General features: G+C 41.5%; 1 protein-coding gene across 4 annotated transcripts; it reads left to right on the top strand.

Annotated features, from left to right (window-relative positions):
- Nucleotides 1-24,149: 24,149 nt before the first annotated feature.
- On the top strand, nucleotides 24,150-124,586 carry cadm1b (cell adhesion molecule 1b). Of its 4 annotated transcripts, XM_040182735.2 has the most exons (11): nucleotides 24,153-24,353; nucleotides 93,273-93,293; nucleotides 97,552-97,698; nucleotides 100,996-101,148; nucleotides 102,285-102,422; nucleotides 106,376-106,534; nucleotides 107,544-107,640; nucleotides 107,884-108,056; nucleotides 113,474-113,524; nucleotides 122,238-122,366; nucleotides 122,541-124,586. In XM_040182735.2, exons 1-11 carry the CDS (start codon nucleotides 24,278-24,280, stop codon nucleotides 122,657-122,659), a joined length of 1,263 nt encoding a protein of 420 aa, XP_040038669.2. In that variant the 5' UTR covers nucleotides 24,153-24,277; the 3' UTR covers nucleotides 122,660-124,586. The 4 variants fall into 4 exon arrangements, with proteins under 4 accessions (XP_077954615.1, XP_077954614.1, XP_040038676.2 ...); XM_078098488.1 differs by lacking the exon at nucleotides 93,273-93,293 and having other exon boundaries at nucleotides 24,151-24,353; XM_040182742.2 differs by lacking the exon at nucleotides 113,474-113,524 and having other exon boundaries at nucleotides 24,152-24,353.
- The last annotated feature ends 1,309 nt before the right edge of the window (nucleotides 124,587-125,895 follow it).

Genomic DNA, 125,895 nt, shown 5'->3' with positions numbered 1-125,895 from the left:
CAACGTCATTGTGCCCAAGGGGAAATTATTAGAATAAAACTGAATAAGATTCACTTTGGGTTGCAAATATTCCATTAAACTATTAGTTGACCAACACAAAAAATAATTGCCAATTATTTTGATACTTGATTAAGCGTGACAGTTATAACATTTTGAAGTGATTTAGTAAACAACAATTCTATTACTTCATTAACCTTATCAACCTTTCAATATGATGGTTCAAAGGCAGTTCCAAAGCTTTTATCATGCCGCCAGAAATGTAGTTGTGATAGAGAAAACAATGTACAGTTTTAATTCAACGATGTAATCTTTTTTCCATGAAGACAGTGAAAGCTGAGTATGACAATATTAGAATCAGCCTTCAAAACCCATTTAAATTTCATTGTGAATGGAAATTCATCCTTATCATCAATTGTAGTTACAACCCTGAAGAACTCCAACAATAAATCCTTTTCATATAGAAATCCTCATTTGTCAGTGGTACCAGTCAGATTATTTTCTTTGTATAATTGTATCCATTGCCTTACCTTACAAATTCAGATTACAGTTAACAAATCAACAGTAGTGTAATCTATAATTCACCATATACATACTGTTTCTATTGTTCTCCTTGTTGCATTACAGGAATGCTTTGCTTTCATCAGTACTCACTGTCCAACACTATCATTTGAATTTCAACCGTTTAAAAGCTGCAACCAAAAATCACCAAAGTCTAAACATATACTTTTGTGAAACACTGCTGTGAGTCAAACACCCTACTGACCCCCCTCAACCCTTCAATGAGAGAGCCTTATGCAACACACTATAGGCTTTAAAGTGAACGAGAACAAGGGTAAAAAAAATGGAAGTAGTTTGCTCACACAGCAGGGGTGAACCGTGGCATTCAGAGGGCGTTTTGCACTCGATTTGCAGTGTTGCCCAGCAGGGAGATGCAATGGGCCAAATTGAATAAACCCGAATCAATCAGCGGGCCGGTTGTAAATGACTTGTGGTCAAATCTTGCCAATTTGCTGTGATCCATCCTTCTTCATGCAATTCCCTCCTCACATACCACCTCAGGGAGTGGAGACCCAAAGATGTTAGTACTTCCTTCTATTCCTCTTTTAGAAAGCAGCCTTCTTAGAAGAAGGTATCGGGGGGAGAGGCTTGATGGGGGGGGGGCTGTTTGTGCTTTGGCATGAAAGCAGCCGATGACTCATGCATATGAATGCCCACTGTAGGGTTTTAGTCGTTGAAGTTAAAAAGCTGATTTAGGTGGTTTACTTTTCTCTCGAGTTATCTTGTTTGTGGGCTGTAACCTCACGCAGACCAAAATGTGATTTTAAGAAATGAAGATATTTTTTAGTGTTTTTTTTTTTAAGAATGTAAACCAGGATAAATGAAATATCTTCTGCTCAAATAATTAGATTTGTTTAAGGAAATGTGATCCCACAAGTCCCATGGGCTGAGACTTGTGGGATTAATTAGTGAATTAATAGAAGCCCTGGCAGGAGATATCATTTTTAATCAGCGTTTAAAAACTGCCAAATTGTTGCATTTTCAACTTTGTGCTACCATATTACTTTTAACACTCTTTTTAAATTTCAATATTGTTCATATTAACCGTGTTTGTGTGTTTGTGCTTGCGAATCCCTTTGCTTTGAAAGATATATTTAGCTGTATCCCTCATGTTCAATCACACACTATAGTAGTATACCTTGACGTAGCGATGGATTGAACATGCCAATGAATCTCAATTCTATCTGTTTCATTTACCTCAGTTTGGTAAAAAGAACCCGTTTTATTAACATTCAGAGGTTCAACCCTCTGAAACCACAAACATAAGCTTCATTACACACCTCTGGCTCTTATTCTTGGTTCTCCATCTATGTTGTACAGTATCTCCCAATCTTTTTCCTGCCTCCTCATCCTTTAACCGATTACAGCCATGACCACACATGCACGCTCTCTTGAGCTCACACCTACATGCACGTACAAACCTCTAGCATATTTACATTTGGGTTTTTCAGGGGCAACTACTACAACTCTTATAGTTTGTATTCCCTCTATGAATAATTAAGTCATTTGATGTGTCTGTACTTGTCATACTGTCAGCATGTTTCACGGAGAGGATGCATGTGAACATCCTCCACTGTGGAGGTTTAAAAATAGCTGATCTTGCCTCCTCCACTACTGTAACAAAAGGCAGCATACAGTAGTGGTGTGTACATTGGTTTCTGGGTCATGGGAGAGAGAAGAAGAGGTCAGTTGTGCAGGAGGGTTATGCGTTATTGTTTTCAGTGGATACCACTGTGATTAATAGGGACGAAAGGGGAGCTATAATAAATGGCTCTATGGTTTGAGAAAAACACTCTTTCCCCTGACTTACCGTTTAGATTTCAGAATCAATTACCATTCAAATCAGGTGAAAAGAAAACCATGCGGTGTCGGTATTATGCATCAGCAGGCTGGTGGAAAAGCAGCATCATGCTCTATAATGGCAGTTGACTTAAATCAAGTTCTATTGTATCTTCCATCTTGTCTTTGACCTTTCACTTTATACACTGTTTCTTTTCATTTTTTTGATTAAGACAGAATATCATTGCAATAAAAAAAAGTAAAAATCTAGAGTCGCAAGCGTGACGGCTATTGGCTACTCTAATTCAATGTTCTTGGGTCTAGATGAATGAGTCGGTGACAAGCTTTGAGAAAGCTCGGAGCAAGGCTCCCCTCATTCAATTATCACCTTTAGTGCAGAAAGACTGAGTTCCCTACAATCTCAGGACTAAGGGCTGCTTATCAGTTAGCTTGAGAGCGAGATGGTGTTGTCAAACAGTGGATTCAGTGTCCAGATAGTCTCTTCTGCAAGGCACACAGGGCTCCTTTGTAAACTGCAGATATTAATCTGCATAGGCAGAGACCTGGAGGAGTCTTAGACTAAGCTCACACACAACTGCATATACATCTGCATACACCATGACACACATACTCATGTGCTTATTTATTATGTAACAGCAGAGCGAGAGGATGTAGAGTCCGATCCCATCCATCTTTCCCCCGTCATAAAGATTGCATTCTCTCGAGATGACCTACACAAAACGCTGAGACGTCACCACTGTAGACGTAAGGTGTCATTGCCAGATGTCACCGTAATGCCCCGACCAACATTCATCATCACAAAGCACAAAGAAGGCTCAGTTTGATCGCCAGGCCAGCGACGACGCTTCACCTCTGCCTCATCTGCATGAACAAGAACACAAGAAACATGCACTGTGGCCACATCATGACGCAGTCACACAAAGAATTTCACTGAATCTTTTGAACGTGTGAATGTCCAAATGAAAGCGTTACAGCCATTCGGACAGAGATGAAACAGTGGACACATTGTTTCTTTGAATGCTGAAACACCAATCACAGTTTTAGGACTGAACTTTAGATGTTAGATAGAGTAATGCAGCCAAATACAAGAAGACTTATAGCTACAGAGTCACCGAAATTAGGCTTGAATCAACATCTTTGGTTCAACATAGTTACACAATTTGTTTAATAAATCGATATATTCTAACGTGTTACACGGTAATATAATGAGTGGTTCTGTCATTGTGTCATTTGTAAAATTGGCTTTTTAAGAATTGAAAACATGCAGCCTTCAAAGTTCTGATTTAGTATTAACTGAATCAAAGAGATGCAGTATCAGTGACATCAGTGGGTAAAAAAGGAGTCTTGCAAAATCAACCAAACTGTAAAGATTGATTTGTTATCTGCTGCCACCTAGAGATGGAAGAGCATTAAAGCATGGACATGGAAATTTAAGAGGAACCACCAACCCACTCATAAGCATCACTAAGCATGTAATGTGGTCGTTCTGACGGGTGGGGGCAGCACATCTCTGTTTTAAATAGAACACTCTCCACAGATTGGCTTCTGGTTGTCTAATTCATACATGGGCAGTGTACAAATGCAATCAGCCGTTAATGAGATCTAATGTTGATAATTGTTCTAGTATAAATGTGGTGTAATTTGGAAAATAGATTTCCATTAATGTACCCGGGGTGCCTGGCCCCCAAAACTGTTTGACTCTAACCTGGCACTCCAGCTACATTACATTACATTACATGTCATTTAGCTGACGATTTTATCCAAAGCGACTTACAATAAGTGTGTTCAACCATAGGGGTACAAACTCAGAAGAACAAGAAACAAGAAAGTGCAATTTCCTCAGCTAGATGGGAGGTCGAGCACACGGGCCAATGCACTAACAGTGATATTTGTTGATTTTGTCTGATTGGTGTTAGTTTGCTTTTGGGCAAATGTGTTCTCATTATTTTTATTTCTCACCTATTTAGTTTATTTGGTCCTATAATTTTTCACACACCATTTGCATATTGTCTTTTACTGTGCAGATGGTTTTTACTAAATCTAAATCTGGCCCCAGTAATACAAGAGGCTGTTTACATACAAATAGCAGTGATACTTCGGACTTCGGATCAAATAAAAGTATTTGTTTAAGGCCAAAATGTGTAAATGTCTTGCAGCTGTTTGTCAAAGCTGAATACATATCCCAGTGTTAATCATTTAACTCTACCATGTTCCAATCCAAATTACTCTTTTTATTGTAATATGGCAATGCAGAACTGTATTAGTACATGAAAACACTTTACAACCTTTGAAGCAATCCAATATGCGGTAAAAACAGCATCTGCACAAAATAACAAAAAATGCCTAATTGACATGCCACAAAAGGAGACATGTTGTAAAGGCGTTCCTGAAATACACCTAAATAATAATCTCATAATGCCATGAATAGAAATAGAAGACAGATGTTACATCTGAACAGGTGGCTAGTGTTAAAGATCCATCAAAACCACAAGCAAGCAGCCTCCTCGCCAAATGCACTATTTGTTATTTATAAAGGGGATTAATAAAAAGAGTAAGCGACTGCTCTAAAGATTTTCACTGCAGCCTACTCAAACACCCTGTAAAGCGAGCTTGGCATGCACCGGCTTCTGTAATGTGTAGTGACAGTTCACATCAGATCCTCGGCCTTTCAAGAAGCCTGTCTCTTTGGATGTCACTCAAGATCTATGACAAGCCGAACATACTCAAATCCATTTTAAAACCCCAGGCTATGCAGAATACGCCTCTCAGTCTCCCGAACTGCCTTCAAGATGTGCTCCGTAATACTGAACCCCCTCCTAGCACACAAAAAAAGCATGCGTATGTGTTTGTCCCAGGGAGTGTTGGTGTTGTAGACGCCTGGTGGGAGCCCAACGAATGAGCGCTGCGCTCTGTGTGTTTGTTCATTCAGTCTTACTTTAACAGGGTGCGCAGTGTGCAGTGTTTATGTGAATAACATTGTGGCCTCTCGGGCCTCTCGAGTCCGGCACGGCTGTTATTCTGCAAGCCAACCTGGAAGTTAACTCTGTCACGGTCCATTGGCCGCAGACCCCACTATAACTTCAGTGAGGGTTTGATTTTTGGCTTTAGATCGATGCTGAAAGTAAGGTTTATGTGTGTGTTGATCACTGGGACCAGCTGATATACAAGATGATGTTTCACCTAACACGATTTTGAAAGTATACAAATGTGGAGGTGTGCATCAGAACCTGAACTTTTGATTTCGAAACTTATAATTACATAACAATTTAATTCTTTAACAATGATTTCTTATTTTCAAAAGCGGCTGTTTGATACAAACTTGCATTAATATTCCAAACTCCCACTGCTTAACTTTTTTATAGAATTTTGACGTGCAGTTGCTTTATGTAGCATAAATGAGAAGCTAGATTCAGTGCACAGTTAGCTTGGTTTAGCACAAATACAAGAAGCTATCTTGGCTCTCTCCAAAAGTAACATAATCCCATAATCTATGGTCCCACTCTGAAAACACAAGCCAAACAAAGGCTGCTATGAAGTGCAAATGTTATGTGCTTATTTGTTTATAATTAAAAATATAATTAAATCATAGTTGGACCATGAACAAAGAATGTATTTAAAAGGGTTTGTTTTTCTTTATATTTTAAGAGCAAAATGATTGCATGAGCTAATACAATATTGCATTACTCTGACTTCAAGTTCTAAGAGCTAAGGGCAGAGTGCTCCCTTTGGCATTAGTGTTATTTTGAAGTACAATATGGACTTCAAACAGAGTAAGATACTTACTTTGAACAGTTTTTTCACTGCTATTGATTGTGTGAGAAAGACAAGAACAAAGGCATTTTGCCTGTTGCTCATTTCCTCTGACCCCACTTGCAATCGACAGCCTTTCAATCATGTCCGTTGTCTTTGCTTTTCATCCAAAAGCAAACTGAGAACCTGAGCAACCTTGCTCCCACGTATGAATGCGAGGTCAGAAATGTTAGATATTTGTGCTAGATATTCAAACTATTACATAGTTATATTTAAACTATACTCTCGAAACGCTACGTAACTGAATATCTTCTACTTATTTTACGGAAGGAGAAGAACCAGCAAAAAAAAGAGGGTAACCTGGTGTTTATGGACTATAAGGTGTGAGGTCTTGACTTCACAGCTTGACTTAGATGCTGATATATAGAAATCCCCATAAATGTTTAACCTATCTTATACACATTTGGAATCAAAGCATATGCTATCCTTAAAGTGACTCCATCAATTTTTCAAGCCAATCCATCACACCCATCATGTGGTGAAAGGGAAGTGCACCTACAAAAATATCTTTACAGTCTTTTGCAGATCCTCTCATATGCTGTCTCCAGCACCTGTTACTGAGACAATTTATTACAATTTATTTCTGAACTTAATAAATCTCATGCCATGTATTTCAGGACTGTATTTGAGAGTGTGGGGTGTGTTTCCTCCACTGTTTCAATCATTAAATCATTACAAAAACAGAACATATGACAGCAGGGAATTTCTATCTGACAAGCATCAGACACGTAGCTAAAAGAGCTTCTAATGTTTCATCACATGCTTTGGTGTGACATGCGCGTGTGATTAAAAGCAAAGAAATAATTGTAGATGTTCTGTGAAATCCTCACACATGTTATCAATATTGTGCAAAGAGGGGAATATCCACACAGGTAGAAGAAGATCGACGGCATCAATCTCATATGGGAGGAAATGTCTTCATAAATCCTTGACAGCCTGACCTCAGTTAAGTGATAAAATGAGAATCTTATATTATATCAGCTTGTACCGAGTGGAAAAGGGAAAGAGTGAACCCTGCAAAAACTCAACCCAAAGCGTGTCTTCTATTTTGAGACACAAAAAATCCTCCCACAGTGTTTTAATATTGTGAAGCGAGATGTGTAAGCCGTGCTTTAGACCAGTGGTTCTGGTGGGTCCCCACGGCCCCTGTTTCCAGTGGGTCGCGGGTCCGGGTTATTATGCTAATATGCTTAATTATTTTTAAAGGAGTTTTGAATGGATGTTTTGTGTTAAAAATGAGTACTCAGGGAGGACGCCTTTCCCAGTTCTGGTGCAGCAACGCAATGAGCGAGTGTCCTTCCCTCGCCACGAGAACATTCAGCACCACCTATCTCTCCTTCTTAGCTCTGGTTCAGCTGAAGACTAAACATGTCAAAGCATCACCTCATGTAGCGTTGTCAAGTAGAGCTCCAGACAAAACATATTCATGTCACATACACTTTAGTATTTTTTAAACTACGTCTCAGTTTTCGGTTCGATGTGTATTGGATTTTAATTAAAAGTAATCAAATATAAATTTCCCTCTCTAGCCTAGGACTTAAAACCAAAGAGCCAGTGTTGGACAGTGTGTGTCCTCAAAGTTTCTTTGTGATCCAACATATTTGTGAGGTTTTTCCTAAACCCAAGTGTTTTTTTCTGCTGGCTGGTTTAACGTGTTTCTTGTCTGTTGTGCTCTGTGGACTCCGTCTATTGTTGTCTGTATGAGTCTGTACAATATCTTGGGTGGCAAATGAGTTTCCCCACGACGGATTAAAACATTTTCTAATCTAATCTAAACTAATCTAATCTAATCTAATGTTGTCCCAAAAAAACTTGTTGCAGGCACAAAAGATACTCCAATTGAAAGAAATAAGATTGTGAGTTGTGTGATAAGAAAAAATGGAAAATTCCTGTTGTAGAATATTTAAAACATTTGTGTCCATTTCACAACTTTAGTTATGTCTCTCCCACATGTCTGGATGCAAAATATAAAAACAGCAGCTGGACAACTAAGCTTAGCACAAAGACTATATCCTGGTACTACAAGGGAAGACAAATCCTTCACTGAGCAAAATGTCTGAGTTTCACGGTTTTGTTCATTTTCCAAGGAGAAGAATCAACCATGCAAATGCTGTGTGGTAATCAGGTAATTATTTTGACCAAAAATCTTTAACGACCCCTGCTATCATAAGTCAATAAAGAGCTCTCTTACTGAGTTTGTTTGATAATGATTTGGCTAAAACATCAGTTAAATGATTGCCCCTAGCTGAGCCCAGACAGTGTTCACATGCATGTCCCCTCCGCCTAATTCAATCGCTAGCGAAAAAGACAGAAAAAGACAGAAAAAGTATCACACTTTCTGGCAAATACTTACATTTCAGTCATTTCAGAATGACACGAGGTAAGTCAAGTTGAAAAAAAGCCCAACTGACATGCCTAAATTTAGACGCTGCATAGTTTTACACTGCCCATCACTCACATAAGTTTCTCCTTTTTCCAGAATGAAAAGGGCAACCTGATTGTACAGGCAACCTTTGCAAGGTGACATGAGCTGTCATGTTAAGGGAAACATCCAGTAGAACCAGAGCAGAGTCCACTTACAAAATGTCCACTTTTGGACAATGTGTACCTAAAGTTGCTCCATGGTTTCACTGACCTCTGTCATAAATAATAAGAAGAAGATAACTCTGGAGTTTTTTCTCCAGAACCAGTTCTTGGAACCCGTCTGGGTCTGGGCAAGCCACGTAGCATTCAGCTGGCTGCCAGTTTCGGGGAGAACGCTTGCCCTCGATCGCCAGCTGGCTTCCTGGCAGACGCAGTCGGCTCTCCTAGAGCGGCGAGAACGTTCTTGCCGCCCTCTGGTCACCACTTTGCCTCCAGAGGTGGAGGCCATCTCCTCGTCCTCGTTACCGGATAAAGCTGTGAGCGGGTGCTTGAACTGGCGGCCCAACTCCAGGCTCGCAGACTCCAGACTCCAGACTCGCTCCCCCGACTCCTCCAGTCCCGGCTCGTCCGACTCCTCCAGTACTGCCCCCCCGACTCGCTCCCCCGACACCCACGACTCCTCCAGTCCCGGCCCCTCGACTCGCTCCCCCGACTCCTCCAGTCCCGACCCCCGACACTCCCCCCTGACTCCTCCAGCCCTGGCTCCCCGACTCGCTCCCCCGACTCCTCCAGTCCCGACCCCCGACACTCCCCCCTGACTCCTCCAGCCCTGGCTCCCCGACTCGCTCCCCCGACTCCTCCAATCCCGACCCCCGACTTGCTCCCCCGACTCCTCCAGTCCCGACCCCCGACTCGCTCCCCCGACTCCTCCAGTTCCGGCCCCCCAACTCGCTCCCCCAACTCCTCCAGTCCCGGCTTCCCGACTCGCTCCCCCGACTCCTCCAGTCCCGACCCCCGACTTGCTCCCCCGACTCCTCCAGTTCCGGTCCCGCAACTCGCTCCCCCGACTCCTCCAGTCCCGGCCCCCCAACTCGCTCCCCCAACTCCTCCAGTCCCGGCTTCCCGACTCGCTCCCCCGACTCCTCCAGTCCCGACCCCCGACTTGCTCCCCCGACTCCTCCAGTTCCGGTCCCGCAACTCGCTCCCCCGACTCCTCCAGTCCCGGCCCCCCAACTCGCTCCCCCAACTCCTCCAGTCCCGGCTTCCCGACTCGCTCCCCCGACTCCTCCAGTCCCGACCCCCGACTTGCTCCCCCGACTCCTCCAGTTCCGGTCCCGCAACTCGCTCCCCCGACTCCTCCAGTCCCGGCTTCCCGACTCGCTCCCCCGACTCCTCCAGTCCCGACCCCCGACTTGCTCCCCCGACTCCTCCAGTCCCGGCTTCCCGACTCCTCCAGCCCCGGCTCCCCCAACTCCTCCAGTCCCGGCCCCTCGACTCGCTCCCCCGACTCCTCCAGTCCCGGCTTCCCCGATTCCTCCAACTCCGGCTCTCCGACTCGCGCCCCTGTCGCCTCCAGTCCCGGCTCCCCGACTAAGGCCCCCTCCTCCCGTACCATGGTCCTCTCCCAACCCCCCTTTGGTGGTCTGAGGGAGGCCTGGAATCTCTGGCACGGGTTGGGCCGGCGCCCCTGTGCCCGTCTCCCCGTGACCAGCAGTCGGCGCCGTCGTGCCCATCTCCTCGTGACCAGCAGCCGGCGCCGTCATGCCCGTCTCCTCGTGACCAGCAGCCGGCGTCTCAGAGCCCGGCTTCCTGTCACCTGTCGCCGGCGCCTCAGAGCCAGGCTCCTGTCCACCCACCGGGCCACCCGCCGGAGGCTCCCCGGCCGCCTGATCTTCCTCTGGGCTGCCCGACCCCCTGCATCTGGCGGTGGCGACAGGTCACGGGGAGCCGGGCTCGAGGGCGCTGGATGCAGGGGGTCGGGCAGCCCGGAGGAAGATCAGGACGGAGGAAGAACCCGGCTAACCCGTGGAGGCTCCCCGCCCGCATGATCTTCCATCTTGGATCCATCCCTTGAGGGGGGGTGGGGGGGGGTACTGTCACGGTGTGGGTTTGTTTCCTGTTTTATTTTGTAGTTTCCTTCCCCTTGTGTGCCTGGGTAACTTTACTTCCTACCTTGTCCTGTGATTGTCTGATTGTTTCCACCTGTGTCCAATCACCTGCACCTTCCCTGTGTATTCAAGCCCTGTGTGTCTTTTGTCCTTTGTCTGCGTCATTGTTGACTGTTGAATGTCTTGTGAGTTCCTGGTCCCCGTCTGCATTTTTGCCTCTTGGCATTTTTTTTGAGCATTTAGTGAGCTGCCGACGATCCGAACTTTGACTGGACCCTAAAACACCGCTATTTATTTTACCCTCTACATCTTTACATTTTGACAAATTGGAAATATTAAACGTACGCAGAGTTCATTAAAAGTTCTCATTTGCAGTGTATCTGAGTTCCCAGACAACTGTCAGTGGATTACCCTGATACTGAAACAAAGTGACGCTCCTCTGGCAAGTTCGGTAGTTGTAATGAGCTCGTCGTTACTCCGTGATTTGGGTGTTACTTTACAATGCACATTGTCGGGAGGAAGGATCACACTGAATATCTTGCATTACTCCCGCAGAAGACGGTAAGCAAACAGGAGGCCAAACAGCAACAAGTATCGTGTTTGTAGAACAAACACAAACATCCAGACGTCCCTTTTACCTGAATCTTGAGGTTAAAGGAACCATCTCAACTCTCCTGCCACCCCCCCACCCCTTCCCCAGAAGAAACTTTGAAAGTTTAATCAACCACTGTTATGCCAATATGTGCAAGATAGGGTGAGTACACTGCAAACACAATGAATTGAGCACCAGCGGATACATCATGACATTCAATTCCTTCCCCTCTAAATTGGTGTTATTTTAATGAATCCACGTATGTCTGAAATGTCTTTCCCAACCATGCACACTTTGTGGCGTAATAATCAGCTTCTTATATACATAACAAAGCTCTGTTCTTTGCACAACATTCAAGTTCCTTTACCTCTAGCTAAGGGCAGTGAATCTTTATAATAAAACATCCTACAGGATCCTACTTTTTTTTCAAATGTTTTGCATTTGCCACAGGACTCGAGGTGCTATGAGTCATTTTTATTAGGCTAGTTGATGCTTAGAATAAAAGACCACAGTAAGTAGAGCGTAACAATACACCAACCCCTAATTGTTTTTGTTATGCTTGTACATGAGTACTTATCAATGCCCAGAGCCAGACAATATAACTGGCAACGCTATGCAAGCACAGACTTCTTGTTCATAAATTTCATGATTTAATACAGACTGTGTTGTAATCTGGAAAAGCATCCTGGCATGAAGGATGAGGATTATATATTTTTTCATCTCAGAAACTAATTGAAAAGGCCCATGATGGTGCAGTTATCACTCGTCTCTCCAGCTGAGTTATGGCCAGACTGAGATATGAGTGACAGAAAAAAAGGGAGACTTAATGAACAGCATGTGACTGTTAAATAGGCAGGTGCTGGGTTGTAGACCCGAACATGTTTTAATAAAGATACCTTTCATGAGTCTGTATTCATCCATTGAGATTAAGTGATAATACCTTTGTAATTGATGAATGAGCGAGGTATTCTTGCTTTATTACATGAAATATAGCTCCAGATCAGTTACATGTGCAGCATTGTTTAAATTATTTTATTAATATTAAATTATATATTATATATTGGAACAATAAATAAAGCAATAAAGAATATACCTTTGGAAGTATAATAATTTGGTTGGAGTGGCACTAATTTAGTATTATGGATAATGAGTATTATGACATCAGTATTATTTATTTACATTATTGATTGCTTGACAGTTGTAGAAGAACACAACCTATTACTGGATCTCATCTGCAATCACTGCACATTATGGTTTGATATTTATGGAGACACACTTATTTGTTTCTTGCCGAGACTTGGATGACAGAATTGATACCACTCTCCTGTCGGTAATTATTACCTAGTATTCGATAAACGTAATTTAGGATAAAAAGAGAACTTTGTTCTTTCATTTCACTTTTTTTTGTTTGTGTACTGAAAAGATTGTTTATCTGTGCGAGTTGGAGGTGCTGGTGGGCACACTGTTTCCACTTGCCGTAGTTTTATATTCATCATGCAGATATTGGGGACATTGGGACGGCAGCAATTTTCTGATCCAACTCATGCCAGGAGAGACAAAAGAAAATCGTACTTTTTTTTAATTACATTAAAATGAAGTGATATTTACTTGTGAACCCTCATCAAGGGTTTGCGCCATATAATAAACATGGGTAATGTTAAAAAAAGTGGACAAATACGTGGATATTCTTTTCTTGTTACACGCTATATTTGTCTTGGCACCCAATCCCTAGTTTAGATACACGGCACATTTTTCTCTCTCTGAGTTTAATTAAAAATAAAGTAATTTGACCTTAACTTGACAGCATAGTTTAATTGTAGTCTAGTGTTTTGGTGAAGATGACAAGATCAATCTGCTAAGGCAGTGGTTCCCAAAGAGGGGGCGTGGCGGGCTTCATCACCAAAACCAAGGAGAAAAACAAAACAAAACAAAAGCGAAACCGGCATGAAGACTTGACATGCGTTGTGTGCGTTGTGTGCCCTCCAACCAGGGCCCCGCAGAGCGGAGAGTGAGGGAGAGAAAGAGAGAAGGAGAGAGAGAGAGAAAGAGAGAGATATAGAGGAAAAAGACATCCCAATTTCAATTTTATTATTTCACTTGAAAAAAATATTTTTTAAGAATATATATATATACAGTATATATCTTACAATGTCCCTATCTACTGAGAGAGGGGCCGTTACAGAAAAGGTTTGGAACTACTGTGCTAGGGCATGAACCTCTAACTTACTGCTCAGATCATCGATCACACGTAGATAGCTACAATGACTTATACAAAGCACTATTTAAAGGCAAGTTCTCAGGCAGACCTCACATAATTGGCCAACAATCAGCCAAATCAGTTCAGAAGATGTTTCAGCAGAGAATCAAGTGTTGGTTTCAACATTTTTTCTCAGAGATGTCTCACACAGAGGAAATATAGACCAGAATGCATTATACCACAGACTTTCTCTTGTTGTATCATTAAACCAAATTTAGAAATGTGGTACATCATCTGCTTCTTCTCATGTTAAAGCAACACAGGTTGGCTCTTTTTGGAAAGATATATCACCAGTTATACCAGTTATATATTCAAATTCAGTGCCCGTCTTTGTACTTATTTTTCAATTTAAGATCGTGGCAACTTACCTAGGGCTTTGGCATAACAGTGTGGAGGACCTCATCGGTATGGATCTACTGAAGCATTTGATCGAGCTCGGCCATGTGAAAAGTATTACTGAACGGAACAAATGTACAAAGCTCCATCAAGTAGGCCTTAAGGATACCTACTTTTCACAGGAAAAGTCAACGCATGTCTGCCAGCAGCGTGCGCTACTCTATCTCGCCTTTAAAGCCAGCAACTGGACCTCCAGCTGGGAGACATCAAACCAAAGGTCAGGTTGTGGATGGGTACGAGAGTATCTGGAGGCCAGTGAGGATGAGAGAGCAGAGCAGAGGCCAGTGGCTCACCATGCCAATGCGGATGACCTCCCTTTATTATGGCTTTTTATACCATTCTTATTTATAATAAAGTGTTTCTCACCAAAACGTAGAGTAGATCAACCATCAAGTGTTTAGGAGGTTTACTGCTTTGAGACTTGTGCAGAATAATTTGTGGCGCCTTGAATAAGACTTGAATAGGACATTTTATACAAATGGTGGTGCAGTAATTGTGTCCCTAAAAGTCCCAAGATGCATGTTTGTTGATGTAATATTGATGTCCAACAGATGAACAGGGACTTGTTGTCTGTAGTTAAACCCAGAAGAGGTTTAGTGAGCTGCTGCCTTTAAAGCTCTAAAAGATGCTATTCTTTGTGTCTTCATTACAGCATGTAATGATTTCTGCTGCTGAGCTCTAGAAAGCATTTTTAAAGTGCATGATTAGTGTGCGTTCAGTCAAACAATGAGCATGCTTTGTAACCTTGAGCACTATAAATCATGTTATTTAGACAAGTCTCACAAGTATTTATTTGGCTGACATGAAAAACGTCATGAGCTCTCGGCCAAAACACCAGGACAGTGCATGTTGCTAATGAAGTATTTTGAAAATTAGGGTCACATATTAACACAAGGCATCATTCTCCCTTGCTTGTTATTTGAATAATTCAGTGTGCAAATTAGTTAATGAAACCAATTGCTTTGCCTCATCATACTGTACCTAATGTGGGGCCTCTTTTAAAATTCACAAATGATTTCCTGTCCAATTAAGTTTTCATTTTGATAGTAATTATGGTAGCGTTGCACTTTTTGGTATTAGTTACTCGTTGTGGTTCGTGATCCAGTTCTTCACAGAGGCTCGTTAATAGTCATCATGCACAGGGTAAATTTGCGTACACGTCGGGGGATGAAAAATATTCTGTAACGAGTAAGATTTTGGAATTTAAAATGCTTTGTCTTCAGCAACAATACACGCACAATACACGCAGTGTTTTATTATCATGACAATGAACATTTACATGCACAAATTAGGACACTGTAAAGCACACATAGAAGCTTACAGGCCTCTAGCTATCTAATCAAACCATCAAATTAAAACTCTGAAATAAACTCAGAAAAGTCCAGCTTCTGTAAGGCCTGATCAGAAAATATAAATAAATAAATATGAAAATAACATAAGGCAAACAAACCGTATGATTTGCTACCTTTCATTCCCGTTGCTCACCACTATGTTATTGTTTGATGATCTTAATTGCAGAGATATCACCTTGAGTTCAATATGTCTCAACTTTTGTAACAAAATGATGAAATAATATAATATAAAATAAAATAAATAATACTGTGATGATAATAAAAATCCAATAAAGTTCTGTCTTTGGAGGCAACGGAGATTGTGAGAGTGCGTTGATTAGAAAACAACCATTCATGGTGCAACACTCCTGAGTTGTGTAAAGATACTCTGCGCCTTGAAGTGCTATGAAAATTAGTATGATGGTTTTCAAGGCCGGGGACTTTTGTTGTCTTTGTCTTCTCATTTCCCTTTGCATCTTCGTATCACTCATCCGATTTCACAAAGTAAAGAGAAGTCTTTTCAAACAAACACAAATGTTACACATGCAAAAACATTCAAATTGCTTTTCTGTTTTTTTCACATGCCGATTTACCGACAGAAATAATAATGTCACTGGCCTGTTTCTAGGGCGAGGTTAAGTGTGTGAAAAAGCATGTGTGCTACATGTGTTGTACATTACATTAAATGTATCAACACAGTATTTAGATACATGAAAAAAATCACTGTGCGTCTGTTTAGAAGAAAGTCAAAAAATTTGTTTTATGAAAACAATCTTATTTTTTACACAGTTTTTGACAAAGAAATTCAGCACAATGGAAGATGTTCCTGAAATTCTTGCCTGCTAAGCACAACAGAGACAGCACAATACATCATAGTGTTCTATTGTCAAAACAAGGACATACACCATCTAGGACACTTAGCAGTTTACAGACCAGTAACTAATTAAACCACCACATTAAAACTTAAAAATGATCTCGTAGATATCAACTCATACTTCAATATGAAGGCCTCCTTGTAGAAAAATACAAATATCAAAATCAAACAAAACAGTGAAAACCACACTTGACTGACATCTATAGTGCTTCAATAACCGCAGATGAAATCTACACAAAATCTACCTCAATGGAGGCAATACAAGGATTTCTGTTGTTTCTTTGTGTGTTTATGGGGAACTAAAACTGTGGCATGTTTCCTCATTTGTTTAGGAATATTTTTAAAATCTAGTAAACAGCTTCTCTAAAATAGGCGGAAAGATATTATTGGTACCAGGTTTATCAAACATAGATATAGATAGAAATCATGAGGCTATTGGATGTTCCTAAGCCATAGTGCTATCTATTTGACTTCAGTAACAGAAAATTGAAATTATTATGATGTGTGAAAGCATACTCTTAGAAACTAATTTGTGTATCTAATAGAATTACAGAGGATTGCTGCATGCACTGTCAAGGTTAAAGCATTTCTATTGGATTTTCTGTGGCTTCATTCTTGCTCGGTTGGTCTTTGGTGCGTATTTTCCAGGGTAATCATTGGAAATGAACAGCACAGACCTTGGATAAATATGGGGTAGGTTGGTTTTGGAATGGTGAAAAACAACATTTATAAATGAATGATTTTTGCTTTTTTTTGTTCATATTAAGTGTCTCAACCTGTATTGACACCCACAGAAGCACGATCAAGAATTGTACATCTGAAAACTGCGGCAGGTACAGTATGATAGAGAAACATGCTTGGCATAAGGGATTGTTCAGACAAATCAATAGCCAAATGTGTCTTAATCTACAAGATTATGAGAGCACCCTGCAATCTTTTTCAACACTGCACCCCAATTTGATGTTGGTTTTGCAGTAGGCTTTGAAACTGAAGAGTAGTTTGGAAATATTGTATATTTCCTATATTTGCATAATAGGATTGACATTGTTTTATGATATATTATAATCTCATGAATGGTCTAAAACACAAATTATCATAGATATGGATTTCCAGATTATTTGAGAGATAACACAGAGACTTGGACTCTTGGACTCTTGGACTGTCACTGAGCATGTGTTTGTCAAGGATCGGAGGGTCAATAAAGGGTAAACTGGGATCTAGGTCCTGCATTCTTTCTGTAGGGATGTCACTATATAATATCGTTGAATTGAAAGGAGAGGACTATTCAGACTGATTAACATACTTGCAAATGCCAATGAATGTATATGAGGATGAGAAAGAAAACCAAGGGTTGGCGGCCTAAAAAAAAGATGCATTTACATCAAGTCTTAACCAACCCAAAGCTACCGACGCCCCAGTTTAAATCTGTCAGACGTAAGCATGTTTAACCAATGGGATTTAACTACGCCTCGTGTTGAAATGTATAAAACTTGTGTCTGCCCTTGTTTCGAGGTCCTCGGGCTGGAGGAAACGGGACTGTGAAAGCTATTTTTTATTAAAAACACTATATTATAACTCAACGAATGCTGAAGTTCTTCGTCCCAGCCTAAAGATTTTTGAACATAACAAAACGTTGTTTGATATAGCTTTTGTTATTAAAAAGGGTTATATATGGGTAATGGTGTTACTACATCACAGGCACAGGCTTTTGGCCTAGTAATGTCAATAAAGGAGGATGCAGCAGCAGCGCGGACCGGTGAAAACTCAAATCTGTCAAATCAGACAGTTTTCAGTTGCCATCAAAGAATAGACACAAGAAGACGAGAATATTTAGTTTGTTTTAGATCTGATCTGTTGGCTACTTGTAGCTTAAAGACCATGTTTGGATATTTTCATGTGTGTGTGTGTGCATTATTTGTTATCTTGTGTTCTTTTCTTTCTTGGTGAAACCCTATGGTGCTTGTTTCAATATGTGTTACATAAATAAGCTTTATTACTATCACTCACAGAAAATATGGTTTTAGATTAAACCTTCATTGCACAACATGATACTAATGGCCAACATTCTTGCGTAAAGTAATACAATTACCCAGAAATATACGATTTCCCACCAAACGTGGTGTCTGCTCTAAATTCAAAGAACCAATTACCTCTTTGATCCGGCGACCACCTGACGTTTCCCATCATGGCCGAGGTCATACGGACCGTGGAGACCAACTGAGGCCCCTAGCTCCAAAAACTGCGGCCACCTCCAGCCCCTGAGATAATGACAGGAAGCTACAATTGATTTCCCAGCAGAAATGGTCACGGGCAGTTTTATGCGACTACAAATCTGGATTATGCAATGTAGTCTACTGCGCAGAATTATTCTAAGCCAGGTGTTACAGCTGTGCTAATAATCCCACTAGAGTGTAGCTAGCAGCACATCTAGCGCTTTTCTTTTTCATATTACCATTGTATATAAGATGTGTCTGTTTCTATGCACTCCTACAGGTAAATAAATCCTCTTTGTTCCCACAGTCAGAACCGAACACGGAGAAGCAGCGTCCAGTTCTTCAGCTTCACGTATCTGGAACAAATTCCCAGAGAGCTGCAGGTCTGCCGAGATTCCGGCAGCTTCAAATTAAGACTGAAGACGTTTCTCTTTGCTGCTGCTTTTAATTTAACCAGATTAAGTCAATTCAGCAGGTTCTTTTTTTATAAATCTCAGTTTTCATTATGACTCCGATTTGATGACTCTGATTTACACTCACCATGTGTCCCCCTTGTTTCAGGTGTGTTCACTTCCCTCATGTCTTCCCAGCCTTAGCAGCTGCCCTTCCCGATTGTGTCCACCTGTGTTTCATTAACATCCCTTCCCCTTGTGTACTTAAGGGGTGTGCACTGTGTTGTTTGCGCGCCAGTTTGTCTTGTACTATTTGTCAAGTGTGGCAGGACCTTTGTGCCAAACTAGTTAGTGGTTTCCTGGTCAAGCCTTCGACCCCGATTACCCTTTCTGGATGCCGTCTCTTGTCTCTTGCCTTCTACTAGTTTGTATTGCAAACCCTGCCTGTCCTTGACCATGTTTTTGTAAATAATGCTTCCTGTGACATAATCCCCAAGTTGTGAACCTTAAAAACAGTATAGTGAATCTATTGTAAGCTTCTTTATTATTTAGTGTCGGTTTTTGATTTTTTAATCAACAATTTTCTTAAAGATTTTTAAATTTTCTTTCTTTTTGTTTTGGTGGTTTTGATGGTACAATGTGCAAGACTGAATTGATTTTTTGTTGAAATGCGATACAATGCAAAGTGCTACACAAATAAACCTGCCTGTGTGTATAAACAAGCAAAACTAACATAAAAGAACATGCACGGCAGTAAAGAATTGATTTTACATCACTGAACACCCAATGTTGATATTGCAGTTTTAATTGGGACAACATTGTCTGACATCAGCAGGAGGGAAGGACCTGCAGTATCTAATTGAGGGATACATGATTGAAACAAAAACCCCAATGACCAACGAATCAATTACTGACAACAGCCTTTATCATCTGTCAAAAACACCTGGACCACTATGCACCAAACCACCTTTACCAAATATCATTACCTGGTCAAAACATGACTTAATGCAGCAGTCGTGGAATTACTGCTTTTTACTGCAGATAAAAACAACATAACATCCTCATTTGAACACCTGAAACCAAACCCTGCCTTCCCCTCTGAACTATATGAACTCTTTACCTGCTCCATCTCACTTCCCACAGACTGTGAAATAGTCCTACTCCGAGTTTAGAAGTTTAAACTTCCCTCAACACATCAACTCCCACACCCATTGACTTGTCACTCCCCAAATTCTCCTCCTTCCCGTCTACTGGCTCGGTCAATCCCTCCGTCAAACTCATCTAAGTCGGATTTATATCCCAAAAACATGGCCTCGACCCTGACACACCACACAACGTTGGACCCACCTTCAATCTCCATCTCCACTCAAAACGTAGACGTGGACTGAAAACCAACTGGATAAACCATTTCTACCATGTCAAGAAACTCAACTCTGGCCGCCGTTGTCTTCATAGCCAAGGTTTCTTTCTCGGCACCTTTCTCTTCATCCTCTACATGCTCCCCCTTGGTGACAACACACGCCGCCATCCCATTTCCCCCGCTATGCTTACAACACCCGGGTGTACATCGCCATCACCCCAATCTCGCTCTCCACCATCAGCAACTGCCTCATAAAGACCTGGATGCAACTGACCGTCTCAGAATTCCACACATCAGTAACCTTGTTATCATTATTTGTCGTACATAATTACATAAAGCACTTTCTTTAAAAACCATTGCTCGTACGCCCCATCTTTACTTCACTGAAATATTCATCTGCGCCTTCACATCCATCCACACATCCACCAAAATCATCAAGAAACCACAACATATCCTCCTGTTTTCAATGTTCTCGTGACTGCTATATGACCTTTTGTCTACGATACCTTCTATTGTTTCTGATTTTACTATGTGAAGTGCCTTAGTAGTAGTCGCACGCTCTGTGTTCGCTGGTGGGCGAAACTGCCGTGCACGGTAAGAGGACAATTGTAAACGTGAAGAAAAACGCCTGGTGACGCGTGGGGAATCTGTCAGAGGGACAAGCGCACATAATTAGAAGAAAAGCCGGTCAATTTTCAAAATAAAACATTTTTCAGGAGAAAAAAAGAAATATATTCTTTCCGTGGTGCGGCCCGGTACCAAACGGCCCACGGACCGGTAGCGGTCCGCGTCCCGGTGGTTGGGGACCACTGCCTTAGAGTACCCGTTAAGAGTCAAGATGCCGCATATGTTGAATTATATTGAACACTTGGAAGTGGGTCAATATCATCTTTTCAAACTCCAAAGTGGGTTGAAGTGGCCAAAGAAATGCAAAAACCGACGGCCTTTCAGAGTTTAGATGAATACACATTGGAGGACCGAAGCAATATTTCTCTTCAGAGGCGAGAAAGGCCCATTCGGGCCCATCCAGCTACCTTGACATCCACGATACCTTGCCAAACATATTACCATTAACTGTTTGTGAGGTACCATGTGACTCATCATGATTTATTACAATCACCTGCCTCTGTGGGTTTGGTAGAATGCAAAAATCTCCTGTGCATGGCTGATAAAATGTGAAGCATGTGTTGAACAATTAAGTATTTACGCCTTGTCTGTTGGGGAAAAGACAGAGAATGATTAATGTCGTCACTCTATCCTAATTATTGAGGTTTGAAAAAATTCTGTTCCTTTAAATTAGCATATGTTCGAAATACAGTATTAATGCAGGTCTGTCGGTTACCTTCAACAACCACGTGATCTGAATTTACCACAAAACGACGATTCACATGGAAACGTACAAACTCAATGCGACTTGTGAAATAAGCAAAATTTGATTGAGAAAGTTTTTCAAAGCATTACAATTCAAATCTGTGACATTTACTAGCAGCACATAAAGGATTCTCTTTCTGGAGAACATATATACATGTGATTTACAAGTGGGTCCTACATGAATGTAGGTGTATCAAAAAAAGAGGCCAGAAACCAATTGAGTGCACGTGTTTCACCCCCGGAAGGCATAAAGAATTGATGACCGTTGGTGATATATTTGGAATATCATTTCCTGTAATAATTTGCTATCGGAGGGGAAAGAGATGGAAATTTGCACTGGTACTATTCTACTTAATAAATGCTGTTGTGCTAAATGAAGTTGACTTTTGCATACATTATTGGAGTCCATTATTCTGACCTCAGTTTTATCCTGTACCTACATGTAAAATATAATGTGTACATACATATAATGTAGGTGCATTAATTCAAATTTGACATACTTCACTTATGTGGTCCAAGCATGAGAAAATCTACATTGTGTTTCAACAAGCCTGGTTCTTGCTCATCCATTGGGGGTCACTTACCAAGGTCTAATTCAATTATTCTTCCATTCACAACAGGAGGAAAACATTTTCATGGTGAATGGTTTGCCTAAATAGATTACCATCTCAAATAATTCAATTTCTGTTAATTTGATTGATTTCATACCAAGGGGGAAAGAAATCTTAATTTAAAACCATTGCATTTCTAATCAAACATTAGCAGAGAAAGAGGCCTGGGTGAAAATCTTTTATTACCACTTTCTTCACTAATTTAAATAGAAAATGCTGCCTTATTAAATGGCACCACCAGTTTTCAGTGTGCAACTAGCTCAAATGAAGAATTGTCGGAATGAACTACTTAACCGTTTGCAAGCTGCATGACCGGTTCTGGTATGATACACTGAGCAGAAACAAACACTGAAATATACAGAGAATCTGTGCTTGGCCATTACTACAGAGGATTCAGATGAAGCAGTTCGGTCATCTGATCCGTTCCCATCAATTATTCATCCTACTCTGGGAGGTGGAGACGCTGGGCTTCTCTTCTCAGAGAGACCCAGGAACCCCATCTATTCTCATGAGTAAAAGCAATGCAATGCAAAAAATGGGGTGAATCACTGCAGAGTGAAAACAAAAGTTGGGAGTGGTGAAATATCCTAAGTGCTCCAGAACTGGGATGAACCATCACGCGGAGAGTAAATCTAATTGTTACAAATCCCACAAAAATACAAAATGTGGAAATATAACTTATTGAGCACATTTCCACCAGGTGCAGACCGATGCCGACCAATGTCTATGCTGTCGGAAAGTAAAGCAGCCCGACTGGAGCTGTGAGCGGAAAACACCTTGTGGAGACATTGTGTGAGTGGCAGGCAGAACTGGCAAGCTGCCACAGATAATAACATCTGAAATAAATTTGATGTGGGGAATTCAATCTGTAGTGATAGGGACGGCTGCAGCATTAGAGTGAAGCTCTAAATGCTATCTACTCATCCATGGAATGAGGACTGACACGCAGTCTCGGAGAATAGATTGTGCAATTAGCAGCCTTTGTGCTGTTTTGACACAATGAAAGAGGGAAATGAGATTCAACGTTGTCATGCGTGGTTCTCTGTAGCCCTGTGATTCCCATAAGATATTTCAAAAGTAGTGTTTCAGGTGAGACAAAGTTTATGACGGTTGAATCATTTCGAAATATAATAAAGCGCGCACACAGAGAGAGAGTGGAAGAGGGAGTTGAATCGGTCACGGTTATTTATAATCTACAATATTTTATTTCCACTCAAACAGTCTGATTTTAAAGTACAGAATTCTAATGTGTTTTTTGTTTCCCAATGTTTACGGGGCATGCCACCTCTTCAGCACTAAGTGTCTCCTACAACAAATAATGCAGCATTCAAAGCAGGGCGAGTGCTCTTTGAGTAGGCATAAACATTACCTTGAAAGCCGGGGTTTGACTAAACTTTATTTGTCATTCTCCTGAGTAACGCTCATCCTTCTAACATATTCATAACATAAAAAGAACTACAGACTGACAATTAACAAACAACTAATCAAAGAAAAACTTATTTCTTCTAAAAAAAGTCTTAATGTTATTTAATTATTATTATTATTTATATTATTAGGATTTTACTAAATGTAACATGTAAAGTAACACTGCATGTGTCTACTTCTAATTGATTGCCAGAGTCTGCAGGGACGCCAGTGTGTGCAGTATTATGTTTGAACAGGCTTTAATAAGGTAGAGCATCAACATTTGTGTCCTTTTAGTAAACCAATGTAGTTTTTTTTACTTACTATCGACCTGACCTACTGTATAATAAACATAAAATAAATGGTGTTTTATCTCATTTGTGCTGCAGCTATAAAAACCAGAGCGCAGCCAGATGAGTATATGTTGGTCTCAGCCACATGAACTAAGAGACTATAACCATAAAAGTAAATGACTGTAATGTTCCTATAAAGTGTCCGTGGTTCTCGGTGGTGAGTTTATGGTTACCTCACCACGCTCCATTGTATTTTACACTTCCCATGGTATCACTGTAATATCCCTCCAACATTCCTGTGTGACTTTGCTGTTAGAGGTAATCTATATGAACGGGTGTCGCCTGTTTTGACGTTATTTAAGATGCCACCGTGATATTCCTGCATCATTTTATCGGCACGGATGTCATTGCAACACAACGCAGCCCAGCGTGACAGCAGGCTCCCTGCTTTGAGCCCTCCCTCCGCCTCTCATGTGTCTACATTTCCATCCCATGGCCGTCTCTAGGTGATTTAGCGCCGCCAGTCTCAAGCAGGTGTCCAACATGGCGATCACGGGGAGCGGATCTCTCGCTATTTCTCTCGTACTTTTCGTGATTTCAGTGGCGTTTCTTCCGAAAGGTAAGTTTCTTTTTTGTGATTTGTTTGGTGTATTGCGCGTTTGTGTGTCTGCGTGTGCGTGTGTCTGAGATGCAGAATTCCCAACCTTTCACCTCAGCCTAAAGCCAGAGGAGCGTACCGGGGAGAAGTTGTGGATCGTTTGCGCGCTAGATGCGCACAAGCTTCCCCCCTCGAACCTCCGCATCACTTTGCGTCGCCGCGATACCGATGATCGGCTCCGAAACATCCCCGCAGCTTCTTCGTCAATGTTGGGCTACTTATCACGTGATTTGAGCGCCGATTTAATGGGTGTCGTCCCGTGTTGTATAGCTGCAGAGGAGTGCTACAAAAAGTAGTGTTGGCGTCGCGCAATTGCGCTGGCACACAGAGAAAGTATCCGCAGCGACGACCGAGTGAAATGGTCGTTTCGTGTTCGGGGCAAGTTGAACGCGTTTCATAGTGAAACGTGCCTCATCTTTTTTTTTAATGATGAAAATTAAGACCACGGCTCGGTCGCACTCGTGCCGTTTTATTCGTCAACCCCTCCGGGTCCCAGCTCCTGCGCGGTCTACAGTCTCCCGAGGCTGCGCTTCAGGTGCGCTCTGGAGCAAAAGCACGCATTGCAGCTCTGATCTCGCAGTGTCCTCTGGCCGCAGCCTCTCGGATCCCCGGCGTGTCTTCCAGTCCGCAGTCTTCACTTCTCTCCTCCGCATGTCATTGAGGCTGGAGATGCACATCTGCCCCGTCGCTGCTGGGGCTGCCCCCCCCCCCCCCTCATTTTACAGGGTTAAACTGCATGAACCAGAGCTTCCTAACTGTGAAAAGCATTGAAGCCCGACGGTCCGATCGTTTCCACCCTTATTCCACCACAGCGGTCGCATTAGAGTAGCATGCGTCACTGTTGTTGTTGTTTTGTTCCTGGAAAACATATGACATTACTGGCGCATGTAACGCGGTCATGATTGTCGGCTTGCGGCCGCTTCACCCGCCTCCCAGCAGTGGGATGGACGTGCTGTTGTCTTGTCAATCCCTGGCAAGCAACAGTTGCGATGGCAGGTTCACACTTGAAGTCTACTTCTCATTTGTTTCATGTCTGTCTCGGATAGTGCCATTGGTTGATCAATGTCCTCTGCATCGCCCATCAACTAGTCTGCACAACAAAGCCTCTTTGTGTGTATGTGTTTGTGTGCGCGGTTAGGCTATAGGATTTAAAAAAAAAAAGGTAATCGTTACCAAAAGCTCACTGAAATGCTTTCGTCTCACAGTTAGTGAATATATTATGGTATTTTGTTGTCTTGCGTCTCCTTGTCACGTTAAGTAAAATACGCTGCAGGCAAATCAAATAATGCGCCGTGAATGCGCAGTCACCCCGAGCTCAATGCACCGAGGCTTGTACAGCAGCAACAGCAGCAAAGTGGTGCTCTCATAGTTCAGGTAAAGTCCCCATGCAAGCCAGACAACATATGATCCGAAGACAGACATTTCATTTGTTCCTATTGTCTTTGTACCGGCTGCTGGGAGTGGGGAAAGGGCCCGAGCTCTGCTTTTTCAAGCGCTGACGTCTGCTTTTTGACAGCCTTCCAATTTGTCTTTGTTAATAATCTAAAATCAATGGATTTGAACTTTGTCTTCGTATCTGTTGGGAAAACAGCCTCACTAACTGGATGCTGCTTGTCACAACTGGTGTTCCGTTTGTTGCAACGATAGCAAGTAGACTGTGTTAAAGGAAGATAGCTGACCCTGACCTGCTTGAGAGAAAGTTGTTTCCACAGAATTGCACAAAGAGCCGTAGATCTAAAGAGCTGCCTGGGCTGGGCGTCCTGTTTATGAAATACGGACACTTTTACATTTGAACAAATAATCTGTTTAGCAGTATTTTCTCTCCCTGCGTCTCCTGGGGCTCGGAACGCTGTAGCATATCAAATGGACTCATTTCAAAAGGTTGCATAATCCCACTTATTGCCAGCTTCAAGTCATTCGTCAGAGCTGAGTGATGGTGAGGTGGATCAATGCGAGCTGTCATGAAGCCTCCAGGCGCCGCTCAGTGAAGGGATCTCAGAGAAACAGAAGGAAACATACAGTTGTTACCGTGCTCTTGGTTAGCCAGTTGGCACGTGACAGGGTGAGTAATTGAAGATGTCCGTCTCCTGCTGCTTATGGTGGCGTTTGACGTCGAGAAGGAAGCCGCAGAAATCAGCCGGCAGTGTGCTGCTCTGGTCTCAGGTTGTGTTCTGGTGTTATCGGATTTCCCTAGTTATCATACCAGCGTATCATATAAAAGATCAAGTGTTACACGGCCTGCCGATGGCCCAACCGCTAGACCATTTCCAACTATATTCATACCTCTGTTGAGTTCTGAATATAAAATAATCGAGTGCAAGTGGAAGTGTTTACATCCAGGTGAAAATATTTTACAAAACCCCCCTGCAAAAAATACTTCATAAATATATAAGCACCATTTTGTGTTCAAGTGTGTTAAAATGTTATTCGTCAATGTAATTGCATTCATAAAATTACGAGATGAAGTAGATACACACCAGATATTTCCCTTCCAAATGTGAGGGAGTAACCGTATAGTAATGTAAAAGAAACACATGTACTGTATATTCGAGTGCGAGTACATCAGTATTGTCGTTAAATCAGCACTTGGTTAAATGTACTTACAGTGTATTCTATCACTGACTGTGACCGTAACTAACGATTATTCTGTTGTGGATTTATCTGGAGATTTGTTGTTCATTGATTGGTCATCTGATCTATAGAATGTCATCAAATAAAAATAAGAAAGACTTCCCAAAGCCAGGGTGACCCCATCAAATCGCATGTCTTGACTTTACTCACATTAGAAAAATTTGACCCTCAAAAACTAAGAGGCTTAAATGATTTGGCTTCTTCTCAGAACTACAGTCTGAACCTCAGTACTATCACTGTTGCAAACGGATGTGTCCTTCTCTCCACCATCTGCATGAAATAGCACTTACAGTAAAGCACAATGTTTGAGAATACATTTTATAGCTCACTTAATGGCCTATTGATATGTGCCCTCCTGTAAAGTATTTCATCGCCGCTGTGTCTGAGATCACCACAGTACACCATTTGTAAAAATAATAAACTCGTCTATTTAAAGAAATTGAATTTATTGCTCATTAAATTTGCATTAAACTGCTTAATAAGCTTCACTCTAATTGCTAGATAATGCATGGTAGTACTTTATCCGGTGGCAGCTAATCTTACAGTTGGAAAAGGAGGGAATTGAGAGCCGACGCGTGTAAAGGATTTAAGCCACTGGTATCACATGAAACAGAGAAAGTCATGTTCGCTAAAGTACATCACACCTTCGGGATGCCTTCAAGCTCCATCTGCTTTAAATATGGCTGCTGTGTGTGTGTGATGTTCTTGTCTGCAAATGGTGGGTTTTCAAACCACTGCCTGAGCACGGAGAGAGTGGGCTAGTGAGTCCACGATCGAACTTCACGCTCTCTTTTGAAAACGCTTCTTAGAAATGGTGTTGGGCACAGAGGGTCCTTGCTGCTCCGAGGGAATTGACAAATATAGCTTTGTTTAATTTGTTCTTCTAAGTCACAGTCAGTTTTAAAAGAAACAAGTTAGTTGTAAAGGGTCATGTGAGACAATAAAAGAAGCATCTAAAAGATTCCAATCCCCAATATCAAAAAACATCCCCTTTGGTGGCGACTGTGTGGGTTTTCGTTCACTCGCTTAATAGTGGAACCTTCAAGTGAAAAACCGTATGAGGTTGTTCTGTCAAGGTTGCGGTGGAGTGGCCCGCCGGAGACATGCTATCACTTTGAGTCACATGGGAAGTAGAAACTTGGGACATTTCTATCCAAGGGATCTGTACTTTGGTGTCAAACTGAATGACAAACTGAGGACGATGAAAAATGTGTCCGTCTGTCTGTGTTGAAATGTAGTAAACAGTCAATTAGGAGAAACAGACAGATGACAGGTCCTTTCATGATTGTGGGGACAGAAGCTTCCATTCATGACTGTGCGGTGGTAATGAGGAGCAGAGCTGTCTCCGCTTATGAATATGACATTGTTTTCTCTGTTCCCTGCATCTGAGAGACCTCACTCTATTGGCTGCGATGCTCAGGCAGTGACAATCAGGTCCACAATGGGGAAAAAAAGAGAAATGCAATGTTTTTGTTTTGAAAGGGGCACAGAGTGCACATTAGTATGGGTGATGGAGCAATTACAAGCCAGCATTAAGGCTGCCGAGCAGTTAACTCACAGCATCTTTGGGCAGATATCCTCAAAAAGCCTGCAATGTAATTTAAATCAAATATCAAATAAATAAAAGTCCAGTTTAGGCAGGAACCCATTATCAATTCAACAATACATTGTTTTCCGATCATTTATCAAAATGAAAGCGTTAATATATATATGCGATTATTGTGGCCGAGATTAATGCGGTAAGATATTTTAACGCAGTCAACGCTGCTTTGTTTACTTCCGGTGGGCGTTGACCCCCGACACGGAACCGCCGCGTGCTGCAGTCAGTTAGATCGGGGCGGTCGTTGAAGATGGAGAGAGTAAAACTAACAGAGGCGTGACATACAGCGGAGAACTGTGCAATTCCTCAATGTGTTGCTGATGCAATGCTTTACCCTGAGATTGGAGTACCAATGTAAAAAATCCAATGCTTCTATACAATGAGGCACTGGAACAGGTATCCTACCAAACAGCATCCCCCAGAATCAGCCCCTACCTTGTTTGTTTAACTGCCGTGTTTAAATTCATTTATGCAGACTGAATGGAATATTATTCCCTTACGCAGCAGGAAGCAGCTAGACTTGGGGACAACATTAGAATAGCTCTGTCCTTCAACTTTCAGTGTTTCTTTTGAGCAGGGCCTCTGTTGCACCCTAATGTTCCTCTAATTCTATTTGAACGGATACAATCAGGGAAACCAGCTGGAAAGAACAAACAAGTCTTCAAGAAACAACATTGAATACACTTAAGGAAAAATTGTAGAGGAAAATTCCTTTAAAGAACAGCTGTGAAATATATTCAACCTCACATAAAACCTTTTTTTTTAATTGAATGCTACTTTTTCAAGTTGAATACTTAATGTCAAAAATCCAAAGATACAAAACAGTCTTTGATATGAAACAATCCAAAGTGATTTACATGATGTGAAACACAAATCTTCTGTAACTACAGCATGTTTATTGTTTGAATAACCGATTCATTGATGCCTTTGTGCTAACCTAAAATGAACTTATATGGAGTTCATTCACGGCGTTAGAAACTATTATAGTCAGTGCAGGACTTTTTATTTCTTCTCAAGGTGCATCATGAGAACATTTTGATGCTGATGATTGCTCAGAAGGGAGCTGCTGTCTGACAGGTTGGTCCTGCATGCCTTTGGGGGCACCGTGCTCTTGAGTTATCAGCGTGACGATGGACCCATCTTAATTACTCTCAGATACAGCTCCATAATTTATCAGTGTCAGGCTGATGGGGGCTGTGCAAAGCAAGCACTAAGACTCATTCACCCAAACTAGAAGCTTATCGATTATTTCTCATATTGAGTCATTGCACTGAGAAGAGACATGGGAGGCAATAGAGCTAATGGAACAGGGAAACTCAAAGTCACATTGTTTACATCTGAGATGACAGGTAAATGCATTTGAAAGGAAATATGGGCTTGATCCACTGGCTCCTGAAAAGCAGCCTGTCTGCAGCTAACAAGGAAAAGAAAGCTCCCAAACGATCAAGTGGCCTGCGGTTCAGATGTTGAGCTCGCTGCACAGCAGCTCCTCTATCTCTGGATCTAATCCGTTCTTATGCTTAACAGAACTCAACATTTTGATTTAACTCGTCACATTTATGGATAAAAGGCCCCTCCACAGGCAACAGACACACACCTTCTCTATCTCAATATCAAAACTGTCACGCTTTGGCTTTTATACGCTTGCATATTGGAGATAGCACTGGTATTGTTGTTTTCCATTTCGGTAGTACTACTACTACTACTACTACTACTACTACTACTATTACTACTGTGCTGTAAGGTTTATTATATTTGAAGTGGGTAGCCTAAATCAAAACGCAACCTACATAACAGATTAAAGCTAACAGGCAATTACAGAATGATTCAATACTTTTTCTATTATACCTATACTTTCGAAAATCCAGCCTCTTTTTCTTTTTCAGCCTCTTCTTTTTTTTCTTCAAAACATTAGTATTTACTGGGTTGTTTGGCGCCCTTTTTACAGGGTTGTATTATCCTTTAAAATGGTTGGAAAATAGAGTCCCTTGACCCTCAAAATCAAATGACTTTTTTAAATTGGAATATTGACTGTTGTAATTGCAATTTTTCTGGTGGGAATAAGACCCAACAACAGATTAAATTGATTTGAATAAGCCAATGACTTTGTATATCTTGATGTAAAACATGCCTTTTTGAAACATGGTTTGTCGTAATGACGCCTTTCTAATCCTTGATACTGTAGGAGCTCCAACTGTGCATTCACAGGGTGAGAAAGGATTTGAACAGGTCGCCAAACAAGAACACCGAAGCAGTCGTAGCTCTGCAGTTGTCTCTCCATACGAGGACTGTAGTGCGCTGCAAAGAGGCGGGGGACATATACTGTACAAAAGGAGGACACACACCAGTGACCAGCAGCAAAATGTAGTGCGCGAGGCCGTCCCCTTGTACCTCTGATGCAGCAAGTGTTTACAGGAGACAGGAGAGCGGCGTTGCAATTTATAGAACATTTACTCAAGTACAACTGTGACGCAGACGTACTTCGAGTACTCCCGTTCTCAGCTACTTCATACTTCTTCTATTGTAGAAGACATCTACATTTAATTGACAGATTCCTACTTAGTTTTTAGAGAAAGAAAACTCTTTTTCCCCAATGGGGTCTAACAGGGGTGTTAAAGTTAGTTGAGTCTCTGTGAATGACCTCTGGGCTTTAATGGAGTCAACAGTGCAATTTATTTTATTATTTAGGGCTATTTGCTGATTTTTATTTTGTCTTGGTTCTACGTCTTTGCAGCACTTTATACGTTTCTTGTTAAAATTCTTGTCCAACTTGTATTGTATAACAAAGTGGTACTGCTGAAAGTGGCCTCTTCGGATGTGGTAGACCTTCATTAATGATATTCATTTGTCAAGATAAGCCGATTCCACTTGTCAGATTTTCACTCAGAGTTAATTCTTTCATCTGTCCCTTATTCTTTGTTCCACCAGCCTCAGAAAAAAATAGTAGAGTTCTCATATTTGCATGTATGAATATACTCAAAAGTGTACTATTTCCAATGCTGCTTTGTGAATCTGTCTTTTTTAATAGCAATGTTTGCTAGTAGGTTTACTATAGAGTTATAGTTAGAAGAACCCGCTCTATTGATACTTATGTAAATCCCCCAAAAATGACCATTATCTTAATCTCTTAAATAGTTCCTTTACACACACACACACACACACACACACACACACACACACACACACACACACACACACACACACACACACACACACACACACACACACACACACACACACACACACACACACACACACACACACACACACACACGTATATGCATTCTTTTTCTGCTAATTTACATGTTTGTTAAAGACAAAGAAGCTATGGCAGCATTTCACGAAAAATCGAATAAATAAGAGTAATCACTGCCAGAACAACAAAGTGGCACTTCCTGACACTGGCGTACACTCGTTTCAGGTGTAGCGGCGAAGGACCTTTGTCTTGGTGGATGTTGTCGTAGTTTACACGTCAAAAATGAATTCTTCAGTGGGCACCAAGATAAAGGAACACGCTAAGTTAATTCCTCACGGAGAGGTTGTTTTAGTGCTCAACGCTCTTTTCTGCAATCAGGTCACATTTAGCTTTGACAGCCCATGATGCTCTCATCAATTTATTTTGTCATTGTCATTTTTAAAACTATGTCCATTGTTTTGCTGCTATTCTCCGAGGCAAAACACATGCCAGCACTCATTAGCACAGAGCTACAGTTTTACTACTTTTAATGTTCTTCGATGTTGCAGCACAATAATGATGCAGTTTTAGGTGGGGGTGGAGGGGGGGGGGGGTTTAAGAACTGGTTAAATGCATGGACACAGCAGCGCAGAATTGGACCTTCATACAATAGACTGAAATTTCCTCTGTCCATCTCGGATTGTTTTGTTGTCTTTAGATAAAAAGAGCATATTCTCTTCTCTTGTCAGTCCATTTAATGGAAGTAGTTGCATGAATCTTTTGCCGCTGTTTATTTTTGTGAAGGCGTAGAGCTATATTTTCATGCAAGCGCATTCCACAAAGCACGACTTTGCCCCCTCATTTCCTTGAGGCGCAACCGATCATGAACAATATAATTATATTGAATTGTAAACAGGGTAATTACTGGAGTTTTTGCAGCCATGGAGTCGTTTCCAGTTTGGCTGCAATGACAGACTGAAACAAATGTAAAAGAATGGTCGTCAATAATACTGGGGGTAAAACAAGGAACGATAAATTGCAAAAAATTGACATTATTTAATGTGACTATTTGGTTAGCGGAGGGTGACATCCTGCCATCCTCAAAACAAATGTTGCTTCATGTTTGTAATGCAACTCCTCCACTTCCTGGGAGAGTTTCCTCTTGGGAGAGGCTGAACTCCTCATGCATTACCAAACCGTACGTCACGTTGGATAGAGCTTTGCTTTTAGAGAGATGATGTGATTGGTCCCTGATTGTTTCCTCTGTAGCTTCAAAAGGCTCACTGATCATCTATGATAATAGCTCCTGTCCCTTATCTGAACCAGTTTCCTGGACCACAGGCCTAAAGTCATCAGTTTTAGATTCAAACATTATGAAAATTATTGATCAGTGCATAGAAATATCACCTTTCTCTGACTAAACCCTACCCAGATACACCAATTGCTTCTGTTAAATAACCAGGACTGTTCTGACTATCAAGACACTTAATAGGATCATTTGGCTTCTGGGCATTTAAGGTGTTTGGTGCAGCAACACCAACACAGTGTATCCCATTCATTAGGCTGATTAGATCTATATGTATTCAAACTTCGATTTTATGTATTATCTATTATTCTCCTTCCGTACAAAAGTTTGGCACACTTCTCCTCCCGCACCGCTGCTCACAACTATCTCAAAACTTCATCGAGTGTCGGGATCCATCGGGAATCATGTGGAATGACTGACCATTTTCCCAAAAGACAGAGCCAAAAAAGCTCCATTGGAATGAATGGAGTTTAAAAAAATAGAGAGGCAAAAAAACCTTAATTTTGCATCCCCACAGCCTCGCTATACTTCAACAAAGAGAAATGATTTAAAGCTTCAAACGTAGGAAAAAGTCTTTTTTTTTTATTATGCCAAAAGTCATACACATACTTCCAATGGCTTTCTTGTAATCATAGTTCAAAGTTTTTGAAAAGTGGAGAGCCCGTTTCTGCGTTTACATGTGTGTGTATGTGGGGAGAAGTGGGCGGGGCTGGATTCTTAGAGGGTGAAGCAACATCAGAATCTGGTTCAAAAAGTATTTCTATCCTGCCCTCAGGGCCACAATATTCACTTTTCAGGCTTCATTTGTGGACAAAATGATGGTGTGCTTGTGCTGGTCGGACTCATGTGTCTATGGAATCCCATCTTGCGAATGACCAAATTGCTGACATTGGCTTAAACAGCCAGAGACAATCTCTTTAGCTGGCTGGCTAACCTTTGTGGCTAGCCTTCACTGGCCTGTGTGGCTGCACAGACATCTCCGGGCAGGCGAGGACCACACTCTCACAATTTCGGCGGAATTTTCTAATTCACCCAATACAATTTAATATACCATGAATATGCATATCGGAATTTTAAAGGATTTCTATATATATATGATGTCAGCTTGATTTGTAAACATATTTTATTGAGACCTTCAATAAAACAAAAGAAACAATGCTGTAAAATAGTTTACTTTGGTCTTTTTTTAATTAATACATTACAAATGGGTTTAATCTCTGAAAAATGCTTGCCAGAGAAATATATATACAAATATGTTCCTCGGCCCTTTGGTGAATTGGTCCCAATTCACCAAATAAAAGGTTTTTTTGCTGTCAGCATAAATCATAGTCTGTATAGGAAGACAGAGCTGCTCTAGTCCAAAAACAGATATCAATAAATGTAAACAGCACAGGCCTAGGGATGTCATTAAAAAGAATAGCATGTCTAGACCTCATAAAACCCAAACATATTGTTATTTCGAAGCAGCAGGAGCTATTGCCTGTGAGCACTAAGATGACATCCATCAATTTAGGGTTTTATTGGAAAATGTGGATAGGCTGGTTGGGAGATGTAAATGATTTACTTAGCATAGAGTTTTGCTTGAATAGGCAGGCAGATCGTGTAGTTAGTGAATGCAGGGGAGTACGCGTGTGACAATGGCGGTATTAAAAGCAAAAGCGGATTTCCAGAGTCTGAGAACCGCAATCTGCGCATAAATAAATAGGACCTGCGCTACATGGATTATTCTGCCCCTCAAATATCAGTAGACGTAAGGGCTGTCGAACGGCATACATTTGTAACAGGATTGTTGTACATGATTTAATTTGTGTCACTGGCACCCAAATGTCACATCTTTTAAGGTCTGCGCTGACTGTTTCTCACAGTGTGAAGAAATTGCTGTTTTATTCCCTCTGCCTTTCCATACTTTATGCAAAGATTCAAAGATTTTTATTGTCATTTACACACGCCCTGTGTATTGAAATTCTTGTGCTTGCCTTTCCGGAAAGCCGACCAATTTTAAAATAAAAATAAAAATACAATATTTTCATAAACATTACATTTATAATGAAATAAAAAATAAAAATGAGGTAAGGATAAGGCAGAAATGAGGTGAGGAGGAAAAGTGCAAAACTGAGCAGGTTGTAAAAGAAAAAAACTTAAATTAAATTAAATGAGTGCAATATAAATTAACAGTACAGTGACAGTAAGTGAAATTCTAAGAAGCTAAAGTGCAGACCAGTTGTGGAATAGGTTATAGAGCCCTCTCAGCAGTTGATGGCTCTAATGGCAGTGGGGAAAAAAGAGTTTTTCAGTCTGGTGATCCTGCATTTGACACTTCTGTACCTCCTGCCTGAGGGTAGAAGCGTGAACAGTCCATGTTGGGGGTGGGTGGGATCTTTGAGAATGGAGGCAGCTCTCCTGTGAACCCTGCGGTGGTAGATGCTCTGCAGAGAGGGCAGTGGGGTCTTGGTGATCACTCTCTGCAGGCGTTTGCGGTCCATTGTGGATGTGCTGCCGTACCACACGGTGATGCAGCTGGTCAACATGCTCTCGATAATGCAGCTGTAGAAGTTGCTGAGGATCTTACGAGACATCCCAAACTTCCTCAGCCTCCTCAGGAAGTACAGCCGCTGTTGAGCCTTCTTGACCAGCTGTGTTGTGTTGAGTGTCCATGTGAGGTCCTCACTGAAGTGGACCTCGAGGTATTTGAAGCTTCTCACCCTCTTAACTTCAAGCTCCTGGATGAAAAGTGGTTGATGAGGTCTCCTCTCCTTCCTCATGTCCACTATCAGCTCCTTGGTCCTGTCAGTGTTGAGGGTGAGGTTGTTATCCTCGCACCATGACACCAAACTGGCCACCGCCCTCCTGTATGTCTCTTCGTTTCCCCCAGTGTCCTATCACTGCGGTGTCATCGCACCTCACCTCCTCACATTTAAAGCTCTGCATTTCTAATGGTGTATATATATATATATATATATATATATATATATATATATATATATATATAGTAAATGAAGTAAAGGCATCATTATCACCGCATGCCAGCACAATATGCAATATGTAGTGTGACAGCCACCTGGATAGAGAAATTAGTATGGGAAAACAATTTTCACTTGCTGCATGGAAGTTTGAAAAATTCCACAACACAATTTTGTAAATGCGACGACTTCAAAGTACGGAGCATTTGCATCCAGTTGTGTATCACGTTGACATGTCGGCCTCATCTTCCAGTAAATCTCAAATCTACATTTATTCAAATGTGTTCAGTGCGCTGAAGGTTGACACTGCATAATCCATCAAAATGTTCCATTTGAAGAGAGAGGCTGGAAATATTTGAATCATCAGAAAGACGCCTTGCTTGTCGTGAAGCGGTAGAGAAAGTTTTAGCACAAGGAATAAAAACAAAAAAAATCGAAAAAGTCTATTGATATATACAGTGTATATACATATGCATGGCATAGAAGTCTTTCTCTCATTCTGACCTCATTTTGTCTGTTTGTTTCTCGCAAAAGAACACAGTGTCTATTTTTCACACACTAGTTGTTTGATAAGAGTACTTAGTTGGAAAGATTTTATTTTTTAAATGACTGGAATATGTTTATTAAAGAAGTGAAGATTGTGAACGTTTTGTTTAACCAAAGAAATCAAAGAAAAGTCCTACTAATTTAGTATCAACAACATTACTTCATGCCATATCTGTCTTGTGTTCTATTGCTGCAAACAGTACGTAGGTGCTCTTTTTGAGTAGTGTCCATTCACCAGGTCCTTTCACGTGAAAGGCAGATATGGCTTGCAACAGAGATGTTATATCCATTGACAGTTATCTAATCGTCTTACCTTTAACATTCACAAACACCTATATTTAATCTCCAGTTCATGTTATTTCATTTGGAAGTAAAAACTGTAATCTTTACTCTTTGTTGAAATTGATTTCTTCAATCATCCTTGGTGGTTCGGTTGTTCGAGATTTCTTGCTGTGAACTTTCAAATCAAGAATCAATAGGTATAAAATACCGGCAAAACAGAAATGTATCAATCATATCTTGTACGCAGCAGACCATTAAGTAAATCACTTAATAATTTCTTTTGACTAACGTAGATGTAGAACTATGGACAAAAAGTTGCTTTCATATTTCTTTATTTCATGGATGTGGATTCGACGTTTACATTTTCTAGTCATACCGCAAATTCTGAAAACAGTCCAAAGATCTTGAAAATAACTTTAAGTCAAGGTTGTAGCTCAGTTCAACGTATCAGGGGATGCTTTCATTTACACAGATCACAGCTTTCCACTACTTGTGTGTAGTTTTTTCTCCCCTTTGTCCAATCTCAAGGTTGGAATGTGTTGGAAGGGACTCATGTGTAGAAAATGAATTAAGCAGCATTTTTCCGTGCCTTAGTCTAAGTCGCAATTCTGATATGTGCTTTATATAAGATAATATATTTATAAAAAAATACTAATAATCAGAAGTGAAGCAATTACCATCTTTTTAGTATTGACTTCCTCCTTTTTTTGACCATGTAAGACCTTATGTTTTTATTATCAGCAGACATCCTCACATTCACGTCCAGCACCTCTAAAGCTCGCTAACTGACATGTTATACTGTAAAGCACTTTTATTAAAATATCACCAGAGCCACGCTCGCTGTTTCACACTTCTTATGGCCTCCAGCCGCGGCAAAACCACTAATTGTTTTACACCACGCCGACGTACATATATAGATATTGTGTTAATAAATGTTCTCTTTTAACCAGCTAGCCGTCTTTAAGCAATGCAAAGACAGCTGTTTGATTATTTCATGGATTGATATGAAGCTGACATTGATCCTATTTTGCCAGAAAATGTTTCTGAAATACTGAACTCTTCAGCAGGAAAAAAGAGAAACCTCAGTTAGAGCATCATATGTGATTTATATGTTTTTGGAGAATAGACGGTAATGACAAGTAAATAAATGAGGTGCATAAAGGTAGCCACACACTTCTGTGGAAACTTCTGTTCTGTAAATGCGGTTTGTTAAACAAACGTAGAAAAATAGCTTCATTTTGACACATGTATTTTGGATGAATTGCACACAGTAAACATCTTTTCTCCAGGAACAAAGGGATACTTGTTGTCTCTTTAACTTGTTGATTAGCTGCACAGGTAGATAAAAAGACCGCAAAGGGAACTTTCATGGGTACTTGGATGACACATTGAGCTCATGGCTGACGCGGCGTTGACTGACAGCTGGCAGGGCCCTCGGGGAACCAACTGTCAGCTGGAATATATTGTAAGTGTATGTGACATTATTAGGAAAATGCTGTCACCTTGTGCACGTGCAATATCTAAAAGTTTGAAACAATATATTCACAGCAAACAAACTATTAGTGTGATGGACGACAGGCTTGGTCCAATGATTATGCATGATTATGTCTGATAATTCGCTCGACACACAAGCAGACAAACCAACCGCGTGTTTGTTTTCGTCTCTGGCCGTCGCTCTTTGTGTTGAGTAGGTCACCTCTGAATATTCATCACCTCTTATGTCATCAACACTGAGGCAATTTGCGGGAAAACATTGGGCTCTTCACACCGCGGGCCCCGTATTGCCAAGCTGGACCAGCTCGGCCATCAGGGATCCACAATGACATAATTATGGAGTATTAAACCGTCATGATGACATATCAGTCCGAGAAGATATGCAAAAGGCCCACTTGGTTTACCCTTAGTCTTCTCAGAACGGCCTGAAAAAAATGAGATTTGTTTTCCTGCTGGTCCACAATTACGATTGGTATTTATGAGCCCATCGAGCCTTCAAGAGAAGCTGCATCTGAAGGTGACTCTGGGATGCATCACATCAGACCGCGGACACAGCGAAACAAGCCTTTCAGACAAGCTGTCTGCTCTCACCGAGCCTTTTAAATCATCATCACTCCAGCCAGCTGTATGATAGTTCGCGGGACATATCATCTGTTAGAGTTGCAGCATGCGCGTCACCAGCAGACAGCGACGATGAGTCTGGCAGAGAGCCGTCGCTCGTTTCCACGGACGCAGTCGTTGTGACGCTTTTTGTCCCCGTTATTAAGCTATCGCTTCCGTGCTGCTGTGTCAAGCGTCAACTATGCTGCCTGTTATGTTTAGGGGAGGTTTCTTTGGGCTCTTTTCTTAATGTTATGTTGTTCAGTTGAACTTTTTCAAGTTCAATCAGATCCAAGCAGCTTGTTAGACTGAAGAAGTGGTGCATCTCTGCTCTCCGTTCAAACGTCCCTCGTCCAAAAATCATCTGTCTACATGTATACAGGCTGAATAAATTAGCTACTGGTTATACTTAAATAAAAGGAAAAAATAATCCAACCTGGACTTTAATTGTGTCATTATTCCCATCATTGTTGAGATAATGATGAGATTCCTTTATATTCGTTTTTCTTAAGGGTTACTTTCTCTCTTCGTCAGTCAACGGAAGAGAGAGGACAGGAAATGAAATGATAGATTAGACGGATGGGAAATCAAAGATTTAAGTGCTTAATTATTCAACAAATTTCTGAAATTATTGGAACCTGAAATTCCTGTGATATTCTACATTTTTTCTATCTTGTCAACAAATCCCATGAGAAGAATTAAAAGCAACAAAGAACGTATTTTGCTAACCAAAGACAAGTCATCTAAAGGGTTGACTCAGACATAATTCGATAATACAAGGCCGTCTTCTGTGATTTTCAAATTAAGCTGTTTATATGAAAATGTTTTCTCCAAATACTAAGAATCAAATCAATTATCCAAACATCTATTCCACCTAAGGTGTTTCTGACAAATGAAATCATATTCTGCCAATTAAAATGTATAAACATCTAACACAGGAAACAAAACTGATTATCTCAGTAGTAAAAAAAAAATCCTTGATATTAACAGTAAAACTGTGAAATGACAGATTTAGCTGTTGTTAACAAAAACAGCCTGTTCCTCATCCTCGTTGTGTGAATGCTAGTTATGAAAGTTATGACATCTAACATCTCCATGATGAGCTGCTACCAGGACGCCGGGGTTGCTAGTTCATTTAAAAGTAGCTGGTGTGTTCACGCAGGCGAGTCCTTGTTTGTTTTTTCCCCCTTGTGTTTTCTTCCTCGCTCCTCTTTTTGTCACACAGCCACTTATAACGGTTGGAGAGCAGGTGTGCGACTGGCCACAGCTGGGCTTATTCCTGCCCCAGATTGTCCTTGGACCCTCGTGTTTTTTCTTGAAGCCCCGGCTGCAGAAGCTCTCTCACATCACCGGCTGATTTTTGTGCACGCTGCCCATAAGCATTAAGTAATCCGCCGTAGTCTGATTCAGATGTGATTAAAGGCGAAGCGTCAAAGCATTTGATGTTATTACTCACTCGTTAGCCACCAGTTTGACAAGTATGTCCTCCTGGCATTGGAAGCGCGTCCCTGTTAATCTTAAACACGTTTGACAAAAGGCGAAGACGATGAAATACAGATCTTGACTCAGAATCAGTAAGATTATATTATGGATGAATTAACAGAGCAAGCTGTCAGAAAATAGCGTTGTCTCCACTTGATGTATGACTGCCGAGAATATATTTTGGGTCATCGTGTGCCGCCATCGTATTTCCTCACAGACCATGTTGCTGACATTATCATCAGTCTGACCTGCTCGGGGAATTTTTGTTCCCCCATTCAAACATCCAGATGTCAACACATACGGCTTGTTATAACCCCCCAAAAAAACCCAAACAAATGATCTCTCCCAAACATGCTTTTCCGTGCCCCTGGTATGAAGATGACAGCCAACTCCCACCTGCAAACCAGTCAGTGACTGTCCTCCTCCTGTCTTGCTGGCCGATCTCCTCGGGCCGCGAGGACAAGATAGGACGGCAGAGGATAAATTACAGCCACCGAGGCGCCGCTATCTCTCATGCTTTCATTTGCACCAGCAATTAATCAGCCATCACTGGAGAGCTCCTGCATGTCAGGCGGAGGATTTTATTAGGGATGTCCTTTATGGACCTTAATGAGACTTATGTCTTCCTTGAGTATTTAATCTGCTGCACATAGCCTGGCTGCTTGTAACCTTGAGGTGAGGAGCTTTTTTTTTCTCCCAACACTAAAGCTTGGCAGAGCTTTGTTACTCAACTCTCAATGATCTTGACTTGATGTGCTGGTTCATCCACTGCCTCCCTCGCTGTTATAAACACACCTGTCTTGCAGTTATCTAATTTTAGATACAATTAGGCCTGATTTGTTTTGTTTGTTTGACATCCCTCCTCACTCGGGCTCTCGTATGCCGCTAAGTGAGTTATTGGAAAATGTGGCAAATCCCCTTTAGCTCTACGTACTGCTGAAATGGACAGTTACGCATCTCAATGACTGCTCGATCATGATTAAAGTCAAATGGGAAGGGCATGACCCGACATATCAGGCTTTAGCAACATCCCGATCCACAAATCGCACAGTCCTGATGAAACCAAGCTATTTTACTTTAAGGACAAAAAGAAAATGATTGCTTTATGGATATTTGGTTTTGAAGAGGAATAAACTAGTTTTCAGGCTCTCAGTTGTCTGAAATAGAGGAGCATTAATTCACAAATACTCTAAAGTCGGAATAACAAATTATTCAGTTTCACACTAAGGAAAAACATATTTTCAACCCTTGTGACATGTTTTCCTCTTTCTTCAGATCCAAACCAACATGGTAGACAGAAATGACGTATCCTACCGCTCAATTTGTTTAATAAGAACCACACACAATACTTTTTTCAACAATCTCTTTCCAATGTCCTGTATAACCTGTTATTCTTTTCCTTGGGTTCTTAAAAAACTACAACAACATATGTCCGGCTACAGGGAATTCAAAAACTCAGTGACAAAATGATTTATTGTGTGCAACAGATGGAAATTTTTCCCCAGATGGTAGGAAGAGTTTGAGGATTCTGGAAAACCCACAGAACAAAAGCAAATGTTTTTTTAAATGGCCATCTGTTTATTTGCTTTTTTCCAAGCTCTCCAGGTATTCATTCTCATAATATGTCACATTAATACAATGGTAAGGCCCAAACTGGGGCTAGCAGCAATGTTGCCAAAAAACACATTTAAAGCCACTGGTATTTCTCTGTGCAACAAATATATTTAAGATGAATAACTTACTGCTTACCTGCAGAAATACCACAATATTTTGCTATGTGTAAAGTGCAGAAGAGTAAACAATGTTCCTTGCCTTTCCAGTCATTGATTCGGATGTTTGTCTATAAATGTATATGCATGTTGTCATGAGTGTGTCTGCTTCTTTGTACCAGCTCGGGAAACAAATATCCCTCCGAGACAAACACATCAAATCTAAAGCTGGCTGCACTGCTTGGTGTGTGTGCCCAAACAGCATCAGCTACAATCACAGTGAAAATACCCAGAGTGGGCGTTTCCCAGTAAACCCATGACCACAGACCCAGCTAGTAGGAGGATATGGAGGCCATCTGGTAGCATTTTTACAGTATGGTGTGGCAGTTTGCCCATGTGTGCTACAGGAAGGGTCGTATGACGGTCATGAAAGGAAAATGTCTCTGGAGGACACAGACATGAATATTCTCGGTAGATTTTCTGGGTCAGACGTAAGCTCGACCAAAGTAGACGACCTGATCACATCTGTCGCCACTTTGCGCAGCATTCAGGATCTGACTGTATGACCTTTTAAAACTTAAATGATTTCTTAGCAGTTCTTGAAGCTGAATTTGCAATATGGGAGGAAACCTTTTGGGGAGATCGAAATTGACGTTTTTTTTTCAACCCAAAACACCGTCTGTTTCTAAACACAATCCCGAGTTGAGTAAAACTAGGGAGTGACTATAATTACTACTTAAATTAAAGATAAACCATCATTAGTAATGGTCCGAAACATGGGTTATATACAAAAGTACAGATTTGATTGAGAAGATTTTCCCAACTTTACTTAAGCATTTACAGTTTATCCAAGCGCCCTGACATTTCATAGAGAAGATCTTTTTATTCAGAATCATTTTGAAATAGAACATCTGTACTTTCAAACTAGCCACTCCCACAAAAGCACATCAGAGCGGAGCAACCAAACCACAAAGTGCATTTTTTAGAAATAAAGACCAAAAAGAAACAATACAACTGAAGGTACAAAAGAAATACTCCCTTATGGAAATCAATACCCCGTCCTTTCACTTACGTATTCATAAATGAAATATACGTGGCCTTCTTGAAGAAATACCTGTAATACATATTGTGTACATTCTTTTTTATGCAGCAGCTTTTCTTTCCCTCTGCCGTTTAAATGAGACTCTCTGAGCTTCTTCCAGTTCCTCAGAATAATTTTTCATCCAATAATTATTGCCAGCTGGGTACGACTCCCTCGGTGATTATGGAAAAAGCAGTTAACACTATTTTTCTTTTGATTCACCATCTGACAGCTGTAGTTACTTCTAATTTTGCAGATTAAGATTTTATCCTCTAAAATATAATAATTTGTTATGTAATAAACTGCAGTCACTATATAAAATCTCCACCTCAGGCAAGGGCTCAAATAATGTTCTCCTTAAAGAGTACTTTTATTTTTGGTGCTTTAAATAGATTGTAGTTTTGTTCTTAACTTTACTTAATTAATTGTCATTCCGCCCCAGAGTTAAAACACTTTTGACAAACAGGTTTAATTACTTTTCTGTGTGATTGTAGTTCCCTTAGATACTGTACATGCTGCAGATTAAGGGAGAAGTTCTAGTCCTATAGGCCATTCACAGATATATGTATATGCAAACCACACACACACACAAATACACACACGCACACAAACACCAGAGTCCCTTTCTCGCTGACCGCACATCGATCGCCAGCTGTGCTTTGACAGCCAGGTGGTTCAGACGTTGGAGTGCAGCAGCTTCGGTTAATTAAGGTTACCCTTTTGGATCTTGTCAATGGTTCATTTGCAGGCGAAAAATAGTCAAAAACGTTTTCTTCCCTCAGCAGCCTCTGCATTGTTTCTTTTGTGTTGCCTAACGGCACGGTGCCGGTGGAACAGGACTGAGCTGTGCAATCTGCCCAGTCTTCTGATACGTACTGCACATGTATAAAGTTTACTCTGAGAACTGCTCTACCCGAAAATCAATATTGAACTGAAACAAGCGATTCGCAGTCAATACTGTTTGGCAGAGGCTGATCCAGCTTTTAGTGTGTGGTTTGAGTGAGGAAATCCCCGGCCAAAGCTTTACAATTGGAGACTTCTATTGCTGCAATAGTTAGTCAACTGAGAATACATTTAATTGCTTTTGTTAACTCCTGTTGATATTTGTTGTGCTTGTTTTTTGAATGTTAGGGTCACCCTGTGGATCCTCAATATCTAACATAACTAACCATTGACAATATAATGCAATATTAGGTGATTTGTCAATACGTTGATTTCTTATCTCGCCTACGAGGGAGTAATTCATGAAATAAGAAAATATATAGCTTATCAGACAGAAAACAACTGACATGGACAATTCCCTCCATATGTCTGAAAACCAAAGAATATAATATATTCACATTATTAGTTCTTTCATATTAAATCCGCAGTGACTTCGTGAACCCATAGAATAATTTAAATTCCTACACAAGCCTTGTATCCTGTGATTTTTTTTATTCTAAACCAGTTAAAATATACCCCTGGTGATACTTCCCAGATGCCCTCATACACACAGAATATATTTCACCATTAATTAACTGGCAAAGGGCCACATTAATGGCGCTTGGCTTGAGAGGAATACAAATTATATACAGTAAATAAATCTAACGGACAAAAAAAGGGAACTAAACAAAGCGGTTAAAAAATCTAATTATGGTTTTAGCCTGTGCAACATCTGGCTGAAAACGAGTTGCAACCCCTATTGTTTTTGTTTGCATTTTTTAGCCAATTAATTAGTAGTTTGGGGTGTGACAGCGGTGAGAAGCACAAGAGCAGGAACACAACAATCTAATGACTTCCTCCCTGGGATTTGATAAACCAGAAAGTGCTAATTTCACCTTTGATTGCATCCATTATTTATTGCCTAAAGAAAGTATATCTAACTTCTCATCGTGTGCCGGCTGTGCCGCGGTTTCGCTCTGCTTGCATTATCGTGAACAGTGCCCTTGGCACCGGAGAACAGACCACAGTGTTTAGACTTTGATTTTTATTAAACGTAGACAATAAATTGATCATGTTTCTTCTAAACAGAAATGACTGAAGATCTAAGGTGCTAAATGGTTTAGTGATAAGTGAGTAGCATTGGTATTGTAGTCACAAGCTGCGCCTATATAGGTAGCCTCGGTTATTGCCCGAAGTGGGTTGTAGTTTTTGTTTTTTTTGTTAAAAGTATTTAAAGTAAACAAGAACGCTATAGAGACAAATATTATTACGCACATCCTTTTATTGGAGGTTGATAGGAAATCTCACATTTCGAAATAAAAGAGGAACATAACATACGTATACTTATGTTTTTGCCATTGCAACTTTAAATCTCTTCAGGGACGGAAGCACCTTTTTTCAACATGTGCAAATCGGAGTTGGGTGTTTTTAATTTCCAGACTTTAAGGAAGAGTCACGAAGCAGCTCATTAATGTTAGTCACCACTGGACTCTCTCTCAAGGTAAAGTGTGAACATTCGTTGCCATTATTCACATAAACCTGAACCTGCGGCTCCTCACAAGATTCCGGGTGCACCCGGAGGCGGCGGACCGAGTGACTTTTCAGCAGAGCCAACCACCAGCTGCTGGAACACAAATAGTAATGTATCATTATGGCTGCACTGGGGGAAAACACCCTGTGTTTTAGGTCTTTACGGAGGTCATGTGGCACTCAGTGGGTGTGTTCGTGCGGCTCTCGCTTTGAAAAACAGGCTAAATTAGACCTTCGCGATGCAGCCACGTCAACACTCCCAATCTCACGATGGCAGTTGTGGAGTTTTCAGTTTTTACTTTAAGGGAACAGTGTTTTCACTGCCATTGATTGCACTGACACGGAAAGCTGATGGAATTGACCCTGAAAAAAAATTAGATTTGTCTACTTCTTATTTAATTCACATAAATATCATGCGGGAGATTTGTTTTTTTCCTTTTTAGTTTATATAAGGTAATGGTGGCAGTGGAAAAAAAAGATCAATGAATCTTTCTATGTTGCTGCACACACTCGGCTGCAGGTTTGTCTGGATGAGCTCCGTGCTAGATGACTCGCTGCTGTGCCCCCACATGATGCAATGCACAGCAAGTCCATATTTCTTTGAACTCTCATGGCTTTCATGGTAGTCTACCATAATGTTTATTTATTTCTGTTATTGTTTTGATGCCTTTCTTTTGTTCTGAAGTTTAGCAGTTGCCACAAATATAGTATATAGATAAAAGTTGAGAAAGGCTCACTGCCAGCGTATTGCTTTTATTACTAGGATTTGTATAATTTGTATATTTAGATAAGATTGGAAACTAAGTACCTCAGTATAAGTGAATAATTTGAATGCACACAGTATATTCTCATGTTATCTTACTCTGCTTTAATCTTAAAATCTTGGCAGAGTGACTGATGATTCAACTTGAAGTGCAGAGAGGAAGACATCTTAAAAAATAGGGAATAGTAAGAAATTCATATGTTGTTTGTTTCTTTGGAGAAAATCTAATTTCAGAATCAGCAGTTTCACAAAATATGAATGATCATCAGTGTGCCTTGGTTCCTTTTTCTTGGCCCGTGTGTCTCTGACATAGAAAGATTTGGCTGCCATGTTCCATGACAGAGTTCCCTTGATGAATTCCTGGAATGAGTTCCATTAAGTGGCCTTTTTTCCCCAAAGTGAGGGCAACTGTTAAATATACATGGCTGAAAAATAAATGAAGCCTCTTCGAAGGAAATCTTGACGTGTGTGAGGGACTTAAGTATGATTTAAAAGTGTTTTTTATTTGGTATTCAGTTTTGATGAGGCAGTCAGCGAGGCTGTCTCTCAGGTGACCCTTTCACCAAATGGAGACTGCTTCGGGTGCCGTGCGGTCAGCGAGTATTATACCTTCTGACTTTGGCTGTGTTTAAGTATGGATTTATGTGTTGAGGTGAAATGGTTTGAGCTAGCTTTTCTCTTGCTGACCCAGTATCAACATATCAATCGGGTGCATTCCATCTGTTTGCAGCTTCATGTATAAACCAACACCAATGTGTCATTCAGCCGCTTCAAAGAGGTTTCTTAATTTAATAACACAACTGCTGGATTTATTTTTCTTAATCTTTAACAGATGTTAAAGATGTGGATAAGCTGATGATTTGAAGAAAAAAAAACAAAACCTAATAAAAGATGGAACCACAAAAACACCTCAACTCAAATCCATGAATTCCTTTGCAAGCACCAAAAAACTTCGTCACGATCCGTCACAAATCATGAGACAGTTGGAAGGTAATTGCACCTCATCCAAAATCAATATTTTGTGGAAAAACACCTAATTTAATGTGTATGTACAGCTATTCACAGTCCTCCACAGACTTCCCCTCTGGTGCCAACTAGAACTACCGCCTGATCATTTTGTTTTCCTCCTTGCATCTATTAAATGTTTAGTGGATTTCGACTGTCGACAGTCAAGGGATGACAGTTAGTAGATTAACGCTGGTGATGAAAAAAAGTAACACAAGCTTTTACACATTTTCATTCACACCTAAAGTTTCAGTTCTCAGCTGTCAGAGAAAAAGACACATTTCAAACACCAATAGTTTTTTGGCATATTCACTTTTAAAGATTACTAAAGATCAACTCACACTCATTTCACACCTATTTTGCTGTTTTCTTCATATGATATCTGAAAGTAGCAGATGCAGTTTATAAGTCACCAGATTGATTTGTGGTTGCCTGCACATTATAATCATTTGCTGTCATAACAACAACATTGGTTGTCACAGTCATGACGTACTATAGATGTGTGTGCAACAACTCTTATGGTACAACAAAATGAATGCCTCAGTCAAAACACTTTAAGTGACCTATTTCATCCAAAATGTTATGATAAAACATCTAGTCATTTAAATAAATGTATATTAAATGTATATATAGCCATATATATGTATAGCCAAAAACCTATGGTTAATTGTTTTTCTGTTGTTTCTGTATTGTTGTTGATCTTTTATTATGTCTATGAATAGTCAGAAATAGTTAAAACCCCAAATTAACTCAGTTTTCCTCCAGTTTCTTAAAGAAAAGAGCATGAAGAAATAATAAACCCATGTTAACGTGTATAAATAACAGTGTTCTACTGAAAGCAGTGATGACGTGTTACATGAAGGAAGGACTGGGAGTGGCTCTCCTTTACACTGACGCAGCTATTCGTTTACCTAAATAATACCTTGTAAAAACACGGGGCAAAGTATCAGGTGCATTTTTTGTAGTTCATCTATGATGTCATCTATGATGTCCAATGCCAGCCCCACTTCAGTAAAGTCGGCGGTTGAATCGTATTCACGTAGCCTTGTGAAAGTTAACTACTCTTCACATCTTTCCTTGACCCATGATGTTTTCACAGAGGTCAGGGAACTTCTTTGCACTGTGAGTACAAAGCTGTGCTTCACTTTCAAGCCAGTGACAAATGTGGGATTATATTTCTTTTATTTAATTGATTTTTTCATGTTTCTGTGGCATTTATTCAGAAAATATTGCATCGAGCGAAACATCAGAAAAACACGTATATATTTCTATATATATGGATCTGCAGGGTGCTGTTATGAGTCATTCTGGCAGTGAGTGTTTGAAGTTGTTGGCCTTACTTGCTCTACATAAAAAATGAAAGATAAAATATGTTATCAAGTGTTTAGGACATATCACACCGTTTTTTTTTGTTGCAAAGGTGTTATTATTAATTTACACATAAAAACTGAAAACCACAATATTCCCATCTGAGGTTTCCTTTATGTTATGGGAGCTTAAAACGCAGAGATGATAAAGAGTGATATGGAAATATTGCCTACCTTCAATCCAACTGGTCTCATTTCATCTCACTGATTGTTGAACACGCGTTTTACTTTATTTCCAGTGGCACAGGACACTACTTGATGTTGACATGAACAAACTCTTCTATGGTATTAAGCTCACTCGCTTTCTGAATCACCTCATCTGATATTCTTTCTATACCTTTTCCATGAAGTATGAATAAAACAATCATTGTTTGCTCAATGAAATGTCTACCGCACCTCCATTGGCTGATGTTTATCTTGTTTGAATTATATCAGCTAGAAAATATACTCCGTAACTTGAATGTCAATGGTCTCACCAAATATGCTTGGGAGAGAAACATAATATTGTGGGCTCTTATTGCATTTTTATCTTTAGAAACCCTTCGCAGTTCCCATTCAGAGGCTCGGGATTGTATGAAACGTGCAATTAGACATACTTGCACCGGTGAATATGACCTTTGTATTGTGAGAATATACTTTAACAGTGTGTGCATGTAGGCTCATTGTCTCCTGATAAACAAAAGAGTGTGTGTGTGTGTGTGTGTGTGTGTGTGTGTGTGCACATGTGAATGTGTGAGCTTGTGAAAAAGTGTTTATGTCTTTTTTGTATCACATGTGAGGTGATTGTTGCTTAGCCTTGCTCCTCTCCAGCATCGGCCTATAGCTCTTTGATCTCTTAGAGGCTTTAATAAAGATGGCAAAGAAGTGTGGGTCAGTCACCTTTTCCCTCAAAGCTCACAAAAGCTTTTTTCCCTCCATTATGCCCCTCAAGGGCTCTATATTGTAAGCGCATATTACGCCGTGTGTGTCTGTGTTTGTGGTGTGGGAAGAGCTTCGGTTGAGGTGGGCGGCCGGGTCAGTGGAAGTGTGAATTGAATGTCAGGTTTTAGACTCCATCCTCTCCTGCTGTAGCGCTCGGCCGTGATGCAGGATTGACGTGCTGAACTCCTTTCAAATGCTTTTATAGAGTTTTTCCAGTTTTACAATGTGTGTGTGTGTGTGTGTCTGTGTGAGAGAGGGAAAGGCTGCACATTCTCAAACTGTAAGTGCTCCCCTTTTTATTCCTCTTCCTCGTCGCTCATTAATGAAGAGATTTGCAAGTTTCTACAGCTAGTCTAGCGTTCCCATCAGCACTGTTTTTTCCTGAAGGGTAATTAAGCTGTATTAACATTCAATTGTGATAACTTTATGTCTATCTAGTTCCTGCATCAGTGTGCCACACACACACACACACACACACACACACAGCGCTCTACCTTAGGAGTTCAAATGAACGTTCTATCTCTGCTCCTGCTGGCTTGAATTTCTGAGGCGAGTTAGACAGATGGTTATAGCCGGGATCTCAAAGTGGTGGGAGCAAAACTAACGTTGCCTGCCGTCGCCAACTCTTAATTCTTTCATCCCAGTGAGTTGCACTTAACGAAAGCCGCCCCTTGTTGCCTAAATGAAAGTGCACAACAAAGTGAGCCCGCTGACTGTCACTACTCAGCACACATCAGCCCGCTCGGGCGCCACGCCGTACCGAGCAGCAGGAAAGCGAAGCAGCTTTCTGCACTCGACTGCTTCTTCCTTCAGGCTGGTGGAGCCCAGAGTCCTGAGAGGTAAATGGATGAATGGAGGCTTTATGGAGATGAGGAAGTGTAATGGTACTCTCTCCTTAATCCCGGCGGCTGGAACAGTAGCGCTCTGTGTCTTTTATCAGAGACATGAAAGGAGGACAATAAGCCTCTCTGCTATCAACAATATGGTGTCATTTGAAGCAGATTATCCCTCTGTCCAAGTAGAGGAAAATAAAAGACTAGGAGACAAAGGAGTGAGTTTGGAGCCAAGGTTTCTCCTCCCATGTGGAAATCCTCCGTTCTGCTTCGTCTCATTTCAAAAAAATCTAATCTGCCAAAGTGCCCCCTCATTGTCATGTGTGAAAACATTTCACACTTATTCTCCATACGTGAATGCCAGATTTGAAGTTTTCTAGGGCCACGGGAGAATTTGAGGCTTTTCATTTGTACTCAATCCGTTTCAGAGTCAGTCTTAAATGGCCTTTTCATATCCAATTAATGTTATCTCTGTGCCCGCTGATCCCACTGTCCTTTTGCTTGTACATTGTGTCGTTGCTTAGCTGCTGACAGGAGGGACGGAGTAATGCAGTTTAGATAATAACTCAACTGCAGACCAAACTAAATCTAAATTGCACCGGCAGCTGTCTGCTGACACTAAAAACGTGAACTAATGAGCTGAATTCATCCTACAGTTTTTTCTCAAACTTGATCTTATTTAAGACGCTTGACGTGTATATGAGACGGCACTTTCGTTTCTTCAGAACAGAAGCACACCTTGGCGAAGCGGTGAATCAGTGCTGTTCTAGTGGTTGAACACACAAAGGGCAGGAAAAAACTCTGTGTTGACATAATATATTACACAAACGTTAGATATAAGCTAACTGAACTGAATAATGTCAATGCATATGTTATGTTTATTCATATTTTAAAAATCCTCTGAGCTATTTACAAAGTAATGTCCAATCATTATAGCCCAAAGCTCATTTTTAAATAATAATAATAATAATAATAAATAAAATTGACTTGATTAGTTTTGCGAGAATATTTTGTTGCACTTTGTGTATTTAAAAAGTGATCGACCACACAGGACATTTACCCTCCAGTAATATTACTGCCTTAAATGCTTTTATTATGTCCTGTTTTCTACCTATTTGTCTCCTAATGATCGTAACCAGTTATTTCTTGGTAAACTCTTTGTTGCACAAAAGAAGATACAAACACAAGTGGATCAACCTGTTATCTTGCAGGAGGAGGTAGCCAAGTAATACGTTACCTGTCATGCTTGCGGATCTTGACTCGTTTGTAAAACGCCAGCAGATGAGCTCAAGACTCAACAGCAGCGATGTTCCTTTTGCTCTTCATTATCCAGGCCAAATAACACTAACCGCAGGTATGAAAGGCCCTTTGGTCTTGTGATTACAGAACATATTTCTTTCAGGTGAATTACTCTACTGTGTAGATTTAGCTACCAACAACTGGGAAGCCGGCAGGACTTATGAAAAGCATTTTCATCTTGTTCAGGTTGAATGCCTTTTGAATAACAGGCCTTTTTTAAGGGGAAGAACATTGCTCATATAAAGTTAAATCACTGTAATATTAATCTGTGTTGCATGAAAGGACATTTTTTTACCGACAGCTCAATATTATGATTCAATAGCAGATAACACTTCCCCCAAACACCGTCAGTACATCAGTATCTCAAATCGACCAAGTGCATCAAATGAAAGTAAACTCCAAAAGCCGCGCCTGAACCTTCAAGTTTATGGTTGAACTTTAATCTTGTAACATATGAATGTCAGGACAGCCTGCCCGTCACAATGTTTACACTGGGTTCTGTTTTCCTTTGGATCAAATATAAAGTTAACCCATCCATCATCTCCCTCTTCTTCCTCCTCGGAATCAAGAGAGGCTGTTACCGCCTCTTCCATCACTGTGTTGAAACAAGCCTCAGGCTTTCAAGGCTTCTTCACTCGATCGTGAAAGAAAACTGTTGAGAGGAACATTTCCTGCTGTAAACTTTGTAACTTGAAATGCAGGTTCCTGCAAACTACCTGTTAGAATAAGTATGAAGAGAAGTTGTCTGCTGTTCTTATGCTTGATTGCAGTCACACGCGGAATACGGCTTCAGTCAACTGACCAGTTTATCAATGTCTGACATTATTGATTTTTTTTAATGTATCAAAACAGACATAGATGTTATACAGATGATCTGTTTTTAAGTATAATTTGTGTCATGCAAAATGGTCATTAATGAAATATTAATGTGTAAAATTTCCTTAAGCATAAGCAACCATTGGGAGGCAATCACATGACCCGGATAATATCATGGCAAATTGAAAATAATTGAAAACAAGAATTATCATGAGACAGGATTGCACGGAAAAGAGTTTTCTAATTACATCATGAATGCATAAACACCCACAGGTTTTAACATACTAGGTTTTAAGGAAAATAGGAAAATTATTTCTAGAAAACATGTGAATAACCACCTAGAAGGTTTCTGGATCCAATCAGGGGAAGCTTACTGGTTTCAACAAATATATATAATTCACGCTATATACAGTACGTATCATTTGTTTGCACAAACATCATTTAGCCACCTAAACAATGAAAACTCTTTTAAAATGCTGTTTAATACTTTCTGCACAAATCAAAGTTGTTAAGTAGATGACAATGCACTGATGCCCCCTGTGTCTTACAGCTGTGGTCTTTAAATGTTACCAGGTATGGGGATGATAAAGCAATCCTTAGTGTGTTATTTCAGCTGTTATTGAGGGTACAGGTTATCAAGGACGCCAAACAGAGCATCAAGGTTAAAGGAAACTAATGATTTTACTTTGGACTGGATTGGATGAAATACTGTGATGTTTGAAGAGCGACAACAATTATAATCAAACTCACAAGTTGTGTTCCACAGAGGTGAGGCGAAGAGAGTTTAAGTGCGTAAATGGAGAGAGAAAGAGGGAACAGACGATGACAGCACAGAAACGTTGTTGGGATCAGGCCAGATGCTCCGGGTCACCATAGAAACTCCCCGCACTTCACACTCTTCTCTATTTTCCCGTTGTTTCTTTCTTTCTTTTTTTTGTCAGCAGTTCCGGAATAACTTAATTAGAGCCAAGGCAGGCCAGCATGCTGTGTGAGATGACAGGACGCCTGAGATGATTTGTGATGGATTACTGCATTTCAGCATCCCTTTATTTACCCAGTAGAAACGCACTGAAGCTTGCTATAATGCCAAATGAATGTGTGATGAACAGTGTTTTTGTGTTTGCTCAGAACGATTTAACAAACAAGTCCTTGCAAATGTGGATACTTTTTTTTTCTCTTTACTTTATATATAATCCATGTTTTTGTTTTGAACTGGTGTCCCGCTGTCTGTGCAGATAAAAGTGGTGACAGCAGCAGTGGGTACCTGTGAAAAAAAACTGCTTTGGAGCTCTAAAGATAAACACAACTCTTAATTGGACATCATGGCGGGGGTTAAAGCACATCAGCCTTACTTGAACTGATTAACGAGCAAAGTTTGTTTTGCGGTTTATTTTTTCCTTATGTAACGTCGTACCAATGGAGCCACGCGGCACAAGGTCACAGAAATTTTTGCACACCCAAATTAGTGTGAGGGATAAATAAATGTATTCAAAGTTGGGCAAGATTTAACACGTTTTAGATCAGATACAGAATAGTGGTACACATATTAAACACTTCAAGGTTAGGTCCTCCAGGCAGAAAATATGATTTTTTTCAAACCACCTACACATCTCTCTGAAATCCAAAATATAGACCTGGTTTCAAACGGTCTTTATAAAAAATATAATAAAAAAAAAGAAGTTAAACTTTTGACTGATGTGAAATGCTGACTGAGCTGTCACACAGTGTCAATCAACACACTATATCAAGAGCTCCGTCGCAGTTGAGATGTTTTTATTTTGCTATTTTGGGGCTAAACTATTGAACGTGTCTTAGATTTTTTTGTGATTGAAGCTTCAAAATGAAGTTTAAAGTGGATGCACTTTAGCTGCCTCTCATTCTGCGGTCGTCGCCCCAATGTCAGACTAACACTCCCCCTGTTGAGTTACTTTTATATGAAGGTTGCCGAGCTCTGTGGCACTTCAAAGGGAAACTCTCTGCAGCCTCGGCGTTCAATAATCTGCGAGAGCTACTGGGATGGTTAACTGGGGTGGACGTTTGTTGCTAAACATTGTTTCTTTTCCTTTAGCAGTGAGTACAGAGCTGCCACAACCTCCGCATTGCACTCAAGACAGTCTAACTGGGCTTGGCTGTGTGGTTTTCTCCTCCTACTAATGGACTGTCCTCAGCCACGGGTGCTATCCATCACATGCCCTACCTGAAGTCTGGAGCCTCTATAAAGATTAGGACTGTTAAGAGAAGATGGATGGCCCGTGTCTCCACCAAGCCTCATCCCCAAATGCCTAAATTAAATCTAGAAATTCACATGGGGAGTTTGGATTGGCTTAGTAACAGCAGAAGCAAAGTACGGCCTCGCCCCGGCTGCCATTACGGTGGCATGTCTTGAAATATTTAGGAATATTACCTTAAAGAGACGTTTATAGGTTGAAGAGGTGTGAAAGGTGGTTAAATTCCCAGTGGGATCTTTGTGGCGTAAGGAAGTGACTAGTTAACGGGTTTTCCTCGATCCCTTCCACCTCTTTTTTTTCTTTTCTTGGCCTCTGGGAATTAGTCAAAGAGCGAAACAATCGTTAAAGGAGTCAATATTAGATTGACCTTTGTTTCTCAGCTTACAACTCTTTTGGTCTTTTAAAAGGTTTGTTGGTCCTTTGGCCTTTTAAAGCCAGTGGTTATAGATTTGTTTCCTCTCACTAAGACGGTTGACTGAGGTGGCGTAATTTTAATTTGCCTCCAGAAAGCCCCTTTGACAAAAAAAGGGCACCACCACAAGGGAACCTGCTGTGAACGAAGGGATGAATTAATAAAATAGTTGCTTGATCCATGAGGGATGAGGAAATGACTTCAGCTTTTTGTGAATTCCTTTTTTGTCCTCATAATTATTTTCATAGAAGAGTCAAGCACAGGCCAGTTGAGGCTGGTGAAAGTCAACGTGTTGATGATTAGCAGTCAACTGTTGTGTTTTCCCCCCCTAATTTCTGCTCGGTCAGAGTGTTGCTGGATTGTGCTAATCATGAACCTGCTTCCCAGTCAAGTGGAGTTGTTTCTTTTCCATCCAGTAACAATGTTTTCCCTGCATTTAGTCTGCTGCTATTTATCCAATGGTTAACAGTGAACACTGCAGCTGTTGTAGTGAATTAATATGATCACGTCTTCTGTAAAAGAAAAGGCTAGTATATGGCCATTAAAACATTTCAGAATGCTTTTTTGATTATCATTTTAACAGCCGGCACAACCGTCTTCTGTAAATTGCAGTATTTCAGCTCTCATCCCGTACTCGGCCCGGGGAGAGTCGCTGCCAGTCATTTTTAGTTTGAAGTGTAATGAATTGCCACCAATCTTCCCTCCACAGTTTCTACTCTAACATTCAAATCTAGCATCAAGAACCTCGCGCCGCTGCCGCAGTCGGTGGTGAGTGTCTGGCCTCCCCCATGTCAATCTACCATGAAAGGTTTTTGTAATTTTTCACTCTTTTTCGCTGGAAGTGTAAAGCCCCCATGTGTATCATGTCTGAGTGCTGCAAGGGTGGCAAAGAGTAGCTTTTCTCATTTCCTCTGACTGTTTTGGAACTGAATCACATTAGCACAGTGACAGGGAGTGCGCCCGGGCCATAAAACACCCCGCTTTGCTTCTGTCCAAATGAGAGATGTGTCTGCTCAACACTGCAGGTGCTCGCAGGAGCTGAATGATGCAACGAGAATATTGAAAATCACTCTCTCTCTCTCCGGTGTTTTCTTTTCAGGCCACCCTCACCGCCGCATCTCACTGTGGGATGGCACGCATTTACCAGCTTTATCGGATTAAAATCCATCATTACCGCACCGCACGTCCGCTCTTTTTATGGTGCTTGGACTACGAGGCTGTTTGGGATAGCAGACCTGGGCAGTGCCAGTTGCGGGTAACAGGCCAAGATGTGTCAGGGGAGCAGACCGTTATTATCTGCGATGAAAATCCATGCTATCCTGACGGCTACAATTAGTGTCAGCTGGGGTATTGAGTCTTTAAAAAGGGACTTCTGGCCTTTTGGCTCCCAGCCTGTCTGGCTATAGATGTCTCTAATGAGTCATTAGCCGCATGGCCTCTCCTCTCATGAGTCCACCCCATAATGGCACACCTTTCATCTATTTTACAGAGAGGCTGTCGTCAGTCATTAGTACGGCTCTGAAGTCCTATTACCTTTACGTCAATGATGAATGAATAAAACGCGGCTGCCAAGAACAATATCTCTTTGTATCCGCTGGTCGGCCATGACTCTTTTTTTAATTCAATTTCTCCTCCGCCATTAAGTGTAATTGATAACTGATGCGGTCTGATTTCATTGTCGGAAGATGTTTCACTTAAACCTAAAACCATAGGGTGGCTCGTCATCGCTGAGCGTTCTGGTGTCTCAGGCAGTAACAGTTGTTGCTGTTGCTGCAGATGATGACGTGACGCTGATGTGATCCACAGGGAGCCGCAGCTATTGGAATGAAATAATGAAACCCCCAAAGCTGCTTCGCGTTGTTTAAAATGCGGCACGGTGGCCTAGACACAGCGCTATCTTGCCTATGTCACTCACCATTGCCTCTCTGTGAAATTATGCAGCTTCGGATTGTTATTTTCTTTTCATGTCTTTGTTTTTGACGCGGGAGCAAATTGTAAGTGTGTGCTGTGGATTGACAACAGTGGGCTGAAAGCTGAAAGTCTTCAGTTCAGACCTGAGGGCAGTATTGATTGGGTTCAGAGACACGTGGTTTGCATAACTACGCCTGCGGAAAATGTAGAATCTGCTTGTGTAGTTTTGCTGGCACGCTTACATATTGTATTGATTAAACACTACATGTATAAATATATAAACATAGCAGAGCTTGAGGTAAGACCTGAAGGAATAGCTTTAGCCTTTTATTAGTTGGTTTTAGTTGATATAGCTGGCTTTTGAATTATATAATCTTTCAGTGTTTTGCATTAATCATCTGCAGATGAAATTATCTAATCTTTGGGTGTCAGTGCAATTAGCACTCGACTGCATTCATTTACTAGGAATTTGTTATTTTGCTGAACGTTTTTTTTCCATTTGTTGCCAATTCAACAAATGCAACAAAACAATTATTAGGACCATTACTATCAAACAGCTCTACGATTATCCTTAAAGTATTAACTAGGTAAATGATATCCTAAATACTTACGCAATGTTATCCAACATTTGTAGTTTCAAAGCAAGAAAAGACCAAACGACCAGATTTCTGGTAGACAAATTTGTACTGTTTACAGTTTAACTTAATAAGTGATCATGATTCAACCCAATAAACCACCATGAGGACGTTCTCCGTAGTAAACTGCATTTTTCTATCTGCACATGTGTAACTTTGTGTAAAGTTGTGACCTTGTTTGTTCGTTCCGTTCTGGCTTCAGTGGCTTCGTGAAGCTGGAAACAATCTTTCAGTCTGTCCCTTTTTTTCTTTCATCAAGGCCACAAAAAAAACAGCAACAGTCAACAGTTACAATCAGTTGAACAGTTTTTGGACAGACTGGAATGAACACTGAAGTATACAAAATTACATAGTGCTAAATGTGCAGTAACGCTACCAGATAAAGATGTCACATTATTTCTCGGTAAATAGTTGTCGGCTCCCACTGAGGACAACCACTCGGGTGGACACCCATGAACTCCTCCCAACCACTGACCCACCGATGCCTTTTGACTGATTATCATTAGCGGTGCAGATAGTGTGCGATGGCCTCTACCAGGCTTTGTGTTTGCTGGTCTGTCTGTGTTCGTCAATCTTCCTCCTTTCACAGCTCAGCCAATTTAACGAAATAAAAGAAAATCAACATCTCCGAAGCACCTGGGGTCCACTGTGCAATAGGAAGAAGGGTAGAAAGCCTTTATAATTAAGTAACCAGCAAGTAGCTAAATACGTTTAAACAGGTGCTGTTCTCAGGCTAAATATTTACCTGAGGTTTTTCATTTTATGGCACTTTATAGTTCCTCTCCACCACATTTCATATGGAAAAATATTTTGCCAATAATATTTTCTTTAGAAATTCAGCAAAGTGTCAGGTAAAAAGACAGGTAAAAATTCCTAAGGTACCCAGCAGTATTTCAATTTTTGCCTTCTGCAATAACAAAGTGAAGAATAAATTTGTATAATACCAGCCATTACTCTGATGTTTCTGCAGTACTGATTAGCAATTTTACTTTTAGTATTGTATTGCTGCCTTACCATTTTAATTGCAGGACTTTTTAATCGTGCATTTGAGTACCTCCATACTGTGGTTTGACTATTTCAGTAAAACATAGTACTTGTTTGAATAGAATACGTTAACCTTTTAAGCACACTATGTTTTACTGTATAAGTGAAATAACTAATGATTGACAAATAAATACAATCTAATAGTATATAGCATTGTTTAGTTGTTACCCCTTGATATAGCAATGTTCATAAGATTGTTGATATACTGTATAGTAATAAACACTGAAACATGCCCTCATAAAGGCTTACAACTAGATTACAGTGTTGTGCCATTAATGTATTGTCTAAAAACTGTTTAGAAATCCTAACTACGGGACTTTAATATGGAATATTATTAGTTTGATTAATGATTTATTTATTTGAAATAAGCAGCCTGCACTGGCTTGCAAGTGGTGCATTCTGGGACCTGGAGTTTTTTGGTGGAAGTCAAGTTAGCTGATGTAAAAGCTTGAAATGTTCATTTTTACCTCACAGAATGTTCTTTTTTTCTCTACTTCAAGACTCACTGACGTGAGTGGGATCTTTTCTTTCAGTAGTCATTTTCAGCAGCATCCTTCTTCTTTATTGTTCATAATCCTTATTTGTTTGTCTGCTTGGCCTGGCGGCGGGGTTGTGAGGTTCCTTACACTTAAAAAGATTCAAATAAGCAAAGAAACGGATAAGAGGGTTGGGAATCAAGCTGAGTGATGTAACATCCAGCATCCGGAAAACATCCTTGTCTTTTGATCTAGCCAAGTGAAAAATACTTCACACAGGGCTGTGGACTAAATGCAGGGATCAGAGCCTCCCAGTCCCCGCACTCTGCTTTCTATTCATGTTCACCCTCCTTTGGCTTGATGCAATAGCTTCTGCTCTTTGTATAATCAGAGAGCAGCCATTTGCAATTTTGTTTGTTAACATTGTGTTTCATTTATTGCGTTTTAATTGTTCCCAAGACACACACACACAAAAACTCAAACACATACGCATCAATCCGCTTTACTGTCTCTATTTACCAAGCATTTGAAAATGCATCAGAATATATCCCTCCCTCCAGAGAGGGTTAAAACTGTGGCACGACACTGCGCGGAGGAGGGATTGGCTAATCTGTGAAAGCGAGTCCTCTGCTCACTAGAATATTATGCTCGCTGATTTAATGTCCTCTCTGTCGTTTTCTCCTAGGTAAGCACTTTCCCGCCGCTGTGTTGGGGATGGGGGTCAGGCCGCTCGTCGTGGTGGCTGACTATGAGGGCCGGGATGACTGATTGAGGTGATGTACTGCAGTGTGTCCATTCTCAACAGAGTAGCTGGTAGTGTTGATTCATCAACACAGCGACAAGCGAGTAGTTAGTGCCCTGGAAATGTAAATCTCTGCAAAGAACTACACTCCTCGCGAAAAAAAAGAATATGTTAATTCATATCTTAATATATATAGTATATATTAATAGATACATGACAGTTGCAGTCAGGACAAACTTATACAGTCTTAAAAACGAATTCCAAATTACGCATTAAAAATGATGTCAGCTCCAGAAAGCCAAGATAACAGTTCTCTGGTGGACATTTACAGTAGCAGCTAGAAAGCCATATGTTTCACTTAGGAGTTGGTGGAGACCAAAAAGTAAATATTGGATTCATCAAGTAGACACAAATAAAAGTCTCCAAACATCCTATTGTTGCTCTGCATTACCTGCATATGCAACTGTTTGCCTGCACATCACAAGTGTGATGTTCACATATCCCACTGACTCAAACTAGTGATGAAAAAAAAAAGGTTCTGTGTCCTCGCTTTCAGTTTTATCGCAAAACAAGTGGTTTAGATAAGCAGGATAACGTGTTGGCTTGTTTATGCAACCTTTGTGATCTTCTGAATGATCATGTTTCTTGCCCGATGGCCTTAGTTGTAGTAATGTTCCAAATCTCCTTTACTGGGTTTAACGTAATCTGAAATGGCAAAAAAGACACTTTGCTTAAGACAAGTGCTTAAATCAAAGTTATATAAAATGCTTTGTATTGTACAGTGGATATTTCAGTAACCTTGCAGCACATACGCACACTGTGATGGAACTATTTCCACATCGGTCCGGGACTCTGTGGTCTGCTGAGCCTCCATTATGCATGAGACCTGCCCGCCCCTCACCAGATGTCACCGAGCTGACCACTGAATCCCATCTGGACCCCTTGGGGATGTTGCTGTGGTCCTTCAGGGAGGCTGTAAGAGGAGCCCGCTGACGCAGAAACTCCCACCCGGATCCCACTTTATTGCAGCCCCGCCTCTCCCGTTGGTTATTACCACCCCCTTGCTTTGAGGCTGGACTTGTCTCCTTCCTATGCTCAAAGCTTGGACTGGGGCTCTGATCTAGTAGCCCCGGAGCCTTTTTCTCTCTCTCTCTCTTCAGGCACCACTTGTTCTTGCTTGAGTTAATATGAGCCTTTAACACACCCTGGGTGCGTTCAATGCTTCATTGTCTATTAATATAGAAACAAGGGGTCTGACATTAATCTTTCCAAATGCAATGATTATAAACTCAGAGCTTTCCATCAAATTGTTTAAAGACATCAAAACATTTTTAGGACATCAAGTATTTTAAAATGTGGCGGATTGAAACACCACAATTCAATAAACAGGTTATAAAGTAATATCATTTCACGTGAATTTAAGACTAACGTGCTAACTAATGTTTTTTTCAGAATGTTAGCGTCCTTCCCAAGTGAATTTTTGGGAATGATCCCGTCAAATAGAGTCCAGAAGACAAAAAAAAACAACTGAGATCACACTAAATTAACACATGTTTGTATGTCAAATCTTTAAACTTGTTTCAAACTCCAACATGAGATATCGTAAATATGTGGATAAAAGCAAACATTTTCAGGCATGGATAGCATGCTCACTAATACTAATATACCCTGCTGTTAAATAGATATGGTACACAACAAACGCAGAAGCATTGCCAACATTTGTACTTTTTTGGAGGTCTTTTAACATTTTACTGAGTTTCTTTACTATAAAATTGCTATGCAATAATCCCACTGCTTCTACCCAGAGTTTTTTATAAGATTTGTGGGCAGAGATGTTTGTCTTGACGAAAGGTTTAACTATCAGGTTGCCGGATACGTTGCAGGATGTTGCTTCATGGTCGGTTACCTCTTAAACAGATAATAATCCATCTGCCTGTCTGTATTGATGATGTCATGGATCCGATAATCACCGTCTGTGTTTGCACAGTACAGTAATGTCTATTCAGCATGTCTAAAAGTGGCCCTTTGGAGCAGATGGTGCTGGAGGCAGGAGACCAACCCCTCTATCACCTCAATCTGGATAACAGGGCCCGGCGCTCTGAGCCACCATGGGTTGCAAAAGAGTTTGCTCAGGGCATAACAAAAGTTGGCAACCTTTCTGAGATGAGCAATTGTGAAACCTTGATTCATTTGAGGCAAATTAAAACGGAAAATGAACACTTTACATCACTGTCAGCTGTGGTTTCAGGGTGATTCTTTTTGAGTGGAAGTAAAGTGCTTCCCCCATGAATCTTTTTCCAGGGTGCCATATGCCGTACGACACACCCATCTAATATCCTCAGGAAGTCCATAGATTAGTGTTAATAAGCACATACCATACTGCGAATACACATTACACACATCCTGTCATCATTGAAACGTCTTAGGAATAATCCTTATCAGACAGCCTTTGTGTTCTAACATCTGATTAAGGATAATTGAAGGGACTCCTTTATTCCCGCTGCACAGCAGCTGTGAAGCTAATTAGAAAACCGGTTGCTCCCAAAAAATATCCCGCTTACAATTTTAACACTTAGCAGGATACAAGTCTATTGTTGACTGCATTCATGCGTATGTGTATCCTAGACGTTAATAACCGATAAGGAATTTGAATAGGACATATTCGTTTTTTGCATACTCTTATTTAGTTCAAAGAAGGTAAAGACAGTCAAGTATTATGAAAAAAACTATAATGTACGATAACGTTTAATGATTCAAAGTTGTTCATCAGGTTATGTAAAGTATCTCAATGTTGCGGTATATTTCTGATTCACTAAAACATTTGATGACATACCATATATTTGATTAAACTGTGTTTTTTACCTCATTGCATTTCCGAGGCGTTACTCTATAAAATACCTGAAGGCAGTGATGTCCAGCCAGAAACCTGCGAATTTAGAGAATTAGACTTTGCATGCAGAATGTCTGATGAGCTCATGTAGTGTGAGTTTCATCCAGCGAGGAATATATGGAGTAGTGACGATATCTATAAGTGGACTGAGCTGTTCTCACCTCTGTGTTGGATACACAGTAAGGAAAGTGCTCAACTCGGTGTGGATACAGGATGTCAGTAGGTAGGTGAGAGGAGGGTTTCAGCCACGGGAATGTTATTCAAAGAGAAAAAAGTATTCACCCTCAGTCAGTGTATTTTTTTGTCAACTCTCTATCTCTTGTATCACATCTCATCCCTACATTGGGTTTTTATTGTTACCAGCTAAACGTTTTGTTGCTCAAACACACTAACTTCCATTTACAAGTATTCTCACAGTGAGAGCTGTAGGTTTGAATATGTCTCATGTCTGCCAGCTATTGAATTTGAATCTCGTTGATAATTTGGTTTCTATTAATAAAGGTCGCATTAGCATTCGTGTTGATAAGCAGTTGGCATTCAGGGCCTATAGCACCCGTGTCTGAGCCGTTTGTTGCCGGGTAGATCAAAGTTGGGTTGGTTGCTGAGGTTCCATGAGAGGAAAATGCACACTACATCGTGGATTATAGTAAAATGTGTCTTTGTTGGTTAATGGTTTGATAATATATAGATTCATTAAATCGTTGATAAGAGGCCTCTGTGATTCATTGAACATTCACCTCACATCCAACATGTAATATGTCTGTGATCAGCAAATTAATGGAAATTCAGTTCCATAATGGAGGTCCTTTAAAGTTTAGTCTGGAAATCTGTCATTTCTTTTTAATAATCAGAGCCGTCATGCACGTAGTAACACAGTAAGTCATTATGTAACAGCCTCTGGCTACTTTTAAATTAAAATTTTGTGATACAATTTTTTTTTGAATATATCTTATGAACTTAAAAACATTTTGTTAGCCTTTCCTGGTTTAGGCCATTTGTTTTGGCCGCCTGTATATTAGAGGAATGCATCAAACCTTTTCATGGTATCTGAAGGGTAAATGCACGGGGATGAGAAATCCATCAATCCATTTTCTGTTTATCCCGCCCAGGGTTGCAGGGGGTTGAGTGTATCACAGCATACCAGACAGGTCCCCAGTCCTTCCCACAGCTAATACATAAAAAAGACAATTAAGTGTTTTCAATTCAGAAAAAATAAATAAATATATATATATATATAAAAAAAAAATATATATATATATATTATATAAAGATATAGATGTATATATATATATATATATATATATATTTTTTTTTATATATATATATATATATATATCCGCTAAGATTTAATGATCTAAAATGTAATATATTCCCAATGGAGTCCTGGCAAAGATGGTTTCACATAAAAGCCCAAATAAGCAACTTAATTACAAGATCACTTGAAAGAGACAAACAACAAAGTAAGCAACAACAGGAAGTTGCATGAACCGATTAAGTAACAGTGAGAGGACATGCAAAATCTGTCTCCACACGGCCCCTAACCACACAAAACCATCCATGCTTTTAGAATAATGTAGTTTAAAATGTCTGGAGCTCACATCAAGATGTCAGTGAAAAGACTTTCAATAACGACAGGAATAACCTACATCATTTGTCTGCGTGACCAAAGGTCGCACCAATTAATGATTTTAGGAGTGAGTAGAGAACATAGATAAGGAAGAAGATGGTGCGATAAGGTCTTATGAATAAACATGTGCCAGTGTTCCACTCTGTGGTTATAGAAGTTAAACAAGTTTCTCATGTTAACTGCGGGATGTGTGTGGAAACCGGCATCCCAGACAGCATGTTACACTGAATCCAACATGTTCATTATGGGGATGTTTCATACATGAATGTACATTTTTTGTAAATGTTGTAATCAGTGTACCATGATTAATACTGTATTTGGCAACCACTCTGCACGGGAGTTGGAGAAAAATATGGCTGCATATTATTTTAAAATACTATACGTACTCTATGAACTATAGATGAAAAAGTAAAATCTTCAGTCGTTGGAAAAGTATTCAAGAGGTGTTTGTCAAACAAAATAAAAACAAAGACACCCGATTTTGGGTCTCCTCTTGCATGCATTTGATTTGCCAGAGGAAACCTTTATGTGAAGCAGTGTTAAGTGCCGCCAACGAATAAATAATAGAGAATCCATTATCTAACATAAAAATGTTGTTCTTCACTTGGTGTTTTTTATTATTTTTGTTGGTTAGCACTTTATTGGATCAGCTGTGTTTTGCAAACCCTTTTGCCTTAACGTTGCCTTCATATTTTTCATTGCATGTGTGTGTTTGCATTACTGAATTACGTGCCTGCAGTTAATGCTTGTCTGTTTCCTGTGTGTGTAAGCTTTCCTTACTATTTAGCTTTGAGCATCTGTGTTTTCTTTTATAAGCCCATTTTGTTTGGTTGTCGGCACTAACGCTACTGTCAGCAACAGTCGATGGTGCTCCGCTCTGCTGCAAGATTCTCTGATCTATCAGAGCTGTGACGTAATGCTCGCCTCAATCAGCGGCCTCGGGAACAGTAAATCAGAGTGTTCGCTGCTCTGCGTGGTGCTAATGTTTCCTTCCCCCGCTCCCCATGCCACCACTGAGCTCATCTGCATGCCAAACAGCAGTAAGAGGTAAGGTTAGACTTCCGGCCTGAAACATAACTGAACACAGTTTAACGCAGACTTGAGGCAGCGTGGATTGTGAAAAGCGTTTTAAGTAAGGGAAGTTTAATGGATACATCAGAAGGGAAGTGTGACGGAGACACTCATCAATTAACGGTTGAGGAAGCAAAACCTGGAGACGGGTAACGGACATATGTGTGCACAGATTGCACGCTGACCCCGTCGTCTTTTTGCTTGATTTCGTTTTAGACGATAAATGAGACCAGAGAACGAAACTACCCTTTTAGATCTAGTGGAAACAAACCACTCAGCTACAACCAGATATTTCCCTATTGGGAAGAAGCAGACAGGTAACAAACCCATTCAGAGTTGGGTGAATATGGGCCCTGAGAGACAGGCAGAGATCAACAGATGGAGCCTGGCAGGGCATTAACAGGCTGCACTATTTCCCTCATGATGGGAAGCCAAGAGTCAAGAGTGGAAAAAAGACAATAGATGATATTTGAAGAGTGTCCCTGAGGAACACGGAATGCCCAGGATGGGAGGTTTGTCTCCAGGGTTAGGAATCACAAATTTGTTTTTTTCATCGGAAGGCACGGCCTTCTGAGTGTGACAGCGATCACAGTGACGAGAAAGTGGAGGCCAACGTCAGGCTGCCAACACAGAGGTCTAGTATTTTGGGACCCCGGGAACATGAGAGAACCACATGCAGAAGAAGAATATCCACCTGGCTTGAATCCATTCGAGCCTGCTGGATGCTGCTCGGCTTTAAGATCCATCCACGGTGGTCAGGCTCAGCTCCTCGTGGCTGGTGGACAGTGGTGGTAGAACTTGGGAATGGACTGCAGTTTTTCAAACGGCGGTTTAGACCTCAGCCTTAGCAGTAATAGAAAGTGATGGGCTGGAGTGGATTTGTATAGGCAGCGGCACTGAGGGAGATCAATGCTTGAGCAAAAGTAACTCTGCCCTAGAAGTCCAGGTGAATGATGTGGGGCCGGAAGTGAATTTCTTGGAAGAAGCTGCAAATAAAAAAATATTGAACCTGAAAAAGAAAAAACACTGCCCGTGCGGCCGTGACCTGGAGAGGATCAATCTTGAGTGTAGTGTCAGGTATGCTTTGAAAAAAGTGCTCTTCACATCGTCTGAAACCCCTTATGTCTAGAAATAGGGATGTGCATTGCACATAGCTTAGGCTGTCATGCAGTGGTATCACATACGCGCATACGTATGTACTAAATAATATACATTTAAACTCCCTAATTGCTACTTGTGTCGCTATCGAGTGCAGCCATTTTGGAACAAGTGTGTACATGTGGTTTGTTTTAGCACAACACATTTGAAAATAATAAACTTTGATAAATACAACAACGTGTGCCCCGGAACGGCTGCAGATGCATTGAATGAGAAGTGGCTGCGGAGACGCAAAGTCTGAGCCAAAGTGCTGCAGCTGGAGCAGGTGGGAGCTGGATGTATGGGGCCATTTGACTTGGTCCATTTAATGATAGAGCACAGGGAGAAGCCGGGGAGCTGTGGGAGATAGGACGCGGCGTTGAAAGAGTGCAGCAGCCACAGTCTTGACACTTTGTCTCCTCTGACCTTATTTTTCACATTGGCTTTTTTCTTGTCAGCTATGACACGTGTTACAACATGTGAATCATGTGAAACTTCCCGCTGATAGCGGCGCGTCAACTGTGCTCGGTGGTGAAACGACAAACGCACTGTACGGTGGAATGAAACCAGCGCAACAGTTTTTACAACACAGCACTGCAGTGTTTTTAATGTCTTTTAAATATTTAAACAGTTAATTCAAGCACTCCCTCAAGGCATTATATTTCCAGGAAACACAAGAGAGGAAAATATCCAATTCCAAGGAACCTCATATTGTCCTATAGCATCCCACACACCACATTCTGCACAAGTGAGCTGGTGTGTAGCACAGAGGCTCTGGAGCAAAAGTTAATACTTAAAAAAAGCATGATTTCCAGTTAAGAATCTTTATCAACATTTCCTCAAGGTGGCAAGGTCAGATGCATCTTCACAATCCAAAAGATAAATGGATCAGGCTTCCACACCACATGTAGTTCAGGGCCCAGTCTGCCAGTTGCCACATAAACATAGGCTTTCGGCCTTAAATACGGGTTGCTCGGTCTAGTGGGGCTTGTCAAAACACAAAATATCCCCAGGGTAAAGGAGCGGTTTGACGTGATCGATGGACACTGAAGGGGACATTACTGTGGAATCACTCGAGTGACCTGCAGTTTTCTCCGTCCCTGCTATAAATGCAACGTGTTTACTTTGAGATTTGAGAATAAGCGATCGTGGGATCAGATTAAATTGCAGCCTGCGGTAGTTCTAGTTTCGAGGGAACCAGCGGTTCCATATAGGTGTTTAGAGTGAGGGAGACTGTTTATCAGTTGCCTCGTGACTTTGCACAAATTTGCACATCAGAGTGTGATTTTATATGGGATACCATACATACGGTGTGGCTGCATTTTCCTGCTGTGGATCTAAAAGGATATCGGCAAGTGAATACCCCTCATGTGTCCGTATCCATTTGACTTGTTGTTATTGCAACAGGTGTTACCCTCAGATAAAATGTGGAGTGAGAAATATGATTTTCGGTTGAAGGATAGACATTTCTTATCTCAGATAACCACTTTACTTCTGTTATAACATTTCTCTTCCTCTGACTTCAGTTCAGCTGCGAAAATGTGTATGTTTGTATACGTGTTTGCGTGTGCTTGTTTGTTCGACATGCATATACTCAGGAATTTCCAGTTTGGATCAAATATCAAATTTAATACCCGTTTAAGACATGCTGAAATTTGAATTCCCCTTCACTTTTTGTGTAAGTGAAAATAATCCATCATGATGCTGCAGATATTTTACATAAATAAACATAACACATTTCATTTCATTTCATAAACATAACACATTTCATTTTTCGGACATTTCTGACAGCAATTTGCAGGCAGTTGACGGTTGATCCACTATTGAAGTGCACAACTCACTCGAGCCCTCGTAGTCCGTGCACCCTGTGAACGTTGAAGCTGAGGGTTTTTTATCTCTTTCTATGGCAACACACATTGTGTTGGTCCAGTAATTTGTTTTCTGGTTTGTTTTCAAAGATTAGTGAGTTCCTCTCTATTCCGATTGTACTGTTGCCTTCGTGTTTTTATACTGTTTTAATTCCCAGTCGGTTGAGCCATTGAACAGTGTTTTGTTCTGCATGTACAAAGCATCATTGTTTCAACAAACCCGTCACACAAAATCTATTTATAGGTTGTTAAATTTTCTCAGCCATCTGATTGTACCCGGTCAATCTCTTTTGTCTGGTGATCAAAATATTTAGAATGGTGTTTTGCTAAGATTTGGAGTTTGGATGATATTTTGCGTGTAGTTTTGAATACTTTGATTTTAACACCAGTAGTTTTTGATAAAGACCACTTATTTAAACGAGTTAACCTTCCGATCTCTTAGTGCTTTAAGCCGCTGAGGCCTACAAGAGATTTGCTCTAGAAATCTGAAAAACCAAGTGAGGAGCAAAACAGAACATGAAGACAAAGTAACCTCTCAGCAAGATATTTGGAGAGGCCTGATCCCACAGGCTGGTCTGTTGGTGCTACTTATAGAAATATTGGCACTGGTTCCTCTCTGTTTATAAAGCTGGCGAGCCCAGAGCATGGGGTGGAGACTGTGGAGATCTCTGATATTTGGCAAAGTCAACTGAAGTAACAGGAGGATACTTCATCATAGTCACAGCCACTGTCAGGTACCCGAGACCTCGCCAGCTTTTTCAATTTCTCCTGGCTTCACATCAATTTGCCAAGGAGAGAAATCGCAGTTGAATTACAATCTGTGTGTAATTCTATTTGTATAACAAAGTGGAGGGAATGACCTAAATGGAGCTAAAGGACACAGAGACCAAACCAAAAATACAGTCCGAGGTCGCCAGGTGGCATACGAATCACAAGCCTTTACAGCTGACAAACTGAGGGCCTGTTTAGCCGGGAACAGTTCATTTTTTAAGCGTGAAAGCATTTTCATTCAAAAATTGAGTGTAACGAACATTGAACTGATGGCTGTGGTCGCGTGGTTTGAACAGAAATGGCGTTTGTTGCTGTCAGTGAGGTTGTGAAGTGTGTAACCCTTCGTTGTTGCTCCTCCATTAAGCCGGTAGCGAAGGCAAGGAAAACGTGTCTGCATGGCAGGACTGCACACCAGACAACAACGGTGTTTGGCTGAGACAGTTTATATGCAACTTAACCTGCACCAATGAGTCATGTCTGGATGGAAACGTTCGTTTATTCTTAACCCCCAAAATGGTAGAGGTGAGGAATTGACCTCGAATGGTTTAAAGTTCAGACCGGCAGCAAGTCTGGCAAGAGTTTTATGCACTTATTTTTTGCAAATCTAGAGTAACCATCAAGACCTGACCATTTTGACAACTGCAATGGCAACAATATGTATAATAACAGAGATTCCTCACGTGGTTTGCATGTGTTCCTTAAATTGGTTGTCACCTCAGATGCATTGCACTAATTCGGCTACGGGACGCTTTCCGATGACAGCAGCGTGTCACGATAAGTGCGGTTCGCTTGGAGCACGTCAAACAGCAGCCCTGGGCTAATGGACTTCCTGCGTGTCCCTGTGGGTTGTTTCACTATCGACAGGAGAGTGGCTCAAGTCCTGCCACTCACAAACCTTCGGAGCTGATAACATGGAAAAAGAAAAGCAGACGTTCAGACGCCACAGTTCACCTGTCACTCCGGCTCCTGTTCCAAACGGCTGCTGTTGACTTAACTGATTGGAGACTGGCCCACTTAAACAAAACAGAGTGCGGCCGTCCCGCCGAGAGTGCCACAGACACAAAACACGTTGGTATAACCGGCCTCTTGTTTACTCGAACATGGCAGACGTGACCTTTCCTGAGCATTTTGAATAACCAGTGGGACCTGACAGAGATAAAGTTGGGCTTACAAGAGGAAGGTCCTGCTAGCACTGACATTACCGGCCATCTGCTTTAACGGGCCAACTGGGAGAGCAGCACAGAAGCAGGTGCTTATAACTGTGACAGCAGCTTCACAATTTATTTTTAGTCATTGGGGGAATTGTCTTAAGAAAAATAGAATTATTCTAGTTAATAATATTTCCGAACCAAGCATTTTTTGTTTCTATAGAACAGATCGAAAACATCTTTTTTTTAATGAATCTATTCATTTTTTGATCTATAAAACTGCTCGTCAGTCTGTGGCTCCAAAAGAAATTATGGGGAATTACTAAAACTATAGTGGGAACACTGGTTTGGTTCATCCGAACACTTACCTGTAACTTGCTTGCTCAGTACGGCCTGCGGCTAATTTTATGCAAACTCTGAACGTTATATTGTTATATTTTACAAAACACATTCCCTTTTAATTAACACTTTCACTCACAATAACTTTCATTTAACACAGCAGTCAAGGTGAGGAATGACAACTTGCAGAAAGCTACCGTTGCCTGGCAACTAGTGGCCCCTCCATGGGAATTACGTACTGTCATCAATGCTAATGCTTCAACTAAAGTTAGCGATTTTGGTGGATAACTCGCAACCCAATTCTTTTTACGGGTTCCAGTTTCAAGATGTGTTTTTATTAATGCGCTGGATTTCTTGGAAATGTAATTGCACACATTCCAGCGGCGTGCGTAGCTTTTCTTTATCAATGGGCATGGCCAGCTCATTGTTTTGTGACTGTGTCTATTATGGCTGCGTGTAATCAGACTGCTGTCCTTCTCTGGATTAATACTGGCTCAGATTTCTCGCGGTGCTACTGTAGCAGCGTGGCTGTGTTCCAACATGTCGTTTGGTTAGAGAGCGTGAACCAGCGGCTGAAAGAATGACTGCGTATCCCATTACCTCCTGTGCTGGGTTTGCATTTTGTCCTCTCTCTCTCGGAGCTAGACTGAAGGCTTTCTAGAGGAAAAAAAATAAATTAAAAAATGAGTATCTTTAGAGCAAGGGAAAAAAGTGTGAGATTTCTCTCCCCCGGCATCCCGCTGTTAAACGCCTCGCCTTATCCTTAAATGAGAATGAAGCCTTGTGAAATACTGGTTATTGCTTAGCTGGCAGCAGGAATATTGTAACAACATGTTAAGATTCAAAGTGAAGAGTACGGACTAGCAGGATAGCAAACTGACCTCAGCCCAGCTAAGTGGTGGTTTCAGCTCCGCTCCATCTGCCCATTGTGTTTGCCCTTGGCAACCCAACACCGTTGCTGGTGTTGGTGAGTTAATGAGGACTGTGGAAAGGTTAAGTAAACAGGAGGGGCCGGCCTAACGGGGAAATTACTGCTGCCATCATCACGGACCGTTGCAGAGCAGAGCTCAGGCTGCTCTCATCATTGTGTCATTTATCAGCTGTGATTTTAATGATACTTGGGCGATGGTGAACTGTAGATTACAGCAACATGCCAGCAGTGCATATTGGCACTCCTGGCAGCTGTGGATTCTGATGGAAGTCCACATTGTGTAGAAGTACAACGCTGCGTGTTTGTTCTCTTTCGAAGCAGAGAGAGGGGTATGTGGGCGTTTTTCAGTCTTGCCACCTCTCATGGTCGAGATCTGCTCCTTGGAGCATCTCCTCGGGAAGAACACAGCCCGCCGACTCCCTACATACCATGATGGATGACGGGATTGTTATTCAGCATTCCTGGGCTCCGCTCGGCTGCCAAGCTGCTGTCTCCTCCGATGGCCATTGTTCTCCGCTCGGCTGAAAGAGTCACCTTTATCCGATTGAAATAAATGAGATATACTCAAACTGAGACATTAATTACAAAGTTTATCTCCCGGCTAAAGTACACTAATAAAGGTCTCTAATAAGGCATCCATCATAACTACACTCTGTGGATGTGGCTAAGGGCATCGGCCAGAGGTCACCTGATTTGATGAATAGCAGTCACGTATGATGCAACAAAAGATATTTCAGATCTCCCGCTTTCCCCCATCAGCGCTCAAATGATAAAAACAATGCAAAACAGAGGCATGCATACTTTTTGCTGCACTGTCTTTGTGCATGCAGACTCCCACCATGATTATTACAAAATCATCATTATTGTCAGTATCTTGGCTGTTCTGAACGTGTATTTAGATGTATTTATTTATAAAGTATTGCACACACACACACACAGAATAAAAAAACACACAGCTTTCATGGTTCAGAGGTCCGTAACTGAACTTATGTAACCTCACAATTTAATTCTGGCAGCGAGTCGTTGATCTGGGTGGTTCACCCCGACATGTTTACTTGTCAAAGCAGAACACCTGCACAACAACTCTTAGTACTACCTACGAATTTGTGCTCACCTGCAAACAATTTTGACCAAAGTGCAGTCCAGACCGATGACACTCGCTGCTTGCAAAATTGGTCCCTCTGGATCAAACATGAACCTAAAGGAATAACATACGGCAACAATTAATTCTATATTCTATACGACCATGTGAAGATCAACGTATATAAAAAAAAAGGGCCATAAAATAAAATTGTCTCATGCTCCACAAAATCTTCAAGAGCCTTTTTTTCTTGTACAGTAAAGCAAATTGTCCATGCAGTGCAATTTTAGTGACCATATTGTGGCTTTTGGCAGCGCCTCAGAATGACTGTCTGACATCTCCACTGCTGCTCCGCTCTGCTCTGCTAAGATTGCACCAGCTGTCTCCCGTTTGCTTTCTAATGTCTTCTTTGTTAACATTTTATCAGCCGTCTGATAACGGCGTAACTAGAGGGCAGGCTCCCTGCAGCCTGGGACTTCAATGGCACAGAGGATCATGCGTGGCAAAAATCTACTGCGGGCACGAGTCACAGTGAAGCAGGAGACAAGGAAATGCAAATTCTGCTAACATTAATACATAATGGAATAGTTCGAAATAATAACCTTTGAAAGGTAAGAATCTGTCAGCAAGGATATCAATAGTGATAAATGTGTGTGTTTTGTGTCTCATGTCCACATGTAAGAGATGGTTTATGAATCTTTTCAACGTAAAATTTGTGTGTCTTTTTAGTTATGAAACAGGTGCCGCCCCCCCAATCCCACCCATGTATGTAGATACATGCAAATTCAACAGTGAAAGAAAATGACCAGCTTCCTTAAGTGTACTACATACAATTATGCAAAACAGCAGCTTCCTATGATATGCAAATCAGCCCTTTTACCCCTTAAGATCTATTATTCAAGTTCTTGCTTGCATATCCAATTACTGAATGAGATTTGCTTCATTCCAACAAATAACCCCTATATTACCAGTAGGACCAAAGGGTCACATGGCTTGTTTTATGGTGTCATTAATTCATCTAAATAAATTCAAACATCTATCCATGCACTTGCAGAAGGGACGGTGTCCAGCGCTTCCTGTGATAAACGGTTGCCAGTTAAGGTCTATTCGGGCTGAGGATCAGGGAAGATAAACTGCCTGTTGCATAATGATCACCTGCTGTTTAGTTGCACATACTGCATGCTGTGGCTGGTGGTGGGTGTGAAAGCACGGTGCTATATGTCGTTGAAAGAAAATAATGTTACAGCCGCTTGTTCCTTCCCTGCACTGCAGCAGCCCTGCAGGCTGACCAAAGCTCTGTGGTTTTCCCAGGGCAAGCTGTCTTGCTCGTCCGTCTGCGACTCATCTGTCATTGGCCAGACCTCGAGCTGCTGGATCTTTGCCTGCAGACTTTTAAAACTCTTTGGCAAGAGGTCGTACACTGAATTAGAAAGCCGGTGGGGAGAAATATTGCGGTGCTGGAGCAAAAGCGAGTATTAAACTGCATTATTTGTGGCTGCGGGGGCCTCGAGCATTGCTCACCCCGTCAGTCTGAACACAGCCTGTCATGTGGAGTTCCACGGAAAATACATTTAAATACCGAGGTAGAATTTATTGTCCAGTTGAGCTATCAAATCTTCGCCATCGTTTCACCAAGTCGTCTCCTTCATTATATATAAATATATATGTATATACGTGAACAAAGAACTACATTACACTTCTCAGTGTGCTCCACGCTGAAGTATTCACAGTTCTCCCATCAACACAAGTTATGTTCACCTTCAGTGTTAAAGATAGTTACAAAGCTCATTTCTTTTAAATCAAGTACAGATAACTGATTACTGAGTGGCAGTGTTTTTACTCTTTCATCAAAATGGAAGCATCATTTGTTTAACTTGACTTCATTTAAATTCATTTGAACACTGTGAATACATACTGGGTACCACATTAAAAATCCCATCTGATAGAGTAATCACTAACTACAATTGATGTAGCGTATGTATAATATCAACTTTTAAACTGTTACGGGGAGGAAAAATGAAATAGCAGCATGCACAAGAATAGAGAGTGCCTATAAAGCACTGATACGAGTAAATGTCAGCAAATGTACTTAAAGTGGTGGTTACTAATAGGCAACAATCCGTAAACTTTCAAATGGCACACCAGAATAATAAAGTAGCTTGGAAAACTAACAAGCAAGTGAAATGTGGGGAAGCACGCAGGCCTTTTTCCCAGCAGCATCTCTCCACTTCAAGCGCTCAAGTGTTTGTCAGTCAGCTTAATAAGGTGGCCTCAACTGGGGAACACCACAGCAGCAACCTCGGGGATGGAGTGCTTGGGTCGGGTTCGGTAGGGTTTGTGATTTCATTTAGCACATTGGCAGTACATGGATTTGCATAGGACGGCACTTGGGTGGAGTTGTGGGAATCAGTTTTGGTGGGAAAGCTCCCCAGAGATGTGTTGTACAACCATTTAAGACACATAAACTGAAAGAATTATTTCAACTGTGAGAAGAAAGACATGAAAAAGTCATGTTAAATGATTTATGATGAAAATGGTAGGCACGAAAATTACACAAAATGATTTAATACACTAAGACAGGTATTTTATTATATTGTATTTATTGACTAAAATGATGCTGTGTAAAAAAATATTATATAAACATACACTGTACAGTAAGTGTACTTCAATTCATACTTCGTCTGTGTTTTTATTTGTCCAATGATGGATATGTGCTTCCGAAGAAACACAATTAAACCAAAGGTAAACAGAATACAATATTTGCCTAAACAAAAGCTACATGAATAAAATGCTAATGTTAAAATGTGGTTACGCTTCTGCCGCAGAGTGAAATGACATTACATGGAGCCCTACACACTCTTTTTCCATTATTCATCTTAATCACTGAATTGTAAATATGTCTGAGTGAATCGTTAAATCATTGCTGACAATTAATACATACATTACAATAAGGTAATCAATTATTAAAACCGCTCGCCGCTCACAGCGATTTTACGACCAGAGGAGCTCATGGTTCAAGCCGTCAGCCTGGTAGACTGAACCTGAAGTTCACCCTCTGTGTCAGCGCCTGCAGAAAAACTTTAAAATTTAGAAATTAATTTATCTCACTGAGTTCAAGCTGCGGTACAAAATCAATCCTGAGGGATGAATTGTTTTGCATAAGTTGTTATCTCTCAGGCTGTGGCACTGCGCTCTGATCTCTCCCTCTGTCTGTTTCTGTGTTTTTAGGGCTATGAGATGTTTACGTAATATGATAATGCTTTGTTTGACTGAAGCTTCATGCGATGCCCTCTTACTCACATCTGGCCCACGGAAGTCATTTTTGATCTCGTAAAAGAATAAATGAAAGAATGTAGGAATAAATATCCCTCTGCTGACAGTCCGGTGAGGCTCAGTGCTCCACAGAATGGCCTCAAACACTGCCAGTCATTTATTTCATGATGCACCAAAACCCACCGATCTGCACTAATCACACAGGAATTAAAACTCTAGACGGCCAAAAGTATGTTGGCAGAGCGTGAGTACCATGTGAGCAAACTATGGGTATGAATTAGCTGCTGTGCCTGCAGTGATCTGTGATATGTATCCAACCAGCATAAAAGATGACTCGTCTCAAATGTAATGACTAATCTCAACTTGTGGGGAGCCGTATCTTCACGGCGCTTGTTTTGTGCACGGGGTAATTGCCAAGTTGCAATTTGAAGTGGCCTTCCCCAAACTAAAAATACACAATAGGAATCCAATTATTGGCTAGAATAGGATTTTATGCCAAAGAATTAAAAGAATACTAAAAAAAGTATTCAAACTGCTCTTCTGTAGCATTGTCTGATTGGTGAGTGACATTTACAGAGAAAAGGAGGAGGATCAAAAAGTATTGCAGCAGTTGTTTTGCTTTTCATTCCAGGCCTTTCCCACCATGCAACTCTAAATGGTTGTTCCCAGTATCAGCAGATGTGGCCTTAGGCTTTGATGAGGAGTAATGGTACATGCACCATGGTGTGTGCTTAAAGCTGACAAAAATAAGCTCTGTATGTGTATGTTTAAACAACACATCCAGTGTCAGTACTGTCGCTGTCAGATTATTACCGCAAAGACAATGACACGTTTCGTTAGTTTAACAGTTTATAACAGCTATTGTAGCTGCCGTCGCTGTTGTGTAGTAAGAAAACTAGTTAAATGTTACTGACCGTTCATCTGTTTATGTTATTGTGGACCTTGTGGATTGACGTTAAAAAAAACCTGTAATGAAACTCAAATAGCATCACAATCATGAGTTCATACTGGAGATGTTGACAGGACAAATGTTTGTCCGTTGGTTTGTAATAATCTGTAATCAGAGCACAGCAAATGCATTTTCCATCACACTGTTTCCTAGTGCAGATAGATTTGAAAAATTGCCTTACGACTGTGATCAAACACTGGATCCACATCATCTCAAACCCACAATATTGGAACGTTTTGTAAACAGTCTTTATCTGTAATCGCTGCCTTTTTTCTGACATAGTAAAAAGACATCATCCCCTTTTTTTCCCCCGAGATGAATTTGGCATTTAAAGTGGCGATGACTCAGTGCTTCGTTTCATACAAATACTCTTGAATTTAGGAATCAGTCCCTCGAGAGTAAGTACTTCCCCAAATAGCCGTAGAGATGGGCCGCGTTTCTCCACAGTGAAGGCGAGTCCTACTTTGCAAAACAGTAAGAGAGCAATTTGAATGCTTAGATGTGCAATAAGAAAGTGAGACGAGTCAAGTGGGGAATGTATTCGTTTGGAATGGCAGAATAAAATCTCTAAAAGCCTTCAAGTCATGTATTCTTGTATTTCTAATCAGCACTATAGTTGGAAGTATATTTTTTATCTATTTTTTCCAAACTAAATACTATTATTATTATTTCTCTGCATAAACATGTTAAAGAGTCCATGTGCCCCCGAGAATCCTACACACAACAATGTGAGCCGTTTTTTAACCTCCAACTTGAGCAAATGTATTTTGAATGGTACTGAAGTTGCCCCCAAAGAAAAGCTCTTCACATCTTTCTGTCAGTTGTTTCAGAAGCATAACACTTAAGGGGAAAAACATTAATAACTGATTTTGTTATTGGATTAAAGGTTTCCCTCTCTGCTTTTACAGTTTTTAAGCTTTTCCACTGAATTAAAGTTTATCCTTTCAGGGTAATAATAACACTCTCTCCCCCGCGATAATTGAGCTGATACAGAAAATTCACAGTAACATTGTGATCAAATAATAATGTGTTTTTTATCCTCCCAGGCAAAATGGTTCAATGGTTTTGAACATTGCATTTTGCATAAGACAGGATGTAGAAGTCAACGTCATCGGTTTTTCATCTTATTATTAATGATAAATACATAACTGATGAAACAATAATGAACATGACGGGATTCATGAAGCTAGCTGGTGGTCAAAAGGATGGATCTAGTGACGTTTAGTGAGCATTTTTTCAAGCACCGCCTTTCGGGTCTATATTTTTGATTTAGAATGAAAAGCGCTGACACAAGATTGATTGCTATGACATTCATGTTCCCCTGAAGATGGATTGCAAAAACATTGGCGATCGCCTGACTCAGGTAAAAAATGTACAACTGGGAAATATCTGCAAAACCAATGACATCCCCAATGCTTCCTTTGCATTTTGTTTTTATTGATAATTGCCAAATGTTATTATGCTAAAACTTTATTGTGAACATGGCAAACAATATTAAACTGCTGAAAATCAGCCAATTTGGACTATGATTAACATTTGAAATGATTCCAACTTTGACTTCGGTTAGACTTTTTGCAGCTCAACCAATGAGATCACCGTGGCAACAGTGTTAAAACCTCCGCTGTGCTTTACCTCTACAAGGTCCAACAACCTGCCTGGTGGTGAGCAAGGAAAAAATGCATTGTTATGTGAAGGCAGCTTTAATCTTGTAAATTATATCCAGATCAAAACAAATTAAAAAGTGTGCGGCACAAGCAGTACATTTAGCATCAACCCTACCTACAGATTATATGCAGAATAAAAGTCAGTGTTTCGGCAAAAAGACTTCAACATTACTGTGTGTCGGTTGTTTATATGGAAAGACAAATCTTCTCTGCAGGCAAACCATTTGTAGTGAGAAGAGAGTACATTACATTAATCTGACTAATGAGCTATCACATTGAATAAATAAATCTACAAGAACAATAATGTATTTTAATAAGAAATGCTAAAGGCCACTCAGATGAAAAATTACCTCTCAAAAGTCTTGGCCTAAAGAATAAATCTGGCTTCCCCATTTTGGTGACACGAATAGGGCCATGTGAAGTTCATTTTAATAATTGATCACCACAAAGTACTTGGAGAGAGATTTGCTGATAAGCAAAAGAATAGGTTTGTGTTTTTGAATCACAACATCCTATCGATCTTCTTTGAATTACGCCTAGTGGAAGAACCACAGACTTAGGGATTAGTCATGGATACCTTTTGACCTCAGCATTGTCCAGGGAGATTGTGTTTAAAGCACTTCAATTTACTGCCAAACCTGCACACATTAAATGGATGAATCTAAAGTGGCGTTTTAGCAGTTTTCGGGTTTCATTGTTTTTCACCGTATAGAGATCATCATCGGCTTCACCTGCATTGTTGCGATTTTTGAGACATAATTCTTATTTGTCACTTTTAATCCATCAATAATTTATTGATACTAGAGAAATATTTTTGGAAGTTTTGTTAGTATTTAATCTTAATCCCTCTGTCATCTTTACAACCTAAATCATGGTTAGAAACATTATTACATAGTAGTGCATAATACCAATCATCTTGCAAATGAGACTTATTAGACAAATTAGTGTTTTACCGGTCTGACACGGAAATATTCTCCTTCTGTATCTGAGACGCTGATCACTCGTGTGTTGACACAATCCGCTGATGTTTGGGTCGTGTCCAGAAACAAAATGGTTTAAAGATTTGTGTTATTATCTCATCTTCCTCCCGTGCCAAACCAATACATAGAAATTTGACGAGGCAATCAACTGGAAATGGAAAAAAATGAAATTTGAGCAGCTTAAAGATCAAGCTCATTTCCCCCTCGAGAGTGTTCTTGCCAAACTGTGTGATTGTCTGTTACCCCTGCGACTGTACCGAGGGTCCACTGGCTGATGTTCACAGCCTCCTTCTGTTGTACATTGTTTACACTTTCACTGTGACTGATGACTTTACAGAGCAGAAGTGCCAGCGTTTCCTTGGTGTTTACTCAAAATGACAGAAACATCATGTAATATACATCATGTAATACCCCTTTCTAATGACCCAACAAAAGGTTTAAACATGCTTTTTTACCATTAATTTAGGTCTACCGAGTGGTTAGAAGCAACTGACCAAAGCACCGCGCCATGTACAGCCATCATCCAAAAACGTTTAATATTGACAAACAACAGTTACAGCTTTGAATTCTCTCTGGCATTTTAACCATTTAAAAAGGATCAACCATAAGAAAAAAGGGATTTTTGACAACTTGGCAACCCATAATTAGCTTGTATTATTATCATAACCAAAGTGGATAACTCATTGCACATGAAACTGTTTGAATATAAATTATACAGGCAATTGATGCAACAACATCCTACACGTCTAAACTTCTATTTAACACTGGTATGTACTGCATCAAAGATTTAGTGCAGTTTTCTTAAACTTTTCACTCTTCTTTTTGTGAAAAACCCCCCAAAACAAACCTTTGAAGATGCAGTTTCTTCTTAAGTTTGTTTAGAAGTGAGGTACTTTCTCTTTTTAAACCTGCGCCTCCAACGCCACGGACTGAGGCAACACATCCAAAGAATGTGGAGGCAGAGACAAAGAGCTGTGATGTGATGAAAGAACCAGACACAGGATAGTTTTCACTATGAAACAGCCGCTGATCTGTAATGGCACTGATATATTCACGATATAATCTGTCTGTGTGTGTGTGTGTGGATCCTTCTTCTTGGCATGCTGAATCAATACAGACAAAGCATCTACAACTACAAAATATCTAAGTGAGACATGGGGCTGTACGTTCTGTTGGCGTTTGGCTGAATACCACTCATTGCCGGTGTGTATCTGCATGTCCAACAACACGGTCGGCCGCGTGTGAGCGGTGTGAATGTCAATAAGCAGTTGCGGGGACCAAGTATTAGCAGTGGATTACAGGTGACTAGCAGGCTTTTGAATCTCTTCTCCGTGATACCCTTTGAATGTGTTCACTCCCTTTGAAGGGATGTCAGTTTTAAAATATCTCAGTCCTTTTATGTTTAACACCACGGATGTTTGCGTTGAAGGAATCCTTTTTTTTTTTTTTAAGGATGAGATGAGAGCTTCACAACAGTCAGCATCCATCAAAGAGGGAGAAAGTCTGAGAAAAGTCCCGCGCACAACTAAGCATGACTTGTTAAAACGCAACATGAGGCCGTGGCGTCTGCGCCGGGTGATTAGGGTGCAGCAGCGGGTTAAAGAGTTGAGTGACAGGCGGATCCTGACAGAGCTCACTCCCGTACTCTGTCGCTGAATTTCATCGAGTGTTTGTGTGTGTTTCGCAGCAGTAATAAGCTTTACAGTACGTGTGTAATGTGCCGGCCGCCGCTTCGTATGCTGGATAAGCTCTCTAATTGTTTACAGTGCACATTCCCCCGGCTGCTCTGATTTTGATTTGCTCTTTCATTTAGTCTTTATTTTACCTCATTATTAAGGCCCGTGTTATTGCCAGTTGTATATAAAGTATTTTGCAGTGTTAAAATTGACACTGGTAATTTAATTTCAGGAAATCAACTGCAGAACTCTGCACCTCTTAAATACAAAGCAGAGTGGGAAGGATAAAATTTGAACATATCGGTTTGGGGTAAAAAAAAAGAACCTCTTCTTGTCACTTTATTTTATTGCTCTCAACAGCAAGCTGCTACAGCTTGATTAATTCTTTCACAGTGTGACAAAAGAAAAACATACAAAGCTGAAGCTACCGATGAGCAGTGCTTCCTACAACCTTGCACACAAATCAGGTGAAGGGGACAGTTGTGGGGTCATTTTTTATGTTTCAAGGAATAAAGCTGGCTCACAGCCTTACTGCTAAGGCTGGGAAGAGACCGCAGAGCCACAGAGTTCAGTCGGCCTGTAAGCCAAGGGATGAAGATGTGTTCTGATGCTGATCCTGCAGTTGCTGTGGATCCCAAACAGCAGCACATGGAACTGACAAACCCAGGTATTTACTCTGGCATTCCAGCAGTATTCTCTCCTCTGTCCAAACAAACAATACGTATAGACCCGATCTTCATGGGAAAGCACACCCTCGCCACTGAAAAAGAAAAAAAGCCACCAAAGCTCCATCAGTCTGTGCTTGAGATGTAACAGTTAGAATTAAAAATAACTTATTTATCTAAAGATTTCCCTGAATTTTCCAAGGCAATCATCGTAAGCGATTTATCTTCTAGGTGTGACCGTGTGAGGGACAATCCTTGCATGTGTGTGTGTGTGTGTGTGTGTGTGTGTGTGCTGTTATGCTTTGCCACTCCACCATCGTGTGGGCAATGCATCCCTGAGGGTAGTACCCCACAAAGCAAGTAATAGTGCTAAGCACGCAGATAGGCGCCTGAATTAGACTGAGAGGCGCCTCTAATTGCACGAGTTGTCAGATGTGCTGTGCCGTAGATTAGCCGACTTCTCTTTATTTTCTCTATGATCATCATCTCCTTTCTCTTCATCACCTCCTCCGGCAAGGGCCGCTGTGTGAAACCCTGCATTTAGGTGTTATTATTATCATGAGTAGTTGTAATAGCAGCTGGATTATTATTGCAACGGTAGCGTTGTTTTTTTATTAGGAGCTTGCTTTTAGTATTATTTCTGTGGTGGGATACAGGATGCAGCACAGTAAGCGTCAGGACAACGTACGGCCCCTGTTAGCCTACTACAAAATGTGTGTGAGGCCACGAATTTAGAAAACTTTGAAATAGAACTTTGAACTGCAGTTCTGGGTTTAGTATGTATGCTGAACCATACATTCAGAAGCATCGTGCAACACAATTAGCTCCGGCGAATATGTTCAAGTCTGTCAGTCTTTTGTACTTTGTCTTGCTTGTTATGTGGTGTCTTTCATACTGTGATGCAAGATCTCTGATCTGTGATCCGTAGTAACATACACAATATACTGTTTCTCACACAACATCATAGCCACATGTTTCGGCTGTCCTAATATTCTCATGCAGCTCTCAAAACAAATTGACTCATTCCCATTAGAATGAACTGCAAACATTGGCAGTGAAATGTATGCTAATGGTGCCGGAGCTGCGGTCGCGCACTGAATCCCCAAAGTAGTTACAGAGGTGTCTTTGCCGTTTCTGGGAAAGATGTTGAAAAGTCGTTACAACTTAAACTGTGTAAATTGCTGCTACCGAATGTGAGCACCTTAAGTTACGTGGGTGTGTACACTAATAACAGAGTCTCACTCGCCTGAAATAGAAACATCGCCTCACAGGACTCTGCATAAATTTGCGTATTCCTCCCGCTGCATTCCTCCATTTGTTTACAGCCGGTGACAGTTGGAGGCGCGTGAAGATTAAAGAAGCAACTTGAACCTGTGGAAGCTGGAAGCCGCGGCGGCAGAAGAACCGAGAGAACAAGAGCAATGGTGGTCTGGGGTGAAAGGCAGGAAGGGGAATGTTGGGAGTTAGAAATAGTTTGATTTGATCAAGAAAGCACAGATATTCTGCTAACAAGCGTAACAGATCCTCAGGGGGGCTTCCTTTTGAAAAGTGTTGACCAGAAGTTGTCAACCCACAAAGAACGGAGGCAAAAGAGACTTGGAAGTTTGGGTTTGCAAAGTTGGTTTCAGTCAAAGCCAGCAGGTCTCCACACAGGACGGAGGCAGAAGCTCATTTTCCTGCTGTGTCTTTGCAGAAGGAGCAAAACCTTCTATGGTCTCCAAGTGGTTTAGTGGCATTGAGCTTTTGTATTATTTGAGAATAATTTTGGATGTCTAACTGTGAGATTTCTGCTTCCACTCCAAAACAATGGAAGTGAATAGATTTTTGTTGATTGTATCAAAGCAGTTTTCAATTTAAAAACAAGAGCTTTCATTGGAACCATTCACAAAGAAGACAAAAGGGTTTTTATACCTTTTACAGGCCGGTATCCAGTGAAAATTGGGTGTCCATAGCTCACACTCAACGTTCAGTGCTGACATTCATTGTCAGTGAAAGGCTAATGAACAAAGGCTGGGACAGAGCTATCAAGTATGACACAGGCACACCGTAACTGCAATGTTTGAGGGTTACAGCCATCAAAGAAGGTAGAAATCAAAAGCGTTGACCGCGAAGGTAATTCTGACTTCTTAACTGTAACGACTACAAATTAAATCCCTTCAACCCAGAAAATAATACGCGAGTGAGAAGAATCTTCAGTTAAGGTTCCTTACTATTTCTGATCCATACATTTAGAGCAACAATTTTCACATCCACTGAATTGCTGCAATCTTTCCACGTGTGCGCCTTTAGAGCTTTAGAACAAGTTCCACTACGACAACACTGGGGTTTCAAGAGAGGAGAGCAAAAAGTCTAAATGAACATGAAATGCTTCACGCTTCATAGAGATTTACCTGAAAAGAGACTTGATTTTCAGATACGCACTGCAGCATGTTCATACTGCCGTCCGTCCACATGCAGTTTCCATGTCTCCCTGTTTGTCTACACGTTTTCTCAGCAGGTTGTAGGTTATCTACCGTCAGAAGCAGCGAGTCAAACAAATTAACTTAAAAAGCTTCCCCCTTTGATCATACGGCTCTCTGCTTGTTTCCTCCCAAACTCGGCAAACACACAATCACGGGGAGGAGAGACTAAATTGCCCGTTGGTAAAAAAAAAAAAAAAGCGAATGTGGAACCCGGCAGGCCTCACAGTCGCATGAGGGTAATTGGAATCCAAATATGGCCGAATAAACTTACGCTTTGCCCGCACTGCTGGTTGACATTGTTCTACCTTCTCTGAAATCCGGCACTAGTCAGGATCATAGCGGCGCTGCGTTTTTTTTTCCTCCTTTTTTTTTTCCGCTCTCTACTTTTGAGTTTGCGCGTGTGTTTCTGGCCTGTCAGTGCGGCACATCAGCAGTCGTAACAGGCGGTCCCTGTGGAGGGCAGACTGACAGGTAGGTAATGATCAAAGAGGCTGTTTCCTGTGTTTCATGTCGGGCTCAGAGAGAGACACACAGTCCTCCTTCATGGGCTCTGGTTGCAGATAGCGCTCACTCACTCATGCAAACGCGTGCAAGCACAAGCTTGAGTCATTTAGAGACCCCTCGCATTAACAGCCGCTAACACATTTCTCGGATTCAGCCCCACTCTCCCCCTGCCACATTCCCTCCCTCCTAATAAATCGCTGAACTTTTCCTGCCTGCAACACCGACTCTCAGTCATCTCAAGCTGTCATCTGAACTGTATCCTACATCCATAAAATATTCACCTGAAGGGGAAACACAGGCAAGGCCACCCAGTCCGTGTCCAATTCGACCCCCCTCACCTCCCTCCCCAAGTAAGCAGGACTATCTCTCTGACTCAGGTGCCAGTTCCACTCACGGATATCTTGCCCTCAATCTTGTGTCCACACTGGCCAGTGGCTGTGTGGACGGGTTTGTACTCCGCTCTGCTCTGTTCAGCCTGCCGGTTTCTGTTTAATCAATTGAAGCAATTCAGCTTGTATTTGAGAAAGGCCAAATCTCATCTCAGGTTGGATGTTGTTGGGAATGAAGTGCATCCTTGAGGACGGGTGTAAAAACAGCTTCACTTTATCTGGGAGATTAAAACTTCAGGGTCAAAGTAATCTATCTTAATGAAACTGTCAAGTAATCCGAGAATCTGTAAACTGTGTGTGTGTTTGTATGTGTGTGTGTGTGTGTGTGTGTGTGTGTGTGTGTGTCGTGCTGGCGTCTCCACACACTCGCCTGTGTGCATGCGCGTGTTTTATCTGACTGGATTCATACATGATTTTTAAATTACTGATTGGCAGACTAGATGCTTATGTGATTGCAATGTGAGGTAAATGAACTGGCAATTATCCAATGTTAAGGTAATTGCATAGCCAATCAAATATACAGCAGGTAGTGGAAGCATGAAGAGCTCACTTAAAGAGCCATAAGAACTACTCCTCTATGCACTATTAGGTTTGATCTCCTAGGCCTCTTAATTTAGCAGGAATTTATATTTCTACAGAAAGCTCCATTTATTTGATAGATTCACACCTTCTACTTTCACAGGTAGTAAAATAGGACAAAATGTAGCTCATTGGATGCTATTTATCTGGAATTTAGTAAGAATCTAATCTCTTCGCCTTTAGTTGGTTATTTTAATAATCTCTGCACTGATATGCTATGATGGAGAAAGGCTACTTAGTGCAGGTCCTTGACTACGGTTTTAAACTGTATTAAAGCTGGAGGAGTGAAAACGTGTTCTGTTTTTTATTTATATTTACCCAAAGCTTCCTTACTGTCCATGCGTACTGCTTACATGCCCGTGTTCCTTTTCCACAGAGGGCTCGTCAATAAACACTCCGAAGTCACGGTTGACCCCCTTTTTTCTTTTACACACCGATGCTGGCAGCTTATCCCTCCGAAAAAAACCCACTGAATCTCCGTGAGGGGGGGAAGGGACGTGTGGCTGGCGAGCACGCAAAGCTTCAAATGATTGATAGCCATTTGTTTTGCCTGCTTTATACAACATAAACTCTCCAGCGATTCATCACCAGAGCGAGAGTTTTCCACGGTGCCTCTGCAAAGCCAACTAAAAATAATTCATTTTCTGCAAGCCACGAGCCAGGCACTAATGTTAAATATTCATGCGGGTCCGGTCTAAATGATGTGGCCATTGGCACACAGTTAGAGCACACTCTCTCGGATGGAAGGAAATGTCAAGCTGTGAATAAATGAAAGCGGAGAAGCCGTATATTAACCTGCCATTGTGAATTTACTATACTGTAGTTGCCATTTCGAATAGATTTCTTTAATAATAATCAATACACTCGAGCATATTGCCACTTTGGCAATAATCTGGACTCAATGCGTTAACTCATCCAACCCTTACTGTTGGGTTTGTTTGCCTAAATTGTGCTTCGTGAATGTTAACAAAGGGGCTGTTTCTGCTGTCGGAGTCAGCATGTTCAGACAATCAAAGCAACAAAGTTGACTCTTCAAAGACGTCGATGGACTGCGAGTGCCTCACGTCACATGAGATCAATATGGCTTGAGCCTATGCAGCTGTTACGGTTTCATTTGTATTGATTGCCACATCAGTGAAGCGCATTAGTTTCCGAGGCATTTTTACAGCAGCGTGACAGGGAGAAGATGTTGTCATGGTTGCACAGAAATGTTTTCGTTGTAGGTCATCTTCTGCCATGATATCAGTAAGCACACTGGAAGAAAAGGACAGAATATAATAGAACACACTGGGTTGAGTATCCATTTAGGGGAGAACTCAAATAGAGAGCATAATGTCCACTCTGCATCATTTTGATGGAATGGGGACTGTTAAATGGCCTCATATTGACAGACACACTGAGACACAATTCATTTTTATCACACACACACACACACACACACACAGACACACATGCACACACCGCTCACGTTCACACACACATTTTCCTCCTACAGTCTCTGACTAATGAGGCCTGGGGCTAGAGATGGTTCCATCAAGGAACTTCCCCCTCTTTCTTTCCACCTCTAACACACACACAGACACACACACACTCGCTCTCCCTACTCTCAAACATGCACCTGATTGATAGCAGTGATTTGACTGAGAAAAAGGAAATGGGGAATTGAAAAATGGTGGAAGAAGATTGGAAACAACGTGCTGATTATAAACTCTGCGAGGAAACAAAAGGCCTTCCCTCTGCCTTTTCTTCTTAGCAAAGAGGTAGCAGGTGTGTGTCTGACAGGTGCCTGATTGAGGCGCACAAAAGACATTACAACTGCAAACAAATGGACGTGTTTAGCGTCCCGGATGTAGTTAACATTTTGGGCTGATGGATGTGATTATGTGTATATGAGCAGTGGCATCCGGAGAATGGGTGCAGGTGTTAAAGAGAGTCAAGCGGAAAAGGAAGCATGTTATTGTTGTGATGACAATAATCCAGCGATACAATTAATGGTTTGTCGTCACCAAGGTCAGGAGCCTCTGGGATGTATTTAATGTGCCTCATATTGTAATAATAAAGCATCCCTCAGCTAGAGACAGATACACAGCAGGTGGAGGACCTCGCATATTTATCATCATGAGAAAGAAATGAATCAGAGAGGCCAACAACCATTGGGTTACAAATTCATGATTTACAAAATAACCTAAATTACCTCAAAGCCAGCGCCACTTATTTTGGTCTTCTGATGTTTATTTTGTCATGTTTCAGGAAAATAATCAAGGGCACTTTTATATCAGTGAGAATAAATTAGTCGCTCGCTCCTGTTGAAAGAGCTTAATGTTTTTGCACAACTGAGGGAGCGCCTTGGCCGAGGCCCCAGTGGTTTAATATCCTCTGAGAGCTTCCAGACAGTGAGTGGTGGTGCAGCAGCTGTCTCTTGACCTGCTGGACCCCCACTTACCCCTCTGACCACCTTCTTTTCACCGGGCAGGCTGTGGCAATGACAAGCCTGTCAGAAGCTTCTCCTAATGTCCTAATTACCCCTCACAAACACACACGCACACACACACACACACACACACACACACACCTACACGCACACAAACACACAGACAAACATGCACCCAGAAATGCTTGTGCAGATGTATGCACATTCATAGTGAGCAAGCAGATCTGCTGGCAGACAGGAAAGCACACACACACACACACACACACATGGCTTCTGGGAGCATTGCTCACCTCATATGAGCAATGCTTTGGAGACCAGAATATATGGTTGAGGCATTACATTGTCTTCAGAAAGACAAAGTCCCTGTAGACTCTTTGGAGGCTTTGATTTAAATCGTTCTGCATGCCTTTTAATCCGGGCAGCGCCCCCCGTCGGATCTTGAGCAACGGATTCTCTCCTGCGGGTTAACGAACGAAGCACTGCTGCCGCAAGTTTTCCTAAGACCGGCGCTGAAAAGAGGCTTCTCAGCAGTGCCTGCTGACTTTGAAGAGAAAAAAACATCCCAAAAAAAAAAGATGCAGTCACCCGAAATCCAAATGAGATGTGATGTGTCACTTTCCCAGAGGTTAAGCTTCTTTTGGCTTTTAGCAGGAGTCTCTCTCTGCTGCATTGGTTTGTGGGTGCGGAGCGTCGCTGCCGCTGCTGCACATAAGCCCATGCTCAGTCAACCAGTCTTGTTAACATAACCGAGTGAATGATTGCGCCTCGAAGGAAAAAGCAAATCATTGTACTACCTCCCAGCAAATGCACTTTGTTGGTGATTTATAGACCTCCAAAGTTACTGCATTTGTCACAATGAGCAAGACTTTATAGTTTGCAGCAATAATGATTTTTCTGCTTCATATTATGTTGAGACATCCCTTTTGTAGAGAAGTCTTATTTTATTTTGCCAAATTACCTTTCGTGTCACTGTGATATTATCGCCTTTTGATGCGGTTGTATTTGTGTAACAGGGAGAACTCGGTGTCTGTCATGTGACGCCGCTGTGTGGAACAGCAGCCTGGCATCTGCAGTCGTCACAGATGTGTTGGCGTTCTCTTTTTTCTTGACACCACTGTGTGAGCCGAACGCTACCTGAGTTGTCATTATAGCTGGCTGCTGTTTGTAGCTTTCCTTTTGTTTGTGTGTGTCAGTTGCCAAGACATTTGCATGTGTGTTGTAAGTGACAAGACCCAGTCACACAAGATAACTCACAGGTATTTTTGTTTAATAAGTAATTAGTGAAGCTGGAATGTCTTCATTCAACAGCCATCTAGCGTCATTCATTATGGGCAATTGTAGATTTTTACTAAGAGCAAGCAGGGTACCAAATTCAATATATCTGCTCTTTATCTGACAGCATTTCTGAAGAATTACCCCTTCATCTCTCAAAGTAAAAGTTGTCTTTGTACAACACAAACATTCAGGTCACAGATCGGACATTAGCAAACCAAAGCTCATTAACATTGAGCAATTACCACCTCTGTGGGGATGCTGGTGAAAGCTCGTCCCTCTTCCAGTTTATCCTGCAAGAACATGCTCTGCCTCTCTTGTAAACCGGCCTGATTAATACATGTTTCGTTCGACTCTGGGGAGGATTAATATGAGTATTCCCAGTAGTGTTTGCAGGTGAGCGATTTTTGATATCTCACTGACATGTTGGGTCGGATTAAGCTGTAACGGCTGACGAAGATAACAGAAGAAACAGGTTAAATCGAAGCACAAAACATTCCCCATTATATATAGAGTTGAGCTCTTACAAATACTTGTTTCTAATATCAATTAATTAAGAAGTGCCATTTACAGCACATTTCTGTACATTAAAATGCTTGTTTTGTCAAACAAACGAACCTAAAGATATTCATTTGGCCGGAATACAAATAAACCAGGATATGGAGTTGGCACAATTACCATTAGGATGGATTTGTCGAGATCCTTGTGTTTGCTGATGAAGACAGGGTAATGTGGTTGAAAGCTCTGTGAAATGCCTTTTGAATTGTTCAGTCAACTTTCCAATTTATACAGAGAATTGCTCAAATATATGAATAATTTAATGTGTACCTGCAACAATTATGCCTGAACAAGGACTTACATGAGTTGTCGGGTGTGGGTTTTTTTCTTCTTCTTTTTGCGAGGACAGCTGAAGCTCTCTGATCAGTTTCTTCTGTGAAAATCCTGACCTCAAAAGTTGTCTGTTCGTTGTGTCCACCCTGCAGGAGCTCGCTTCTCCATTCCAAGAGAAAAAGTTTCAAGCCCACCTGTGATCCCTCTAATTAAAGAAAACACAGTGGGGCGAACACAATAAGAACACATGGCTCCACACACAGGCGTGCACACACGCAAAGATAAGATGTGGATCAATATGGGGACTGCACAGAGTTCCAGCATTCAACTCGTTTTTTCTTCCTCTTATGCGCTGCGATCACACACTAGGTTGACATGAAACACGCAGCAGATTACAGACATAAATAAGCAAGGGAATGTTATACCTGAAAGGAAGAACACTGATTCAAAGGCATCCCATTAGTACTGGGAAGAAATGTTGCCTCATTAATGTAACCCCCTCCTGCCTTTACTGATATATATATATATATATATATATATATATATATATATGCGTCTATATATAGATGTATGTTGATGTACAGCCAGAGAGAGAGATGCCACACAGAAAGCCATCCTCCTCAGGTCCTGCCTGAAAATACAGTGCTGAATATGATGGATTTGTTCGGTTGACAATGGGTTGAACACAGACGCCTGAATCTTAGAGCACTTGGAGCTTCACGTTTTCTAGGAGCCATAATCGAGTGCTAAAAAACATGCCCCTTCAAACGTTCACAACTAGCGTGTTTCCAGTTGGAAAAGCAGCATCGGCGTAGGTGAAAAGGAGCTACTTTTTCCACCTTTGCTGTTTCTGCTTCGGATGAAAAGAAGACGAGGTGAGGCAGCAAGGACAGACATTATTTGGAGGACGGTTGGCCTGCCCGCTCTCCTCCGCCGTGATTGACAGATTGGTGCAACGGCTGCACTCGCACGAATGCCATCACACGCGTTTCCCCAGAAATCTGTCTATCAGCACTGTCTAAGCAGAGCGACAGCCATGACATCTAATCACAGGCGAGCTGGCACCTCATAACTTCTACCTAATGTGCTGCAGGTAGAGAGAAGAGAAGGGGAGCGCGGCAGACGAGCCACAGTGCTATTTATAGCCCCTTCAGAGGCCACCAGCAGGAAGTGGATCATACCGAAGGGTTAGAGAAGATGTCACCGCACTACAGCACAAGTCTCTCTGTGAAGATTCACGTAGGTGTCTGTTTGACACGATCAAACACGGAGATGGCCCGGCGCCATTGCGACACATTTCTTACTTTTTTACACTGTAACATAAAACGAGAGCAGATATTGTACACATAATCATTTACATAGCATTGCTACAACATAATAATTACTTGGCAATTAACGCAGCTCAAAGGCCTCATTATGGGCTGTCCTGTGGGCTGCTTGGACCGGGAGGCATACGCTGTGCTCACTGAAGCTCGAGTCTGGCAACCAACAGCGCTGCCTCGTTTTGTTCAAATATCGTTCAGCTGAAGCAGAATCGCCCCAGAAGTCTCATTATTAACACATCCTAAACACACTGTTTAGCCTGACACCTGATGTTTTTAAAGAAGCCGAGGCTTAAGCCATTTGAGATATTGCAGCGGGCATCTGGACAATGTTCCAAACTTATTTCCCATCGCGTGCGATTTGTCACTCACGAGTCTTTTGTCCCGAGGGAACGGCTGACACATTGAAAAGGCACAAAGAGGTTTAACAGGGACGTATGTCATACCTTACACCCTTATTACGGCTGCCGTGACAAGTTAGACAAGCAGCCAACTTGGACACACTGTACGCTCAGCACTGGAGCCCACATTGCTCACAGCCAGAGTAGAGAAGTCTGTGTGTGTGTGTGTGTGAAATGTCAATATGTAGATATAGGTGTGCGGAAGCGGCCAGGGGAGAAAGTGTGTGAGAGAGAGAGAGAGAGAGAGAGAGAGAGAGAGAGAGAGAGATATGCTGGGGGGGGGGGGGGGGGGGGGTTGTTTGTGAATAGCAGACAAAGAATGACGGAAGCCCTCCCAAGGGTCCGGGCCCTGAGCACTGCTGCAGGGGACTTGGGAGCGCGCCAGCCTCCCGTGCCCTTTGAGATGCCAGTTTGGGTGGGCACCGTTCCGAGTGGGTGCTCTCTTCTCCAGGATCCACACCGCCGGGTCCCAGGGGGGGCGCCTCCAGGCAGTGGCTGGCTCCGCAGCGGGGCTGGATGGAATCTCAATCAGGGACGTGAGGAAGGGGGAGTCCACAGATACACCCCCCTCCCCCCAGCCTCTGTTCCTCCATATTAATACGCCGCTGGATGAGGAGAGAAAATGGCTCATTATGTTCGGGATTGTACACACCTGTGGAAGAATAGAATTATTACTCATTATGAAGCTTTTTGTGTTTGTCTTAATTGGCGGAAAATTACACAAACAGCATATGGAGATTATATGTCACACGTGAATATGATTTTTTTTACCTGTGCAATATGACTCTGCGCTCACAACCTGTCTGTTCTCTTCTCTTCTGCTCTTGTCCCTCGTCCTGCGCTGCAACAGGAGCTGCTGAAACCCTGACAGGTACTCTTTCTTTTTTGCTACCTGCTGTTCATTTGGAAGCGTTTGCTTCCGTCTGTCGCCTGTCGGTTGGCTGTCCATCACGGTATCTTCATCTGTGCATATTTACATGAATGGTTGGTTATGTTGGTGTTTTCTTTTCCAAGGGAAGAGGAGAGAGTGACACACTCACTAAGCCAATCCACTGTTTATGTTTTAAATTCTCAAATCAACATCTTGCCACACCTGTAATGGCAGATTTCATTTAGTCTACAGAGCCAGGATTTTGCTCAGCTAGAAAGTGCAGTTCAGCAATGATAATTATATCAACAGTATAAAATATACACAACTGGCTATAACGGTTTGTCTTTTTCAGGAACGTTAAGCCATGATTTGTGCAGCTGTCTCCTCCTTTCTCAAAATGTTCAGCTGCAAACTGCCTCTTCAATAGAGGATGTGAACTAACCCTTCATCCTTTATGTTATTTACTTTAATAAATAACACCCTCAAAACATGGGCGGTTGCTGTGAATCAATGACTAGTATTATTAGGGCAAATTAGGGCGACGGTTTTCAGGGCTGAAAGTCCAATAAACGATTTCTTCATTATGAAGTGGTGCACAATCATTACAAAGCAGCGGCCATTTCATTTACTTCAGATAAATGATATACTTTTTAATATTTGGTGACAGATTGAACGTTCACGTTTTCAAGTCACGCTGTAGCATCATTATACAAACGGTTCCTTGAGGCTCTGAGGGAGCTGGTCTCTGGCAGAAAAAAATGGTTAAATTAGTGGGTATGAAATTTTGGAAACCTTCCCATGCAGAGCATCTAGGAGTACTGGCACGGCACTAATTATACCCTGAGACAGAAGCTTTCTTACTTGTGAACATTCTTGAAACAGAATTTCATCATGAGGATCAGGGTTTAATGACTGAGCTGGATAACGACGTCCAGTGGTAAAAATGAAAACATCAGAGAAGGTTAGGCAGTAACTTTGATTGTTAATGACTGGCTATAGTCCTGGTTGTTGAAAGGACACGGCTGCAATGGAGGGCTGCCTGTCCTGCTTTTTGCTGCCCCTTTCATGTCCTTTCATGTGAAAACAAGAGAGACAAGTTGAAAGAGGGAGCGAGCTTTACTGAAAGGTGCCTGTCTCCAAACTTCTGCTGGAGGAGCCGGTCTGCAAATATTTCCTGATTTCATCAACTTTTTCCTAAAATTGGTCAGGTTGGGTGGGGTTTACGAGGGGGGTGGAGGGGTGGTTGCTCTCTCCGGCTGATGAGGCAAGCCTCCATGCCAGACACTCAATGCCAAATTGTACATCCCCCTCAGAGAGCGCACAGACTTCTGAAGGTCTGTATTTCCCTCTGACTGTTTCATTCAGTATGTTATGATGCAGGAACAGGAGGGCAGCCATGTGTAGAGATACCGGCACTTTACTCTTCCAGACAGCTGCTGGAATGAGTGTGAATTTATCAGCCAGTCATCTGTGCCATGCCTCTCTGCCCACTCCCCCTTCATCCCCACCCACCACCCAGAATTAATGACTGCCTCTCCTCATTTGCACCCAATCATGACCAGGATGCTGAGGCAATTGAAAATGTTTACTCCAATTGCAGAAACCCTCCATGTTTCACAAAGTGGCCTGTTTTCCCTTTGATGGGATTGCTAATCACAGTGACGTTATTTATGTGTGTTTTGAATTGGAGATGAGCCCAGGCTCGGATGTTGGAGGGGGACCAACCCTGCTTGGGGCTGCTAAACCTTATGGAGGAATTATCTATCGCATTCCCTTTTCTCTGAGCCCAGCAGATCGGGAGCAGAATAACCTTGCTTTAAGGCTGCTCTATGTTTCTGTTTTGACTGCCAAAATAACATACTATACTTTTAAAGCGTGTAAAAAAAAATAAACATCAATACTCATTTCTTTCGCCTCATCTTCTGCAACTCTAACTGGATGTTCAAAGGAGCTCCGGCACACTTGATATGATTGCAAACTTACACACTTCACCGCATGAAGAATATTTTGACTTCATGCCCATGATTATCAGTCTTCATTTATCATTTTTTTATTTATTTATTATAAATGTAGCAAGGAAGCAAATAATTGCTCACTTTTCTCTTTTTGATTTAAAGTAGATCATCAAACTAAACCACATCGGATGATTCACCACCACAAGATTTAGCTCCAACGCTCGTGAAGGAAAAGGTTGTGCACCATATAAAGTGGAACATATAGTTGGTGGATGGATGCAACTGGAGCTTATGTCACTTTGACAGATGTGTAATAAATGTTCCCCTGACCACAACATCTTCCAAACAATTGCCTACACAGCAAAGCAACCAATAACACGTAGGCAGGATTATTAAAAGATAAACATAACACAACACGTGTCGACATCGGAGAAGCGTGATGGAAGGAGATTGTTGCTGATAGTTTAGCCTTCTGCTAACTCTAAAGGCTCACAGCTGCCCCAACGCTGCTGGCTCGCCCATCAAATATCAAATATATGGTACATTAAAGGGATTTATGGGCTCATAACCTTGCCTGCTCCAGTTTAGGCTCACTGTGGCCTGTGGCTATGCCATGCACACAGAGGGAAAAACAAAGAATGTAGATATATTGTATATTGGGGTTTTGCTGAACCATTCATATTCTTGTCAGGGTTTTTCTTTTGACAATAACTTACTCAATTTGCATGTGGTCTTACTGTTGTAATTACAAGTCAACATAAATAAAACTGTTTGACAGGGTATTTCCATTGGAGGGAAGGTAAGAAAAAAGTAATTATATATGTGTTATATGATCTAGCTATTACATTTCAACCTTGCCAGTATGGAAACTGTGAAAAGGCGTTTTGAGAAGCCCTCCGTTGATTAATATTCCCCCTCATCCATTAAACTTATTCACGGTTGGCCGTTTTGTCCTTAGAGGCTGTTTAGAGACGTTTCCTTGTCAACAATAAACCCTGAACCAGAATTAGAAAAAATAGACCTACTGCCGTGCAATTTATTTTCGTTGATGTTCGTGAGCATTTATGCTATTTAATACAGATTATGTCATCGGCCATTTGAAAGCTGTAAACGTAAATGGCGTAAAACATCTTCAATGCGTGGCAATGTGTACAGTTACGACACAATCTGTGTCTTTTTTTACCCATTACCCATATCCTGAGACTGATCCCTTGCAGCAGAGTGAAATGAAATGGGTAACTTATTGCACTAGACAGGTCTGAGGAGCATTTTGTCCGCTGGAGGTTAATTTCTTATTGCTTGCCGCATTCTCTGAGTCCATTTTGAATCATGTTAGTTTGGCTGTCTATTCCCATTATCCCTGGATAATGCAGGTGTTTTTTCTCCCCCACTTTGTAAATGTCAGAATGCAATAGAGGTGTCTGACAACTTGGGCATGCAAATGTGCTTCTGATGTTTTTCTCGGGGCTTGTGGCTGCAAGCGCTGTTCCTCCGCCGGTGTGAATTTGCAGCCATAAAGTTATTCAGCGTTTTCTTTTAGCCTTTTTTTTTTTTTTTGGGCTGCTGCCTGATAAATATAGCACAAGGTGACTTCTCATTCCCTTCTGCGGTCGGGTGGGGGAAACTTTGCCAGACTTTGTGTGCGGGGATTTGGTGTGAGGTGTAAGTTACGGTGACAAGGTCCGCCGACCTGTCCATGGCAGCAATGACAATCCACAGAGAGAGAGAGAGAATCGGATGCTCAGAGCCCTTTTATTCCTGGAGATACGGAGCAGCTGAGCACACGCGGCGCACATTGGTCGCATGGAACCTCAGATGGGGGGCTCTGATAAAGCTCAACCATAAACAGCATCCAGCCCCGGCTCATCCCTCTCCTTCTCTCTCTGTTTAACTCCTTCTCTCTTCTTCCACCCTCGTCAATATCTACGGCATGCCATTTTTTTCACACTCGTTCCTTGTCTTTTTTTTTTTTTTCTTCCGACCCCCTCCTCTCTCCCTACCTATGTGGGCAGCAGAGCTTACAGCCCATCTGGCAATGACTCACAGGGCCCACTCTGAGCTGGGGGGAGATCAATAGTGACAAACATTGCACATGGCTCTTATATTAGAAGGATTAAGTACGGCTGCAACCAAACAGTGTACGGGGCCTTTTCACGCATCTTTAGACTCTGCATGTGTTTACATGGAGTCCCTGTTGTAGGAAGTATAAATATTTAACAGGCTGTAAATATTCAGAGAGGAACGCTCGCCTCACATGTGATATTTAATTCTCCCCATGTGTGTCTTTTGTCTGCGTTGTTAAGTCGAAGGTCAGAATCTGGCGACTGACAACGTGTCGGTGATCGAAGGAGAAACGGCCACCATCAGCTGCAGAGTGAAGGACAACGACGATTCCGTCATCCAGCTGCTCAATCCCAACAGACAGACCATCTACTTCAGAGATGTTCGACGTAAGCGCTGCTTCTTCAGACACCATTTCAAACCGTGTTTCCTGAAATCTTGTGAAGTGGACATGAAATATGCAATACGATTCAGATAACTAGAAGAAAAGGGTTCGCCTCTAATTCTAACATTGGCCCATCTCTCCGAGAATACTACCTACATGACTTTAAAGGAAAAGCCTAAAGAAAAACACGTTTTTCTTGTTAAGGGCAGTGCTACATCAGTTCTAATAACAGATAATGATCAATTTCAATTAAGAAATGAAAACAAAACTATTTGAGAATGATTATTGCCTAAAATATGTCTATTTGGCCTTAAAAAAAACACCCTATTAATCTAGTAATGCATTAAGGGCTGTCACTTTTTTCAACAAGCATGTGCAAATTCACTCATACCCACACGTGAATCCTTTGTTCTCATTAATTTGCCTCTCCCTTATGTTACTTGCCGTCAGAGTGACAGATGAACCTTACAAGCTAGATGCTTGCATACTTTTATGATTTAAGCTCAAAACCTTTCACCACAACTTAATCAAATCATTGAACATGTTTAAATCAAACAACTTTGATTTACGGTGTTCAACTTCAACATATAAAATTAAAATATGCAACAACTACCCAATTCTATTAGTTCACCAAAGCCAATTTGCGGCTGAAGAGCTCATTCCTCACATCCTTGTTTTCACAACATCTAGTCTTCATTCCAGACTTAAGGCTAATTTAACAACATTTGTGTTGTTTGAAAAAGGGGTTTCACAGTAATAGGTGCCGGCAGTTTTTTCTTTCTCAAGAGGTGTTTGTTTTTGTTCCACATTTCAGGGCATTTCGTACTAAAAAGGTCTCTCAGCTTTTGACATTTACAGTAAAGTATCAGATGTCAAGATCAGCTTTATCTTTAGGTTAAACGTCATTCCTTGATTTGTTGGCTCTTTTACACAAGTAATTACGCTCAGAATGTGCAAAGATTAATATGAGATAATACAAAGCGCCACCATAATGAGAACACTTCTGTGTCCTTGTCACTGTTCGATTTTACGATAATCTCTTAGATTAGGATTTTGCACATTTTGATTATGCATGAGCATATGGGATACTCCCACCAAGTTTTTCTATCTGCTTTTTTACTTGTTTGCATCTGGGATCTGAGCCAAAATTCAAGGTGAACGAGAAACATCCTTAATTTCCGTCTATATTGCATCCCAGCTGTTATTTCACAAGTCCAGGTAACAGTGTTTCAGTTTCTCAAGCTTGTAGAGTTTGTGTACAGAGCCTCATCTCTTATTGTGATACAAAGCATATGTGCCCACGTGATGCTCAACATCTTAGAAATATGCATACTCATTCCATGGAGTAGATGGAAACTGGGATCACGTCAGTTTAGGAAAGCAACGATGAATAATGGGCCCTTACATTCTGGTAGTAATCAATATTTCCTCTATGCAAGGTCATTGCAGTTCCAATGACAATTTGAAATTAGATCAGAATATATGAAATATTCCTGACAGGGGGCTGAAATGTTGGGACACTGTTGTGTGTTTGTGTTTTCCCCTGTAATGGGGTCTAGTGAACCCCATGGCAGCGCTATTCTAGACTTTGTTCCTGAAGGACTGCGGGTGCTTTGGGGACCCCCCTCAGACAGTGGCATTGTTACCTGTCAACAGGGCCGCTCGACACAGTGGCAGATCTTTGTGTACAGGCGAGTAAACAGCAGCGACACAGAGACACACCAGGAGCTACAAGAACAGCAGCTCAGAGTGAAGCGGCAGCCACAGAAACAGCTACCTACACACAAGCAGCAAGCAGAATGGCTTTAAAGAACCAGTGAAAGTCACATAAATACATTTACATTGCAGCAAATAAAGATGAATTGTGTCATAGGTGTATAGGCGAAGCGCTTGTTGCTGGTGTGCGATAGCTATTCTGCAAGATATATGCGAAATGACGTGCAATTTGGCGAGTTGTCATCTGAAATGGAAGGAATGAGCTTTCATCAGCAATGGTGGACCTCTTTGTCTGGTGATGCTAACAACATTATTCTTTCACTGCATCTTTTCACAGGAGTTGTCTGACTTTATGTTGGCAGGGTTTAATGTTTAAAGTGATTCTCTGCCAAAAGAATGTCCTGTTAACTACCAAAGATTCACCGGCTTCAGCTTCTCAACTGTGAATATTTGAGTGTACTTCATACTCATTTGTTGCCAAAATAATCACCCAAGAAAGAAATATATTTTGAATAAAATATATATTTTCCACCCTAATCGGTATATTTATATTGGTAAAAATATGCCAAATAACAGATGAGGTTTCCCCTGTGTGCTTTTATGTAAACAGTCAGCTGGTTTTAAAGCTGCCTCGTATAAACTTCATTGAGCGTCTCCACAGTGAAATGTTTCCCTCCCAAGCAGGTGCTTCAGCTCTCAGAGTGCATCAGCGTCATTGTTTCCCTTTGAGGAGAGACTTCCAAAGAGCTCTTCAACGAACTTGTGGGATGGCGTTTCATGTTGACACTGCCCCGACCTCGGGTAATGATCATGGCGCTAAGTGTAAAGCCTGAAGGGAATAACAAACTCCCCGTGCTTTTAATGGGGGTGTCGGGGGGCTGAATAGAGTTCGTTACCTCGGCAGATGCAGAGAGGACTTGATAAAGAAGTCGGGTCAAAATCATCGAAAGGGCTCCCAATCAAATCAACCACGGCCGATGTTTAAGGGCGCTGCTTAGGGATGAGGGCTGACCCAAATGAAAAGCAAGAGTCAAAACTCCGGGAGAGACGGCTAACGTAGTTTGACAACATTGAAAAGAAAATTCAGCAAATCTTAGTGGCATTAGTGTACAGATTCCCCAGCTGCTTCTGATTCTGGGTTTTAGGCATCCGACCCTCTCCACCTCCTTAGTGTGATTTCATTCATTATGTATGTTTGAATGCCTTCTGCCTTTGACGCATCCATCCATAACCAGCGGCAGCCCATTTTTAAGAGTTCCGAGCTTGTTAGGAGTCTTCACGAGCACTCTTCACACTTTCCTGTCAGGGCCAGTGCTCCACGGACTGTAGAGCTACTTTATGAATCAACTTGTAGGAATCGTTTTTAAACTCACTTTTCTTTTGCTCAATTAATGAGAAAGCCCACAAAAGGGCAGCGCTCTCCCCCCACCATCCCAACCCTCCCCCCCTTACTACCTTCTCCCTCATTTCTCGCCTCTCCTCTGCCTTCCTTCATCCCCTCTTGCTTTTTCTCACCCCGGTGTTTCGCGTGGGCGTCCCTGTTCTCTGTATCCTCACTGTCTCCGTCTACCGCGTGTCCCCACAGCTCTGAAGGACAGCCGGTTCCAGCTGGTCAACTTCTCTGACAACGAACTGCGGGTGTCTTTGTCCAACGTGTCACTTTCCGACGAGGGACGCTACGTGTGCCAGCTCTACACAGATCCTCCTCAGGAGGCCTACGCAGACATCACTGTCCTGGGTAGGTGTGATGGTGCGAGTGTGAACCGCCGCACGGCGCTAAACATCACACCCGTCCGTGCGCGCGTTTGTATGTATCGCGTCTCGCTCACTTATAAGTGGTGCATAGGAAATAATAGTAATCGTTGATCCTGTTATCTTTAACAACTGAAACAAAATGTCAGCCAATTAGGCTTCTGCGGTGTTCAACAGCATAACGGAAAGGAGCAGATGCTGAGACTGATGGCTCAGACCACGTTGGTTTTGGCAGCTGCGACTCTGTGAGTCCTGGTGAATGTTGACTTGGCTGCTCCAAACGATTCCCTATTGAGAGTCAGCTGTGCCACACTTTGATGCTTTGGAGTGAAATGACTCCAGTTAAGCTTTATTATACATGCAGACATCCTGGGGGATTGAAAGGAATTAAAAGCACTTTAAAGTAATTACTCTGGTTGTACAATTGAAGCGTAGCTGCAGTATTTTCTGAACCAAGGGTTGAAGAGTCCTTGAAATGAACACCCCACTGACTTTTTGCTTTCAAGTAACAGGAGTTCAGCAAGTTTTTTCAATTTCTTATGCTAAATCGAATTCTGTGTACATTTTACCCTGGTATGCCAAAGTAATGTACAAATGATGCAGGATTCATGGTGCATCCAGTTTTTTGTCAGTGAATAAATGCTTCAACTCCGTAGGCGCCAGGTTTAAGGAAAGGAAATCAGGAAAATAGTTCCATGTTAAAATATCAGCAACAGGGTCGTGTTTTATATTGCAATATGTTATAGTCACCCAACTTTTGGAACATTTATTTTTATGTCTGCATGGCATTTGATCCAGATAACCATGTCCTCGGGATGAATTGTGATTACATTGGTGACCACCGTTACTTTCCGTCTAGTGCCGCCAGGTCAACCGGTCCTGTGCAATACTGTACTGTACTATCAACAAATACCTGGAAAGCTCATGACATTCCTATTGAGCTAAACTGTAGTGTCTGCACTAACTAACTAACTAAGACGGGGAACATGGTGAACTTACCGCCAAGCTTAAGGGTGATTTAACTTAAACTCTAGAAACGGAAATGATCACTTTCTCAAACATATGTTGTAGACGCATATTACAGAGAAAATATTGTGTTTCTGACTGTTCCTCTTGGTCAAGTCCCGCCAGGCAACCCAATGATCGAGAGCCGTGAGGAAATGGTCAGCGAGGGGAACGAGACGGAGCTCACCTGCACAGCCATGAGCAGCAAGCCGGCCGCCTCCATCAGATGGATGAAAAAGGGGGAAGAACTGACAGGTCGGTAGAAAAACAGCCTCCCTCACTTTACCTCACGCGCCACAGGCCTGTCCACTTCCGCACATGTCGCGCTCTCCGCAGGGGTTTCGTCCGTGAACAAAATGCAGTTCTCTCCAACATGAATGTGTGTTGTACTGATTATTTTCGTTGGCACGTGTGAGGACCACGGGAAATAATCATACTACTCTCCCTTCTTTTTTGACCATGTATAAAATCCACCCACCATATTCCTGGGCTGCTTGCTCAGCATGAAATGATCAATCCATACATTAAAAAACTGAAAGAGCTGCTATCCTGTCTCCTTTACTGTTACACATACATTTCACAAAACTTTTGCTTTTAGCAATCGCAATTTTCAGCAATAGCATTTGCATTTAGGAGAGACAACCCTGAATCTTCACTATTTATTTTAAACCTGGTGGAGATGGTTATGAACTCATATCTGCACAATTCATCTTCATTCCGGCGACTGCGGTCGGCTGTGGGCTGTTGCAGAGAGGAGTATATGATCTTGGGTGGTGAAAATTCCTCATTACCTCTCAGTTATGATTAGGGACCATCAATAATTCATTTCATACTTATTGTACAGCGATGGAGGATATTCATTTTAGTCATATCGTATTTACGCAGAGTCTATATCTCTCGGCTTGTCAAATTATATATGTATTAGAATGGAGAGGATTCATTTGGCTTGTTGAGAGATGAAATATTTAGACAAGAGCGAATCTGAAGCTAAATGCCATCTGTGCCTCCAGTGTTCCCTACAGGAGTCAAAGTCAATTTCTGTTTATGAGTTGTCGAGTGTTGTTTAGGGGGAGGGGACCGACAACAGGATGGTTAGATCAGCAAAATGCCAATGACACGCTGAGCGAGGCTAATCCATAGTGGCAGTGGATACATAAAGAGAGCTTGACAGTGATGTCCTCCTGTAACCCCACAAAACACAAATCACTACTCATTATGGAGCCGCTAAACAATTCATCAGCCGGAGGACACAGTGAGATTTAAAAAAAACACACCACACTGGTTTTAAAGAATCTGTGATCATGTTTGTATCGCGTCTGCATGCAGACAAGACAGCTGTAATGGCAAGAAAGAAATCTACCGGCGGATTTAAACACACTTTCAAATTAGCCAAATTGGTTTTGTGGCCATGTATCATGCTGGCAGGTTGGGGGCTGATGGGCTTCGCCCTGAGAGAGACTCCGAACACAAGGCGGCAAAATGCTCGTTAGCATAAATGACAGCTGCAATATTATTGAAATGTAGTGACGGCCGGTTCTTGGCTGCTGCTGCTCGAGTACATGAGGATTTGTTAGAGTTGATGTTGTAAAATTACATAGTGAGATTTAATCACAATTTAGAAAAGTTGGTAGGTGTTCTATTTTTAAAAATTTTAAATGCACCCTGCCATTTCACGGTTAGTTTTGAGTGATTTTCGAACCACGATCCACGATCGATGTTCCGCAACCTGTATCACAAGTGATTAATAAATCATTCAACAACTTAAAAAAACACAGTACCATATTATTCATAGTTTTTGTGCCACTGGTTTAAGATTCAATTGTCTAATAGCACGATTGTTGTCCCGTCCGAGAAGAGGCCACGCTTGATTGCGCCAGGACAGAACAGCGGCTGATGCTCACAAGAGCGTTTGATTTGACATCTCGCTGCAACACTCGAATCTCCTTTGCATTCAGATTCCAGTCCTCCCGCGACGTGATCTGCAGTTGTTTTCTTCATCGTGGCTCGGATGACGCTGATAATTGACACGCGTTGTTTGGCCTGTACAATGATGATGATGGCGCTACGAGTCTGTTCCTCAAAAGACGATTCAGGTCTTTTAGAATATTTTGGAAAGTGTTTTTAATATTGAAATTGGTTGGATATCATGACCAAAATAAAATTAATTAATAATGGATGTCAAATGCCTCAGAAGCAAGCAAAGCAATTTTTTCTGACCTTGAAATGTTTTGCCCAACATAATGAGAACGTACTGCCTCTTCGTGCAGACAACGCAGTACAAGGCAGGTTTGTGCTCATTTGGTAAATGTCTCTTTGTGACTTCATGTTTACTGCTAAACATTAGTGTTGTCCATCGAGGGGGACTGAAGTCAATATGTACATGTAACGTGAAACATAACTCCTGTTTCATGACAGAAACTCAACTTTGAAGTACCTATGCCCTCACGCTCCGCAGCGAGCTAAACAACCTCCCGATAAAGACTGAAACCTTTGTAGTGTTTTCCACAAACTTTGGAAATGGTATTGCACAAAGTTAATCATAGCGATCGAGCATGAGATGGAACAAAGTCATTGCGAAATGAGTTAAGGACACTGAATTCATAAATACTAGAGTGGATGTTAATTATTTAACAAGACAGTGTCTTTGAACTAGACAGCTTCATGAAACTACCAATAGTCATAATCTAGACGGATTGAAGCCTGTCAGATCCGGTACTGGAAGGCTTCCACCGAGGCTGTACAGGTTTAACGTGATAAACAGTCAAGTCAAGTCAAGTCATTTTATTTTGTATAGCCCAGAATCGCAAATTACAAATTTGCCTCAGAGGGCTTTACAGTCTGTACACATACGACATCCTCTGCCCCGAAACCCACCATCGGCACTGGAAAAACTCCCCAAAAAATGAAAAAACCCTTACAAGAGGGAAAAAAGGGCCACTCTCACAACTACACAATGCTCAAAGCGCAACTTTTCACCTTGTGCACAGCAACGGCGTATGTGACACAATTGAGTAACAGTTAACGTACTCAAGTAATAGACTTTTTGGGTCTGTATATTTCCCAGACTTAATGCATATTGGTTGAAGGTTTTAGCAGTGTCACCACACATTCAACCGACTTCTAGTTTTCGGGATGTAGCAATATTTACTCTCTGCCTATATCTTAGTAATGCTGCACTGCGATGTGTACGAGACAATTATTGTGAATGTGTGAGAGGATAATGACTCATCATCACACCCCTCCTATTTATACTCTACCTCACCAAATTATTTGGCGCAGGTGCGCTTGGAAACGCCTCCATTGAGCTGACAAATGTGTTATTTGGGTGTTTTTAAAAGTTTAAAAAAATGGATGGAACCATCTGATTCATTCTGCCGCTAAATAGCAAGATAATCAGAGTTTCTCTATGAAATGCCATTTATTTTGAATGCATACTCGTCACACTGTCACTGTCTTTAAGCTACTTGCTCTTATCTAACAGTCAGTCTGCTTTTCAAAACAGTTAGTTTCAACACAGTCAGCTGAATGTTCAAACTAATACCTGCATGTGTGCATTTGCCAGTTACCTATCCCTGTACTTAAATTTGGATGTAGGCAGGTCCTGGGTGGCTTGGTGTGTGTTGCACGGGGTTAATTTCCATCAAGAGGCCACATATGTGTGTGTTGACGATCATCAACTGTGGAACAACAGTGTTTTGCCCTCCCACAGTCCAGCCAGGCTCCCCTGTGACAAGGCTGAAATGGAAGTGTGCTGCAGGTCAGAGCGGCGCTGTAATTATTTTCTCACTTCATTAAGTGCGAGCAAACCATCACACTCAGCAATGCAGCTAATGCAATGCCCCTGTGGCATTGTAATGCTCTCTAAATGAATGCCCCTCTGACAGCCTCGGGCGTAGTGGGCAGCAGATTACTGCAGGGTTAGCCCCAACAATGCGCTACCCTCAAGCTGCGGAGGCATTCATTAGCAGGCTTATACGACCCGGCAACTCCTCGTCAGAAGTCCACGGGCCCTCCTGAATTCTCCAGAGTGTTGTTTGGGCTCAGCATCACTAAAGTTAAATGTAAATACCATTTGAAAGCACTCCGAGCTGACAGTTAATTTGCTCCTGATAGCTATTTGGGCTTCATGGTCACCCGAGGTCGGTGGAATCTGCAGGATTTTAGGTTATTGTTTAAGTTGTTTATCCGTTAACTCTGATGTTTTCTAGGTGAGACCACAGTTGAGGAGACGTACGACCGGATGTTCACCGTCACCAGCCGTGTCCGATTTTCGGTCACCAAAGAGGACGATGGTGTTCCAGTGGACTGCATCATTGACCACCCAGCTGCAAAGGACCTCCTGGCTCAAAGACACTTGGACGTGCTATGTGAGTGACCTTAATATGCAGCACTTTTTCAAGTCAAGAGCAACGCCATGGCGTCATAGACAGAGTTACTCTCTTCCTTGTATATGCCCATTAAAAAGAACTTTGAATAATTCCAAAGGTGCCACACAAACTAACAATAACACAGGATTTTAACAACACACAGAAACTGGTTCAGATTTGGAATTCTTTGAAAGCTGACAAAAACATGACCGGTAGCATAATACGCAGCTATAAAAAATATAGCCACATATATAGGAAATATGTCAATTTGAAATTCTTCTTTTTTTCTTTTTAAAGAAGTCAAGAATTGGTGATAGATTCTTCGTGCACGTAAGAAGCATCAGACCAGGCGTAGTTGTTTAGCTGGACTCTCCAGTGTATTCTTTCAAATCATAGAAGTACAGGACTGCAGTGATGCACAGCTTGCTTCACCGGTGGGCCACTTCCGCAAAATCAGCGGGCCACCCGGCTCCCCGGCAGGTGGCAATTTCAATACCACTGGTGTTCCGTGAGTCTCTCACTGCCTTCATGAGGTTCTGTCTCTCTTAAAGCCTGCTGGCGCCTCGGCCCTTTGGAGACAGTCACCACAATGGACAAAAATACGTTGTGCTCAGGTGTCAAATTATGTTTAGGTGGTCCATTGATTGAAAAGCTAATAGATGCTGCCTCACACTGCTAAACATCAAAGAAAGGTTAAGGCACCCTTTTGTTGTCAGTGTAGAATATTAATTTTTGTTTTTGAGTAGAATACTGTTTTGTCTGACCTTTTGAGGAGAAGAAAAGCTTGACTGAAAAAGCTTGACATTTTGGTAATCTTAGCCTAGCATTGATAAGAAGAAGGAAAAAAGTTAGTTTTAAGGTGCAGTGCCTTGCTGGGTGTCTACTGGGCTGATATGATAATCATTTCATCACCTCTATGACTAACTTTTGCTTTGGTGGCACATTTCAAGAAATAATCTGTTTTCTTTGAGCTCGTGACACTGGAGTATGGTAAATACTTTCTTTTCAGATAAACCAGAAGTGAAGATTGTGGTGGCTTACCCCAACGGTTTAACCAGAGAGGGTGACAATCTAGATTTGACATGTATCGCAGAAGGAAAACCCCAGTAAGTACTCGCACTGATGGACGCACGTCAACACTTCAGGTTTCATACTTTCGTCCAGTAACCTTCATATTTCATTGTACCATTTAAATGTTACCCGTTGTTTGCATGCCGCATAAAGCTCATCATTAGACAGGGCCCGCCGCCGGCCCTTCCTCAGACAATCTCAGATTTGACCTTTATTTGAGCTCTCCAAGCATGCGTGGCCGGCGCCTGAGTGATGTGAGTGGTATTTGTGCTCTCCAGTCCCCGCCGGATCATCTGGCTGCGAGTGGACGAGGATATGCCGCCTCACGCCGTGGTCACCGGCCACGACCTGTACATCGAGAACCTCAACAAGTCCTACAACGGCACCTACCGCTGCGTGGCGTCCAATGCTGTGGGAGAGGCTTATGACGACTACGCGCTCTATGTATATGGTGAGTATCAGTGCTTCATTGGACTCAATGTTAAATTTGTTCTAGTGCTGCTAAAGTAACTGCATTGGCACATAGCGGAGCCACGAGGCCCCCGAAAACAACATTAAACCAACAAGATATACATTAGATGTTAGGGGAGTTAGTCGGCTGTTTGTTTCCTTTTATGGTGTTTGTTACATTTTTATACAAAGCCGGACTTGTTGTTTTGCCCTGTTTCCAGTATTCATGCTGAGCTAATTGCCCGCTGTCTGCAGCTTTATTTATATCTGCGAACAGACATGGTGCCGCAAAGAAAAAATAAGGGATTGAATTCATTGGGTCAAAATCGCACACATAATCTAAAATATTTGGAACTTTTTTGCAAACAACTTGACTATTTAGAGGAACACCAAGAATGGTTGCAAATGACTCCCCAAGGGAGAACAGCAGGAGGTAACTTTTTGAAGTTTGGAAATCATTTACAAAAGCATTGTTGGCGAGGCACACACTCCTCGGACCTTAATTTCCTATTTTTGGTGGCTGGCAGGGGTGATGAGGGTCAGGGGAAAATAAATATGCAGCAGGTGCAGCCATTGTTGGGAAGCATTTTTCCTTGGAGCATTGCTCCCTGCTGTTCAGAAGAGCATTTTTTATTTTGCTCCCAAGTTTCAATTTATTTCTGACTATGCGCCAGGTACATTGCCGTGACCATACCAACACCGGGAATAAACTGTTGTGCTCTCACCACTAGTATGTACATGCATTTGTTTATATCCCGCCCAAACGGCAGGTTAATTATTGGTTATTTGCCTTCACATTAAACAAAAGAAGTGAGCGTTAGCCATATTTCTTGATGTTTGGGATTAGAGTCTGTTTTCCCATCAAGCTGAATATCATATCTTTCTATGTATTTATCTCTCTATAGTCCTTTTGATCACATCAAACCCACACTACACAAAATGTTCCCCCGAATGTGTTTTACTGTTGCTTCACTTGAGCATGACTGCATGTTTGTTCTGAGTAGGACACTCAAAGGCTGCTCACACAGTTTTATGTGCACATTTAATACTGTCCATTTTTCCTCATTGTTCAAAAAAAGAACATTTTATTAAATATTATTATTTACTATGATTAATCATATTGAAATGTTTTGCGTGTTATCCCGTCTGGGGGGGATTTACTTGACCGGCTTGAAAGGTTCGGGGTCCATTGACTGGTTTCATGCCGAGAATTGTACCGTATTGAATTGAGATTGCAGTTACCTTTTGGTTTTGCTGGTAGTTTCTTCAGTAATTTACCACATATGGATGCAGAGGGTCAAAATTGGCCTCTGAAATCAACATTCACCTCTTTGCCTAAGATGTGGCCGAAGCAGCGGGATCGAGGTGAGGTGCATAGTGTTGTGCTAAAAGCAAAGCTGCTGCTGAAACTGGCTCATTGTGGATGTTGTGGAGGGAACCGATTGCAGGTTTCAGAATGGTGATATAAGTGTGATCAATATTCAGTGTGCTTGTTTGGGTTTTGTTGACAGCCATGAACTGTGTGTTGAAAAGACAGCAATGCAACTTTCTTGCCGGCAAATGTTTACGGCAGTTGCTGAAGTATATGGAATTCAGAAATAAATGCAATGGTTTTCCCATGTTACCACAAGCAGTTAATCCAATTTTAATGGACAGTTTGGAGCAGAAGCTTTTTTTACTTTGTCAGAGAAACCTACTGCTTAATCTTTACACTTAGAAACTCACCTCGATTGGTGTAGTAGAAAGGTGTTGTTGCTCTAATACCCAAAACCTCCTCACTACGGAGCATTCAGAGAATAGCAAGAAAGTTTTCCTTTGTCAAACCATCACATGTCTGCTGTTCATGTGTTTGTTTCACCACCTGAAATGTGGGACTTTGTCACAGTGACAGGTTCCCTGTGACTCTCACAACTCTGCCGCCCAATGGTTATTCATCATTGTGCTTTGCCAGGCAGATGATGGCATCTGCTTGTTCCCAACGGGCCCATAATGATCACTAACAAACAAAAGGACAGCATATGCCGGCAAATAGCTCACTCAAGGCAGACTTATTTAAGCTACCCTGACTGAATTCCTAATTGTTGTGTCAAGATTCCTTTGACACTGAGATTTACCGTGCTTTCTCAAGCACAACACTATATTTGGTGTTCACCAGAGGGGCTTTGCGTATTTAAGAGCTCATAAAGGACGTCTGTTGACTGCTGTTAAATTCATCGTTTTCTTCATGCTGCATCCCTTAAACTTAAACTATAAATTAACAAAAATCAATGGGAGGCAAATGCTCTCTGGGACGGAATAAAAAACAATTATCCTTACCATCCATATTGGGTTTTCTATTCCCATTAGCGCCTTTGGCTACGACGTCTTCAATTAGAAACGTGCTATCCACATATGTGAGGCATTTTGCATTTTGTGTGTGCAGTTTTGAGAATTGTGTGTAGAGTTTTGAAAAAAGGAGACTTAGTTTTGAAAACGTGTGTAAATGATTGGTAAAAACTGTAAACATAATTTCTCTGGTGGACGCGCGTTGGAAGCGCGATGACTCCATCTCGCTGTAATGAGACACAGGAGATTGGTAAAAGATGCTCATAACCGCATATAATCACGCATGTGACTGCCAAACCACTTTTCTGGAGGATTTAATGCAAGACAAAATGATGTTGTGGTGCATGTGAGGGTTTGTTGCGCCAGACTAACCATGCTTGCTACATTGGTTTTAATTGGTACGTGTTCCTGTATTACATCTAAGCATGAGAAACTTGTGCTATTTTGGTCCAACTTCTCAGCAGCAAGGCACAACCTCTAACCGTCCATCCCTGTTATCCCGCCCACTATCTTCACATTTCTTTAACAAAATTACCATTTTCTTATCTTATCTGGCGTTTCTACTGTTTTGTTTCGCTATGTTCGAGCTTCTCCTCCCGTTGAAACCGCCACGCTCCTGTCTAAAAGAACGCATTTCATCCAACCAACTGCATGCCACAAGTAACTTTATTTTAATGAGTTGTTTTGTTCTTGATCATTTTGCTTTTGAGCATTATTGACAGAGCCGGGGCGAAATTGTCCGTACATTTTCTTTCATCCTGCCGCCACTTCGCACCGCTGCTGTGCTCATCCCATTTCAAAATGACTAATGACCTTTCACTGTGTGACAGCCCGGACAGGTGTGAGGCTGATGTAAATCCACGTCAAATCAAATCCTATTGTGGAGGATGGGTGTGTGCGTTGAAAATGGCCAGTATAAAGGCTGAGAAAGAGGCCTGTCATGCGATTCCCCACGTGGGTGCGTCTGCAGCAGGCTGTGAATTGTGCCCCCCGGCCGGTGTGTGGTGCGGGAGGCAGCTGACCACAGAGAGGCCCGTCTCTGTCGGAGGTGACCCGGTGCTACATCTCACACATATTGCCTGTTGGCAGCGGAATAGTGTGGCTTTTACCCCTGCAGTTTACCACACAGTTGAATTTCTGAACTACACTTTTTTTATATTGACCAGAAGGATTCACAGGTCTCTGGAAAGTCGTGTTTTATCAGGGGTTTCGACATAACATGAGCAGACAGGGCTCGTGGGTCTCCTTGTTCTTATGAAAGGCTGTTGTGAAACTGTCTTTGTGAATCACACTGGTTTCATGAAATGTGCAACAAAGTGAGGAACGACATGCAACACATTAGCTTTGTAGATTGAATATTCTGAAAATCAATTTAATGGATAAGTTAAAACAACCCTCTTAAATGCATTGCTCCATTTTTTTTAAGAAAACCCCTATAAAGCTTTAGAGAATAGAAAATAAAAAAACAAAAGAAAAGCAAAATCTCTAACCCGCTGTATTCTTGGCAGGCAGGTTTAAGCAAGCATAGATAAACAATTTCTCCAACATTGTTTCACTTTACTGTTAAATTTTCTCATATCAAATTCTTCACTGATACAAATGCTCCCTGAAAATATGGCCTCCGCAAAATACTCTCATATATCAGTCCTCATAATGCTGAGCCCAGAGTCAGCCAGCCTGGAAATTGCCCATGGAGAATTCTTGTTCGCCTGGATATTATATGTGCCACATCCTATCCCGGCCTTTGTGAAGACCCTCATCCCTGAATGGCCAATTTCCCTCTTCCAGACACTGACATTTCAGCTATCAGACTGCCTTCGGTCACAGGGAAAGAAATCCAACCCACCCCCCTCTTCAAATATTGTCAGAGCAGAATCTCTGCCTGATACCCTAATACCCCCACCACCACCACCATCACCATCAGCACCACCTCCGCCATAGACTCCGTCCCCAGCGGCAACATTATGCTGTCCTTGATGTTTTATCATTAGCTGGGGAGTGTGTGGTCCCCCACTGCCGTCTTTTGATGGAGTGCAGACAGCGAAAGCATAAAGACAACCAGCCAATTTCCACTGCTGCGACTCTCCCACAGCAGGGGGTTGTGCTATCTTTCCCCCGCACCACACTCAGGCATATATTCCCTTGATGAGGAAGCTTTCAGCCCTCCTTAGTACCGTAGAATACCTGAATTGCCCCGCGTTTTGTCTTTCTCATTATTTTGTTTGGGGGTTCTTGACAGGCCTATCAGTGCAGTGTGGGACGGAGGATGCTGCTCGGGGGCTTTGCTCTGCTGCAGCGGGAGACCACCTGAGTGGCTTAATTTGCAATTTGACTTAATTATTGTAGGCGACCGTGGAAAATAGCAGTAACGTTCTATGATTGCCTGGTATTATTATTCGTAATTAATTAGACAATGTTTCAAAAAAAGAAACACAGTACCTTACCACAACAGGAAATATTACAACCACATCACAGGGAAACAGTGGTGTATTTTTCTTTTTAGCCAGACTATAACATGCACGGTCCTGTGCATAGCAGTGATGGCCTTTAGGTCAGTCGGTCCACCACTTTCAGAGATTATAGGCTAACGAGCCTCCTCCCTTCTCCTCATGCATCACCCAGAGCTGTGTTATGGTAGTAAAATGTCTTAACTACTATCGGATGGGCTGGCACAAAATTCTACACAGTCCATGCAAATAGAATAATTCGCAAAACGAGGCACATTCCTAACGGCCTCTGTTGATGCTGTGATTCGCACTAATTAGGAAATGTTAGTGACCTAAAATTCTAAGCTGTGTGACAATGAGACACAGCGTACCTGCAAAAAATCAGCATGCTATCGTGCTTGTGTCCTTCTCATCCTTGTGAGCATGTTAGCACGATAGCGTTAGCATTTAGTTCAAAGCACTGCTGTGCTAGGCTTCCTTTCTCTTTAAAATTTCTCATACACTGGCTAAACATGTGCATGCTATGACTTATTTTTTTTATAGTACAGCTTCTCATTTTCAATGCCCTTTGTCTATTTCTTTACTCTTGTCTTCCTTTATTTCTTATACATGTTCTTTATTATTTTTTTTTACTCTTTTCATCTAGATGCTCCCACTACTATCCCCACACCCACCACCAACCCAGTCAACACGCAAGGTACTGTATGCCCCCACTACTGCCCCTGTCAGCAATCTCATGCGTTCGTGTGTGTGTGTTTGTCTGTGTGTGTGTGTGTGTGTGTGTGTGTGTGTGTGTGTGTGTGTGTGTGTGTGTGTGTGTGTGTGTGTGTGTGTGTGCAGCGGGCTTGAATGCACGTATGATCAGATGACCAGGGAGAGAAAGAACGAGGTCTTGTACCCGAGGCCACGACTGTGGATGGCCAGTTTTCATCAGATAGTGCAGCTGATGGGTGACATTGAGGACGAGCAGTGCTGTCGGAGGCACCTGTCACAGCCCTTTCCCGTCCCATGTTTGGTGTGAGAAAACGTAGAGACTCTGCTTTGCTGTTCTGCTTGATGTTATCAGCATCAGCAGTTATATCTCAACCGGCCCGTCCGTCATATTCTAATGCTCTTAACATGTACCCTACAAATGCCTGTCTCATCTAGTCTTTGCAAGGCCGAAAAAACATCAATGACTATTTTCTCAAAGATTGTATGGAATGACCGTAAGTTAATTTGGGGTTTTTCTTCCTAACACACAATGATTAAGCTCCTGTATTTTAACGTTACCCCATTTAAAAAATGAAAACACTATTATTTGAAAAGCACCACTAAGGCTCAACAGATGGCGAGGCAACCTTCGGGAGTTGACATTTAAATATGCCAGCATGTGACATTTCAATACAAAAAACTATCCTTAAAGAATAGATCTGTTTATCAATAGCTGCTTTAGAGATATGGCAATTTTGGCCCTTTTTGTCATGACCACTCAGCATTTCATTCATGCTTAAAATCTGGAGTGGCAGTAGGCAGATAATAAGTTTGAAACGCAGTGTGAGACTGCATCAAAAGCTCCACTCTTCTAATGTGTCGGATTTGAGATATTATTCCTTTGTACATTTGTTGGATCAAATAATTGCCTTTTAAATCATTTGTTTGTGCATTTCTTTTGTATTCATTTAACAAAAGGGTCAATATTAACATAAATGTTACTCTCTGTAATCATATTTCTATGGACTCCTGGTTTGAATATCTTGGTTCCATTAGACAGAGTTCTTCTTCATTAAATGTTTCATCTTACCCCCTCATGTTTGTAATTCCTATTTTCATTTTACAAAATCTCTCAAATGAAGTTATCAGCAGTATTTAAGGGATCGTGCTCCATGGATACGGCTTAATTTCAGCTCCCTGACTCTCTGTGGGTGTGGCTTAGTCGAATGGGAAGTGGCTTTTGCCGAAGTGTGTATCACACTGCATTTTTCTCCCCTAATCGCTTCTCCTCTGAGTTACACTCATGCAGCCATCTCAGTGTTTTCTGCTGTAACATTCCAGTAATTTCCGAGAGACAGGCTTGAAAGAGGATTTACGGTGATTCATGCAGTACATCCTGGGAGGATGTAATTGAGCTTTCTTGCAGTTCACTACTCTTCTAAATACCCTGTTACTGGGGCAATTGGAAGCTGGCTTGCCGGAGATTGCTTCGCACTACCTTAAAGAGAAAAACAGCACGTTATAGAATTTTCCTCAATAAGGAAGTACAGAATGATTCCTCATTCGTTCATTTCGACTAGTGTGAATTTGCACAGCTAACGCCACCACCAGCTGTGATTTTCTGTTGTAATCAGGGGCCAGTGAACTGTCGTCGTGTCGTGTCGTGATTTTAAAGGTCAAATAAGTACAATTTTGACGCATGAATTGAATGCACTGCCACATGAAGATTGAAGAGTTTGAGCTTGTGGTTATAACTAATAAAATCTTCATTTTGTGTGTTTGTGGAGTGATTTTAAAAATAAATCCCTCACACATTCCATTTGGAAGCAAGAAGAACATATAATAGACATTACATTGTCATCCTTCTTTAATCTACGGTTAAATTTCTTGTATGCTTTTGGTTTTATTCTACCCCTGTATCCATTGTTGTTTGGAACACTTTTAGATTTTGGTCATATTGTATGCAGGCAAAATTAGTATCTTTGATGGCCGCTAATGGGGATTGTATAAATTAACAACAAATAAGCACACTGCAGATTACATTCATTTCTTGTTCTAATGTGCTGTACTTGCATAGCTTCACGTAGATCTGAGATTTCTACTGTGTACGTTGACTGGGATTAACTTGTTGAATGAATATACCCAGTTTTCAAGTTGATGTCATTCCCTAAACCGTATAAACAGCAGGTAGACATTATTTTTCCTGAAAGCTAGCATGAAAAGGAATTTATGTATATTGTTAGCCCACCGCCTCCCGGCTTTGTTGTTCATAATAGATGGATTTAATTTCCAAAAGGCTATGATTTCCCTCGCTGGATTTTCTTCTCTTTTTCCTCTTGCCGTTGCCTTGCAAACCCAAGCATCAGTTCAAGGCCTTAATATGGTTTTGTGCAGCGGGGGATGTTAAAGCACGGAATTTCACAGTTGTTTGTTACTATTCTGTTTCATGTTCAGAATGTTTCAAAAGGGTTCGTATTGTTAGGTCTTTCAGTGTCTCAAAAGATGCAAAGAGCGTGCCTATTATTTGTGTGCTAGCGTGAGGGGGTTGTAAATCGCATGGAAGAGATAAGCCAGTAGTATCCAGAGAAGTATTAATTTCATGTGTTTGAAAGTTTTCAGACCTGTTTTCTCTCTTTATATATCTCTATCATTGCGTATATACATTTAAACAAAAGGCTTTTAGTTGTCTTGACAGATATCTGTGACCTTTTTGCTCACCTGAATACGGGATTTGGGTAGGAACGAGATACATTCATCCCCTTCTGAAGCAAGTTTGGGGAGTACACGGTATATATTTAATGCATCAGACTTCTTTCTCTCACTTGAGTAGGTTATGACCTGAAAAATCAGTCACACTGTGCGGCACGCTGATGCGGTTGTTAGCACGGTGTCCTCAGCGCAGAGAAGGTCCTGGGTTCTGACCCGTCCTGCGTCTGCGGCCTTTCTGCGTGGAGGTCCAGGGCGTCCCCCGTCTCTCGCTAGCTGGGATTGACTCCAGCCACCCCGCGACCCGCTAAGGATAACGGTGTGGAAGACATTATCCTACCGCAGAGACGCCTCCGCTGGACTCTCTGTTGAAAGCAGCGTGAAGCCTTAGCAGGGGAACAGCGGAGCAATACACAGAGCTCACAATAAAACGCCTTGTTTCTAGACCTGTAACGGGGAAAAAAGGCAGAGCAGAAGGAGACAAAGGAAATGTGAGTACATCAAAGAATATTTTAATACTCTCCCTTGTTCTTTTGCTAAGTAACAGTACTTGAAGATTTGGTGCCTCCACGATTGGTAAAAAATAAATGGAGTTGTAGTTTGTTGTCAGTGGCTGTATTGCCTGCAGAGGAAGGGGGTTGAATTTACCCAGAATCCCCAGTTCTGAAGGAATACAGAGAGTCTGTGGCAATAATGCTCCAGCTCGTCAGATGCTCAGAGATGATCCGTGGCAGGGACACGAGATCCCGGCTAAGCCTTCAGTAACTCCTCTCACCCGTCTCGTCGAGAGGAGCCAGAGGAAAGACACGAAACAAGACTTGATTAAAAAGACCCTATGTTTCTGCAGATCTAAAGTCCATGGTAAGTTGTTTTTAGCACACTACAGTAGGATCTCCGCTCTGATTATCCAAAAGTAATATAAAATCTAAACATCACGCAGCAGCCTTCTGCTTTAAGGACACGAGTTGGGGCTTTCAAATAAGGGCTTTGTAAGCAAACATTCAACTGAGGTTGGGCTCTATGGACTCCATCCTTTACACTTGGTAATACTACTAACCGTAAAATAGTGTTTTATTGCCTGCTTGGCTGAGCCGTCGGGGATTTGTAGTCGACATGCGGTGTGTGATGTTCACATGTAGCAGAGTTTCCGCTGCTGTTTAGTGTTTGGAACAAACACGTAAGATTTGCCTTCATCAGAAGCTGTTATGAGTGGATTCAGTATTCAACGTAATGGGCCATTAAACATTTACTGGCGTTGTTTTAACTCTCGCATGTATTATTTGGAAAAATTAAAGAATGATTTAGAAATGATTTTTCCCGCCCTCACATTTGTTTACTGCAATTCCCTGTGGAAATTGTGTTTTTTCTGACCTCAGGTGTTTCTCTCTTTCCTTTAAACAGTTATTAAAGTAAAAAAATGTTGTAATGGTTTATTTTAATTGTTCTCCAGAGAATATGTTAGTAATGCCGAACCACCCTGAAGTGAAATTAGTGTTTCACTACAGTCATATTGTTTGTACAGTAGTAAATGATTATGAGAGCTGTGCTTAGCACCTGAGGGTTTGGAGATTGAGTGTTATGTACCAATGAACTTGCACCGTGTCCTCATTTTAGGGCTGATAAGGTGTTCTTTTGTGGCACGCTACATGTCAGCAAGTTTGGGAGGAGAGCAAGCCATTTCCATTACTTTTTGCCAACTTCTTCCCTCGCCTTGAAAACACGTTGAAGGGGGAAGTATGAAGTGGAGAAGAGAGCTACGAGCTTTTGTGCCGAGAAGTTTGCCAATCTCAAAAGATACAATAAACTGCCATCGGGAGGGAGTTCAAGTTCGCTTTAACAATTTCCATTCATTTTCCATTTTATTAGATGTAGTCAGACCTTCCCTTGTATTTCACCCCCTCCGTTAAATGTCACAGCTGTTCTTGCACATCTTTAAATTGCTCCTTTGGGTTATTACAAAGAACACGGAGAATCTATTTAGTGAGCGAGCAGTCGCATTGGAATTCAACTGAAGACAATATTGTTCTCTGTTGATGGTCTGCTTCAACAGCAATACGAAACATTATTCCTGGAGATTGCCGTTTTTTGCTCATCTCATTACATTCGTTTCCTTTTTAGAGCACCAACCCATACAAAATCCACGGGTGTTAGCCGGTCAATGCTGCAAAACAGGCATTGACGCTCCCCTAGTTGACTCCGCAGCATTGCCGGAATGTCCTGCCACTGTACAGGAAAAGGTTACCGCGTGAGTCTATTCAGCGCAACGGACGGGTTTGCTCTTTCCATGCAAGAGAGTCATTGTTTCAATTATATCCATGTAATTACGTCTATAAATTGTAATGTCTTTGTGGGTTTGGGCAAACGCATGTGTGTGCGTGCGTGAGGCACGCCTCGTTATGTGAGCAGAAAACTATTAAGAGAAAAAAAAAAAAAGATGGGAAGAATCAAATTATATTCTGTGTTATCAGCCCTGGTGACAAGCTTGCAGCTTTGACAGATGGTCTGATAGGACGCTGACCAGAGCGGCAATTAGTCATTTCAATACAGAGATGGAAAGGTGTGGCTGTAAAGCATGTGTTACTGGGAGTTCTGCAGAGCAGATTTCACAGTCGCGCAGACACGGGCATCAGTTGCTTGTAAATCCTCTTTATTCCCCCATAAATCCCCACGGCTGTGCACATCCTGTCAGGACGCCGGTGTGGGCATGTCAGCACTCTGCCATCGTGAGCGAAGCTTTGCCGGCGGTATGGGCACCAGCCACATTACAGACATAATCAAATTCTACTTATTTCGAGTGTGCGATCACAAAGGCCGCTGTAATAACACTGGCTGTCATTTGCAGCTATATTTATGTTGCTCTAAGCACTGTGTTGTATTGCGGATGGGTAAATATTAAACATGGTGGGCCTGAGGGAATCACACTCTTAATCCTTGGGATCATTAGAACGCTGGATGACAAACTGATCTACACAAGAAGATTAGTGATAGCAATGACACTAGTTCCTGTTGAGGTCAGGGATCTGGTCTGGTAGCCTTCAGATCAGCACTGCAGAAGTCCAAAAAACACTTTGAACTCTGTTACCCAAATGCATTAATTGCATGCAATATCATGAAGTCCTGCTACCAAATATGGTAGGTGCTAATTCAACCAATCGTGTGCAGTCGTTGGTGTGATTGTATTGTAGGTTGATCCCATTATTTTGTCCACCTAGAGAGCGAAATAAGGCAGCAGCATAAAAGGGACAGTCTTGCACTGTATGACCCCTCCACTGCGGGGACTCAAAGGTGACAGACAGATGGCTGCAGGAAAGTGGGCCACTCAATAATCGTAAGGTCAGGGGGTTCCTCTTGTCCACGACGCAAAACCACAATTGGTCCTAAAGTCCACAAGCGCTATGAAGAATCATCTCGTAATTCAACGCATTCTTATAAAACGTTTTCATACCAACCATTGTTTCTTTCACTTTTTGCACAATTTCCAAATGAATGTGCTGCAACTCGAGTCCACGTTAGGGGCAAACAGTCTTTCAATACAAACTGCCGTCTTCACAGACTTCATTCGGTCCAGGCACCAAAACTATTTGTTTGGATTCCGGAAAAGATTGAGGTCTGGGTTAAAATAACCAGGGAAATGCCATTTTGTAACCACGAAAAGGACTAATTATAATGTAAGCTAGATAGAGAATTATGAGAAATATGAGAAATGGTCATGGTCAAAATTGATGTAGCAAAAGCTGAGATATAAGACAAGATCTAACATTTCCTATTTTACTTTAAATTGTGTATTTTTTTAAAGAACCTGCCTGGCAAAAGCACCCATATTTTAAACGATTTGTTATTAAATGCTTTCTGTTTGAAAAGGTTGTAAATTGTATATTAAATGTAATGACTATTTCAGAGAAAATCTTGTTTAAGATCCTCACAATGTCTTGTACAAGTGTTTTGTAAGTAGCTCGCCCATTTAAGGTATAATATCTGGTGACAATATTCTTGTGACTATTGACCTGCATTACGTAACATGTCTCATGATTGCCGTGCAGTGTAATGCAGGCTGCAGCAACTCCACAAAATGAATGAAAATGAACCCAACAGTAATATTTACATCGACATGTTTTTGCGGCGATCCCCTGTGATGAATACAGAGCCGACAATCAGTGTGCAGTGCTCAATGCCGGCAACATGATATGCGACCTACCGTGGCAGTTGATACTGTGGGTGTTATGGGATTTTTTTAGTTTTGACATTTTTGTGAAAGGGTCTAGGCGCTTACCCTGGGCGAATTCTTCTACCTGTTAATAAAAATCATCGGCGTTGTGCGGAGGCGGCGGGGACCCTGCATGTTTCTTTGGGGATGTGTCAAAAGGAAGACAGCGGGGAACAAGGTGAGGGCAGGAAAGAGTGTGTGTGGTGTGTGTGTGTGTGTGTGTGTGTGTGTGCGTGTGTGTGGGCTTGATAGGAATGAGCACAGGCCATTTTGTGGTGAATGTTCATTAGCATGGAGCACGGGCCGTTTCCTCTCAACAGGGAATGAGCTGTGCTATCTGACATCACCGACACAGTAAACAAACGGCGCCTTGCGCATCCCTGCTTCACTCAGCTGGACGCACAGACGAGTCCATTTTAAGTGGGCGCTCAACTGAAACAAAACTTTTCGCAGTAATTAGCTAATGAACTTCCAAATTGTCCTTGCGCTGAGCTTAATGCAACTTGAACGTGGTTTTGGGTGTTTCTTTATTTTTGGTTGAGACGTGAATGGCAATTGTCCCCTCAACTCAACTTATTACGCCCTCACAGTGTCGAGAAATTCCGCTCCCTTCGCTCGTCTTTTATCAGAATAATTCAAGTTCAGAGCATGGCTAGTGAGATTGATGGAAAATTGAGCTGCTCTCTCATGCAGCAAAGAACAGTGCAGCCATTCCCTCGCCTGCCACTCCTCCATCAGTCCAAATGTGCACAGATATAGACTATTGATAAATGCCTCTGAACTATTCTGAGAGTGGAAATTTAAAGGCTTCAAATTTTTGGCGTTGTTCTACTGTGGTGCACGGATAAATCTGGCTAAATGCTAGACAGTGATACTCTCTGACACCTGAGGCAGCCACGTATTTCTCTACACGGGGACAACCGGGCGCCAATTTATCTCCAGACTCGTGTCTATTTCTGATGATTGAGCTCTGTAACTTCCAGAAATGGCCTCTTAAATCACAATGAATTTTACAGTGTGTGAACTCTCGATGAAATTGCAGACGTTGTCTACTGTTTCATGGTGAAATAACTGTCTTAAAACATTTTTCAAAATCGCTCAGTCAAGGAGCACGAGCAGTCGTTTGAGCTTTTTGAAGCACCAAAAGCGTTCGCTTAAAGAGAGCCTGGATCAACAGTAAAGCATCATAAATGTATAGTTTCATAACATCAAACATGTCCAAGTATTATATAAATGTATTCTTTTTATTTTATTAAAGCACTTATTTGGCAAATGCCGTATGCTTAGTCTGTGTCATGCCCGCAGTTTGCTGTTGAATCAGTTGGACTGGCTTTGTATGGATGACACAGATGTGTTAATTAGTGCACTTAGAGGTTCTGTTAGTGGTGTTTTGTTCCAGAGCCATGCGAGCTGCTTCCGGCCTTTATGAGAAGCCGACTGATGCCTTTAGCTCCGTATTCGGCGTACAGACACAAGACTGGTAATGACATCCTTATTCAAAACTCCCAGAAATGATTTGCTGAATTACTCGCAGGTAAACGAGCAACTGTGAACCATTAATCGTTCATTTTTATTGGTCATCTAAATAATCTGGTATTTTTCTCAACAGCCTTTTCAAGTGTTTTGTCAGAGGTTTGGTCTTTGGCTAAATGGATTTCGAGAGAATATAAGCCATTTTGGTTTAGCGGCGTTGATGATTTAATGGCCACAGCCTCCAGCGTGGTCCACATCTGTGTGCCGGTATTAGTGACTGCCTGAGACCGTTTACTGATCATGAAAATATTTATGGTTATTGTCCTGGTTACAGACCCCAGAGCCGGCGAGGGGGCACCGCAGAAAATTGACCATGCTGTCATCGGAGGAGTGGTTGCCGTGGTGATGTTTGCCATCCTCTGTGCACTCATTGTTCTTGGTCGATACTTTGCCAGACACAAAGGTAAGGCAACGGCAGTGCAATCATACTTGATCGGCAACAAGTCTGTGAATTTCAGCGTTTTTTTCTTCTTCTATTGTTGTTGCAAAAAGAGTCCAGTACAATAGGACCGAAGTGCGCATGAGGCGGGGGAGGTGTCGGCCTAATTTGTGTGTACTTGTCCGTACATTTGCGCAGGAACTTACTTCACACATGAAGCCAAAGGAGCGGACGATGCTGCCGATGCAGACACAGCTATCATCAACGCGGAAGGCGGACACAACAACACGGACGAGAAGAAGGAGTACTACATCTAAACTGTGCAGGCTAGGAGAGGAAGGTGGGGGTACTGGTTGTGCTGTAGGAGGATTATGTCTTACTCTGATTGGTTACGCAATGGCTTGGGGGCGGGTAGGGCAAGATTTTAAGAGGAAGATAAGAAAGTGGAAAAGTTGGACTGGCACGGCCAAGTCGTAAGAAGAGGCATTGCTGAGTCTGCTTTCCGACCCTTCCTGGACTGCTGGGGGCAATTCTGTACAGTTCAATTATTTTACAGACAATTTTGTGCCTTGTTATATTTCTTTTCTTTATTTAATGTATTTTTTTTCCCTCCTTCACATGCTTGTTGGATTGGATTTTATTTTTCCCTCAATGTAATCCATCTGATCCTTTGTTGCATTTGGCTTTCAGACATTAAATGAGTCTGGTGTTTGTCCGTGTGTGCTGCAGCTGGCTTTTAGCTCATGTAGCCGTTACACTTTTTTTTTTTCCTGAATCTTTAACTGAAACACAGTATCAACACATTTCTACCCGCTGGGTCAAAGTCCTGCGCTAATCACGGTTCAGTTTTGACATTTTTCTATCACAGATTTCGCCCTGCTTTCGAGGTCAGGCTCACTGTGTTGATTACTAATGTAACAGTTGTGAGTAATTATACTCATCATAGAATGTATTTGTTCATGAAAGTGAAGTAGGAGTGCCGTTAATAATCATTTCACAGCAAATTGCAAAGTACAACTGGTCGCTCGTTGGTTCCAGGAGAACATCTCGCAATTAGTAGATGTGAGGTCAGTTTAGTATTTTAGGGTATTGTCGAGTACAGTCAGACGTCCTCACACCTATAATGTGACATGATATACAGTTTCTATAGAACAAATCTGAAGAACTTATTCCTTTTCTCAAAGTCTGTATCCAGGTTTTTTCCTGCTGATTAAGAGGAAAGCACTAAATCGACATTGTCAGATAACATTTACCATCATCTGTTTTTGTCCGATTATAAAAAAATCAGAGCAATAGTTGGACAATATGGAACATCACAGTCTTTGAGCTAAGCACAGCTAACGGTCTGCTGGCTGTAGATTCATAATAAGAGTGCACACATCCAAGAGTGGTAATGATATCTCTACTTCTATTTAATTAGTAAGAAACGCAATTTTCCAAAATGTCGAAGGACTCCTTTAAAAACAGCAACCCTTTCCAGAGTAAGTTTATTAGGTAGTTGTCAGAGTTATATAGTTTACATACACTTGTAAAGAACAATGTCATGGCGCTCTTGAGTTTCCACTTCACTTCTACAAGTCTGATTTTCTCTGATAGAGTGATTGGAACAGATACTTCTTTGTCACAAAAAACATTCATGAAGTTTGGTTCTTTTATGACTTTATTATGGGTTAACAGAAAAAGTTATCAAATCTGCTGTGTCAAAAATATACATTCAGCAACATGAATTAGCAATTTTGGTGACTTAGAAAGTTTTGTGAATGGAATGAGCTTCATAGCATGACCTCTGAACTTCTTGTGAGTGATTATGAGTGACTACAGCTGGTGACGTCTCTGAGGTGGTTCTTGGGTGCAGTTGGGTGTTCCAACAGGACAATGACCCCAAACACACACAAAGTGGTAATAGAATGGCTAAATCAGGCTAGAATTAGGGTTTTAGAACCGCCTTCCCAAAGTCCGGACGTAAATCCCATTGAGAACATGTGGACAATGCTGAAGAAACAAGTCCATGTCAGAAAGCCATCAAATTTAACTGAGCTGCACCAATTCTGTCAAGAGGAGTGGTCGAAGATTCAACAAGAAGCTTGCCAGAAGCTTGTGGATGGCTGCCAAAAGCACCTAATTGATGTGAAAATGGCCAAGGGACATGTAACCAAATATTATCACTGCTGTATGTATATTTTTGACCCAGCAGATTTGATCATGTTTTCTGTTAACCCATAATAAAGTCATAAAATAACCAAACTTCATGAATGTTTTTTGTGACAAAGAAGTATCTGTTCCAATCACTCTATCAGAGAAAAATCAGACTTGTAGAAATCAAGAGAGCCATGACATTATGTTCTTTACAAACTTTTGACCACAACTTTATATATATATATATATATATATATATCCAACTTTGGATGGATGGACCACAAACAGCAGAAAACGGCTAATAACTACAAGTATAAAAGACTATTTGTCAAATATATGTGTCTTGGGGTGACACTTTAATTTGACTTTATATTTAGATTACATGTAATGACATAAATCTTGTAGTTCTTCCTGTAAAACAGTGACTGTCCAAGCTGCGTAGATCATAAAGTATCATTCAACTGTATTTGTGTGATATAGGAACAGCCTGCTGTGTGTGTTAAACATGAAATTCTTCACATTTTTATTCCACCCACACGGTCAACCCTGGACCAAATAAATGTAATATACAGTGAATATTACTTGCATGCAGCAAAAGCTTCTTTTTTTTTAAATCTAATAATACATTACATATCTGGAAATGTTTTACGGTCATTGATTTATCTATTTATTTCAAGTTTCTTTTTAATTCTTATTTTGTTATTGCGATTGAAGGGAAGAGCGATTGTTACACTTTCAGTGGCAAAGCTTCATTCACTTTGGTGTTGAAGGTATCAATACATGTCCACATAAATACACATTCGAAGCGAGGCAGAGAAATACATCTTTTTCTCTGATTATTTCCAGGCTTAGAAAACCTTGCGAGATATACTGTACTTTTTTTCGCCCTTGTGCATGTTTGAGTATAAAGAAATTCAATCACAGCAAACATGAATCAGCTATATTTCCTTGCTGTCTCTATTAACATTTTACCTTTGGGCTGTCTTTGAGAACTTGCAGGGGCTCCCTCCCTCACAAGTTACCGTCAAGCTTTAGATTTGGTTTGGGTGAAGATCATTTTCTTACCGTCATCCTGCAGGCTCAAACCTTCACACGCAGACCGCCTACTTCTGCAAATGTATTTTTTCCACCCAACAACGCAAATCGGATCGAGACGCAGTGTATCACAGCTTGAAAAAAAGTCAAAACCTGTTTGGTAATAAGTGAGAGATGTCATTGCATTTCCTGAATAAGATGAAAAAAATGTGTAAATGTACTATGAAAAAGGATAACCACTGCCTTAAACACACCTCTTGATACTTATCATTGAAAGGACTGAAGGACTTAATTTAGTGCCTTCTTTAAATTTGAGGCATATGGTTAGTATCTCACGGTATCCTCATATACACTCTTACCGTATATCTTGTATATAGCTGCT

The sequence above is a fragment of the Gasterosteus aculeatus genome, chromosome 1 (genome assembly GCF_964276395.1).
Source record: "Gasterosteus aculeatus chromosome 1, fGasAcu3.hap1.1, whole genome shotgun sequence".
NCBI lineage: Eukaryota > Metazoa > Chordata > Actinopteri > Perciformes > Gasterosteidae > Gasterosteus > Gasterosteus aculeatus.
The sequence above is the reverse complement of the archived record's forward strand: the minus strand, read 5'-3'. Positions and strand labels throughout refer to the sequence as shown.

Bases quoted from the DNA above. Each gene is read 5' to 3' on its own strand.
- cadm1b (XM_040182735.2), top strand. From the start codon at position 24,278: ATGGCGATCACGGGGAGCGGATCTCTCGCTATTTCTCTCGTACTTTTC. The intron at 24,354-93,272 runs GTAAGTTTCTTT...GCGCTGCAACAG, and splicing joins AGTGGCGTTTCTTCCGAAAG to GAGCTGCTGAAACCCTGACA. The intron at 97,699-100,995 runs GTAAGCGCTGCT...GTGTCCCCACAG, and splicing joins CTACTTCAGAGATGTTCGAC to CTCTGAAGGACAGCCGGTTC.